Source organism: Pan paniscus, chromosome 19 (genome assembly GCF_029289425.2).
Source record: "Pan paniscus chromosome 19, NHGRI_mPanPan1-v2.0_pri, whole genome shotgun sequence".
Classification (NCBI taxonomy): Eukaryota; Metazoa; Chordata; class Mammalia; order Primates; family Hominidae; genus Pan; species Pan paniscus.
Genome location: NC_073268.2, coordinates 23,462,360 through 23,572,598, shown reverse-complemented (window position 1 = coordinate 23,572,598; position 110,239 = coordinate 23,462,360). Strand labels below are relative to the sequence as shown.

The window sequence follows — 110,239 nt, the reverse complement described above, 5'->3', positions numbered from 1 at the left end:
TAAAATATTAGTCAATCAGGCACATTGAAGAAAGGGAAAAATCATGATTTGTTTGTTTTGATAGATATTTGTAGAGTGCCCAGTGCGGAACAAACGCACATCTAGGCTGTCTTGTAAGAAGGAAAGATAAGAAAGTAAATGATCTTGATATTATGAAGACAGTAAAAGGAAGTATTTTTTTTAAAAAAGAGAGCTGCAAAGATTTCGAGGTGGAAGAGAGCTCACTGAGAGACCGGAAAAAGACTTCATGGAGTAGGGGATTTTCCAAATATGTTTTGAATGATATTTTTTATAAAGGGTTGGGGAATGAGCTTCTCTCATAGAGAACAAAATAAACACAATCAAACATTTGGAAAATGGAAAATAGTCTAGTTGTGTTGGTATTTATAATGGAGACATTATCCCCAAGCCCCGGAAAGTTGCATTGAGTCCAGGTTGTGAAAAGTCTTAAATACCAGGACCATGGTCTTGAGGCAAAGGTGAGTGAAAGGTAGGGATCTGCCCTGGAAGACGACTTTCAAGTATAAGGAAAAATAAATAGCCAGCTTCCTTTTGAAGGAAAGTAGCAGAAAAAAGGTGGAAAGTTCCTTTACACAAATTATTAGAAAACTGAAAATGAAACCTAAGTTCAAAATTAATCTTGGTGTTTGAAAACTAACACAGTTTTTAATACTCCTTGGGTTAAATAAGAAATCTAATTTAAAAATTTTTAAGTATTTTGAACTGAATTAAAATCAATACACAACCTATAAAACAGATGTTGGCAATTAAGACTTTCCCTGTGCATACGTGAAACAGATAAGCGTTTTGGGAGTGAGAAAAAAACGGCTCATAATAAAACTGATGGTTTGCAATTTTCAGAAAATAAAATTATGCTTCTGTGTACTGGAGTCTACAGGCTAATTAAGGCAGGCAGTGATTAACACTTTATGGTGTCTGTTCTCAGGGCCTCACCCACCTTCCCAGGCATCTTTCCTTTCTATTGACCCTTTCACCAGACTGAGTCCCTCATCACCCTTGTTTACAGAAGATACGTACTCAAGAACTTTGATCTTTCATCTTTTGAAATATTTTTGCATTTCTTTGAAATGCATCTACCTTGATTATCCATTGCTTGGGAGACTCTAGAACAAAATTTAAATTTCCTTAATCTTCAGACACACTCAGAGCATCAGAAGCTTTATGGCCTCCCCTATTTCTAAAACAAATAAGCCAGTGGCCATTTGTTCAATACACCCTGGAAAAGGGCAGCTAGCCAGCTTCCAGTCTATGCTAACAAAGATGCTAATTTGACCGCATTCCTAAGATGAATGAATTCACCACGAGGGCCCTTGAAGCAGCAAGTGTGTTTCAGCTGGCACTACAACATAGCATCTGCAGGACGAAAGGGACTTCAGGGTCCTCTAGTCTAGTACCCATTTGCATTAAATCCCTTTGATGACCTTCCTCCAACTAGTCATCTAGTCCACCATTTTCCAGGAGAGCTCACGCCATCAGTTCCTGTGGCTTACAAACAGCTTCCCAGGCTTTGTGCAAGACACTGGTATCCAGAAAATTAACAGCAGCTAGCTCAGCCTTAAGGCACTCACATTATAGAGAATTTTTAGAAAGTCTTCACAAATCTACCTTCGTGTTACCTCTCCCTATAGCTTTTATTGGGTCATTCATTCATTCATTCAACAAATAGCTATGAAGTACCTACTCTGTGCCAACCAGGGGCTGAGCTGGAGGCTAGTAATACATTGGCAAGTAAATCAGAGAGTTGGCCCTTTAGTTCATTTACTCTCCAGTTCTCCCCCATGGTGTCCCATACAGGATAAATCTAATCATTCTGCCATATTCTCAGCTCTTTGTGGCAGATGTGAGATTTCTTACTCCTGGTTCTGCATTCAGCATGGTTCAAAGTCCCCTTGCCATCCCAGGAATGTTTCCCTGGACATGCTCCATGATGTAACAGTTACTATCACTCTTAAGTGTGGGCTGTACAGTGGGATTTCTGATTAGTTTAGATTGAAAGGCTGCCAGTAGATGGCCAGAAAACCTTCTTGCCCAGGACTTTTGTGTAAACCATGCTGGAGCCACTGGCTATTCAGCCATGACAACCAGCCAGCCACCAGTTGGTCCCATATACAGTCAATGAGACGCATGGGGACCCTTCTCTGTAACTCTATACAAATGTGGGTGATATTCTCCAAGGCATGGTTTGCCTTGTCCTGGTGACTTACTCTAAATGTCTGATATTCCTGAACTCCTGTTATACCAAAGCCCTTCTCAAGGGGATGGGGGATGCAGAGATGAAAAGGAGAAATTTCCACCCTCAAAAAGCTGAGAGCAGAAAAAGAGGTCACGTAACTCAGTGGAGGGAGAAGTGACTGGGGCTTAGAGATATAGAGGGGCCATCAAAGACACTTTGTCTGGAACTTAAGATTGGGAAGACTTGGATGGGCAGGAAAGATGGGAGACAGTTTTCCAGAAAAAGAGGATGAACAGGCCAGGCGCAGTGGCTCGCGCCTGTAATCCTAGCACTTTGGGAAGCCGAGGCAAGCGGATCACGAGATCAAGGATCGAGACTATCCTGGCCAACATGGTGAAACCCCATCTCTACTAAAAATACAAAAATTAGCTGGGTGTGGTGGCACACGCCTGTAGTCCCAGATACTCGGGAGGTTGAGGCAGGAGAATTGCTTGAACCTGGGCGGTGGAGGTTGCAGTGAGCCGAGATCGAGCCACTGTGCTCCAGCCTGGGTGACAAAAAAAAAGAGGATGAACACAAGAAAACACTCAGAAGCAGAAGTGGGCTCAAGAGAACTGGGTACAACTTCAGAAATGCAACAGCCAACAACAGGCCTGTCCCAAGTACTGGACCCCCAAAGAAATGAGTTTGAATGACACAAAATGTCAACCCAAAGAGCCAAATTGCATTTCTAAAGCCTGTAAGAGTGAAGTTTGTACTCCTCTATGCTAAAAATATTGTCTGCTTCTATTTTCATAACATCTCCACCAGTGGTTGTCAAACTTTAACCAGCATCAGAATCACCCAGAGGGCTTGCAAAAAAAATGCAGGTTTTCAGGCCCCACACCACAGTTTCTGATTCAAGCAGTCTGGGGTCAGGCCAGGGAGTCTGCATTTCTAACAAGTTCCCACATGACACTGATGCTGCTGGTCTGGGGACCACCCTTGGAAGACGGAATCACTGCTCCATAGCAATAGACAAGTTTTGTGGTGACTTCATCCTAGGTGAATGAAGCACCAGGTCACAAAACAGGATTTGATGAATTCAAGAGGAGCCAGTGTTTGGATTACTGTACTTCAAATCAGTTAGCATGCAGTTTTCTCCAATGTAATAAGCAAGTTCTGTTTGTTTTCCTAGTTCGCTCTTCTTTGCTGAGGTTTGTTTTAGGAGGATATCTAGGATGAAGGAGAGAGGAGAGACAAAAAGGAAAATATGCACACTGTGTTGCTTATGCCTGTGGGGAAGAGGCCAGTCCACGCGAAAAACAATGTTCGTAAAGGACAGATAAAAGTCACATGAAGTAATATCTATTGACATCTATTATGTGAAGGGAACCAAGCTTGGCACTTGGTATACAATATTTTACTTAATTCTCTCTCACACATTCACAAATCTATATACGCAAATTAGATAGACATCTACTATGTGCCGCCTACTGTGTTACTATTTGACCACCTACTATGTGCCACCAAGTATTATACCATATGCTTCCCATATAGTTGTGTCTTTTCATCCTTATAACCACACTACAAAGCAGTTACAAGTATCCCACTGTAGAGTAAAGAAAACAAAGCTCAGAGCAGTTAGGGATGTTGTCTGAACTCACCAAGTTGGAATGAAAAGTATAGGCCTTGAAATGTCAGCCCAGGTCTGCCTGACCCTGAAGCCCAAGTTCTTTCTGCTCTGCCCAGTGACCCAGAAAGGGCCAGATAGTGGAGTCTAGACTGAACACAAGGCCAACACTCCTAGACGCCAGCTGTCCAACTGGATTTATTCAACAAATAGCTATGAAGTTCCTGCTCTGAGCCACACAACTTGCCTGAAGAGCTAGAAACAGAACAGAGTCCTCTGGAGGTTTTTGAGCAGATGAAAGAGAGAATCAAAGGAGAAATTTTAGAAAATTAATCCAGTGCCTGTCAACCTAAAATAATCAAAAGGCTCAGGATCTGGTTAAAAGAGTTTTTTCAAGCATGGCATGTGAGAGCCATCTTCTGGGGACACACAAACACCAAAGAATGGCAATCAGTACTCCCAGTGCAGGGGGAAAATGAAGATCACTTATATAGCCAAAAATAGAGGTGCTGAACAGAATTACGACATTTTCCACACAAAGGCTAGTGTACAGATGTAAGATCTGATTGACTGCTATCGATTACACTCTCATGGGGTTGCTTAACATTCTATTGTAAAAAGGTAGCAGTCACAAGGGCCTCCTTCTCCAATGTCATTTACTCTAGGTTTGAATACAGACAAGGGAGTCTGGTTACTATGCAACATGTCAACACACAAGTCAGGAAGCAACTGTCTTTGCAGGAGAGAAGAAAAACAGCTATATCGCATGACCCAGTTTCCAAGGCTTAATTTTTCACTTCGGCATAATAAATTTAGAAAGCCCTGACATTTCATTTTCTTTTTTGTTTGTTTTTGTTTTGTTTTTGTTGTTGTTATTGTTTTAGACGGAGTCTCGCTCTGTCACCCAGGCTGGAGTGCAGTGGCGTGATCTCAGCTCACTACAACCTCCGCCTCCCAGGTTCAAGTGATTCTCCTGCCTCCGCCTCTGGCGTAGTTGGGATTACAGGCACATGCCACCATGCTTGGCTGATTTTGTATTTTTAGTAGAGACGAGGTTTCACCATGTTGGTCAGGCTGGTCTCAAACTCCTGACCTCAGATGATCCACCTGCCTCGGCCTCCCAAAGTGCTAGGATTACACGCGTGAACCACTGCGCCCGGCCCCATTTTCCTTTTACCACTGCCCAGTGTGCACCCTGGAGTGGGAACACTCCATCTTCATTTCGTATGCTCTCTAGCATGCAATACAGTGCCTTGTACATAATATTTACTCAATAAATAGAACACAAAAGAGTGAAGGGCTGGTGGTGTGTGCAGAACAAACCTGGCACAGAAGAGAGCAGGAGGAGGCTCTTACAAGAATCCAGGCAGGATGTGATGGAACCCAAACCCAGCCACCAGCAGTGCTGAAGTAAAGGAAGGCACAGAGGACATAGATGCTGCAGAAGGACTCTACAAGACAGGGAGAATTACTGTATATGGGGTCAAAGGAGGAAGAGAAACCGAAAGTGGCCCCAAGGTCACCCCCAAGTTCCTAGGACAATTGTGTGCTTCAAGGGAGCTGAGAAGTCAAAGGAAAGAGCTGGCTAGAGCGGGAGAAGCTGCATTCAAGTTTGGAGAGGATAAGTGTGAAATATAGCTACCTGGGACTGGCCACTAGGGGGGTCACAGGCAAAGGCCTGGGGCCAGGGCAGAGCAGCCTGGGTCACTGAGAAACCCTCCTCCTCAGAAGCTAAAACGTATTACACCTGGCAGGCAGGTAAAGCAGGTAAGCTTAGCCCAGGGGCTCATACTTGAATAGGAACAGTGATTCTAACTGGGAGAGTCTGTGTATCACCCCCTAGCCCCAGCGGGGAGGTGATGTTTGGAATATCTAAAACAGATGGTAGGGAAGCTATTTTAGTTAGAGGAAGTGTCATTTGAAAACAAGCATAACCTGTATTTGAAATGAGCTGTCTTTTAGTCATGATACGAGTTTGGTATTTACATTTTTGAAAGTTAAAACATTAAGTGAGAAGGTAAGATATCTTTATATTCATTAAGTGGGAAGGCATGGTTATGAAACACTGAATTAGGTAGAAAAAAGATACATTAAAAATGGTTTAATTTAAACAGGCTGAGAACTTCATGAGCTTCAAGCTGAGCTCATGAAGATTATAAGTGGCCATGAGAACAGATGAAATTGATTTTGTTCTTGGTCAGGAAGACAAAGAGAAGATGCTGGGGGGAAGGAGGGGAGGGTGGGGCACACACCATCAGCCTTAGGTATCACATATCATCGTCTACAAAAAAACTATCCAAATAAAAAATGCTCCTGTTCAGGAAAGTCCAGAAATTCACTTCAATCTTCTTGGCTTCCCAGTGTAGACAGTGGTGGGAGCAGGAGTGGGTCCTTCCCCAGAGCTCTCTCGGTGACTGCAGTGTCCACCCCAGCAGCCTGTAGCTGTTTACCCTTTCTCCTTTCCACTTTGCTGGAATTTGTGAGAAATGGCATTTGGTGTCAAAAAATACATAAGTGCATGGGCCTCATGAGCCGCAACTGATGTTACCACGTGAAGGCTGGGAAGAAATATCACACATCAGCCCACAGGCAGTGCAGGATTGGTGAACTGAAGAGGGACGGGCTAAGCACTAGGTGGCTCAGAACCAGATGTGGCCACCAGCCAAGGGAGCAGAAGCCTCAGGAGAAGGAAAATAAGAGACACCTGGTTGCAATTATTGTGGCCAAAGCAAAGCCTATTGTGCCACATTTAGGGCTATATCCATCCAGTCGGTGAGAGTATGTGAGGCAGAGAGGCCAGGGACAGGCACAGAATGTCCAGGCGGGAGAATCACTTGCAAGAAAAGATGTCTGGGATTTGGTACCAGAGGGAGCCCTAAGCTCTCAGGCTAGGATAACGAATGTAAGTAAAACCCCAGGGTCCAGGTGTCCTGACTGCACTGGTTACCCACCTGCCAGCCTCTAGCCTTCATTTTCTATGTACCTGAGTGGCACCTCCTGTCACACCTAGCCATGGGACCTCATAGGTAGAGCTTGTTAAGGGTGTGACCTGGCCAAGAAAGGTGGGGACAGGTCGGATCTCCACAACCCCATCACACTGAGGGTCAGGGAGGGTCATGGCCACTTCTTAAAACATGACTCTTGTGGGTTCCTCATTAGAAGAGCCCACCAAACAGTCTTGTCCTCTGACAGCCCAATGAATGCTTTTTTGGATTCAGTTAGGCTACCTGGAGTGAGAAACAGGCCTAATGACAACAGAATATGGCTTTTATTATTGCATGTACACGAACAAGGAATATGGCCAAACTTTCCAGCCACCAACGTAGAATCTAGGGCCCCGATGCTGAGAGTGGGTTCTGCTACTATCTCTTCAGCTCCTTTTTCTCTCTGGGAGGAAGAGATTGTACCTGCTGGTTCCTAGAGAGCCCCAATAAACCAATATCCACTGAACACCTTCTAGATGCCAGGAACATTAGATGCATTACCCCTCAACCACAGTGACAGGGAAATACAACTATCCTACTTCCACAAACAAGGAATAGGTCTCAAGAAAATGCAGTGACCTGGCCAACTTCACTCAGCAAGGTGGGTTCAAATCCCACTTCAGAGTCACCAAGGTGGGATTTGAACCCAAGTTTCCCTGACCCTAGAGAAGATCCACCTCCACCACACTATGCCACCATGAAGAAGGACCAGTTTTTCATTGCTCTTTGCACCAGGGCACATGGACAAGCTGAGACCCAAGAGTTTCATTCTTCTGGACACACTTGGTGCTTGCCGTAAACTGACTAGCATGGCGTGGGAGGCAGCAGCCTCTCTGGGCTGCTCCTCCACCTGCTTATAACTGCATCTGGCTGTGAACCACCTTGGCCAGTGCCAAAGCCACATCCGAGAGGCAGGCAGGGACTTGGAGTGCTCTGATGCAGCGGCAGCCCTCACGGCCAGCACCTCCAAGACAGCAGCAGAATAGACAACAGAAACATCAGTGGCAGCATCTCTCTAGAGAAAACTAAAGCCTAGAAGTGCCCCAGGACCAAGACCCCAGTCTCCAGTGCCCAATCTGGGCCTCTGCATTTGGGAGAGTGGGCGAGAATTCCATGGCTCCATGAAAGGGGCCAACTGGAGTGAGAGGAAAAACTTGGCAACTTGGCTCAGGCAATTCTCAACACGACCTTCCTTTGACGAGATTAGAATGCTAAGTGATGTGATTTTGCTCTTGGACAAAATAACAAGAGGCTGAAGATGCCAGAAACAAGGTAGGGACATGTTAGCTCTGAGCTGTTCTGAAAGAATTCAAACTTGGCAACTGGCATCACTTCCTTCCACCAGTCTATAGGGATCCCTGGGAAAGGTGAATACACATCCAACATCAGGAAGGGACCTTCATCCAGAGGCCCCAGAGCACCCCAGGGAGCTCCTGGAAGCAAGATGTCAGAGCCAGTGAGGACACAGGACCTGACGACCAGGACTCTCCGACATCTCACATACAACCAACACCGGGGGGACAGCACTTGGTGCAGGAAGGAGGTTTATTGACCACTTCATGCAGGGAACCCAGTTACATTTTTGGAGATTCTGAAACACTAGAATAGAACCAAAAGAACCAAGAAGAGACACCGGGAAAAATAATTGCTTTCATGGAAGATAATTACAACATTTTAGCAACAACAAAAAATACAGCTTAGAGGCATAGGCAGGGAGCCACTCCTTGGAAGTATCTGCTACCGGTTGATTTAGGGAAAATGCCTCAGTGAGTCTGGTCTTGAAGGAAGACTGAGCAAGGTGAGGGCACTCCTGACCCCAGTGCAACCAGCCTCAATCTCCTAACTCGGGCCTTCAGAATCATCTCCCCGTGCTGGCTCCATAGCCAGAGGGAGACCCACCAGTGACAGGGCCACAGCTTGGACAAGAAGTACAGGAGGCAGGCGTGGAACAGGGATTGCAGGGGAGTCTGCAGGGAGAGAAAGAAAAGTTACATTAAAAAGATGTCTCAGTGATTGATGGACAAGGGTAAGATCAGGGTGAAGGCTGGGCCTGCCACCAACAAGGCACACAGACCAGAGAATCTATACCAACAGTTCTCTCATCTGTGTCTTTCTACATCCAGGAATCCTTGGGGAAGACTTGGCTTAGGGACCTGGCTATCATTTAGAGAACATTTTCTCAATAATCCAGTCTGCACAGACCAGGAGAGGTTAATGAGTCACTGAGCAAGAGAGCACAGGAAGGCTTGTTTGTTAGGATGATATCTTCTGCAAGCACTTCCATTACCTCTGAGGAATTGCCTGACAGTCATGTGTGTGGCTTAGGAATTGCCCAAATCACACGTACTTGCAGTCCTCGCTCTCCAGAAGGTTCCGGTATGTGGCAATCTCGTTCTCCAACCGGGCCTTCACGTCCAGCAGCACCTGGTACTCCTGGTTCTGCCGCTCCAGGTCGGCCCGGATCTCGGACAACTGCTCTTCCAAGTTGCTAATGAGGCTCTGCATCTGGGCCAGCTCTGTGCCATAGCGGTCCTCGGCTTCACACAGGGAGTTCTGCAGACAATCCTTCTGTAATGGGAAATAATGGGGTAAGAGATCCAGGTGCCCCAAAACTCAGCAGTGAAAATCATGACCAAACTCATCACACATAGGGCAAATTCCAAAATGTCATAGGACATTCTCAGAGCTCTGGAGAAATAACTGTCAACATGACCATGACTTCTCTCTCATACACACAAATCTAACTTAAGGAACTGTCGTGTTCATCCCTGTATCCCCAGTGCTTGACAAAAAGCAGGCACCTTGTAAAATCTTGTGGAGTGAGTGCCTGAACTTCCGCACTGTGTTGTAAAGGAAGTGGACCTGATTTTCTGAAGAAACCATTTCCCTGGGTCACACTGAACTTGACAGCAAGACGTCTCCATCGGGTATAGAGGACCCCAGATCTTGACTTAATGTTGAAGTAACTGATTTGTGAGACTTTAAGAGATGCTACTACCAGGACATGGCACGGGGCATTTGCAGTGCAGTGAGGGTGAAGGACACGTACCAAGGTGTGCTGAGCTTGGCGCTCCACCTCCAGGGCATTCACCGTGCATCTCAGCTCCAGGATCTCCGACTGGCAGCACTGCAGCTCCTCGGAGCAGGACATGGCCTGCAGGCTGATGCCTTCAGACTGGAGCACAGAGAAACACAGTCACCTCCCTGCCTAGATGGAGGCCAGGTACTCCCTGGCTCTGTAACCGCCGCTCACCTGGGCTTGGAACCACTGTTCCACATCCTGGCGGTTGGTCTCCACCATGGCCTCGTACTGAGCCCGCATCTCCCCCAACACCCTGTTCAGGTCAATGGTGGGCTCAATGTCCAGCTCGATCCGGAACTTCTCCCCCAGCTGACTCCTCAGAATCTTTACTTCCTGCAGAAATGAGGAAGCGATAGACAGCCTGCGTGAGGAAACGGCCTTTGATGGAGCAGACAGCACCAGGACTCCGTCCCTGGCAAGCAGTAGGAGGGGAGTCCCACACATAAGCAAATGGGAAAGTCTTGCCCAGAGTGCATTTGGGAGAGCCCACCTGGACACCTTCCTCATGCCCAAGGCAAGTCTGCACTTTCCGCAGAGGCCCTCTGGACCCTCAGACCCACCTCAGCCCTGCATCCTTAGGCCAGCTGAGCCCAGGCAATGCTCTGAGAGCCCCAGGGCCGGGGAGCTCCCCTGTCTGCCCAGCGCCCTCTCCAGGAGTCTGAGCAGCCAGGGCCACACCTGCTCGTGGTTGCTCTTGAGGGAGAGGTGCTCCTCCTTCAGGGACTCCTGCTGGGCCTCCAGGTCGGCCTTGGCCAGGGTCGCGTCATCCAGGAGCTTCTGCGTCCCGCACTTGTCCGCCTCCACCAGCTGGCGCAGGGAGTGCTCACTCTCCAGCCTTCCGTCACAGGAGGTACAGGGTCAAAAAGAATGCCCCAAGAGCCCCTCTCAGCTGCCCTGGCTTCCTACCTCCCACACCACCTTGGATCCTCATTTGTTCACGTGGGCAGTATACACTATTCTCAACCGTGCAGCGACACAGTTTGTAGTCAGGACATTATGCCCATTGACCAGATGGAAGACTGAGGCTCAGAAACAAAACACGAGTTGTTCAGAATTCCATGCCCAGTTAATAGTAAATGCATGGACTCATCCTAAGTGTTCTGACTTCAAATGCAGCATTTATTCTGCCATAATAGGAATCATTTGGCCAGGAAAAAGAATGGCTAAAAATAAGCCTCTGGACCTTCAGTTTGCTGCTTTTCCTCTTGGATTCATTATTTCTCATTGTTTTCTTGCTTTTCCCCTTCATTCAAGCACAACTCTAGCTACCAAGGAGCTTCAATGACAATTCCTCCAGCTGATGGATTTGGCCAAGAGTCAGTGAGTCTAGCAACAACCTATGCATTGACAGTTTATTTTTGTGATGACTCAATTTTACTTCTGATTGAAAAGCAAAATCCTCTTATCTTCTAGATATGGGAGAAAGTGACATAGGTTCTAACCAATCTAGACTACAGCCCTTCTTTTTCTTTCAATGCTTATATTCTCTTTCCTCCTATATAATGACCATTTCTAGCAACAGGCTAATTTAAGGTGTGGAGAGAAATATTCTTCTAGTCAAAAACTGTTTTTGAACACCTACAATATAAGACTGAGTAATGGGGCGGGCCCTTGGAAATACAGCAGGAGAGAAGTCACACTGACCCTCCTCATCCTGACTTACTTGATCCTAAAGTCATCAGCAGCCAGCTTCGCGTTGTCAATTTGTACAATCAGCCTGGCATTCTCAGCCTTGCTGCACAAGATCTGAGGAAAATGGAAAGACGGTTCACACACAAAGCACCATACTCTAAGCTCCCACTCCACATGTGGTATTTACGCTCATGTCCAAGAGAAACCAAGAACCCAAAGCTCTCTGGACCTTATGCAGATTCCTCCTGCGAAGGCTTCTGCCTTCTCAGACCCAGCATGCCCAGGCGATCCCACACCTCACCTTCTGCTGGAGCTCCTCGATTGTACGGAAGTAGGACTGGTAGTCAGGGCACACGGTGGACTCGTGGCACTTGCTCCTCTCGAGGAGTGTGGTCTCCAGCTCTGCATTCTCCTGCTCCAGCTGGCGCACCTTCTCCAGGTAGTTGGCCAGGCGGTCATTCAGGAACTGCATGGTCTCCTTCTCATGGCCATTCAGGGTGTTTTTGCCGTAGGCCCCACAGATTCCGATGTTGCCGGGAATGTGACAGGTCCCTGGCAAGGGACAAGCAGTGTGACAGGTTGGGGGCAGACAGAGGCTGGGGCGGCCCAGGGGAGTCAACCCCACACGGACTCTGTTGGCGTGTGCCACGTTGGCCAAGAGGCACATGGAGGCAGCATTGGCCTCTGCCCCGGGCTGGCACCCAACATCGATAGGAGAGACAGAGACATTTCTTGCTCCAGGAGCCATGGTGCAACCCAGAGGGCATGAGGAGGTGCTGTAGAAGGAGGTCATGGTGTAGGGCTGAGGCTGCACAGGAGTTTCAGATCAGCTGGGAAGGCTGAGCCACTGAGACTGAAGCCGCCTCTCCTCCCAACCCTTTTATACCCCATCCTGGGTGGGTGTTGGCTCCAGTGCTTTGACCTCCTGCCTTGATTATCTACCTGTTGTGGTGCCATCATCCTGTTACTCAGCTGCTGAGTTTACCATGAGAAGTTCCTCAGCTCATTAAAGCAATGTTGACAAATCTGAGATGCCTCTTGGCTCTTTGATATCAGGTTAGCTGTTGGTGGGAAGTCAGAGACTCATTGTTTCTGCTCAACAAACACCAGCAGTTGATTCAGGCCCCAGTTGCTCTCTCTGGACTATGGTCTCTGTGGATGTGGTCACAATGAAGGCTCAAATCTTTCCGTCAGTAATTTGTGTAGCAGGAGACACAGAGAACCAATGGGACCCAGTGGATCTTTCGCCTGTGCAAGACTCAATCAGCCTTTCCTTTGAAGAGAAAATATCAGTTAATAAAACCAATGCATCTACTGATATTTGACGATTGAGAGGCGCCTTTTTTTCTTTCTTCTTTCACATTGCATACTCCCTTGAGAAGCAATAACATCCGGAAGCAATGGCACTAATTAAGTTTTGGTTGATTAGTCAGAATCAGCTATTCATTCATTTGTTCATTCATTTATTGGTTCAGCATGCTTTCTGAATATCCCCCATAACTCAGGCAGTGTGCTGGTTCCTGGACACGCAATGTTCCCTGTTCATCAGGAGTAAACAATGCCTCTGAAATCTCTGGGTGTTCTACACAAACTTGAATGAGAACCATAGATCAACAAGAGTTAGTGAAAGACAGGGGATCTATAGTTCTGGCCAAGGAAGTATCTAGAAAGAAACCACTAACAAAGAAAAATCTTATTGGATCCAGGAAAGGGAGATTGGGCACAGAGCTCAAGCAGTATTCAAATGAAAGGTCCAGAACTAACATTGATTGAGTACTTAGGTGTGCTAGGCATTCTACTGTGTTCTTTCCTATCTAACCCTTACCACCTATGAGGTGGTTACTCATTGCCTCAATGTACAGATGAGAAAACTAGAGTGAAGTACATTTGTACATTTTCTGATTGACAGTTAGTGAACTGGCAAAGGCTCGATTCAGTCTCATGTCTGCTAGGCCCATTCTCTTTTCACTTCATCATGGCCCCCGGTGAGAACAATGGTGTCATTGCCCCGTCAGTGCTAGGCCTAAGGAGAGGGCAAGAAGGGGCTTAGTTACTGGATGAGAAATTGTGGTGAAAAGAAAATTACTGAAGGTCTTTGTGTTCCAGCAAAGGAAAAGATTTAAATACTATGGCAGTGACGACAAGAAAATGCACTTTAAAAAGTTAAACTAGGCCGGGCGCAGTGGCTCACGCCTGTAATCCCTGTACTTTGGGAGGCCAAGGCAGGCGGATCACCTGAGGTCAGGAGTTCGAGACCAGCATGAACAACATGGAGAAACCCGGTCTCTACTAAAAATATAAAATTAGCTGGGCATGGTGGTACATGCCTGTAATCCCAGCTACTCAGGAGGCTGAGGCAGGAGAATTGCTTGAACCCGGGAGGCGGAGGTTTCCGTGAGCCAAGATTGCACCATTGCACTCCAGCCTGAGCAACAAGAGTGACACTTTGTCTCAAAAAAGAAAAAAATAGTTACGCTAGTTTGTAACATATGCATCATTTAAGACAGGGTGCGTCCTGAGAAATGCGTCGTTAAGAGATTTCTTCACTGTGGAAACATTATAGGGTGAACTCACACAAACCTAGATGGTAGAGCCTACTACACACCTAGACTGTATAGCACAGCCTATAGCACTTGGCTACAAACCTGTACAGCATGTTGCTGTACTGAGTATCATAGGCAACTATTATTAACACGATAATATTTGTGTATCTAAACATAGAAAAGGTAATGCATTGCACTACGACATTATAACCACTTCCACATCACTAGAGAATAGGAATTTTCAGCATCATTATAATCTTGTGGGACCACCGCCCGTATATGTGGTCTGTCGTTGACAGAAACATTCTGACTGTATATCCCAAATCCCAGAGATTTCCAGTAGAGCTGGAAAACAAGTCAACCAATGAGGGTGTGGCCAGGAGTCATCCCTCCCAAGTGGTAGAGGGAAACCAGAAGGACCATGGGACAAGCTCTAAAAGAGTATAAATAACCTCTTTTAAAAAAAAAAAAATCCCAATTAGTGGGAAAACAAATGGCTGATACTAGTAGCAAAACCTTAAGTCTTTGAAATTGACATACTGGAAATGAGCCATTATTAAGATTTTAAATGAAAATAATAGGATTTAGATATAAAATAGGAAGCAAAATACAATAAACAGAAATCGTGTAGCCAAATATGCATCAAATATGCATTCCCTTCAGCTACACTTTTTTCCCCTGAAATACAAGTTTTAGAAAATCTTAGAAGAGGGGTGGGCGCAGGACTTAATGCTGGGAAGCGACAACTTCGGGGCTGAATTTACTTGAATGGATTACAAATTGCATTGTTACGCAGCTAAAAAAAACTTTATGTATGAAAAATGATAATAGCCTTACACTGAGTACAAATAATACTTAAAAGCATGTGAAGATGTAAACATCTGTGATGTTACTTATAAAAAAAAAGTTTAGGTTTTTTTTCCGTAAGTTATTGGGGTACAGGTGGTATTTTTTCCATAAGTGGTGGGGTTTTTTTCCATAAGTATTGGGGCACAGGTGGGTTACGTGAGTAAGTTATTTGGTGGTGATTTGTGAGATTTTGGTGCACCCATCAGCCAAGCAGTATACACTGCATCCTATTTGTAGTCTTTTATCCCTCACCCGCTCCCTTCCCCCGAAGTCCCCAAAGTCCATTGTATCATTCTTATGCCTTTGCATCCTCATAGCTTAGCTCCCACATATCAGTGACAATATATGATGTTTGGTTTTCCATTCCTGAGTTACTTCACTTAGAATAATAGTCTCCAATCTCATCCAGGTCACTACAAGTGCCATTAATTCATCCTTTTTATGGCTGAGTAGTATTTCCTCATATATATGTACCACAGTTTCTTTTTTTTTTTTTTTTTTTTTTGAGATAGAGCTTCACTCTTGTAACCCAGGCTGGAGTGCAGTGGCACCATCTCGGCTCACTGCAACCTCCACCTCCCAGGTTCAAGAGATTCTCCTGCCTCAGCTTCCCGAGTAGCTGGGATTACAGGTGCCACCACCATGCCCGGCTAATTTTTGTATTTTTAGTAAAGAAGGTGTTTTGCCATGTTGGCCAGGCTGGTCTTGAACTCCTGACCTCAGGTGATCCACCCGCCTTGGCCTCCCAAAGTGCTGGGATTACAGGTGTGAGCCACTGTGCCCAGCCCACAGTTTCTTTATCCACTCACTGATGGATGGGCATTTGGGTTGGTTCTGTGATTTTGCAATTGTGAATTGTGCTGCTACAAATGTGTGTGTGCAAGTATCTTTTTAGCATAATGACTTCTTTTCCTCTGAGTAGATACCCAGTAGTGGGATTGTTGGATCAAATGATAGTTCTACTTTTAGTTCTTTAAGGAATCTCCACACTGTTTTCCATAGTGGCTGTACTAGTTTACGTTCCCACCAGCCGTGTAGAAGTGTCCCCTGATCACCACATCCACTCCAACATCTATTGTTTTTTTTATTTTTTTGATTATGGCCATTCTTGCAGGAGCAAGGTCGTATCGCATTGTGATTTCGATTTGCATTTCCCTGATCATTAGTGATGTTGAGCATTTTTTTAAAGTTTATATATGTATCTTTTGAAGTATTGAAAGGAAACTAGTACTTTATATTCTTTATCATATCATGTTTTATAATTGTTGAATATGTTCCTGTTTATTTTTCTCTGTCCTGTTGTGTAGCCTTAAGAAGTGTTTCAAAAAAAAAACCAAACATATCTGAATGTATAAAATAAGAGTAAATGCCCTACAAGTTATGATGCCACATTATACATAAAACTGTGTGCATATATTTTTAAACAGCATAAATACATCTTTGCTCTCAGAAAAAGTTGAACATGCATCCCCGTGAAAACCACAAGGGAGTCAGGGGATGACGGTGTTGATGAAACCTGGGCTCTTGGAATTCTCTCAAGGAGAAATAAGGGTTCTGGAATTCTTCCCAAGAGGAAAACCCACTGTGGGTCAGCTGTGGCTCCAGCGGCCCTGAGGTCAGCTATGACTCATTCTTTACTGGGGCAATCCTTAGAGGGCCTCTCCCTGCCAGGCCATCCCTCAGAGGCCTCTGGGTGCAATCTGCATTTTCCATCTTCAAAGACCCCTTTGTTCCTATCTTCCGCCTCAACACATAGCATCACTATAATCCAGAGAATTGAAGCATTAAAATTCTTCCCTTTGATTTGCTAAATAGGAACCCTCTCTTGACCCTATCCTCTGGCAGGATTTTATCCCGTTGGCTAAAATCATGGTTCCTTCTGTCTCAGAACATATGACACTTGTTAATTCTTAAGCATCACAGCTGAAGCTTTGCATCCTTTGCGTCCTGACACACCTCTCCAAAGCTTGATATGTGTCTCTGGCTTGGGCTCTGCATGGTCCATTTTGCATAACGACATAGACACTGCCTAGTCCTTTGTACAGCAGAGGGCTCTTCTGATTTTCTTCAGTCTCAAAGGAACAGGCAGTAGGTGGAAGGCATGAGGCAGGCGTCTGGGATGTACTCAGCTGTGTAGGTGGGAAGGAGCCCATCCTTGACATCGCAGATGATCAGATGAGCCTCCTCTTCCTCCCTTTTTTTTTTTTTTTTTTGAGACAGAGTCTCGCCCTATTACCCAGGCTGCAGTGCAATGCAATGGCATGATCTCGGCTCACTACGACCTCCACCTCCCGGGTTCAAACGATTCTCCTGCCTCGGCCTCCTTAGTAGCTGGGATTACAGGCACCCACCACCACACCCAGCTAATTTTTGTATTTTTAGTAGAGATGGGGTTTCACCATGTTGGCCAGACTGGTCTTGAACTCCTGACCTCGTGATCCATCCACCTCAGCCTCCCAAAGTGCTGGCATTACAGGCATGAGCCACCGTGCCCGGCCCTCTTGCTCCTCTTTAAAAAGAGTTTCTGGCCCCTGAAAATAAACATATATTCCAAGTTGCATGAAGGGAAGTATCAGAGATGAAGAGAGAAGACAGAGGTAGTCCTGCAGCCCTCCTTCCTTCACAGGGGCCACCTCTTCTCTCTTCAGGATTAAAAGATTTTGAGCTGTAATCTCTCTTCAGGCAGAGGGGAAACACTGGGTTCAGAACAGCATCACTTGGTGCCATGGTGCAGACGCATCTCTGAGTCTGACCGTTCTGACGCATCTCTGAGTGAGACAGAAGCAGAGGCACTGGGCGGTCCACAGGGTGTGAGTCTAATCTGCAACCACCTGCTCCAGCTGCAGAGGAAAAATTCTGAAGACACCTAAGGAAACAGGAGCTGCCCACACACTGCATCCTGATGTGAATTACACCAGGAAAACATCTGCAAACCACGACCAGCAGTGTGTCCTGATAGCACTGTGCCTGCAAGGCTCTCAGACTTGCTGGGTGAAAACAGAGTCTGAGGAAGGATACCCCAAAACACCTTTATCATTTCAAAAGTCCACCTCAGAAGGCTTTGGGGAAAAAAAGTCACCGTTTTCTTTTCTATTAAATAGGATTTTAAAATCTAGTTACTTGGGAAACTTTGGTTTGATTTTAAGTATTTTTTAAATTATTATTCTGCTTTATTCTTTTTTTGTTTTTCTTTTCTTTTTAGATGGAGTTTTGCTCTTGTTGCCCAAGCTGGAGAGCAGTGGTCTGATCTTGGCTCACTGCAACCTCCGTCTCCTGGATTCAAGAGATTCTCCTGCCTCCGCCTCCTGAATAGCTGGGATTACAGGCGTACGCCACCAAGTCCGGCTAATTTTTTGTATTTTTAGCAGAGATGGAGTTTCACCATGTTAGCCAGGCTGGTCTCCAACTCCTGACCTCAGGTGATCCACCCACCTCGGCCTCCCAAAGTGCTGGGATTACAGGAGTGAGCCACAGCACCCTGCCTAGTTTGCTTTATTCTTATCCCAGGTCTTAAGGTCATCAGAGACTAAATACTGAAAAAGTTATCTTCATTTCCCCTCTCCTTTGTTCCCTGATCCTAGAGTTTCTTTATCTACATGCTAAGGCAGGACATTTCCCCTTATTTACCTCATACCAAGACCTATTACAAAATCCTTTAATGCAGCATAGTAGAGGTTTAAGACAGTGAATTTTGGATCCAGCCTGCCTGGGTTCAGATTCTGGTTCTATCATTTATTAGCTGTGTGAACTTGGGCTGGTGACTTGACCTCTCTGTGCCTCAAATTCTGCTTATGCACAATGGAGTGACAATAGCACCTAGCTAATGGATTTAAGTTTTAAAAAAATCCATACCTGTAAATCACGTAAAATAGTGTCTAGCACAGAGTACATGGTAAGCACTAAATAAGTGTTGTGTTTTTTAATGGATTTTACTGTTACTGGTGTGTTTACATGCTTACACCATTCATAATTCAAAAATGCTTATTAAATTACTTATTTTTTACTTATTTAAGTTAGCAGAGATCAGAAGTTTAGTCTTACTAAAAAGCTTTTGCACAGCAAAAGAAACAACAGAGTGAAAACACAACCTACTGAATGGGAGAAAGAATTGTAAATCATATATCTGATAAAGGGTTAGCCTCCAAAATATATAAGGAAGTCCTACAACTCAACTGTGAAAAATAATTTTTTTTAATTTAAAAATGGGCTAAGGATTTCTATAGACATTTCTCTAAAGTAGACGTACAAACGGCCATCAGGTATATGAAAAAATGCTCAAAGTCACTAGCCATAAGGGAAATGCAAATCAAAGCCATGAGACATCACTTCACACCACTCAGGATGGCTACTATCAAAAAAAAAAAAGGCAACTAGTATTGGTGAGGATATAGAGGAGTTGGAACCATTGCACGCTGTTGGGAAAATGTAAAATGACGCAGCCACTATGGAAAACAGTATGGAGATTCCTCAAAGAATTAAAAATAGAATTACCATATGAGCCAACAATCTCACTTCAGGGTATTTATCCAAAAGAATTGAAATCGGGATCTCAAAGAGATGTTAACACTCCTGTGGTCATTGCAGCAGGAGTCACAATAGCCAGAATGTGGAAACTACCTAAATGTCCGTTGACAGATAAATACAAAAAGAAATTGGTACGTGCAAACACTGGAATTCCATTCAGCCTTTAAAAAGGATGAAATTCTGCAATACGCAACATGAATAAACCTCGAAGACGTTATGCTAAATAAAATAAGCCAATCACAGAAAGACAAATACTGCATGATTCTGCTTATATGAGGTATCTAAAATAGATTCAACCCTGAAGACATTATGCTAAATGAAATAAGCCGATCACAGAAAGACAAATACTGCATAATTCTGCTTATACAAGGTATTTAAAATAGGCAAATTCATAGAATCAAAGAGTAGAATGGTGGTTTCCAGAGGCTGTGGGAAAAGGGGAAATGGAAAGTTACTATTCAATGAACATAAAGTTCCAGTCAAGCAAGATGTGTAAGGCCTAGAGATCTACCGTACTGCATTGTACCCAGAGTCCATAGTAATTTATTGTATACCTAAAATTTTATTAAGAGGGTAGCTCTCATGTTAGGTGTTCTTTCTATGATAAAGTAAAATACAACAAAATAGATTAATGTCATGATTGTAGCAAAATAAAGAAAACATGCACTTTCATACACTGTTGAGGGGAAGAATAAGTTGTGCAACCTCTTTACAAAATAGTTCAGCAGTATCTGTTAAAATTACAAATGCTTTTTTTTTTTGAGACAGAATCTCACTCTATTGCCAGGCTAGGATGCAGTGGCATGATCTTGGCTCACTGCAACCTCCACCTCCCGGGTTCAAGCAATTCTCCTGCCTCAGCCTCCTGAGTAGCTAGGACTACAGGCACATGCCACCACGCCCAGCTAATTTTTGTGTTCTTTGTAGAGATGGGGTTTCACCATGTTGGCCTGGATGGTCTCGATCTCCTGACCTCATGATCCACCCGCCTCGGCCTCCCAAAGTGCTGGGATAACAGGTGTGAGCCACCGCGCTCACATATACACTATCGACCAATAATTTCTGCCTATAGGAATTTATCCTATAGACATACTTACATAGACAGAAGTATAAGGATAAAAAATATAAGTGTACCCTATAGAAGTCCTTGGGGTGTTAGGCCAGGAACCATCTCTGCTCTTTTGTGCCTCCTTCAGCCTATGGGATTTCCCCTCAATGTCCCCTCAGTCCATTCCTCTGTGTCTTTCAGGGGACCATTTCCTATGGGTGTTAGGCTGTGGATGATCATGGGGCAAAGGTGCAGTTAGTAGAAAGGAGAAAAGCACAATCATGGGAACTTGAAGAGTGAATGATTTAGGAATTAGGGAAAATAATAAATTCTGAATAAGTCATTGTAGAACTATTTATTTGGCCCACTTCATGAATTACGCGCAGTAAAATAGGGAAATACTGACAACCCTGTTTCATTTTCTTCATTAAAAATACAATAGTATTGTGGCTGGGCCTGGTGGCTCACACTTGTAATCCCAGCAGTTTGGGAGGCTGAGGCAGGCAGATCACCTGTCAGGTGTTCAAAACCAGCCTGGCCAACATGTAGCAGTAGTAGTAGTAGCAAAACCCCATCTCTACTAAAATACAAAAGTTAGCTCAGCGTGGTGGCAGATGCCTGTAGTCCCAGCTACTCTGGAGGTTGAGGCAGGAGAATTGCTGGAACTCGGGAAGTGGAGGTTACAGTGAGCCGAGGTAGCGTTGCTGCACTCCAACCTAAGCAACAGAGAAATACTCCATCTCAAAAAAAAAAAAAAATCCAGTAGTATTGAATACTCTGATTTTGAAAGGTTCTGAAGGTCAAGTCTATCCCTGAGATTTTATATTTCTCAGTTCAAGAGATGCCTTCAAGGGGAAGCTTTCTCCAGCTTCACTGAGCATTCAATCAATTCCTCTTCTCTCTACTCACATTGACCCTTAGTTTACCTTGATGTAACCCTCTTCATTCTGTTGTTAGTGTTCTTGAAAGTCCCTTGGAAGCAGGAATTTTGTCTTACTGCTTTTGTCTTGTTCATCTCTGTAATTCCCAGTACATCACCTGACATAACAAAGCACTCAATCAATAAAAACAGAAGTGACTAAATGAGCTCAGCTCTGGAGCAAGTCATACTCAGTATTATCCTCCACAGTATCAGGTGCATGGTGATACTCAGTAACTGTGTGCTGAGGGAACGCCTGCATGCGTACATGAATAGACATAGTATAAAGCCAAACCATAGCATGTTGCACCAATGATATAAAATCCCTGACTTCTAAACTCCGTGGTGCTAAATCAAGTCAGAGTTAAGGCAAGACTTGTTTTCATTTAAAAATTTATTTATATGAAAAGTCCTACAGAACATTCAAAGGCAGATCACATTTAACTTTGCATTTAACCCATGTCCTTTTATGAAAAGAAGAGAATTATATAAATTGGCTGTCTGGCTGCCTTAAAGCCCACAACTGCCTCATCCCACCACTCGTGCAGGCAATCTCTGGAAAGAGAAGAGCGAGCTCATTTGCTTTTACATCACTGGGAAGGGCTCTTCTCTGCTAATGACATACTCTGCCTTCAAGAGCCAGTGTTTAACCCTTCTCAGACACTGATATTGACCCTTGAAATGTTCAACACAGACAAAGCACTTAGCAATAGTTGGGTAGCAATGAGCTCAGGGTAGGGTAGCTGGTTCAGGAAACTGACTTTTATAACTGTCCTTCTATAAGTCTTGTGCTAAACAAACCCACGTCTGTCTCCTTTCCAAATCACACTGTGTCGGTGACCCTGAGAAACATGGGCATCCGAGGCTCACATTGCAGGATCTCCCTTTAAAAGGCAGCTCAGAGCCACTTGAAGAAACACAGATGAGATACTCAGGTGATGCGATACAGTAAGAGTTGATTTGCAGCCAGAGCTCAAATCAACTGGGTCCAAGGGTCTGGGTCTGGGTCTGGGTCCAAGTCCTGGCTCAAACACTTGCTGAGTGCATATCTTCTGTCAAGTTATTTTAACCTCTGTGAGCTTCATCTTTTAGAAGCGGTTATGATGTCTGCCCTACAAGAGTGCTGTAGTGCGGCACTCTGTTCTCAGAGGGAGGAGACGGCCTTTAACACCAGGCAGGAGGAAACCACTGCTATATACAACTCCATTTGAAAATCATGCAGTTACTTTAAAATGTTTATTTTAACAATCAAAGAGAAAGAAAGCAAAAGCAGGCTCCAGGTGATGTAGATGCTGCTGTTCGTAGTAAGGCAAGAAATCTTTATACCAGAATTGCGGTCAAATTCCACATTAAAGTGTGAGAGGAGCAAAAAAAAATAAAAATAAATCTACCAAGGTACAGTCAGGAGGCTGAGGCTGGCCTGAAGCAGGAGACTCTTCCCTAAAAAGTAGCATCTCCAAGGAGCACATCAACACAACAGGTCCCATGTTCATTTGCTTCTCTTCTCAGAAAAAGTCACCCCTGTAGAGGGAGCTTTCTAGCTCAGATCATGAAGGAGAAAAAAAAAAAAAGCCAGTTTCCTGAAAGATTCCTGTTCTTGCTTCATAACATAGCCTAGTCAATTAGCTTCAGACAAAATGGCTTGGTAGCATGAAAGGGTCTTCCAGAAGGACACGCCTTACCACTAGGCCCACATTTAGCACTGCAAGCTGAAGCCCCCAAATGCAACCAGACAGTTCCTTCCCTAGGAAAAGGAGGCTGGCTTGAACCATGCCTTTACTCTGACATCAGCAGTCCATGTCACTTCTCCATTTCCCCGGTTGCTTTTTCTCCGATGAAGCTACAAGACGTGATGAGGAGTGAGGCTAAACTTCAAGCTATTTTTCCAACGAAAAATAGCTGGTAATCGCATTCAGAAATCAGGACCACAAATGGGCCTAATCTGCATTCCTCGCAAGTCTCCAAATTGAAGTTCTGCAGGGATCATAACGGCCCTTGGAATTACTGAGTGCCTCACAAGGCCGAGGTGTGTTCTCCCATCACTTTAACCCTGGTGAACCCAAAGGGGAAAATGGAAACAAGACCACCCATGAAAGTGGGTCCTCTCTCCTTGGATGGACTCAATAGAAAGGAGTTCTGCCCCTCAAAGCAAAGTTTTCTCATTCTTTGGCCTAATGCAAATACTCAAATACAGTTTGCTCTAGGAAGCAAGTTGTTATGTGCACCATTTTGTTTCTGATTAAATTTAGATGCTAGAGGAAATTTATTTACCTGCCCATAAGAAGAAGCCTGAGGTCACGAGTGGCCCTTAAACTTGGCCATGTGGGTCAGCCCCTGCACTCCTTAAACATTGTACAATCAGTACTGGCTCCGGGTGAGGTTTCCTTGTGTGCTTTCTCCTTTTCAGGGTATTTTTATTTCTGTTATCTTAGAATCCATGACAGATCTGGGATATAAGTATGAACAATAACATTATCCCTATTTTATCTCAGGAAAAAAAATGCTGAGGCTTAGGCGTGTGAAGTGATGATTCGAAAACCCCACAACAAGTCAGAGATAAAGTCAGGACTAGACGTGTTCGTTCTTTCATCAGATATTTATTAAGCATCTATTATGTACCAAGCAGTGGGCTAGGCTCTGGGGATGCAGCAATGAACAATTGTTAATCTTGGGTAAGCATTTTGATTGGGAAAACAACAGATACAGAGGCAAGTTCAGCTGTTGGAGGTGCTAATGAGCAGGACAGAGTGCCAGGGTTGTGAGTCCTTTAGGCTGGTGGCCAAGCAGGAGCTCTCAGAGGAAGGAACATTTCCACTGACCTGAACATTTATAAGGAGGGGCAAGAGCATCCCAGAGAGAAGGAAGAGCAGGGACAGGTCTCCAGGCATGTCCAAGGAACAGAAAGGCCAGTGTGGCTGAATCGTGGTAAGGAAGGTAGAGAGTATGAAGAGAAGAGGTGGAAGCACATCATACTTAGCAAATCTCTACCCATTGAATCAATAGGTTTCAATACTTCAGGAGAAAGTACTAGAAAAAAATGAAGTCATTGTTTAGATTTTAGACTGGGAGAATTAGACAGGGACAGGGGTTATAGCCAGACAAGTCTGGAGAGTCAGAATTTATAGAGAAAAAAAAAGAGAAATTTCTTAATCTGAAAGTTCCTTTCACATAGCAAGAAGCTATGGAAGCCATATGTAAGAGGCTGTGTTGCCACAGAAAAGGCAAGCCTGGTCCTTTGTCAAAGCTAGAAACCCTGAAGTAGAGAAAACTCAGGATTTGATACAAGGAAAGTTTCCACTTAATCAGTTTCCAAGATAGGGAGGCAGGAGGATAGGAGAAGGGAATTAGAAAAGACAGGGTCAGGTACAATTCTGGTTCTATTTCCCTCTCCCTAGGGCCATAATCCAGGCTGCCAATGTTAGAAACAACCCAAGAAATGTGGGAAATCTTAGACAGTGAAGTCTGTTCTTCACTTCCTTTGTCATAAACTATAAAAATTTCAAGTTAAAGTTGGTGTTCTTGAAGTGCAAGTGCAATTTTAAATCATGCCGTGTTCCTACTCCAAAATGCTTTTCAACCTTATGCCTCTCCAATCCAGATATCTGAGCCACCATGGGTGGCTGCAATCCAGCCACTGAGGGCATAGAGCTCACCTGGGAAAACCAAGAGCAGGAAAGGAAGGATTTCCATCAAGATTCCACTGTCCCTGGTATCTCATAGCCTTTGGACAGGCCTATACGTACAGAAAATTAGAAGCCAGATTTTCTAAAGGTATAACAAGCATCTCTCTTTGGGTATCCCTCGCCTTAGCCAGCCCCTGCGGGTCCACAGGAATTCAGAATCGGCTTCCGGTGGTGCTGGCTCCACAGGTGGGCCCACAGGTGGTGCAGGGGCCACAGCTTGGGCGAGGAGCACAGGGGGCAGTCACGCAGGAGGGAGGCGTGGAGCACGGATTGCAGGGGAGTCTGCAGAGAGACAAAGTGAGGGAAGTGAGAGGCAAGAAATGAATGGGGTCTCAGTGCCATGTAGGGGCATGAGGAAGGGGTCCCCACTGCAAAACAACAGAACATGGACCCAGCTGGACCCTGTGACCATTAGCACCTAGTGAGCACCTCCAGGGTTAGACTAGACAAGTGGTTTCTAAAATGCCTTCCATGATTAAAGTTATCCTATAGAATAAAAATTCCTAGGAAGAATTTAAGAAAAGAAAACCAAGTCCAAAGATCTGCTGGATCTATGGACATATCTCCTGTTTGAGCAGCGACCCTGTGTCTGCTCTCATCAGTCCATGGCTACCCCAAGCAGCCCCGGTGGAGACCTGGTAAATATCCTCTAAGTGGATGGTCATTCCCTTCACTCTGTCAACCACATGGAGTGTGCAGGACAGGGCAACGACTCACTGAAAAGGAGTGCACGGAGAGCCTCATTCTACGTAGAGACAGCCCTTCTGCTGCCCTGAGGACCTCATCAGAATTGAGTAAATAATTTGGCCAGGAATTGCCCAGATCACACGTACTTGCAGTCCTCGCTTTCCAGAAGGTTCCGGTACGTGGCAATCTCATTCTCCAGCCGGGTCTTCACGTCCAGCAGCACCTGGTACTCCTGGTTTTGCCGCTCCAGGTCGGCCCGGATCTCAGACAGCTGCTCCTCCACGTTGCTGATGAGGCTCTGCATCTGGGCCAGCTCCGTGCCGAAGCGGTCCTCGGCTTCACACAGGGAGTTCTGCAGACAGTCCTTCTGTAGTGGGAAATAAGGGGATAAAATATACAAGGCCCCAAGGGAAACTGCTACATGCCTCAAATTTTGATGGTGATAACAGGTGGGAGAAACTTGGGTAGTGAGACCTCCAAAATAAAATGCTACTAGGCCATGGCACGGGGCATTTGCAGTGCAGTGAGGGTGAAGGACACGTACCAAGGTGTGCTGGGCTTGGCGCTCCACCTCCAGGGCATTCACCGTGCATCTCAGCTCCAGGATCTCCGACTGGCAGCACTGCAGCTCCTCGGAGCAGGACATGTCCTGCAGGCTGATGCCTTCAGACTGGAGCACAGAGAGACACGGTCACCTCCCTGCCCAGATGGAGGCCAGGTACCCCCTGGTTCTATACCCCCCCCGCTCACCTGGGCTTGGAACCACTGTTCCACATCCTGGCGGTTGGTCTCCAACATGGCCTCATACTGAGCCCGCATCTCCCCCAGCACCCTGTTCAGGTCAATGGTGGGCTCAATGTCCAGCTCAATCCGGAGCTTCTCCCCCAGCTGACTCCTCAGAATCTTTACTTCCTGCAGAAGGGAGGAAGGGACAGACAGCTTGCATGAGGAAAGGGCCTTTGATGGAGCAGACAGCACCAGGACCCCGCCCCTGGCAAGCAGTAGGAGGGGAGTCCCACACACAAGCAAATGGGAAAGTCTTGCCCAGAGGGCATTCGGGAGAACCCACCTGGACACCTTCCTCATGCCCAAGGCAAGTCTGCACTTTCCACAGAGGCCCTCTGGACCCTCAGACCCACCTCAGCCCTGCATCCTGATGCCAGCTGAGGCAGGCAATGCTCTGAGAGCCCGGGGCTGGGGAGCTCCCCTGTCTGCCCAGCGCCCTCCCCAGGAGTTTGAGCGCCCAGGGCCACACCTGCTCGTGGTTGCTCTTGAGGGAGAGCTGCTCCTCCTTCAGGGACTCCTGCTGGGCCTCCAGGTCGGCCTTGGCCAGGGTCGCGTCATCCAGGAGCTTCTGTGTCCCACACTTGTCTGCCTCCACCAGCTGGCGCAGGGAGCGCTCACTCTCCAGCCTTTCATCACAGGAGGTACAGGGTCAAAAAGAATGCCCCCAAGAGCCCCTCTCGGCTGCCCTGGCTTCCTACCTCCCACACCACCTTGGATCCTCATTTATTCACTCTGTTTAGCCCTCTGTCCTCAAAGGTGAATTAGACCCAGCCCCTCTTCTCAAAGAGCTCATGGTCTAATGGAGCAATCACAACACTACATTGCACAATATACATTTTTGCCATTGTATTCTGTGGCAACTGCAGTTCAGGAAGATCAACTGACTTGCCTAAGATCATGCATCTTGGGACCCAGTCCAACGCTCATGCCATTGCAGGGGCTGTCAGTTACCGAAGATAAGCAATAACCAGGTGCCTGATCGTGATCTGCGGCTCCTTATCCCTTGCTTTCAGCTGTCTTCCCCTCTCTCATTTTTGCCTAGGTACCTTATACCTGGTACCTTAGGGCTCCATAATTAAATCTGGACAAAGACTCATCTGTAAGTGACTCCTCTGACTTATATATGAAACCCAATGGCTGTCTTGCTCAGTTCATCCTTCAAATCACCTCATTTTGCTCCTGGTTAATGAACTCAGGCTGCCTTATCCTCCATTTTAGGGAAATAAATGAAGGAAGACAAACATATATGCTTGGATTAATGAGGAGTTTTCCCTTCCATCTTCCATCAGCTTTGATTGTAATGAAAATTTTACTGTAGAGAATCTAGCAAGGAAGAAATGACAATGATTCCCTCACTCAACAAGTATTTGGGCATTGGGATGGAGGGTGGGGAAGGAGTCACCCTGGCCCTCCTCCGCCTGACTTACTTGATCCTAAAGTCATCGGCAGCCAGCTTGGCATTGTCAATTTGTACAATCAGCCTGGCATTCTCGGCCTTGCTGCACAGGATCTGAGGAGAACAGGAAGACAGTTCACACACAAAGCATCATGCCCTAGGCTCCCTCTCCACGTGTGGTGTCTATGATCATGTCCAAGAGAAACCAAGAACCCAAAGTTCTCTGAGCCTTACATGGATTCCTCCTGTCTTGCCTCTGCCATCTCAGACCCAGCACACCCAAGCGATCCCACACCTCACCTTCTGTTGGAGCTCCTCGATGGTGCGGAAGTAAGACTGGTAGTTGGGGCACACGGTGGACTCGTGGCACTTGCTCCTCTCGAGGAGTGTGGCCTCCAGCTCCGCATTCTCCTGCTCCAGCTGGCGCACCTTCTCCAGGTAGTTGGCCAGGCGGTCATTCAGGAACTGCATGGTCTCCTTCTCATGGCCATTCAGGGTGTTTTCACCATAGGCCCCACAGATTCCAATGTTGCCAGGAATGTGGCAGGTCCCTGGCAAGGGACAAGCAGTGTGGCAGGTAGGCGGCAGACAGAGGCTGGGGCGGCCCAGGGGAGTGGACCCCACACGGACTCGGTTGGCATGTGCCACGTTGGCCAAAAGGCACATGGGGGCAATGTTGGCCTCTGCCCCGGGCTGGCACCCAAAGTCGATGGGAGAGACAGAGACATTTCTTGCTCCAGGAGCCATGGTGCAACCCAGAGGGCATGAGGAGCTTCTGTAGGAAGAGGTCATGGTGTTGGGCTGAGGCTGCACAGGAGCTTCAGATCAGCTGGGAAAGATGAACCACTGAGACTGAAGCCTCCTCTCCTCCCAGCCCTTTTATACCCCATCCTGGGCGGGTGTTGGCTCCAATGCTTTGACCTCCTGCCTTGATTATCTACCTGTTGTGGTGCCATCATCCTGTTACTCAGCTGCTGAGTTTACCATGAAAAGTTTCTCAGCTCATTAAAGGAATGTTGACGAATCTGAGATGCCTCTTTGCTCTTTGAAATCAGGTTGGCTGTTGGTGGGAGGTCAGAAGCTTTTTATTATTTTTCAAAGAAGCAAAGTTATAGCCATCAGATGCTTAGACCTTGACTGGGTTTGGCCTCTTTATGGATGTGTCCACTCTGGAGACACAAACTTTCCTGTTGGTCAGTGGTGTAGCAGGAGGACTAACCCCTGTGATGACAATGGTTCTCACTTGGGTTAAGACTCAACCAGCCTTCCCTATCCAGGGAAGAAACTGAGTATTGGAATTGGTGGATGTTATGGCCTTGGGTTATCAAGAAGTCCTACATTTCTTCTTTCTTTAGTTGGTTGCCTTTCAGACTCACTTTGAGGAGCAACAAGACTTAGATGAATCCAGTCACTCAAAACACATCCCCTGGCTACGTCCCATATGCTACGCACCTTGCTGATGCTTGATATATAGTTGGTTAAGCACAGAACAGTTCCTGCCATTGGGGAACAACTGTAACTTGGGTAGACGTGATGTTTCAAACAAGGTATTTGAGAAGCTCATGAAAATGAGGATGACTCCAAAAACCATGGCTTATCTCGACCAAAAAGGGCAAGCTCAAGAAGCCAGAAATAAACAAAGAGAAATGAGCAATAATCTTACTGAACCTCAAATAAGAACTTGGTCATGAAACTCAAAGGACATTGAGTGATCAGAGCCTCTGTGGGCTCTCTTCATACCTTGATTCCTTTATTCTAAAGTCAGTCATGAGCCTTCACCCTATGAGCTAGGGGATTGAGCAATGATACCTTTTAGTCTTTACTTCCAGCCTGGGAGGCGGGTACTCTTAATTTTACAAAATAAATAAACAAGCCATTGAGGACAGTTTTCTAAGATCAACCTCACTATAAAGTATAAAGCCTATTCTCAACATCAGCTTCTTTCAACTCCAGAAACTGTTTCTTCACCTTGACCACCTCCAAATCCTCCACCCCAAGGATAACTACTGTGTCATTGCTAGAACTAAGAAGGATTCAAATTCCTAGAAACCGGGCAAGAAGTTGAAATTAAGATGTAAAACAAAAATCTGACATTGTGTATTTTTCCCTTTGTATCTCAGAAAATACAGATGTGGAGGTATTCATACAATAAAACAGAGTTTCTCCAAGGGCTAAATCAGAAGATGCCAGGGGAAAGTCCTGTCCCTAAAATGGTTATATTACACATTCCACATTCAGATAGTTCTTGGTACTAGGGATCCAAGACACATGGCTGCTGAGATCCCAAAAGTTTTCTCCCAAAATTTGTGACAGAAGATACATAGACCCCTGAGACTAAGAAAAACCTAATGTGGAACAATCCAAAGTGATTATAACTAGAAGTTTGGGAAAATGAGTTTTTGCCAGTCCCCTGAGCATTGAACAAAAGCTGAACATACACCTCTATAGGGATCAGACGTGCATATGTGAAACACAGGCTATTGGAGTTCTATCAAGAAGAAATACAGAATCTGAGAATTCAGTCCAGATTGGGTTTCTCAGGAAAGTAAGTAGTAGTGAGCGCTGACCTAAGGGTTATTCAGAGCTCACCAATCAATAACCCTTTACAGACAATATCACTGGGAGACATCACCAGGGCAGGCTGTCCCATCCTCCAGAGGCCACTGGGTGCAATCTGCATATGTTACATCTTCAAACACCCTTTTGTTACTCTCCTCCGCCTCATCACATAGCAACAAGCTTCTCTATAAATCAGAGAGCCAGGCTTTCAAAGTCATTTCCTTTGATTTGCTAAGTAGCACCCATCTTTTGGCTTTATCCTCTGTCCAGATTCATTCCATGGACTAAAAGCCACGATTTTGTCCATTCACAATACATGACTCATCACTGGTGAAGCCTTGTGTGTCCAGATGACACCCCTCTCTGCTAACTGGCTTGGGTCCTGGCTTGGGCTTCTACCTTGTACTGTTTTGCATAATGACACTGATGTTGTATGGCCCTTTGTAAAATCGCTTTGTTCCCCTGATTTGTATTTTCTCAAAGGAGGTGAAGGAGCGGGTGGGGATCCTAAGACTCTCTTCCTTCCCAACCCTTTAAAAAGAGTCCCTGTGGCCCCTGGTGACCGAATACGAGGCCAGGTTCAGTAACAAGAAGTGATGAATACGGAGTGTGAGAGATGGGAGCCTGCTGCCCTCCTTCATTCACCTGTGTGCACAACATTCTCTGTGTGGATTCTGACTTTAGACATGCCGATCTCTAGAGGCATGAAGTCTACTGCAAATGGAGGTGAGGAGCTGTGGTCTTGGAATGCCATTTTCACTAATTTTGATACATAGGGGCATATCTCAACCAATGGGAGAGAAAGGTATGGAGCTGTAGGCTAGCACCTGGAGATTGTGCCTAACTCAAAGTTTATCTTTTCTGTGTCATGGCTCCTACTGTTGGAAGATGCAGGGAGGCATCTAGGGAGTTGTGCCCTGTGTGGGAATGTCACCCATCACACATTGCAGTGAATGCAAAGATTTATGACAAGTACTATATGTAGAGCTAGTGCTTCCACATCTCCAGGGTGTTAGAAAATGGTGTCCCAAACAATCCTAGATCAAGAAACCATGAAGACTCTTGAGAGAAGAGGCTGAGCATATAAATGTATTATTCTAGGTATCCAACTCCTGAGGCTTTGATGAATGGAAAAGGTACACTTCTGTTCAAATTAAATATGATTTTATCTATATATAAATGTATGCTCATTTGTGATTAAGAAATACAAACTAAAGAGATATTGTTTTCTTATCAGGTTTTGCTAAGTTGGATAATAGCACACAGTGTTGGCATGAGTGTGGGAAACAAGTCCTATCCTCTCCTGTGGATGACAGTCACAGCTTCCACCTCTGTACATAGGCACAGAAACCGGGGCCCGTGCGTTGGGACCTGTGAGCCTCACACCTGCCTCTGATGGCATCATTTGCTGCTCCAGGCTTCACTGCAATCGACCCACTTGGAGAGTAGCTCAGGAGGCTCACCCTGCCCTGGCAAGCAATAGTGAGGGAAGAGACTCCAGAAGATGAATTAGAAAGAGTTGGAAAATCTTTGAGAAGCAAGACCCTAAGAAGGGAAGAAAATATAGAATTCTGTTTCAACCAGAATAAAAACAGATCTTTGGCACAGGTCAAAGATCCTCATGGTGGAAAATATTGAAAACACTGCTTTCTGTTGCTCATTACAAACCCATGATTATGAAACATGCTGAGTCTGAAACAGCTCAGTGGCCGTTCTCTGTCACAGATAGATTGAGCTGTGTGGGCTCACTCATGCTCTCTGCAAAGCCTTCTCTGGCTTCCCAGGTAGGCTGCTCTCCCTCTGCTGACACACTCTTCTCACCCTGGGAAACTGTGGCTGTATCAGAGGTGGTAGCTCCCCACCATGGACTTGGGATCTCCAGGACATCAGGGAGTTTGTCTCATTGCTTTTTCCTCTTTCATCTCCATATCCCCAGACTCTGGCACAGAGCCCGGCTACAGAGTAGGTTCTGAATCCATGTGTGTTTAATTATGTAAGCAGGTAATGAGAAACATAGTAGGACCAAGCAAAGATATTTGTATGCTGAAACAATGAAGTAAAATCATAGATTCTTAAGCAATGTGGATAAATACACAACCAGAGATATGCCGGCAAATTAGCTCTCTGGGGGGAAAACCCCTCCAGTTTGTAGTGTAGGCCAATTTCTGTGGTGTAAATACTCCCACAATAGCCAATTTCAAGCAAATAATATGATGTCACTGAATGTGGAGTTGGAAAGAGATGTGAAAAATCGGCTCTTGTGAGTTAGTAAGAGTTAGCTCCAGTGTACCACTTGATCCCACTTTCTAGAACCAAAATCATGACAGTACATTTCTTACATAGTAATTTTTTTTATAAATCCTACAGAGAAACTAAAGGTAGATCACATTTGATGACACAGGCAAAAGACCTGCCCCTAGAAAAGAGGAAGGCAGTATGGCCATGGTGCCACCCACAACTGCTTCATCTTCTCACCAGTCACTGAGATGCTGTGGTTCCCCCCAGAGCCCCACGGTCCCAGCTGCGAACTCAGGCAGCCTCTGGAAAGGGCAGAACCAGCCAGTTTGATTGCACATCACTGGGAACAACCCTTCTCTGCTGATGCAGGATGCTTCTCTCAAGTCACCTTCAACCCTTTCTCAGATAGTGACACTGACGAAGGAAAGGTACAAGCCCAAGTGAGGCACTTAGCAAGCATTAGGCAGGGATAAGCCAGCACAGAGGAGATGACATTTGATAAAGAAAACTGTATAGATTTATGTTGGTTTTTATGTTGTGTTGAGAAAAATTACTCTCTGGACATTTTCCTAAGCTGGTCGTGTCAGCCTGTAGGGCAGTGGTTCTCAGAGTTTGGTTTCTTAGCCAGTAGCATCAGCATCTCCCAGGAACTTGTTAGAAATCCACATTCTCAGATGCCCACTCCAGACCTACTGAATGTAGATACACTGGGTCCAGGTGAGGGGGCAGCAATCTGTGTTTTTCCTTGTTTGTTTGTGTGTGTGTTTGTTTTTGTTTTTTTGAAACAGGGTCTCACTATATCACCCAGGCTGGAGTGCAGTGGCACAATCTCAGCTCACTGTAGCCTCGACCTCCAAGGCTTAAGCAATCTTCCCACCTCAGCCTCCCCAGTAGAGGGGATTACAGGCACATGCCACCACACCCAGCTAATTTTTGTGTTTTTTGTAAAGACAGGGTTTTGCCATGTTGCCCAGGCTGGTTGTGAATGCCTGAGCTCAAGTGGTCTGCCCGCTTCAACTTCCCAAAGTGCTGGAATTACAGGTGTGAGCCACCATGCCCGGCCATAATCTGTGTTTTAACAAGCCATCCAGGTGATTCTAAGGAATGCTCAAACTTGATAACCATCGCTCTAAGAGAAGGGAATAGTCCCAAACACAGTGATTAGAAACGTCTGGGACAAACATGTTTCCCCTCACCTCACATCCCTTTGGAAACCAGTTGAGAACAACTTCTAACTTTGACTATACACCAGAATCCCCGGGGGGGCTGTCTTATCCTTACAAGGAGCACACCCTGATCCTCTCTCAGGGTGCACTGTCTATTCTGTTATTTACAAAAAAAAAACAAAAAACAAAAAAGGCCAGGCTTGGCAGCTCATGCCCATAATCCCAGCATTTTGAGAGGCCAAGGCGGGTGGATCACCTGAGGTCAGCAGTTCGAGACCAGCCTGGCCAACATGGCAAAGCCCTATCTCTACTAAAAATACAAAAAAATTAGCCAAGCATGGTGGTGCATGCCTATAATACCAGTTACTCAGGAGGCTAAGACAGAAGAATGGCTTAAACTGAGGAGGTGGAGGTTGCAGTGACCCAAGATAGAACCACTGCACTCAAGCCTGGGCGACAGAGCCAGACTCTGTCTCAAAAAAAAAAAAAAAATCCCCTGGGGAGTTTTTAGAACTTCTGATGCCCAAGCCACACCCAGACCGATGGCCACAGAATCCCTGGAGGTGGAGCCCAACATCACTATTTTGTAAAGCTCTCCAGATGGTTCCAAAGAGCAGCCATGGTTGAGAAGCAATGACTTAGAAGAACAAGAAAAGAAAGGATAGGAAAGGTGATAGAGTCAAAAGCAGCACTTCGGGGTCAGACAGAGTGCAGATTCTGGCTTTACTATGTTCTTTGAAGCCATGGAGCTTTTATTTTTCCTTGTTGGAAATAAGGATTATAAAACCCACCCTGGCAATTATTTGGGAGAATTCACATTCCAGAAAGCAGTCATCAGTTACTAATAAAACTACTTTTAATAAAGCTGTACAAGGTTGCAAGACCTTATCTGCAATTTTGAAATCCAAAAAATTCTGAACACCAAGTTTTCTCATGACTCATTCGTCTTTGTATAGTGTTTATCTCTCTCATGCTCATCAAAACCCACTAAAATGACTTCAGAGGCCATTCATAAGTCATAGCCATAGTTTTAAATACACTACACAAGTCAAAAGATACAAAGTAGCAGATATGTAGGCTGAACACGTTTAAAGATCTAATGTACAAGAGGACTCTAGTTAATAAGAGTATTATATTCAGGATTTTTGCTAAATGAGTACATTATAGCTGCTCTTGCCATGGGGGTGGGTGGGGGCAGGAAATGGGTAACTATGTGAGATGATGAATATGTTGTTTCACTATAATAACCATTTTGCTATATATATGTATCCCATAACATCGTTCTGTATAGTTTATTTTTTATTTTTACCTTTACTTTTTTTAGAGAGAGAGAGAGTCTCGCTCTAGACTCCAAGCTGGAGTGCAGTGGCGCAATCTCAGCTCACTGCAAACTCCACCTCCCGAGTTCAAGTGATTCTTCTGCCTCAGCCTCCCGAGTAACTGGGATTACAGCCATGCACTACCACGCCCAGCTAATTTTTGTATTTTCAGTAGAGACGGGGTTTCACCATGTTGATGAGGCTGGTCTTGAACTCCTGACCTCAGATGATCCACCCGCCTCAGCCTTCCAAAGTGCTGGGATTACAGGCATGAGCTACCACACCCAGCCTCATGCTGTCTACTCTAAATATACACAATAAAATTTATTTTTTTTAAAGCATCACATGGGATATTCACTGTAACCCACTGAAATAACCTGAAAACAGTAGTCACACTCTCAATAAGCAACTTCATTTAATTCATTTCCCAGGAACCAGAAGATGCAGCTTCCTAAGCATTAAAGAAAGGAAGTGGCCCCACTGAGCAAACTCCTTGAAAATGAAAACACAAGTCGAAGTTGTGAGAAGCTGCAGAGTCACAAGGTACCCACCTCTTCTCGAAGGTAAGCCATTTACAAGGTGGGCCTCAGCCGCAGGTGAGTCTCTTTCCCTTGCCTCCGTCTCATCTGCAATGAGAGGAGGGTTCCAACCCACCCTGTGCGCAGAATCTGCTGCTGCCCTGGCAGCCTCTGGTGGGTATGTAGGGTGAGCTCAAGAAAGTGTTGCTATGTGGGGCTTGGGGTGCAGGTCATGTGAGCACTCTTGCACGTGACCTCCAGGTGTGGTACATGGATTACATGGCCTCTTGCAGCAGATGCACATGGAGACAGTTCATCCACAGACCCAGCTTTAGTTTATGTCCCTCCCCCCTTACTAACTCTGACTGGGGGCAAACTAATTATTCTCCGAGCCCCATATCCTTGTCTGCAATAACAGCGTTAGCAATGCCAACCTCACATAGTAAGGACAGTTGTGAAACATACATCAGTCCCTCATCGTTCTACCTGGAGACACTGCAACACTGATACTCGTAAATGAAGACACTACTTGACATCACACATACTTGCAGCCTTTGTTCCCCAGAAGGTTCCAGTACATGGTGATCTCACCCTCCAGTTGGGCCCTGATATCCAGCTGCTCCTGATACTCCTGGCTCTGCCACTCTAGGTCAGCCTAACTCTTGGACAGCTGCTCTTCTACACTGCTGATGAGGCTCTGCGGCTGGGCCAGCTCCATGCCGTAGTGGTCCTCAGCTTCACACAGGGAGTGCTACAGACAGTCCTTCTGTAATACCAAGGAAAGGGAGAAGCAAGCTAAAATTCGTGGATCTCTGCCCTCAGCCTCTTAAGATTGTGACACCCCAAGACTGTGCCAGGTCCAGGAGCAATCTAACTCCCTTTGGCTGTCTTTAGCCAGAAGAACCAATGCTGTGTTACTTGTCTTCACAGTAGACCTTTAAGATCAGAGCCCCCTCACCTGAGTTAATGTTGATTCACTCACCATCCACATCTGCAAGAAAGTGCCTCCAAAGGAGATGAAACCAAGGTTTAAGCTGACTCCCTGGTTGGTATCTAAGTGAGGCCTGTACTGACCCCAAGGAACTGCTCATGGGCAGTGGGAACCAAGCTGGGGCTCCCATACATGCAGAGGGACTCACCAGCGTGTGCTGAGCCTGAAGCTCCACCTCCAGGGTGTTCACCGAGCATCTCAGCTCCAGGATCTCCAAATGACAGCACTGCAGCTCCTAGAGCAAGACATGGCCTGCAGGCTGATGCCTTCAGACTGGAGCACAGAGAGACACAATTACCTCCCTGCCCAGGTGGATGCCGAGTCCTCCCTACTCTGCAGCCTCCCTTCATCTGGGCTTGGAACCACTGCTCCACATCCTGGCAGCTGGTCTCCACCACGGCCTCATACTGGCCCCACATCTCCTCTGACTGCTCAGGTCCGCAGTGGGCTCAGTCCCCAACTCAATCCGGAGCTTGTCCTCTGCACTCCTCAGAGTGCAGGCTTCCTATGTACACAAAAAGAGCAGACTCTGCATTCATTCAGCCCTCCACCAATTGTCTTGCCCACCTGAAGCACAGCATGGTGACTGCTCAGGCACTGCACCCCAGGGGAGCAGCAGAGCCACCCCAGCAGCCCCCTTGTCAGCATCTCTCTCCATGTCTGAAATGATCTAATAATTATCTCTATTTTTACTTTATCACAAAGAGTGACACCCATACAGAGTTGCCTCTGTTTCAATCATCATCTGGGAAAAAAAAAAAAAAACTTTTTTGAGATATGGCAGCACAAAAGAAAGAAAAGAGCATCGGCCTGGCACAGTGGCTGACCCCTGTAATCCCAGAACTTTGGAAGGCCGAGGCAGGTGGATCACCTGAGGTCAGGAGTTCAAGACCAGCCTGGCCAACATAAGTGAAACCCTGTCTCTACTAAAAATACAAAAAAATTAGCTGGGCGTGGTGGCAGGTGCCTGTAATCCCAGCTAGTTCAGAAGGCTGAGGCAAGAGAATTGCCCAGGAGGCGGAGGTTGCAGTGAGCCGAGATGGCGCCATTGCACTGCAGCCTGGGTGACAAAAGCGAAACTCTGTCAAAAGAAAGAAAGAGAGAGAGAGCAGGAAGGGAAGGGAGAGAGAAAGAGAGAGAAATAAAGAAAGAAGAAGAGAGAAAGAAAGAAAGAAGAAAGAAAGAAAGAAAGAAAGAAAGAAAGAAAGAAAGAAAGAAAGAAAGAAAGAAAAGAAAAAAGGAAAGAAAAGCACATCAAAGCAACATGAATTCTAATCCTGGCTCTACCAATTGACAGTGTGACTTGGGGCAGTCACTTCCTTTCTCTGAACTTCCACGTCCTCATCTGTAAAATGACCCCTTTGTGAGTCCAAAAGCCCCTGATGTCTAATCCCTCTCTGAGTCCTTGAATCTATCATTTGAATCATTTCCCACAGATAGGAAGAGACAGGGCTCTAGAATATTTTCTCCACATCTTTTCTGTATCTATTGCTGTTTCTTCTCTCTGAGCCTCAGTTTCCTCATCCCTAAAATGAGAGAGTTGGACTGCCGATCCCTGTATGGTCTTTGCCAGCCCTGCTTTTACAAGATTTTGGGACCATGGGTCTTTAATCCAGGGCAGGGGAAAGGTCAGCCAAAGGGGAGAAGACTCTGCCTGGAGGGGAACAGCGCCCAAGTGCAAACCCAAGGAATGGATCTGTCGCTCTTCCTGGTCAACCCCCTGAAATTGGCCTCAGCCATTTCTTAGTTGCTTCTACCTGCTCACGGTTATTTTTCGAACACAGAAACTCCTCCCTTAGGGACTCTTACTGCACCTCCAGCTCTCCCTGGCGCAGACCCACATCACCCAGGAGCCTGTGCAGGCTGTTTATGTTGGTCTCCACTCATTGGCTGGGCCCAGCCAACTCTGACACTTGTCTAAACAGTGGCAGATAAGCATCCAAGCCAGTGGCCTGTCTCTCAGCATGCCTCTCCATCTGCTCTTCTCAGGCCAGAGGCACTTGTACATCTGCTTTGACTGGGGGGATGTTTCTATACTAAATAAAATATGAAAATACTTATTGATCTTTCGCTATCCACCAGATACTTTAGTGCACAATGAAAGACAGCAATTTGACAGGGCAGGAGCATCGCCATCTTGGACAAACACCACCATTTTAAGTTTCCCTTGATTAAAAAAAATAGCCTAAATCCAGCCCCAAAATATCAGTCTAATAGCTAATGTCAGCATAAACAGAAATATTCCAACCCTACGATAACCCCCCTCCAACCAGAAACATGCCAACCCCAAGATAGCTTCCCCTCTAACCAAAGACATTCCAACCCCACAATAAATTTTCCCTCACGTAGAAACATTCCAAACCTATGATAAGCTCCCAGCTTCCTAAACCCTTAAATATCCTTAGTCTGTAAGAGAGAACACTCCTAACTGAAATCAGCCAGAAGCCCCTCTCAGGTTTATTCTCCAAAATAAACCTGTCTTTGACTGTTGAGCCACTTTTCATGTTTCTTTCTTCTTTCTTTAACTCTTACACAATTAATACTACATGCTTAGGTAGAATGTGGTTTGGGTCTCAATGCCATCCTATGCCAGGTGTACCTTTGAGCAAGTTTCTTTCTCTGAGCCTCAACATCCTCATCTTTAAAATGAGGGTAACAATTCTTAGCTCACGAGGTTGTTGTCAAGATGGAATAAACTACATTCAGCACTTTGGTGTAGTCTTAAACATTGTGAACACTCACGAATGCCACTGTGACTGTTGAGACCCAACCCTGTCCTTCAGGAGCTGACTTAATTCTTGATTAGGGCTCAATCTTAATCAAACACATCTTAAATTACCCCTAAAACTCTTTGGGACTGAATCTTTTTATTAATACTTCTTAGGTCGGTGGAAACATTTCCTTGGAGGGATTCTTTTCAAAGGCTGCCCCTCCTTTGCTTCCTCCACAGAGACCTATACCTGACACGAAAGAGATGGACAGAGTACCAGGGAGCAGCAGTTCCCAGCTCCTGTCAGACTCTCTCTGTCCTAAAGTTGTCACAGCTATTTTCACATTGTCCACCTGGACAGCCAACCAAGCATTCCCTACCCTCCTGGGTGAGATCTGAGAATGAGAAACACCATGCTTCACAAGGATGCTCTCCATGGAATTCTCCCCAGGCCCTAAAATGAATGAAAAAAAAAATGTGATCTGAGCCACATGGGGACGTTTCCATCTTTCCTTATGGTGGATTTTTAAGCATCAAGTATCCAACGGTTTGCTCCCATCTGTAACGAAACTGGCTGCGCTCTGGGATACAGATGGGGTTTCACTTCTCACTCTACTGTGGGCTCCATTGGTCAGGTCTGGGCAGCAGTGAGGGGGTTGAAGGGATAGCCCCTTGGACTGAAACCCAGCTCTGCACAGCCAAGACATGCTTCTGGTTCACTCACCCTCCCTTTTTCTCCTCATCCACTTCCTCAAAGGCACCGACACAGTGGTTAAGTGGACCTGTGTCATGCAGCTTGGCAGTTTACCAGCTCTGAGACTTTAGGCATAGCTTCTAAACCCCTGAAACTTAAAATCTTCCCATCTGTAAAATGGAAAACGTGATTCTATCTGCTCATCAAATCCTTGTAAGGATTAAATGCAACCAAGCATATATGTTTAGCAAAGCTTCTGACATCTAGTGAGCTCTTAATAAAGGTGCTCTATTCTTTTTAGATAAAATAGAAATAATAATATCCACCTTAGGGGATTGTTGAAATGGTTCAAAGAAAAAAGGTATGTGAAAATTCCCAGTTCAGGTTTGACATTTAGTAGAATCAAGGATGATTTCAGAAATATTATAACCACTGTTGGCAGCAATCTAAAAGGAGATGTGGAAACGGCCACAGAGACAGACTGCCACATCCCAGCTGAATATCAGCACTTAATGGAAAATACTAAATAAATGTGATTAATTTTTTTAAAATGAAGTTAGGTTGTTCATCCTTTCCACCATCTTGTACAGAACAGGAACTCCAAAACAAATAGAAAGATGAGAATGCCACAGGAGATATTCAGATATGCGGCTGTGTGTTATTCCATGGAAGGCAAAACCCATCCCAGGGGGATTAGCTTCTAGAGAGGATTCCAGGAGGTGGGGAATATCACCTGGGTTTTGAAGCCCAGCTAGAATTTGGCCATGCAAAGATGAGAAAGAAAGCACTACACATGTGAACAAACATTTTGTGAGTGACAACGCAGTTTGACAGAAGCATAGGGCAAGTGACAAAGCAGTTTGATAGAAGCACAGGATGTTTGCAGAAGATTAGAAAGAGGTAAGCTACAAAAAAAAGTGAGTCTGAGAACATGGCAGCCTTGAATGCCAGGCTAAAGAGCTGAGGCTTCATTTTGTAGGCAGTGTCTGCTCCCCAGCACCCAGCGATGCAATCACTCATTGCTGGTGCTCAATAACTAGTGAGTGAATGGTGGCATGTCCTTAAATAAGGCAGGATCTGGATTGTGAAGAAATAAATCCATATCCCACTCACAGTCCTCTCATTGCAGACATCAGCAATGATGCTTGTTGAATGGAACTGGTTGTAGAACCAAGTGGTTGGGCCCTTGACATCACAGTTTATTTCTGGCACCTTCAATCCATCTTTATGAACATTCATGGACTGTCATCCCCCCAGGCAACCCCTCCAATTCTCCCATCACCAATCCTCAGCCCTCTCTTTCCATGCCACTGACGCCAGAGCTCAAGGTCTCATCTTACTTTTTGTTGGAGCTCCTTAATGGTCTCGAAGTGTGAGCAGTAATTGGAGCATATGTCAGGGCACTGCCGTTTGCTCCACTGCTGGCTCTCAGCACCACCCCTGCTTCTCATTTTCCTGCTCCAACTGCTGCAACTTCTGCAAGCAGTTGGCCAGGCACTCACTTAAGAACTGCATGATCCCTTTCCCACTGCTGCTGAGGATGTCTTCACTGAACCAGCCACAGGTGCCCATGCTGGCAGGGATGTTCCTGGTCCCTGGCAGAGGACAGGCAGAGTGACTGCTGGCAGGGCCAGGCTGGACTGACTGTGAGCCACAGGTTCTAAGGAGATGGCTACTAGGTTGGTGACTCTCTTACAGGTGGGCCCCAGTCTTAATACTGGGATCTACAGACATTGGGTACAGAGTTTCTAGAGTGGCTTCTGGCCACAGCCTGTCTGGAGCAAGGAGGCTTCAAATGGCTCTTGCCAAAGCTTGAGGAGCAGGGATTTCTGCTTTAACTAGAAGCCATGGTCCTAGAAAGTTGAGTTGCAGATTGGTGACAAGGGCCAGGTGCTCAGGTGTGAGTGTTTCCTCGCCCAGAGCTTTTATTCACCTGCCATAGGAGCAGATGTGATACACAAGCTTTCCCCCAATGAATCCTCATTTGTTCTGCCATCAGAACAACCCATCAGCAGTTATTCAGTCCTCAGAAGTAGCTCCCCACTTTATGAAAGAAAGGGCTGACTTTGGACTTCTTGTTACTGCCTTCTGTTGTGAAAAGAAATGTTAAATGTTTTCTCTTTAGAGATGCCCCATTGAAAAGTTAGACTTTGTTCCTTGAGTGACTATCTGGCCTCTCTCTAGGAATGGCATTGGCTCTAAGATGAATCGTCCTCTCCACTGACCTTCAATACCCAAAAAAGTAAAATTCTCTGATAAGAACATCAGGAATCCCTAAAGAGCAATAGAGCAAAGACTGCTAAGTTATTAGAACTAAAGAAAACTTCCAAGTACTAATTCAACCTTTCATGCTTCAGAGACCAGAGAAGGACCGTGAGCTCCCCAGGGATGCCAAGCAAGTCAGATACAGAGCCAGGACTGGTCCCAGGGCCCCTAGCACATTCTGTTTCCTCTGCACCAAGATGGACAAGCTTTTTCTGTTAAAAAGACAGATGCTAAATATTTTAGGCTTTGCAAGTCGTATACTCTCTTTGCACTGCAACTACTTAGCTCTGCCATTGTAGCACAAAGCAGACATAGACAACAGGGAAATGAATGGGTGTGGCTATGCTCCAATAAAACTTGATTTACCAAAACAAGTAGCAGCGGGGTTTGACCTGTGAGCTGTAGTTGCCATCCCTGCTTCACACAGCACAGTGAATGAGGCTTAAAAATTGGATCCCTTAAGCATGTGGGAGACCTTCAGTCTGCTCTGGAGCCAGAGGGCTGGGCAGAGGGAGGGCACCTGGGAATGGATGGTGAACTCCAGGACTGGACACCGAGCCTCAGACACCAGGGCCTTCACTCTACCAGGGCATTTACACCAAGACTGGAAGTTCATCCAATGCTCTTAGAGCAAAGCAAAGCTACCCATATGTTGTTGTTGCTGCTGCTGCTGCTGTTGTTGCTTCTGAAACTTGGGCTTCAGAATGGCTCCAAAATATGACTCAGCTGCCATTGTAATTGGGGAAAGTCAGAAGAGAAGAGAAATTTGTTGCCAAAGCATGTTTTCTTTACTCAACATTCATCAGGCACCTACAATATGCCAGGCATCATGACAGGCATTTTTATATGTACTATATCCCAACAACTCTGTGAAAAAGGTAGAATTACTCCCATTTCTAAAGGAGAGAAGACTGAGATGCGTAGAGATTAAGAGTTCTGCCAAAATCACACAGCACATTAGCAGCAGAACTGGGGGTCTAGCCCAGTTTTTCTGAAGCCAAAGGCACTGATCTTCTCCATTAATCCTAGATGCTCATTGGTGACTTTGTTTACATATTATGATTAAGGGACACTGCTATTTAAATACAAATTTGTCTTGATCAGTTGGGCAAAAAGATAGACATCAAATGATCTTAGGAACTTTCTGTTTAGCCGAATTGATATCATTGCATTCAAGTGTTACATTTTATGAAATACAGGCCGGGTGCAGTGGCTCACGCCTGTCATCCCAGCAGTTTGGAAGGCCAAGGTGGGTGAATCACCTGAGGTCAAGAGTTCGAGACCAGCCTGGCCAACATGGTGAAACCCCATTTCTACTAAAAATACAAAAATTAGCCGGGCGTGGTGGCATGTGCCTGTGGTCCTAGCTACTCAGAGGCTGAGGCACAAGAATCACTTGAACCCAGGAGGCAGAGGTTGCAGTGAGCCAAGATCATGCCACTGCACTCCAGCCTGGGCTACAGGGCGAGACTCTCTCTCCAAAAGAAAAAAAAATTATGAAATACTAAAAGAATATTGTTTTATTATTAATGATTTTCCTGGTTATACCCTGGAAGAGGCATATTCTTTTTTTGATCACTCTCTAAAAGGTTTCCTAATATAGTGGTGAAGAAAGATTCAGTCAGTGCAATTCAGAGTCCACACACAGCCCCAACTCCCAGATGCCAAACCCAACTCCTGGATCTTTCGGGAAGCTGTCGCCCTCTGGCCAGTCTTCCTTGAATGGCAGTTCTGCCCATGGGCCCTCACTCTCACCCCCAGAAGAGGGTGCTTTGCACTAGGGCAGTGAGCAGCAGGGGTGAGGCCCAAACTCTTGAATAGCCTTGGGGAAAGTGGTGTCTTTAAAAAGCACACCCTTTTCTTTTCCAATCCCGCTCAGAGAGGATCCCTGATACCTGTGAGGGTTTCTCCAAAACATCAAATATGACAGAGGTTTTATGACTTGACCAGGGTCCTGCCTACATTTCCCTATAAACTCTTCCCCTATAAAGAGTTAATTAGATGCAAATGCTTTGATATGAGGAGAGAGTTCCTCTGAGAATCTCCATGAGTGGTACACTGAGTCCAGTTCCCAGGAGATTCCGGTGCTGGTGGGGGATAAATATCTCCCAAAGTCTATGCCCACGGCTTCTTCATCCATCAAATAAGAGACAGGCTAGGCAGGAGGGTAGCTCGTGACACCTCTGGCTTGAAGTACCATCCAGACACAGAAGATTATGGGCCTCACTTCTAGCAGAGGAGGGTACTCCTGGCCCTGGGTTGTGGGGCTTGGTTTCATATAAAAAGCTTTAACAGTCATCTTGGGAGTCAGACAGGTCTTGGCAAGTGGGAGAGACACACAGGTGTGGGAATGGGGACCGAGTTGGACTGAAACAATATGCACTGGGGAAACGGAGACTCTGGAAGTCCCCAGGGGGTCCAGGGCCCAGGACTTCTGGCCCACAACTCCTGTGCAATCATTCCTGCTGAGGCTCTGGGCTGCAGCTCAAGGTCTTTGCTCTTACTGAGCCCAGTGCTCAAAGAAGGAGGAGATGCTGAGTCTGGTAGTTGCTAGCGATGCTTTTTAAGAGAACTATATTCCCAGGAAGAAGTTTCAGCTTCTCAGAGAAAATGTCTCCTTTCTTTGGGAAATGAAAGAAAAGGAAAGGGGAAATATGTATTAGCCTGAAATAATAATAAACCTAGGGTGCTTGGAGAAAGCATAAAGTGCTTGGAGAGACCTAAGAGGCTTGGCGTCAAAACCCTTGGCTTCAATTCCCACCTGTTGGTTGTGTCTGTGAGCACATCTGTCCACCTCCCTGGGTCTGAGATGACTCTTCTGTAAAACTGGGAAAGCTGAGCCAGATCATCTGGAAGGCTCCTTCTAGTTCTGACAGTCTAAGACAGCTCTGTCCAGTAGAACTTTCTGCAGTGTTGGAAATAGTCCATGTCTGTGTTGTCTTATTTACTACCACTTAGCCACGTGTGACGAGTGCAACTCAGTGCAATTCAGTATATGAAACATTCATATACTGAATGTTTCAGTATATGCAGCCACATGTCGTTATGAACTACCATATTGGACAGAACAGGTCTAGGATTATAGAACCAAAGCTTTGGTCTGTTCTGCGTGTTGTTTATCAAGCTGAGCACATTCCAGAAAAGTTTTGCACTGGGGTTGAAATTAAAGATTGCTGGTTTGCACGCAGTTATGAGAAAATTCAATTAGCCAGAACCCCTCTCTCTTGGCATTTCAGCTCCTTGAAATTTTACCCATCCATCAACCAGGAACCACAGCTTGCTGAGCAGTATGTTCATGTCCCTGCTGTCAGGCTAATGACCTTGTCTGCCAGGGATGCCTGCAGGATCATGTCTGGAGAGCAGCCTGCAGGCAGCTTCAGGAGCCAATCCATTTTTCATCATTTCTTGGCAAGGCCAGAGGGAGGATACTTAATAGAAACATCATCTCAGCTCATTAAGGAAGAACTGTGTGTTTGGAGGGTGAGGTTCAGAAAGGTGTTCAAGATTCCTGTCCCCAGCTCTCTCCTCTTTACCTGCCATGGCCAATCCATTGCCAAGTCAGGTCCATCACAGTGTCTCTTAGATTGATTCCTTATTTTTCCATGATCCCTGACATTGTCTTACCTGAGACCCTGTTAGCTTCTTCCACAGCCTATCCCCTCCTCTTAGCTATCCTGTCTGTGTTACTTGGTGAGACTTTCTAAGATGCCACTCAAGTCATGTCATCTTTGGGCTCAAATCCTGCAGCAGCCCTCCCACTGCCTTCAGGATAGAGTCCAGAATCCAGGCTCTTTGTGGGGTACCCAAGGCCCCCCTACTCTCTGATGCCTTTCTACCATTTGAGCTTCATCCCCATCAGCCTCTCACAGGAACTCACTGCTCCAGCCAGCAAGACCCCTTGAGGCCTTCCAAGCATGACCCCCTGCTCTCCTGAAGATCCCCACACACTTACTTGCCTATCTGGTGCCCTGTAGACCTTCTATTCAACCTCCAAGACCTATTTCAAATGCCACCAGCTACAAGAAGCCTTTCAGATCCTCTCAGCTTAAGACTCTCTCCCAATCTTGACTAGTGTTTACTCTTTCTGGGTAGGAATTTGGCAGTTAGAATGGTTAAAATAACACTGCTGTGAAGCTAGACTTGGGTTTAAGTCTTTGTCCTTGTATGTAACCTTCAACAACTAACTTGACCACTCTATGCCTCCATTTCCATGTCTAAAATGGATACTATGTGTACCTTACAAGGTGGTCATGAAAACTGCATAAGTTAATTTATGTAATATGCTCCACACAGTACTCGGTGCATTATAAGTGCTCAAGAATTAGTAACCATTGCCATTATTACTATTATTACTGTTACTATTATATGGCCCTTATGAAGAAAGGAGTGGCATCTTATGCACATGGGTCTTAGCTCCTCCTGTAATTACAAGTGTTTGAATGGTGGTGATCACTTGCATTTTTAATACCCCCTGCACCCAGCTGTAGTTTGCAAATAGTGAGGACTGTGAATGTGAATCGGTTGAGCATCTCTAGAGCCCAAAGGCCTCGATTTCAGTCCTGGGTCTGCCACTAACAAGCTGTGTGACTTTGGGCAAGTTTCTTAACTTCTCTGGGCCTCAGTTTCCTCATTTACAAAATGGATGCAATAATGGCATATTTTTCACGGATTGTTGCAAGGATTAAATGAAGCATTACTAACAATGTGTCTGGGAACTCTTCCTTGGATTAGCCAGCCTCTAATGCAGAACCTGCACCCAGTAGCTGCTCAGTGAAGATATTTTGAAAGAATGAATGATCACATTGTACCAGCTGTAATGAGATTTAGGGGTGGGTTTATTATGACATGATTCTCAATTACAGTAATTTGGCCTAGGTTTCTGGCATAATTATCTCCCTCCTCTCTTTATTCTTTTATTACTTGGCTCTAGAGTAATTGATTAGTTTTAACTGGTTTATGGCATGCGGGCCCTTTTAGTGAACACCTCTCAAGCCTCTATGGAAGCAGAAGGAGCATAAAAATAAATACAGAATTTGCCCACGTTCCTCTTAAGCCCAATTGAGTAGGATTGGCCTGTGGATGCAGCAGCGTAAGTGACAAACAGAGACAGACATGTTTGCAAGGCCACTGAATACAGCTCTATTTGCCAGTTAACTAAGAACACACGCTCTTTGAGGCAGCACAGACAACCAGAAACATCACCAAAGAGAACAGTTCACCCATGGAAAAAAGAGGCAGTTTTGAAGTGATGAGGGCTTAAGTATCCCCTGGAGTATCAGAGCTTGTTGCAGGTGATCCACGGTCCTGCTCAGGGTCTTCCTTGCTGAGCAGGGCTGGCCCTGCTCTTTTGGTGGCCACTGAATACCAGGCTGCCCAGCCCCAGGCCCTCCAGTATCCACTGGCACAAAGGGACTTCAGTAGCGGCCCTGGGGGCAGGGTGAGCAAGGCACGCCAACAGTGCGTGGCACACAGATGGTGCGGGGCACGCATGGGGAGGGCACACAGGTGGTGCAGGAAGGAGTGGAGCATGGGTTACAGGGCAGCCTGCAGGAGAAAGTCAAAGAGGAACAGGATTAGTAGAGAAGGCCCACTCGGCCACAGGTCCTGCCAATTCTCCCCTCGGATGCCTCTCAACCCCATCTTCCGTGCTTTCTCTGCCCAGCCTCCCTGGTCCCAACCTCCGCCATCTTTGCCTGAGTCACCTCATGGCCTCCTAACTAATCTCCCCAACCCCACTTGGGCCCCTCCTAACCACTGTCCACTTAGTAGCCAGAGCAATCTTCTACAGTCACAAATCCAATTATGTCCCTCCCCTCCCTAAAACCTTCAGTGGCTTCCGTTTGAGCTCAGGATGAAAAGCAGCTTCCTCTGGAAGCCATCATTCTCAGCAAACTAACACAGGAACAGAAAACCAAACACTGCATGTTCTCACTCATAAGTGAGAGTTGAACAATGAGAACACATGGACACAGGGAGGGGAACATCACATACTGGGGCCTGTCGAGAGGTGAGGGGAGCAGGGAGGGAGAAAATTAAAACAAATATCTAATGCATGCAGGGCTTAAAACCTAGATGACAGGTTGATAGGCAACAAACCACCACCATGGCACATGTACACCTATGTAACAAACCTGCACGTTCTGCACATGTATCCCAGAAGTTAAAGTAAAATAAAATAAAATAAAATAAAGAAAAGCAGCTTCCTTAATAGGACCTGCATGATCCTGCTCCCACCTCTTGCCCCAGCCTCACCTGATAGCTCCATTGCTCTGGGAGCTGCAGGTACTCTGACCTTCTTCCAGCTCCTGCAGGGACTGTACTGCTCAGGCCACAGGGCTTGTGCCCTGTGCCGTACATCTCTGGAACCCTCTTCCCTCTCCACTCACCTACATTTCTTCTCTTGTTTAAGAGCTCAACTCAACTGTCACGTCCTCCTTGAAGCCTCCCCCACCTCTCTGAGACAAAGCCCCCATGGTACATGTATCTCCTTTCATCGTGAGTAGTAACCATTCTATTATGGTCTGTCTCCCCGGCCAAGCAGTGAGGCCAGCAGCCACAGACCCATGCCCACCCTGCATACCTCACATAGAATAGGCACCTAATAAGAATATTTGGATCAGACAAAACAATAAATGAGTGAAGAATTAATACATGGTGAAAGGAAAAAGGATGATCTCAGAGACTGACAGGCATGCACTCAAAACCAGGAACAACACACTGGATGCTGGATGGAAACCCAGTAGCTCAGAGAACCAATGGGAGGCCTGAGGATCATGTGCAACCTGAAATGTGTTCCATTTGCCTGGCACTATATATTTTCTTTAATTTGTTGAAAATACTTAAGAATCAGGAGAATTTAACATTTTTAAAAACCCAGATTCTCAGCTTCCCTGGAACTATTGGAAGATCAGCAATATTGGACCTGCTTCTCACACAGTAGAAGTGGCCCTGAGGGCATGCCATTGCCTGGATTGGACAAGGCAAGAGCTTTCTGCTTTTCTACCATCTCCGTATGACCCACGTCATTCATGCATGTTAATGGCCTGGTCCTTGCAAATGTTTGACACAACACTTGCCCTGAAGTTATAGATTCTGAATGATGGAGAAGCAAGGCCAAATGTGGAATAAGAAACAGCTACAACAGTCGTCAGCCCACCGGGTGTCCATGGCCCAGAGGTACCCTGCATTCAGACAGCCACCAAGTCCTGCTGATTCTACCTGCACAGTGTCTAGAGCTGATGCCTCTGCTGCCCTAACTCAGGCCCTCCCCATTGCTTACCTAGGCTGTGGCCAGGGCCTCCTGGACAGTTTCCCTGCCTGGTTCCCCTCCATCTACTCAGTTCTTCCTGCTGCTATCAGGGCCATCTTCCTGAAGAACAGCTTTGAGCTTGAGAGCCATTTACTGAGCATCTACTATGTGCCACGTACAGGGAATAAAAATGTATTATAATGTCTCTGCATTCTAGATGTTTACCATCTAGTGGAGAAGACACACAGTAAATTCTCTCATTTCCTCCTCAAAACAATTTCCACTCACCTATAAATTAAAGCCCTCCCTTCCCAGTATGACCCGTGTTGTTCTCCATAAATGGGCCCCGGCTGATCTTTCCTGTCCTGCTCCCCACCAGGGCTCAATTACACAAGGCTACCTATTGTCCTGCTGACACGCCAAAATCTCCGTTCTGAGAGGAATGGAGCTATGAGGTGAGGCTGGGGTAAGAGGTGGGAGCAGGATTGTGTAGGTACTATTAATAAAGCTGCATTTCATCCTAAGCTCCAGACAGGCCATGACCTCCAGTCACCTGTCTGCCTATCTCCCTAAACATATGGAAATGACAGGAGGGCAAATGCCCTGTCTTCCTCTATCTTGGTGTCCTCCATAGCACCTGCCCCATGGTGGGCACTTAGAAGGAGCTTGCCAGCTTGGAATGAGATAGAATGGTCTCCGAGGGGCTTGGTTCAGGATGGCAGCATGAACACCACTGCCTGACTTCCTTCAGAGCATACCAGCTTCTTAATGGCTCCATAGTCAGGACAGGGTTCTAAGCTGATGGTCCCTCAAGGGTAGATCCAGTTGCTTCCTATAACCTCCCAGAATCCCTGCCCACGTCTCTCTAAGCCTCAGCTGGGCCTGCGTACTTGCAGTCCTCGCTCTCCAGCAGGCTCCGGTACGTGTTGATCTCGCCCTCCAGCCGGGCCCGGACGTCCAGCAGCACCTGGTACTCCTGGTTCTGCCGCTCCAGGTCAGCCCGGATCTCAGCCAGCTGGGCCTCAACGTTGGTGATCATGCACTGCATCTGGGCCAGCTGGGAGCTGTAGCGGGCCTCACTCTCCGTCAGCGTGTTTTCCAGGGAGTCCCTCTAAGGCAAAGGAAGACATAACCATGAGGAAGGCAGCTGTTTACCATGGCCTGCTTCAGAAAGAACTAAGAAGAGCCAAATCTCCCTTTGATGCTGGAAATGAGCCCTCCCTACATCAGTCACTTTGGAAACGGAAGCCCAGAAAGGTCAAATGACTTGTTCAAGGGTAAACAGCTGGTACATTATGGAACCACAGTTTCTATTTGTAAATCTGATCCTAAATCCCTCCTTTCTTCTGCAACTTTTGTCTGGCTTCAGGATTGAGAACCTATTCGTAAATCTGATCCTAAATCCCTCCTTTCTTCTGCAACCTTTGTCTGCCTTCAGGATTGGATCTGAGATTTCCCAAGTACCTCCCTGCCGGCATCATTTAGAACAGGGGTTTTCAAACCTGGCTGCACATTAGTGCCACATGGGAGCCCTCGAAAAATACCCATGGCTGGCCGGGCACAGTGGCTCATGCCTGTAATCCCAGCACTCTGGGAGGCCAAGGCAGGTGGATCACCTGAGGTCAGGAGTTCTAGACCAGCCTGGCCAACATGGTGAAACCCCCTCTCTACTAAAAATACAAACATTAGCAGGGCATAGTGGTGCACGCCTGTAATCTCAGCTACTTGGGAGGCTGAGGCAGGAAAATCACTTGAACCCAGCGGGGGCAGAGGTTGCAGGGAGCTGAGATCATACCACTGCTCTCCAGCCTGGGCAACAGAGTGAGACTCCATCTCAAAAAAAAAAAATAGCTGTGATCAGGTCCCACCTCCAGAGACTCTGGTTCAGTTGGTCCAGAGAAGAACCTGGGCATCAGGATGGGTGACATTGAGATCCATAGGTTTGGAAGGGCAGGCTAAGCACAGAACAAGCCTTCTTGTGGAGTTGAGTTTGACAGTGTCCACCTAACCCATGTCTGATTTGAAACATCCCTTTTTTATCTCTGAGCTGGATCTCGGGAGAAACCTCCCTCCGGGAAAAGTCAACAGGATGAGCATCCATGGTGGCTAAAATCTGAGCCTCCTCTTCCTCTTTCCTGGGGACCTGCACCTATGCTCAGTACCGCCTAGGATCCAGAGGGAGGGGTGCCCACCCAGCAGCTCTCACCAGGCTGTGCTGGGCCTGCAGCTTGATCTCCAGCGTGTTGACCGTGCGTCTCAGGTCAATGATGTCTGACTGGTAGTTCTGAAGCTGCTCAGAGCTTGTGGTCACCTGTTGGTTAAGCTCCTCCATCTGCAGTTGGGGGAAGGAGAAGGCTAGAGTCCCTTCCTAGGGATATGGAGGAGGCCATCCCCACCGTGAGAGGCCCACCTGCATATTGAACCATTCCTCCACGTCCCTGCGGTTGGCCTCCACCATGGCCTCGTACTGACACCGCATCTCCTCCAGCACCCTGGTCAGGTCCACCGGGGGTGCAGCGTCCACCTCGATGTTAAGGCGGTCCCCAAGCTGGCATCGAAGGGAACCGACTTCCTGAAAAGGCACAAGACCTCCGAAAAATGTGACAATCATAGGATCCTGGCTCACCTCCCCAGGGAGACATGAAAAGATGCAACAAAAGTTGCTAAAGATTGAAACATTAGATGGCCCCTAAGGACTGCAGTCCACTCAGCAGCATCCCAGTGCTCTTCAAATTCCAGCTGAATACCCCTGCGATGGGAACCTCACTGCAACACAACACTTTCTATCACTTTGGCAGAAGCCAAGAGCAGCACCCTGGTTTGTTTGATGCATTTGGGCTAAAATGGGAAACCGGTACCCCTAGTATTCCCAGTCTCCCTCCCCGCCTGTGTTCATCCTGGGAGGAGGGTAGCAGGAGCCTGGCTTGACTAGTTAAAGGCCCGAGTTAGGGCAGCTGCCTCCCAGGCTTGGCTGCCAAAGAGGGAAAGTTGTCACTGAGTCTGCCAGGATGTGTGATAACTTCTCATTAGTGGCCTCTTGGTGCCGTTCCCAGTTCTCTGATTTGAGCAAGATGAGTCAGGAGCCCGAGGGTGCTCGGTGAGTACGTGGTGACTGATTGTTACTTTACACTTAAGCCTGAGGAAACCCAGCCAAGATTCAGAGGCACTTGTTCATTCAAATCCCAAGTCAAGAGGTTGAGAGTCAACCAGGGAGGAGGGAAAAACACCATGGCTCAGGTGGGCTTGGCAGCACACAGGTGCCCAAAGCAGAGGGCTTCCCCTCCAAGAAACTTCAGGAGATAAGGAAAAATCAGAAAGTAAAGGGCTTCAGCTTGAGCATTTTATATACAAACAGAAGGGAGGGCAAAATAAGGATGGGGGCAAAAAGAGGAGACCACTGCAGCTGTACTCCCTCTCAGAAGAGATGGGACTGCTTCTGAGAGTTGAGCCAGGCAGAGATGGACAGGCCATTCAACGTGAGATCTGGAACATAACTCACCCCGGCACCACTGCACCACTCTACCTCTGCTGTGTGGCTCTCGAGAGAAAACAAATGCAGTTGCCACTAGTGAGTGCTTGGCAGTCACACTAGCCCAGGAAATGCAGAAGGGAAGGGGGCTACACTTCTGAGCGTTGACCAAGTGGCAGGTGTTTCATACCCATGCCTTGGGGATTTCCATGATCCATATCCTGTCCATTAAATCCTCACAATAACCCTGCGTGATCATGTTGTCCCCATTTTACAGATGAGGAGGCTCAGGAAGATTCCATAAATTGGGCAAAGTCACTGAAACAACATGTGGCAGGCTTGGGAATTTCAACCCACGCCTATCCAACCCCATACCCCACGTTCCTCCCCCTCTGCTTCCCGGGGCCACTTCAGCGGGACTTCCAACCTCACCTCCTCATGGTTCTTTTTGAGGCACATCAGCTCCTCCTTCAGGGACTCAACCTGGGCCTCCAGGTCAGCCTTGCACAGAGTGAGATCATCCAGGATCCTGCGCAGGCCATTGATGTCGGCCTCCACCAGCTGCCGCATGGCCAGCTCCGCCTCGTACCTGCACAAGGACAGGGTCAGCAACCAAGGGTGAAACAGAATGCAGAACTCAGGGAAGGCCTTCAACTGCCGGCACTTTCCAACCCTCCGTGAAACTAATGGAAAGTTGCCCCAGAGCCTATGAGGACAGGTCCTCCCCAGCTCCAGCCCCCCGACTGAACTCACTTGGCCCTGAAGTCATCGGCAGCCAGTTTGGCATTATCAATGTTCACAACCATCCTGGCATTCTCTGCCTTGGTACACAGAATCTGTAGGCCAAGGCACATGGAGAGGGTTAGTTCAGGATGAGACGAAGGAAGAAGAACCCAAATGAAGAGAAGACAGCAGCAAAGGTAGGATCCAGCAGCCCTGCAGCCATCCCTGCAGAAGGTCCTCTTCCCTGGAACTCTGGGAGATATTTAGCGAATTGCTAGTCCTTGGAGAACTTGAGATGTATTTTTTAAGAATCTGAAGCTTCATAAATTCAAATTCCCCATTTTGGATGTGCCAAGCAATGTGGAAGGAAAGAATCTCATGTCTGAAGTCACTCATGTGACAGTTAGAAGGGTCTTTGACATTTACTGAAAACTTACCGTGGACCAGGGGCTGTCCCAAGCACTTGACCTGCATCATCTCATCAAATCCTTTTGACAATCCCATTAGATAACGACCATTATTATCCCTGTTTTACAGATGAGAAAACTGAGGCCTGGGGAAGGTATGGGACCCCCAAAGTCGTGCAATGAGGCAATGGTAGAACTGAGACTAGATCCCAGATCTCTCCATATGAAAGCCTCAGGCTGAGTGCTCAAATTATAAAATAACCCTATGCCCTAGGGAAGTCTCTTTGTCCTGAACATAGCTTAATAAGCTAACGAGATTCCAATCTGGAATGCCAGCTAGTCCAGTTCCCTTCCCAGAGAGCCTATTCACCTCACCGCTGCCCTTACCTTCTGCTGGAGCTCCTCAATGGTCCTGAAATGAGACTGGTAGTCAGGAGTCATGGTGAGCACCTGGGAGTGAGAGGCCTCTTGGATCCTGCTCTCCAGCTCCGCATTCTCCTGCTCCAGCTGCCGCACCCTCGTCAGGTAGCTGGCCAGGCGGTCGTTAAGGAACTGCATGGTTTCCTTCTCATTGCCATTGAAGGCCCCTTCGCTATACCAGCTGCCGGGGCCCATGGAGCCGGAGATGCCACTGGCTGCCCGGCAGGAACTGGATAGATAGGTTTTGGAGAGGCAGCTGGCTGGCCGGAAGGTGGTGGGCATGCAGACCGAAGGCAGGCATGCCATGGGCTGGCAGACATAGCCCAGGCACAGCTCAGGCCGGCAGTTCACACCGCTGGAACAGACCGAGGCAGGCCGGGGGCAGCTCTTGAGAGAGGCTTGCAAGTTGTTGATGACACAGCAGGAGGATGTCATGTTGGAGAGGCCCTTTCTCCTCAGCCACAGCTGCCTGGATGTCTACAGACCCCATGCCGCCCGGGCCATTTTATGCCCTTGCAGTGAGGGGGCTCATGATAGAAATTCATCATTGGGTGGTGTTGATGTTTACACCCAGCCCCAGAGGAAGCTGCTAATTAATTTGTAATTTGGTTTCCAATAAAAGAGGCCAAACTTATCATTTGGCTAAAGCAGGAGTCTGGGTTCCTGTCATTGATCACCATGAGAGAGCTTCAGGACACATCTTCAAAGGGTCAGCCGCATGCCTGGGCCCTCATTACTAGGGCGGGCCCTCCAGGAGACTGCCACAACCCAGCCTGTGCCTCCACTGGCTTTGCCCACTGCACCCCCGCCTGCTCTAGCCCTGAGAAGCCTGCAGGTCTGTGCAGCAGTGGCTGCCTCTTTTAATGAAAGCATTCCCCATGGGAAGAGGCCTGGCTATTTAACAAGGAAATGTGTGGGTGGTAGAAACTGCTTCGATGCTGGCAGCGGCATAAATCCAGCAGAAAGGAACAGGAACCTCAGAGGCTTCCTAACAGACATCATCTTCCTGCCAAGGGGAAGAAAATAATATCAGTGGGGAGAGAATGAACTCAAGACATAGGCAGCATCACTTCTCAGCCTTTTGGCTAAGATCAAGTGTGGTATCTGTTCTTATCGTCTTAATATCTGATACGTCCTCCATCTGAGGACAACATATTAAATGGATTTTGGGAGCAGGGAGATGGAATAAGAGCTTGCTCTGTTCACTCTACATGTTGACCTGGTATTGCAGTACCTCCAGGAATGCTGCACCCCTTCAAAAGGCAAAAAAAAAAAAAAAAGACCCAAACAGAAGCCTAAGAATCAGGTACATCTTTCCAGTTGGTCTCTTCCTCTTGGAAAAGTCCATATCATGAACATCTCCAGGTGGCAGCTGCTCTATCTTGACCCCCTCTGGACCATCCATTCAATTATCACTGCACCATATACACAATTGTCAAGTGCTCAATAATTGTTTGTTGAACAGACTGAGAATAGTTGGAACAGGTTCTACTTTTACTTTCTGTTGTGGCAGATGGGGAAGTCTCACTTCAGGATCTCAGACTATGGAAGCAGTGTGAATCCACTCCCTTGGGAAAGGACGTTCTATAGCCCTGGAATGAGCTAGGCCAGGAGACAGGGAGCATATGTCCAACTATAGAAGCCCTGGGCATTCACTTAAGAAGGCAACGTGCTAGAGCAGTGGTTTTCAGTCCTGGCTGCAAAAGCTGTGAGCTTCACATGTAGTATGTGCGTACTATATAGCCACTTTTTTATTCAGTAATCTTCTTGATATAATTTTGGGGTATAAGTACTTGCCTTATGTTTCACATATTCCCAGAAATGTCAGTACAAGAACAGGAAAGGGAAAATGCCACCCAGCTCATTCATTGCATAAGAAAAGGAGAGCGTAGATATGCTGCCTCTGACTTGCCATGTGGCCTTGGGAAAGTAATTTTGTCTCTCCAGACCTCAGTTTCCTCATGCCAATTGAGAGGGTCAGATCGAATACTCTCACAATTTGATTCTCTGAAACAACTACAAATTCCAGTACCTTGTCTGGATTACCTATTTAGAGAAGATTATAGCATCAGATGGAAGGAGGTGTGACGGCAATACCAACTACAAGGGATGAGACTCATCAGGCCACCCTTCAGAATCATAGCCAGCACTTGTGGAATGTATACAAATACCAGGCATGGTGCTGAGTGCTTGGCATTAATTTGCCCATTTAATCCTCTCACCCAAAAACTATAATTATTATAATAAGGTGTTATCAGTCGCTCTCAGCATCAACCTGACTCAGGAACATGTTAGAAATGTGAGTTTTCACCCTAGAAGAAAGTCTAGGCAATACCATTCAGGACATAGGCATGGGCAAAGACTTCATGACTAAAACACCAAAAGCAATTGCAACAAAAGCCAAAGTTGACAAATGGGATCTAATTCAACTAAAGAGCTTCTGCACAGCAAAAGAAACTGTTATCAGAGTCAGCAGGCAACCTACAAAATTGGAGAAAATTTTTGCAATCTACCCATCTGACAAAGGTCTAATATCCAGAATCTACAAGGAGCTTAAACAAATTTACAAGAAAATAACAACCCCATCAAAAAGTGGGCAAAGGATATGAACAGGCACTTCTCAAAAGAAAACATTTATGTGGCCAAGAAACATATGAAAAAAAGCTCATCATCACTGGTCATTAGAGAAATGCAAATCAAAACCACAATGAGATACCATCTCATGCCAGTTAGAATGGTGATCATTAACAAGTCTGGTAACAACAGACGCTGGCAAGGCTGTGGAGAAATGGGAAAGCTTTTACACTGTTGGTGGGAGTGTAAATTAGTTCAACCATTGTGGAAGACAGCATGGTGATTCCTCAATGATCTAAAACCAGAAATACCATTTGACCCAGCAATCCCATTACTGGGTATATACCCAAAGGATTATAAATCTTTCTACTATAAAGACACATGCACAAGTATGTTTATTGCAGCACTATTTGCAATAGCAAAGACTTGGAACCAACCCAAATGCCCATCAATGACAGACTGGATTAAGAAAATGTGGCACATATATACCATGAAATACTATGCAGCCATAAAAAAGAATGAGTTCATGTCCTTTGCAGGGACATGGATGAAGCTGGAAACCATCATTCTTAGCAAACCAACACAGGAACAGAAAACCAAACACCACATGTTCTCACTCATAAGTGGGAGTTGAACAATGAGAACACATGGACACAGGGAGGGGAACATCACACACCAGGGCCTGTCGGGGGATGGGGGGCAAGGGGAGAGAGAGCATTAGAACAAATATCTAATGCGTGCGGGGCTTAAAACCTAGATGATGGGTTGATAGGTGCAGCAAACCACCATGGCACATGTATACCTATGCAACAAACCTGCACATTCTGCAAATGCATCCCAGAACTTAAAGTAAAATTTTTTAAAAAAAGAGTGTGATGTTCCCCTTCCTGTGTCCATGTGTTCTCATTTGTTGTGGGGTGGGGGGAGGGGGGAGGGATAGCATTGGGAGATATACCTAATGCTAGATGACGAGTTAGTGGGTGCAGCGCACCAGCATGGCACATGTATACATATGTAACTAACCTGCACATTGTGCACATGTACCCTAAAACTTAAAGTATAATAATAATAAAGAAAGAAAGAAAGGAAGAAAGAAAGAAGGCATAGATGTTGCAGTTTTTAAATATTTGCTATTTAATGTTGTTTTATTTAAACAATGCAGATACACTGCTTTGATAAAAATAAAAATAAAATTTAAAAAAAAAAGAAATGCAGTTTTTCAGGCTCATCCCAGACTGGCTGAATCAGAAACTCTGAGGCTGGGGCTGGGATGCGGCAGCCTGTGTTTAGCATGTCCTTCAGGTGGTTTGGAGACCCACTGAGATAGAGGAAGATACAGGCATACCTCAGAGATAGTGCAGGTTCAGTTCTAGACCACCACAATAAAGCAAATGTAACCATAAAGTGAGTCACACAAACTTTTTGGTTTTTCTGTGTATGTAAACATATATTTACACTATACTATAGTCTATTAAGTGTACCATAGCATTATGGCCTAAAAACAATGTATATAACTTAATTTTAAAAATGCTTTATTGCTAAAAATGCTAAGGATCATCTGAGCCTTCAGCAAGTTGTAATCTTTTTGCTGGTGGAAGGTCTTGCCTCAATGTTGATGGCTGAGGACTGATCAGGGTGATGATTGCTGAAAGTTAGGATGGCTGTGGCAATTTCTGAAAATGAGACATCAGTGAAGTTTGCTGCATCAGTTGACTCTTCCGTTCATGAAAGATTTCCCTGCAGCATGTGATGCTGTTTGATAGCATTTTAACAGTAGAAATTCTTCCAAACTAGGGTCAGTCCTCTCAAACCCTGCCACTGCCTTATTAACTAAATTGATGTAGTATTCCAAATCCTTTGTTGCCATTTCAGTGATGTTCACAGCACCTTCCCCAGGAGTAGTTTCCATCTCAAGAAACCACTTTCTTTGTTCATGAATAAGAAGCAGTTCCTCATCCGTTCGTTTTGCCATAACATGGCAACAATTCAGTCACATCTTCAGGCTCCAATTATAATTTTAATTCTCTTGCTGTTTCCAACACATCTATAGTTACTTCCTCTGCTGAAGTCTTAAGCCCCTCAACATCATACATGAGAGTTGGAATCAACTTCTTCCAAACTCCTGTTAATGTCGATATTTTGAATCACAAATATTGACATATAGAATAGTGAATCCTCTTCAAAAGGTTTTCAATTTGCTTTGCCCAGATCCATCAGAGGAATCACTCTGTATGGCAGCTATAGCCTTATGAAATATATTTCTTAGGTAATAAGATTTGAAAGTCAAAATTAGTTTTTGATCCATGGGCTGTGGAATGGATGTTGTGTTGGCAAACACAAAAACATTAATCTCCTTGGACAGCTCCATCAGGGCTCTTGGGTGATCAGATGCATTGTCAATGAGCAGAAATATTTTGAAAGAAACCTTTTATTCTAAGCAGTAGGTCTCAACAGTGGGCTTAAAATATTCAGTAAACCATGTTATAAACAGATGCACTGTCGTCCAGGCTTTGTCGTTCCATTTGTAGTGCACAGGCAGAAAAGATTTAGCATCATTCTTAAGTGCCCTAGGATATTCAGAATGGTAAATGAGCATTGACTTCCCACTTGAAGTCATCAGCTGCATTAGCTCCTAGCAAGAGAGTCAGCCCATCCTTTGAAGGTTTTGAAGGCAGACTCCTCCTGTCTAGCTATAAAAGATGCCGCCTCCCTAAACTTCATCATTTCTAGCTTTTTATTTAAAGGGAGAGACCTGCAACTTTTCCTTTCACTTGAACTCTTAGAAGCCACGGTAGGGTTATTAATTGGCCTAATTTCAATATTGCTGTGTCTCAGAAAATAGGTAGACCCAAAATAGGGAGAGAGATGGGGGAATGGCCAGTTGGTGGAGCCATCAGAACGCACGCAACGTTTATAAGTTAAGTTCCCCATCTTATCTGGGCATGGTTTGGGGCATCCCAGAACAATTGCAACAGTAATATCAAAGATTACTGATCACAGATCACCATAACACATACAGTAATGAAAAAGTTTGGCCAGCCGCAGTGGCTCACACCTGTAATCCCAGCACTTTGGGAGGCTGAGGTGGGCAGATCACTTGAGGTCAAGAGTTCGAGACCAGCCTGGCCAACATGACGAAACCCCATCTCTACTAAAATTACAAAAATTAGCCAGGCATGGTGTGCCTGTAATCCCAGCTACTTGGGAGGCTGAGGCACGAGAATCGCTTGAACCCGGGAGGCAGAGGTTGCAGTGAGCCAAGATCATGCCACTGCACTCCAGCCTGGGCAGACAGCGAGACTCTGTCTCAAAAAAAAAGAAAAAGAAAAAATTTGTATTGTGAGAATTACCAAAATGTGACACAGAGACACATAAGCACATGCTGTTGGAAAAATTAGCACCAACAGACTTGCTCTGGGCAGGATTGGCCAAAACTTTAATTTGTAAAAACAACAACAAAAAAAAAACGATATCTGGGAATTACAATAAATTGAAACTCAATAAATCAAAGTGTGCCTGCATATATTTTAACAGCTGTCACCAGAATTCATCTTGCAGGAAAAAAAATGTCTTTACTTGGAAAACTACATTAAGAAGATCTTGGGTTAAAAGGGGGGACCCTAATGCCTTGATTTGGCTGGTAAGACATCAGAGGGTGAAAGGAGAGAAGGATTTGAAGTTCACAGGACAATCCTGGAAGGAAGGAATGAGGAGGAGAGAAACAGGAACCAGGAGCAGGGGCTCCAGGATGATGCTGAGAGGCTGTCGCTGTGAGGTGCAGTCCCAAATGCCAGCATGAGCAGAGTTTTCCATTGTGAAGGAAAGACCAGGTTTCATATAAAAGCAGATTGAGGCCGGGTGCGGTGGCTCACACCTATAATCCCAGCACTTTGGGATGCCCAGGCGGGCGGATCACGAGGTCAGGAGATCAAGACCATCCTGGCTAACACGGTGAAACCCCGTCTCTACTAAAAATGCAAAAAAAATAGCTGGGCGTGGTGGCGAGCACCTGTAGTCCCAGCTACTTGGGAGGCTGAGGCAGGAGAATGGCGTGAACCCGGGAGAAAGAGCTTGCAGTGAGCCGAGATTGCGCCACTGCACTCCAGCCTGGGCCACAGAGCGAGACTCCGTCTCAAAAAAAAAAAAAGAGCGGATTGATAAAGGTAGTAGCAGCAGCATCCAAAGTCACAGAAGACCACAGTTCCAGGCAATATGCCAGATCTGGGGTATGTCGTGAAGATGGAGAAGTAGGGTCTGGGAAAGGTAGCCACAGAGAAAGTGGGGCACTGTCAGTTCTCAGGCCCAGGTCTGGCTGATCCACAGACTTTCCACTGTACCCCAACCTCTCTGGGGCCAGAGCAAACTATCAGGAAAATAAGTTTAGGAAGAGAAGAGAAAGGGATGCAAAGAATCCAGGAGGAAGGGCCTGTTTCAACAAAAGCAGATAGGATGTGTGTCACAGCCTGGGCCAGCACTGTCTCCCTCCATTCATTCCCCCGCAGAAAACCAGAGGCTCCTTCTTTGGAAAAAAAAAAAACCTCCAGAGAAAAGACTTACAGAAACTGAACTGAGGTGTTTGTACCATGCAAAAAGCCGGTTTGCCAACCTGCCCATCCACGTAGCACCTTCTATCAGCTTTTTAGTGTCTCGTCATAAAATATAAACAAAAGGATGACCAGATACTTGAAGGAAGCTTCCAATATTAAAGACAAAGTAAAACAAGCAAACAAACAAAACAGTAAAAAAGGAAATTGAAGAAAACAGAAATAATGCAGAATCCAAAACTGTATATATATATACTTTTTAAATAACCTCAGAGTGGGAGAGATGTATATACATATAGCAGTTATAGCCATGAAACAAGAACTAAATGTTATAAAACAGGAGCAAACAGAGAAAAAAAATGACTTTTTGAGAAAAAATATAACAAATTTAAAATGTAGTTCAAAAATTTGAAGTCGAAAGAGAGAGAAATGGCAGAACTGAGAAAGTCAAAAGCATAATAGGGACCAGACCTGGGGGTGCTAGGGTCTATGTCAGAGTTGCCCTGAGGCCCCTGCACTCCCAGCTGTGTTGCCAAAAGTTCCTCTACCTGACAAATGACCTCTCAACCCTGGCTGCGTGTTCAAATCACCCAGAGAGCTTTCAAAAATCCCAGTACCGACTCATATCCCAGACCAACTAAAGCAGAATTTTGGGGGGTCAGAGCAGTCATCGGTATTTTTTAAAGCCCTCCAAGTCATTCCAATGTACAGGCAAGGTTGAGAACTTGTAGTTGAATGGAAACAGCGTTATAATTAAAAAGCACAAGCAAATGAAGTAAATAATAATTAGAAGTAGGATTACAGATGATTTAGTTAGCTACATCTTGGAGGAAGCTAGGATGGGTTTGGAAAGGATTTGTGCCACAGAGAATGCCATAAAGAAGGGCGTGACCTATACACAGCAGAGTTAACCGAGCCCAAGTGCTCCAGACAGCATCCACGTGCTGCTGGCCATGAGGCTCCCCGCTGACTTTGCTCAGAGTTGGAATTAGATAATGAAGCATATAACTGCATATTCACTTTAGCTGGCCTGGTTTACCGGGAAGGAAACGTCAGAAGTGAAACTCTGGCCAGGGAAATGTGGATGCCCAGCCTCATAGCAATCCAGTCGTCCAGCTGGAAGGGAGAGTTGGTGGTGATAAGCCATCTTCAAATGCCCTGCATATGCTGGGCAAAGCATTCTCGGCCTCACTTCACAGCATAAGTGTCATGTTCTCTATTTAACTGAAGCTCAGAAATGGACAATGACCTGCTAAACCTCCCACATGTAGTTAGTGGTGGGTGGGGATTTGAACCCAGGTCCATCTGACTCCACATTCGGAGCCCACGTTTATTGCACTAATGTCAAGGTCCGCTTCAGCCAGTCTACTGACACCACTGAGATAGAAAAGAAAAAAAGTGGCAAGTGAGCATCCTTCCAGTCCCATCCCAAGGCCCCCCTCCTACACAGACCAGTCCTCCCCTGGCAGCTAACACACCCCCTGGCGCAGGGGCATGCTTTGTAAGGGTTTGCTGAATGAAGTGAATGATCCTGAGGCGACCACCCCTTTCCGGTGCCTAAGCCTCACCAAAATTAGCCAAGGGGTTCCAAAAAGACCAACACGGAGGTGATGCCAGATGCCAGGAGCAAGGTGGGGCTGGGAGCAACCAAAGGCCCAGGCCCTCTTTGCAGGGGGCTAGAAAGGAGAGGATTCTGTGTTCAAATCAGAGTGAACTATAGCAGATGTCCTCAAGGGACAAGGGTCTCTGGCTTGCCTTAGTCAGCATCTTCCAGCCACCTGCTCTCCCCTTGGACATGGCTACAGCTCTCTTAACATCACTGAAGCTCCTTAGCAGGTGCTCTCAGCATCTTATGAGGAGCACATGCCAACTGGGAACGCACATCCTCATTTTTTGCTCAGAAACTTTGGTCTTGGCCCTTCTCCCTTTCCCACTGGGATTAAGGGAACTTGCTATTTGCCTTGCCTGTTTGGGGAGGACATTCTGGACACAGATGAGAGCCTTTGGGTCAAGCTGCTGGGAGCTCTCACACCCATCTAAGGAGGGCTCGTTGTACACCTCACCAGATGCCAAGAGCACAGGAGCACATGAACAAGCCTCCTAAGGACAAGAGCCTTAGCATTCAGGATAGAAGCCCTGAAGGCGAGCGCACTCTCCGTCTCCTGCTTATGACGGGCTGTGGGTTGTTAAGGGGGTTGCTGAACTTGGAGGGCTGCATGAAAGGGCTGCAATGGGAGGGGGCTTATGTAAATGCACCCCTAAAAGTACCCTGGGAGGGAGACACCCTATCACCGGTCTTACAAGGACCACAGACGAGAGGCTGATAAAGTGGCCTAAAACCCTCCCTGTTATGCTGATCTCAGTTTCCATCTCAGTTTTGTCCCTCCCACTCTGGGATCCCCAGGTGACCACGTATACAAAGAGGGATTCCACAGCGGTCTGAAAACACCTGGCACCACACTGGAATCTTGGAGAAAGGTCTTCATCAGGGAAGCCAAGCAAAAGCTCTCACTGTAGGCCTCTACCCACCCCAAACAGGGGCATAGTGACCCTGTCATCCAAAGGGTCATACTTGGTCACACATCTCCCATTCGGCTGCCCAACAGTCACCCCCTGGACACAGCAGAGACACAAGCCAACAACACCAGAATGGTGCAAGTTAGGCATCAGGGGCCTGAGCAAATGCACTTTATTGTTCTGCCAACAAAAGCCCTCTACTGCATTTCAGAATCCACCGGAACAGCACCCAGAAGGAAAACCTGACCCAGGAGGCAGCCTGAGAACAGAGACCCTGGCACCCATTGAAATGATGAGGAGTTGAGACCTTTGGGGGCAGCCGGCCTTTGTGACAGGCTCTGAGAAACTTTAGGGCATGTATTTGCAGAAAGCCTTTTCAGCCAGACCCTGGGCCTGGGCTCTGTGCGAAGAGAGGGGATTGGGCTACAAGGGTTAAGTTTGGGTAGAGGCCAAGTTCAAGCCCTGGAGACAATAGCCATGGCCGTCTGGGTCACCCGCTCTCAGAACCGGCCCCCTGGGCAGGGCACACAAATGGGGCGGGGGCTGCAGTTTGTGCGGGCTGCACTAGGACCGCAGGAGGCCGCAGGAAGACAGGGAAGGCATGACTTGGAGGGTGAGTAGTCAGGTGCACATGGGTTACAGGGGAGCCTAGAAAAAAGAAAACAAATTACTATGATTTTCCAGTTGCTGTTTGCAGTAACTCAAGTAGATCCTAGACTATGCAAACTGGGAAGCACCTTAAAAACCACCTTGTTCCTGCCCCCTTGTTTTACCAAAAGGGAAACAGGCCCTGAGAGGAAAGGGGGCTTGCTGGAGTCACGTGATGAGTTTTCAGGAAGACCAGAACTAAGAGAACAGGACTCCAGACTCCGAATGCCAGGCTCTTTCTAGGCACCATGCTGTCTTCCCAGAACTTGGTAGATTGCAGTGAGAAGACAAGAGCACATGCAGTGATACTCACTTGCTGTCCTCACTCTCCAGCAGGCCCCGGTACGTGTTGATCTCACACTCCAGCCGGGCCCGGACGTCCAGCAGCACCTGGTACTCCTGGTTCTGCCGCTCCAGGTCAGCCCGGATCTCGGCCAGCTGGGCCTCCACATTGGTGATCATGCACTGCATCTGGGCCAGCTGGGAGCTGTAGCGGGCCTCCGTCTCTTCCAGGGTGGATTCCAAAGCATCTCTCTGTGAGGGCAAGAGTTGTGTAGGGAGGAAAAAGGCTAGAGGTCAGAGAAGGAGCAAGGAAGATTCATCTGGGTCTCAGTGAGGCCTCAGAATCCAAGAACGGAAGCTCGGAGAATCAGAGTTTGAGCTAGGATGAACCACAATCAGACATCTCACTTGAGATGAGCTAATTAGCCCCTGTGGCTTCTTTGATCTAGAAAGTATCTCCCTGTTAGTGTCATCTCTGAGTAACTGATAGTTACTCAGAAGATGTATCTGCTTGCACAAATATAGGACCTACTGCCTGGACATGTCAGTTGCTACAGGTCTCTTGTCCTTTACCACTGGGGGATTTGTGACTGGGGCTGGTCCCTCATTCCCTCTTTTCTGCATAGAGAACCCCTGGTGCTCAAGAACATGGACCCCTGGAGTCCGCCTGTGTGGTCAAAGCATGGAAGCTGGGGAGCTTGTGTGCTCCTCGGCTTGGTCCAGAGGCAGCTCCACCCTGCCTTGGGGCTCACCATGCTGTGCTGGGCCTGCAGCTCAATCTCCAGGGCGTTGACCGTGCGTCTCAGCTCGATGATCTCTGCCTGGCAGGACTGCAACTGCTCTGAGCTGGACACCACCTGCTGGTTCAGCTCCTCACTCTGAAACATACACACACAGAACCTGGTCAGCCACACCAGGGACTTGGCTTCAGAGAGCTACAGAGGCCAGTTAGAATCATGAGCCAAGAAAGACCTTCCCGATTCCCCAGTCCCACTCATTTATTTTATACTGGAGGGCATTGTTGCTCAGAGGACAGCAACCTGCCCAAGTGGGTCTGTTTTGACCTTGTCAGCAAGGTCAATTGAAGTGGGTCTGTTTTGACCTTGTCAGCAAGGTCAATTGAAGTGGGTCTGTTTTGACCTTGTCAGCAAGGTCAAAACAGAGATGGGACTCAAAGTTAGATTTCTTGATTCAGAGCCCCAGGGTCACTTCCATGTGAGCCACCACATACCCCTGTTGCACTGACTGTTTCCAGGTACCTACCTGGGTGTCAAACCAGTCTTCAGCATCCCGGCGGTTATTCTCCACCAGGGTTTCATACTGGCACCTCATCTCCTCCAGAACTCGGTTCAGGTCAACAGGTGGGGCAGCGTCCACCTCAACATTGAGGCGGTCACCAAGTTGGCAGCGCAGTGAGTTCACTTCCTATAGCACAGACCAGGATAAGTACTAATTCCCAGAGGGCTGCCTCCAAGGTTCACCTCCTCCTCATGTTCACCTCCTCCCCATGCTCACCTCCTCCTCATGCTCACCTCCTCCCCATGCTCATCTGCTCCCCATGCCCACCTCCTCCCCATGCTCACTTCCTCCGCATGCTCACCTGCTCTCTATGCTCACCTGCTCCCCATGCTCACCTCCTCTTCCCTATGCACACCTGCTCCCTCATGTTCACCTCCCCCTATGCTCACCTCATCCCCATGCTCACCTCCTCCCCATGTTCACCTCCTCCCCCATGCTCATCTGCTCTGCCGTGTTCACCTCTTCCCCCATGCTCACCTCCTCATGGTTCTTCTTCAGGCAGAGCAGCTCCTCCTTCAGGGACTCCACCTGGGCCTCCAGGTCAGACTTGCACAGGGTCAGGTCATCCAGGATCCTACGCAGGCCGTTGATGTCTGACTCCACCAGCTGCCGCAGGGACACCTCCGTCTCATACCTGCAGGCATAGAACAGGGCACCTGAGTCTGCATTTCCTTTTTGCATCTAAGTCAGGCCTGCCCTCAGACTGTCCAGGTGCTGTGAGTCCTGCTTTTATGCCCCAATGACAGAGTACAGCCAAAACCCTGAGCTCAGGCATCACCTGTGTCCAGTTCTAGCAGCCCCCAACCACATGACAAGCAGGACAACTCACTTGGTCCTGAAGTCATCTGCAGCCAATTTGGCATTGTCAATCTCCACCACCAGCCTGGCATTCTCAGCCTTGCTGCATAGAGTCTGGAGATATAAAGAAGTTATTTCATTGCAAGAAAGGACATTCCACTTGTTGGAGCTCCCTAAAGCTGACAAGGGCTGACTCTGGAAGGAGGAAGTCACCCATCCTAGACCTCTGCTACTCCCTGTGCATTGGAGGGTTATGGGCAGGCTCTAGGGATCAACTATGGAAAGTCCAGGGTTTCTTCCAGTGCAGTGTATCTGTGACCTGTTACTCAGGTTAGATAGCTGCATGAAAATGCAACAGGAAGGGCCTGGCATGATGAAATGAGGCTTCTTCCAATCTCCCTGTCTCCCAGACCTACTGGGGGCCCAGGGCATTTCATTGCCAACAACATACCCCGGGATTCTCTGGTCATAAATGGTCCCTCACAGGAGCCAGCTATAACTTTGGGCCAGGCAAGAAGCGGATATGGGCCCTTGGCAAGAAAGAAACTCCTCTGACAGGCATTTTCTTCCCTGAGTTACTTATGGGAAGCCTGAACTGCACTGCACTAAATACATCAAACCCAATCCCCTGACTTTAAATAAAAGAGGAAATGAAAACTCAGAAGACTCAGAGGAGTGGGCAATACCACCAAAGGTCACAGAGTTCATTCATAGACCTGATGTTCAAGCTCTGGCTCCAGTAACTGCCATCTGGGTCACTTACCCAGCCTGAATCTCAGTGTTCTCAACTGTATAATGGGCTAATGATACCTCCCTCATAAGGTTATTGGGAGGAGCAAATGAGGCCACAGAGATGAACATGCTTGGTGACTTCCAACATGCCCTATGGGAACAGAACTACCAATGAATGCTGGTGACACAAAGTTCCTGGGAATCCAAAGCCACTCTGAACCTCTTACCTTCTTCTGGAGCTCCTCGATGGTCCGGAAGTAGGACTGGTAGTCAGGGCACATGTAGGGGACCTGCTGCTCACACCACTCACGGATACGGCTCTCCAGGCTGGCGTTCTCCTGCTCCAGCTGACGCACCTTCTCCAGGTAGCTGGCCAGGCGGTCGTTCAGGGATTGCATGGTCTCCTTCTCATTGCCAGTGAGGATGCCCTCCCCAAACCAGCCCCCACCCACACTGTAGCTGGTAGCGAAGCCTCCAGCAGGGAGGCAGAGAGCAGGGAGGCAGCTGGTGGCCCTGTAGCTGCTTCTGCCCAGACCCACTGAGCAGGCAGAGAAACTTCTGGCCACACGGGAGAGACTTGGGAGCTTGCAAGAGCTGCTGGAGTACATTGCGGACACACGAGTGGAGCCCCCACTGGCCCCTCCTGGGCTCTTGAGAGACCCGGAAGAGAAGCCAGCCTTGAGGCATTTGGAAGCCATGGCCCCTGCAACTCAGATGCAATCGATAGGTCTCTGAGACCAGACACCCCAAAGCAGAGAAGCAGCTCCTTACCCCAGATTTATATCTCTGCCCCAGTGGGCGTTTGTTGGCCTTTACAAAGTGTTTTCTCCTCATTAAAGTTAACACCACTTTCTATTAAAACCCCTCATTAACCTGTTATTTAGTTTCCTGTGAAAATTTACCAGTCTCATAAAATAGGAGCCCCATTACTATGTCAAGACTCCTCTCCACCACCCCACATCACTGGGAAGACCAAGTCCCTGTCAGTTCTTCAAAGGGACCTGTCATTTGAGCCCAGACCTCAGCCTCCGCATTAAGCAAGCATGGGAGTTCAGCCACTGTCTTGACTTTCTCCAACTTTGACTTCTTTTATTGGCCTGAGGGAGTAGAGGAGGTCTCTGGGGTGCTCCCAGAAGATGGAAGGGTAAACTTGGTTGGTGCAGGAAGGCAGGGGTCTTGCGGCCAGGGAGACACAGAAGGCTCTTGAATTGGCCCAGAAAATATGGCTAGGGTGACCAATTTTCTTGGTTTCCCCAGGAATTTTCTGGCTTTAGTTCTGAAAGTTCCATATGCCAGGGAAACCTCAGTCCTGGGCAAAATGGGGCAGCTTATCACCCTAGATACTGCAGAGCCCTGATGGACACTTCCCTACTCTTTCCTTGCCAGGAAGTCCGTGCAGGTTGTAGAGACTAAGTTCTAGCCACAATGCCTAGAGGTCAGTTAATTGGACACCTGCCCATGATGACATCTAGGAGGGTGTGTCTTCCCCAGCCCTGGTTGAGAAATGGAGAAGCCCTTCCTTCTGGCTGCCTGAATTGGAACTCTTTTCACACAGCCCTATCAATAACCCGGCTGATGATAGCAACCATCATTCACTGAGCATTTAGTACCCACCAGCCCCCACGCTGATCTGTCTCTATGCATTCTCTTATTCAGTCCTCACACAAACTCATGAGATTGGCATCACCAATAGCCCATTAAATAGAGGAGGCTTGGACTATTTCAGGAGCCTGTCCCAGATCACAGCTGAAAAATCATCTGTACAACTGTTCAAGGCATGCTATCTTCTTTAAGGCCTCACACACACCCTCCAACACAGTCGTGGATAGAAAGGTGCTGACTCCTACAGAAGGAGACAATGGTCAGAGTAGAAAATTGCTTACCCAAGGTCCACACAGGCTTCCCAGGGAGGCTAAAGCCCAGGCCTTGCAGCTCCAAACCCCAGGCCCACCCCACTGCCTCTAAGGGCCCAGTCCTGGCCAGGCCTTCCCCCTGGAGCCTGGCCCCTGCTCCAGCCCTGCTGTGCCCTCCCAGCTCTGAATGCCCAAGGCAGTGACTATTGGTGGATTTCTTGGCCTCCCATTAACTGACGTCTTCTGATTGTCTTGTGTTTCAGCCCTATTTTCCCAGGGAGACTGTAAGCATGGGGGCAAGGATTGACCTTGTACTTTTTTTTTAAATCTCTGTAGTGTTAAGCACGGTGCAGGGCTTCTAGATGTCTATTAATTAATTAATTAATTAAGTGATTTTTCCCATGGTGAATTGTGTTAAGAAAGGAAAGAAAGAATGGAAGGAAACAAAAGACAGTAGGGAGCGGGGAAAGGAAAACACAGTCAATCTTAACTATTCCTATTTCTTTTTTTTTTTTTTTTGAGATGGAGTCTCACTCTGTTGCCCAGGCTGGAGTGCAGTGGTGCGATCTCAGCTCACTGCAAGCCCCACCTCCAGCGTTCACGCCATTCTCCTGCCTCAGCCTCCTGAGTAGCTGGGACTATAGGTGCCCACCACCACACCTGGCTAAATTTTCTTTTTTTTTTTTTTTTTTTTTTTTGTATTTTTAGTAGAGACGGGGTTTCACCGTGTTAGCCAGGATGGTCTCGATCTCCTGACCTCGTGATCTGCCTGCCTCAGCCTCCCAAAGTGCTGGGATTACAGGCATGAGCCACCACGCCCAGCCTACTATTCCTACTTTTGTAAATGAGGAAACTGAGACTCAGAGATGGAAGGGGATCCGGCATCTCTGTGTAGGTGAGCAGCACCTGTCCAGACTAACCAGCCCCTTTGGCCAAGAACAAAGTGTTTTCTGGGCCAAAAGCCATTCTGCCCAAGGGAGATGGATCTCATAAACCAATTTAGTGCTAAAGTTGTGACTAAAAAATTCTTGATAAGATTTTTAGATAACTTTATAAAACATATATGTAATATTTTTCAAGCTGTTTTAAGGTATTTTGTAAATTGGTCTGATCTATCTCTGTTCCTTTTTAGCATGCTTTTCTTAAATGACATGATTATCTAGAACCCCTTATCAGCAAGAACTAACATTGTTTAGCACATTCCTAGTAACTTTCCTTACAGGATCCTTGTACTCTGCTCAGATGTGGTCCAGGCTGTCCCCAGATCATGCCACGGATACACTAAATACGGCCCTAAAATGCCCTTTGCCCTCCTTCCTCCTTTTTCTGCCCATCAAATCCAAATCTGCCCCAAAGCCTTTCCTGGTCACCCCAGCCCTCAGTGATTTCTCCTCTTCCCCAAAACTTGAAACCCTGCCCACACCCGCTCCTGCTATCCCAGTGCAGTTGCTGGGAGCGAGGGGGCGAGGTGTCTCCACAGCTGGACGTGAGCTCCTCGGGAATTGTGCCTGTTATCCACTCTTTGTTCCAGCCGCTTCCGCCACCCCTGCTCCTTCCTAGATAGGCCTGAGCCTTAAGATTGGATTAGCTGTGTATGCCATGTTCCGTCGTTATCTCTTTGATGATTAATTGATGTGTATATGTGAATGAGAAAGGCAGTCAGATAGCATATCTGGAAAGTACAAAAAAGATCAGAAAAACCAGACCGCCTTGAAATAAAACATCATATTCACTCTGCGGAAATTTTATTGAATGTTTTCTATATCTCTCTCCATATCAATGAAATGGGAGCCCAAAGACCTAAGAAGGCTCCTAAGTCAGCCGCCTGCTGTGTGACTTTAGACCAGTCGCCACCTACCCCCACAACACTGTTGAATTCTGGTTTGCTTGTCGGTCAGTGATTTCAATTGCAACTCAGTTAAGGGTGTGTGTGAGGTTGAGATAGGAGGTGTTTCCTAACTGATACATATGCTCTGGACAATGTAATTAAAAGCTAGGCAAGTATGAATAAATAAAGAGCTCACAGCCACACAGGGCTGATTGCGTGCATCAGATGAGGCTATGAGTGTGCCCTGTAAACTGGAGAGTGATCATAAAAAGGGAAAGCACTGTACAACACAAGGTGCTGATGATGTGATTACTTGTCAGGTCATGCCCTGTGTGGTTCATCCACAGTGACAAAGCAGCTCAGCTGTTTCCCGGAGACTCGGTCCTTTCCTGGACCCCTGCCTGTTTAAATTGCACAGAGAGGTGCAATGCTCTCTGTGCACGCCTGGTCACCCACTGGCCTCAGGCCAGGGTCAGGGGTGCAGACCTCAGGCCCTAGAGCATGAGTGGAGCAGTGAGAGGGAAGTGGCAGGGCAGGTGAGAGAACCAGGCCAACTGCCCCCCCTGCCCAAAGCTAGGTGCATCCTCTGAGGCTGAGGCCTTTGGGTTCACTCTCCAGCTCCAAGGACACTGCTGGCAGCACAGCCCTCACCATAGCATCCTGCCAGATACAAAGCAAAGCACTTGGCCCATGCAGTGGGGGTTCCTGTTCAACACTCTGAAGCCAGGGACTCTGCATTTGTAGTAAGAGCAACACTGATAGCTACCACTTTTTGGAAGCTATACACACACTGTCTCATCAGAGCCTCCTGGCAGCCCCATTTCACAGATGAACCTGCTGAGACCAGAGAGGTCTCATGACATAACCGGGCATATAGCACAGAGTGGCAGAGTCGGGCTCAGTGCAGGATTCTCTGATGCTACCTATGCACGTCTTCTCCTGTTGTCTGATAAGTTTGCTGCGCCTCTGGCTTGCTCAGCAAGTGATTGAAGAGTCCCGTTTAGCAGCAAGTAGCTGATGACATGAGGCAGAGCCAGGTCATGGATGTCTTGGCCATGACCCAGAGGAGACCCCAGAGGAGAGTGAGCGCAAGAGAAGGGGAGGAGGGAAGGGAGACAGAGAGAGACAGAGACAGAGAGCGAGACAGAGAGAGAGAGAGAAAGAAATTGTACTGAGAAGAGCTCCAGAGTCAGGGTCAGAATAGCCAGGTGATGGCCAGGTCTCTGCCACTCACTGCTCTGTGGACTGGAACAAGTCACTGCCCTCTCTGGGCCTGTTTTCTCAAGTGAAGACTGGAGCAGGGGCAAAGGAACCAACCGTGAGGCCCTCAGACCTCTCCCAGGCCATGCTTCTCTGATCAGAGGGGTGTCCAGGGCTGGCAGAGTTAGGCCCCACCTGCAGACCTGCCTGACTCAGCCAGTGGAATCCAGGGCTCTGAACTCTGCTCCACAGTGAAGCCTGGCTGTCCTCTCCCCAAACTCCATGTCTGAGCCCCCACCCCCACCCCACTGTCCCTGGCACCCTTCAGTTTGGCCCTATGTGCCTTGTTGGGACATGGATTCACCTGCCCTCCACCTTTACCTCCCTGCTCTCCCTGACTGCCCTCCCTGGCATGGCTGGCTCAGGATGGCTGCCTAGCGTTTGGCACTCTCTGCTTGTTCCTGGGACCCCCTCTCCTTAACCATCCCCAGTATCGGGCAGCAGGGTGACAGCAGCTGGGCAAGAGAGGAGAAGCTGAAAGAAAAAGAGAGATAGCCACCGAATCCAGGTCGGGCTATGGATGAGGACTGGCTCTGGAGCCTTTGCCTCTTCTGGGGCCGCCCTAAGGTGTCTACTCACAGGCAGGGCCAAGCTGAGAGCTATGGCCAGCACCTATCCAGACTGGGTCAGTGTCTGTTCTCATTGGCCAGCCCCTGAGGCATCTTTGTTATTAAATACTTCAAATCACCCTGCCACCGCCTCCCACTCAGAGCCCGAGAAGATAGACCTAAATGGAAACCCCACAACTATACTGCAGCCCCTGATCAGACACCCCCATGAACCACACGAGCACATGAGCATCAACAGAGTTAGCCAGGGTTGAGTTTGCTATGCCAGGAGAACACACTTTATTGGGTAAATTTCCAGGAAACCTGGTTTTGCATGGCGTAAAAGCACAGTTAAGTCCGGAAACACAATACGGGGAGTGTTTTGGTAGAAAAACCTGCTAAGCGTAGGGGGACCCCTCTAGAGAAGGGCAGGGTCGTTAAGCCTCCAGGAGCCACAGGGGTGTCCTCCTTCCTGTGGTCAGGGCCCTGCCCTGGTGGACCAAGTGGGCTGTCACAGCGGGCGGGACTGCACGTGCTCCCTGGAGGAGATGACTTTCCCATCTCTGATCTCCTCGGTGATGGTGCGGATCTGAGTGCCAACCTGGGGAGCCGGGGTGCAGGGCACAGCGGGGACACAGGGCACCGGGGGGACAGAAGGAACTCTAATAACAGGCTTGCATGCCGTGGCACAAGGTGGGGGAGGAAGCCTGAGGAAACAAAATCATGCAGGGTGCATTTGGCATCGGAGCACTGGGCTGAGATTCGTGTTAAACAGATCTAGAGGATCAAGCGAGACCGGTGGCCCCGGACCATCTCAGTGCCTCTGAATTCCCCAAGGGTGAGAGGACTGAGCTACAGGAATGAAGAGCAGAAACTGCCAATCAGAAAAGATGGCGGAAAACACGCGGCGTGTGTTGGGTTGGATTCTCCCGCTGTGCATTACCAAAGCCTGGGACCAGATGGAGAATCTCAAGGGGCTTTGGTTTAGTTCCCTTCATCTGGGCGACAACCACTTCTGGGCTTGACGCCCTCCACATGGCACTGAGGGTTCAGTCAAGCCCTACCCCAGCCCAAGGGCCACTCACTTGCAGTCCTCTCCCTCCAGCAGGCGGCGGTAGGTAGCGATCTCGCCCTCCAGCCGGGCCTTGACGTCCAGTAACACCTGGTACTCCTGGTTCTGCCGCTCCAGGTCGCAGCGGATCTCAGACAGCTGCGCCTCCACGTTGCTGATCAGGCACTGCACCTGGGCCAGCTGGGAGCTGTAGCGGGCCTCGGTTTCGGCCAGGGTGGATTCCAAGGAATTCCGCTGCAACGGGAAAGAGGAAGAGCTGCCTATTGGGGAGGAATCCCCTGACCCCAGAAACCCACAGCCCTGGGCATCTGCCTACGGCCTGTGATCACACCCCATGAGAGCCTGCACGCTGAGGCTGGTGCGTCGGGGACCTGCCGCAGGCCGTGGCCAGCGACGCAGGCAGGGGCCACTCACCATGCTGTGCTGAGCCTGCAGCTCAATCTCTAGGGCGTTGACCGTACGTCTCAGCTCGATGATCTCCGTCTGGCAGCACTGCAGCTGCTCCGAGCTGGACACCACCTCCTGGTTCAGCTCCTCAGTCTGAAACACATGCCAGGGCCCAGAGCATGGTCAAACCAAGCTACTTCCAAGGGTAACCCCAGCCCAGGAGCCTGTGGTCCCAGGGCACCCCAGCCCCACCTGGGTGTTGAACCAGGCCTCCACATCTCTGCGGTTATTCTCCACCAGGGCCTCGTACTGGCATCTCATATCCTCCAGGATCTTGTTGAGATCCACTGGGGGAGCAGCATCCACCTCCACATTCAGTCGGTCCCCAAGTTGGCAACGGAGTACACTGACTTCCTGCAGAGAGGAGGCAAGACGGCATGAGGTTGTGAAAAAGATGCTGGATTGCAGGTTTCAATGACCTAAATTCAAACCCTCTTCCCTCAGTCACCAGCTGCATAGCATTAGACAGGATACTTAAATATCTCTGAGCCTTGGTCTCCTTCTCCGTATATACCTACCTCCTTCTATGGGATATTTGTGAGATGATACAAACCCTAGGCAAATTAAATTGCTATTATCAGGCACTAGAGCCCAAATAGACATGTAGTGTTATGGGCAAAAGTGTAGACCCTCTATGACCTTAGGCAAGCAACTTAACCTCTTTGTGCCTAAGTTTTCTCATCTGTAAAATGGAGCTTGTAACAGTTTATAATTCGTGGGATTATTGTAAGGATGAAATGAAACGAGAATGAAATGCAAGGCCTTTGTATAGTTCCTGCCGCACAGAAAACTGAAAGCCAGCAGTGGCTTCCTAAGCTGGATGGGAAACACTGGGAAGTCACATGGCACCAGCCTCACCTCCTCGTGATTCTTCTTGAGGCACATCAGCTCCTCCTTCAGGGACTCCACCTGAGCCTCCAGGTCAGCCTTGCACAGGGTCAGCTCATCCAGGATCCTACCCAGGCCGTTGATGTCGGCCTCCACTAGCTGCCGCAGAGACAGCTCTGTCTCATACCTGCACATACAGAACCCTGCCAAGTCTGCAGCAAAGGAAACCACACACCAGCAGGGACCCCTGCCCTACTGTCCAGCTGCAGTGGCTGACGGGATCAGGAGCATGACACTCCTTTCCCCTGAGGTCCAGGGCTCATGCCACATTTTCCCATCCAGCCTTATTCCCACATCACCAGCTCCCAAAGGCAGGGGACAGAGGCAAGGGAGTGGCATGGCAAACCTTCCCTGATCAGGCCCACTCACTTGGTCCGGAAGTCGTCAGCGGCCAGCTTGGCATTATCAATCTGCAGGACCAGCCTGGCATTCTCAGACTTAGTCAGCAGGATCTGGGGAACAAGAGGCTTCCCATAAGCTACAGGAGGCCCAGCAGTGTGGGGGCAGGTAGGGGGATAGCTCAGCTCACAGAGGCCGTGCCACTGTGTACCACCAGCCCCTTCAGCATTTCCAGCCCTGAGCCACACCCCAGGTGTGGGGGGAGCATCCACCCCACAGGGGCATCCCGAGGATGTCAGTGACCATCAGTCCTGGCACCTGTAGCCTTCAGAGTGGCACAGCAAGATACACCAGGGTGAGGCAGACCTGAGTTCAGGTTCTGCATCTAACACTCAGCCTGTGTGCTCTTGAGCAAGTTGCTGAACCCCTCAAAATTCAACTTCCACATCTGTCAGATGGGTCCAGTAATACCAATCTCTCCAAGATGAAGAATAAATAAGCCAGGGAATAGGAAAGTGTCAGGCACAGTGCTGTATCCGGTAGGGGCTTGGTACATGTTCCTCCCCTTCCTACAGCAAGGGGAGGGGGGTGAGGAATGGCTGGCAACAAGGTACAAGCAAGAGACCAGCAGAGAAGCCTGGGTCCCCCAGGAAACCAAAGCCCTAGAGAGAAAAGTTTGCCCTACCAGGAGAATTCCCTAAAAGCTACCGTCCCATCTGGAAAGGCCCTGGAATGAGACAGACGCCTCCTAAGAGTTGGGCTGCTCAGCTGGAAAGGGGCCAGGTCTCCCTCACCTTCTGCTGGAAATCTTCGATGGTCTTGAAGTAGGACTGGTAGTCTGGGCAGATGTATGGGATCTGAGACTCGTACCACTCCCGGATGCGGCTCTCCAGCTCTGCGTTCTCCCGCTCCAGCTGACGCACCTTCTCCAGGTAGTTGGCCAGGCGGTCGTTCAGGAACTGCATAGTCTCCTTCTCGCTGCCGTTGAAGGAGCCCTCGCAGAACCAGCCCCCGTTCCCCACAAAGCCAGAGGTGTGGCACCCAGAAGACAGGTAGGAGCCAGGCAAGCAGCTCCCAAGGCCAGAGAGGCCCAGCCTAGCAGAAGAGATGTACCCTGCAGCACCGGCGAGACTGGGGACCCTGCAGGAGCCCACAGAGTGGATGGAGGACACCCGAGAGATGCCGCCTGCTGTGCCACAGAGGCCCTTGATAGACCCAACGGAGAAGGTCGGGGTGCAGGTCTGGGTGGCCATGGTGCTAGCAGAGGAAGGTTGCAGCTTAGCAAGGAGCTCAGGTTCTGGACTCTCAAGGCCTCTATGGAGCATTTATGTACACTCACCATTGGGTGTTGGCATGGTACACATCTCTTGCTCTTGGGAAAGCCTGTTCCTACACCAGATAGCTAATATTAGAATGTGATTTTTGCTACCCATCCGGAACCCCATGCCTTGTAAAAAAAAAAAAAAAAAAATCAAATCGTTGAATTTGGTTTGCTAAGTCAGGACTCTCCACTGTTGTCATTTCCTAGCAGAATATGAGTTTTATTGCCTCTTCAAAGAGTCTCTGCACCAGATCCCATAAATCGGGAGTGGCTGCACGAATGACATTTGGTTCCTGCTTTCTCCACCTCCCTTCCCCTGGGGAGCCTCATCTGTCCCTTGTCACTTCCATCCACTGCTGCCACGCCTCATAGCTGCTCACCCCTGCCTGGGCTACTGGGATGGTAAAAGAGAGCAAAGGAACTAAAATTCAGGGAGCACCTGTGATGTACCAGGCTCAGTGTTATTTCATTTACACCTCGTAACAATCCTAGGAGGTGGCTGATTTTATCTTCATTTTTACCAGTGTGGAAACTGGGGCTCCGAATGGTTTAATAGCTTGCTCAGGGTGAACAGGAAGTGACTGGCAGAGCTTGGGTCTGAAACTAGGGCTCTCAGACACCAAATCCTACTTCCTTGCCCCACTGCTTCCCCACACAACTGGAGTCAAGTCTGGGTACCCAGAATTTAGGGACAGGAGACGTAGTTCAAATCCTGGCTCTGCTACTAATTTGCCCTGTGATACTGAGCACATCATTTCCTCCCTGGGAACCTCAGTGTTTTCACTGGAACAGTAGAGATCGTCCTTCTGTCCCGCCTGCTTCACACAGATATAAGGAGGATCGAACAAGAAGTGAAAGTGTTTTGCAAGCCACTGGGTCCTGCAGAAGTGTTGGTTGGTTAGGTTAGGTTAGGTTAGGTTAGGTTAGGTTAGGTTAGGTTAGGTTAGGTTAGGTTGACAGTCTTTGATGATGGTTTACGGCTGTGACCAGCAAAGGTTCGTGAGTGTGAGCACTCACATGGCACTGCTGAGAATGGTCTGTCTGCCCACTGGGCACAGCAGGGTGGCAGTGGGAGAAGGAGATGCCCCATAGCCAGTCCCTCAGTCAATGAACACATCATCACAGACTCCTGCTATTATGGAATCTGCATGCTTGGATCACTGGGCAGAGCTGGAGGGCAGTTTCCTTTGTGGCCGTCAGTTTTTTGAACCTCATGGGTAGAATCAGGACCCTAGAACAACCTGCTCTGACCCTCCTGGTCCCTTAACAGGTCACAGAAATGGCCAATGGCGGACTCTTTGGACAGAGGAGGAATACAAAGAAAAAAGCTAAATACTGCCAGATAGTTAAGCAAGCCGAGAGAGAAGAACCTGAGAATTGGGGACCAAAGATAAACCTGGGTCTTCCGCCTTGAAACATGGACTTTCCCAAGGCTTGGGAAACCTGCTCACTCTGCCCCCACACACGCTTGGTTTGCAAAGCTGGCATTTATGGAAGCATTTATGTGCTTCTAAGGTTGTAATTTGCCAACCTCTTAAAATGTTTTATAAGCTTCTCTCTGAAATTATCCAGGGAGGATTGGCTGTGGTGAACATGCCTCTCCCAGCAAGGTGGACACCTTGACAAGATGTCCAGGAGCAGCTGGCAGTGGACCCCGTGCAGCCCCTCTGGGAGCAAGAGCATAGCATCAGCCCTCCAGAGCACCAGCTGCCCCAGCAATGGCTTCCTCACAGCCACTCAATCTCCCCAGTTCTCCTGGCAGGGCCTAGGATTGGATTGTCATGGGGTTTCCCAACCTCAGCCCTTCGTGCCAGGTCATTCTTTGTTGTTTGGGGCTCTCCTGTGCTTTGTAAAATGTTTGGCAGTGTCCCTGGACTCTACCACCAGATGCCAGTAGCCACCCCCTGCCCCAGTGTTGACAACCAAAACTGTCTACAGACATTGCCAAATGTTCCCCAGGTTAGGAGTCAGGGGACAAAACCACCCCCAGTTGAGAACCATTGGACTATCAGGACCAAGATTGGGGCTCCGACCCAACCTCCCCTAAGCACCCCCCACTTTATTTTCTGGGACAACTAGCGTGGAGTCTGGCTGTCTCTGTTGGGCCCACTCAGGCAAGTCCTCAATACACCCATGCCTCGGTTTCCCTTGTTCATGACACAGAGTGCTTGTCCTGCAAAATGGGCCATAGGGCAGCCCTCACCAAGCCCTTTGCAGAGCTCTTCTCTGTTCGGGATCTCTGGCTGGTAGGCATCTGAAGTTAATATCCTCATTTTCTTTTTTGTTTTAACCCCTGTACTGTATGATCCATATCTGAAGCTGATTCTAGGTTTCTCTCAGGACAACTGAATAAGCAAGGAGTCTGCTAATCCGAATATCTAGATGTCCCCATCATTCTCACCTGAGCATCAGGAGGGCCACTGTGGACCAGAGAGGTGCCTCTAGGGTTGTGGGGAGAGGAATGTACCTTCCCTGGAGCAGGTGACCAGCTCGTCAAAGGTAAAAGTCTTTCAGCTGCCCTCAGTGTCCTGCCTTTTTCCTTATTGTTGACTGCACAGCCAACCCCCCAACCCAAGGGAAGGGCCCTGAGCCGGGACTCAGCGAGAACTAAGTTCAAGCTGCTCCATCCCTCTGAGCCTCAGCTTTCACAATAGGTCTGTGGAGGTCATAACACCACAATCACGGGATTGTGAGAACTACATCCAAAGGGGCTGGTTAAACAGGAAGTCATTTCACAGATTTAAGAGACTGAAACTGCTCTTAGTACCCATATAGTCAGAACCCCAGTCCAATGCTGTTTCCAGGGCACAAACCACTTGCCCTGGTTTAATGGAATACTAATTCAGAGGCCTAACCCAGCTGTCTAAGAAAAGACCGCTACTCGAAGAGGCATGGTCTAGGATTGTGTCCAGAGCTGCAGCAGTCCCCTCAGCTAGAAGTCTCCATCTGGCCTCTGACCCTTACTCTAGAAGCTTCCAAAAGCCCTCACACCACCTGCAGGCTGCAGTGCCGACAGGATGCCCTATCCACCATGATCCCAGCTTGGGGGCAGGAGGAAGAAGGGGAATGCTGCCATTGGAACAGAAAGCATCCTGGCCTTTCCCCACGCCCATCTTGGAAGGCCGCCAAGTTCAACATCAACTCCTGAGTTTCTGGCCCCTTCTTTGGCAGAAAGAAGTCTGCACACTCAAATGAACTTCCATCTGAAAACCAAGGTTCTCCATGGGCAAAGGCCTGAAATATCAAGCCCAAGTCTCCTTCTGCCCAGCTCTGAACAGTCCCTTCCATGCACAAGGCATTGCTGTCACAGTGTGCCCAAGGAGGGAGTGAGTTCTTCAAGCAGGGTATCTCTTTTTATGCTTCTCTGGGCTTTGGTCAGAACATGCTGGTCACCACTACCCAAAGGCCCCAAAGATAGTGAAGCAAACAAACCAGACAGCAGCCTCTGGGACAGCCAGGCCAACCAGAAATGGGCACAGACAAGAATAAGATATCTGCAGAAGGCCAATGGTTGTCTCTGTTAGAGCAGCCTGCTGGTTTCAGCTCCATCTTTCTGGTTTTCTCCTACTGCCTCTTCCACCCTTGAGGTCCATAAACCCAGATCCTAGAGAATTTCCCACCAGAAGAGGCACCTAAGAAATGTTCATTCCATGTTTTAACCTCTTCAGATCCATCCAGCACCCAACGGTCACCCAGGACCCTGGGAGACCCACAACTCATTCTCATTTCCTCCACATGACTGAATTTTCCTTGGAACAAAGAATGTGTTCAAGCGACAAAGCACCTGGGAGCCCTGGCCCCTCCCCTGAAAAGCAGAGTTCTATATATTCTGTGTCAAATAACCCCATCAACAGCTCATGCCAAATCCACTGTCAGCTTACGTTAGATTCTAGTGCAGACATGCAACAACAGGTACACAAAGTTGAAGAAAGCCTCACAGAAAGGGGAAACCCTACAATTAAGCCCTTTCTAGCCACCAATGTAATTTTTCCAAAAACTCCAGGAAAAGTCTCGTTTATTCAGTTTTGTTTTTGTTTTTGTTTTTTGAGACAGAGCTTTGCTCTGTCACCCAGGCTGGAGTGCAGTGGCAAGATCTCGGCTCACTGCAAGCTCCGCCTTCCGGGTTCACACCATTCTCCTGCCTCAGCCTCCCGAGTAGCTGGGACTACAGGTGCCCGCCACTACGCCTGTCTAATTTTTTGTATTAGAGAGGGGTTTCACCTTGTTGGCCAGGCTGGTCTCAAACTCCTGAGCTTGTGATCCACCCGCCTCGGCCTCCCAAAGTGCTGGGATTACAGGCGTGAGCCACTGTGCCTGGCTGTTTATTCAGTTTTGATGGTGGAAAACTCAGGGCCATTCACAGACCTGATAAAGAAAGGGTTGCCAGATTTAGCAAATTTTTTAAATGTGGTATTAGGAGCATACTTATAGGGTGTGTGTGTGTGTGTATTGTTGTTGTTGTTGTTGTTGTTTACCTGCAATTCTGATCTGAGTGTCCTGTGTCTGAAACCCTCAGTAAGGAAACATCGCTGGTTGAGAGCCTTGGCCAAACAAATGCAGCTCTTTCTTCCCTCCTTCCCTGGTGGCCTGTCACCATGGCTGGCTGTTCTCAGGGTCAGACATAGAGGGCTTCCCTTGGAGAATCGTGCCTTCCTGTCCTCTCACACCCTGCTATCAGTGGCTGTCATTCTTGCCCTCCCAAGTCCAAACAGTACTTGGAGATGCAGAAGCTGAATTATCCTGCCTCCCATCCTGGCCACCTCAGTGACATTCCATCCTGATGGCAGCTGCCTTCAACAGGGTGACTCAGACCTTCCTGGACAAGATTTAGCAAGTCTCTCTCTGCTCCATTTCCCACCTCCCAGCTTGTGCCCCAAATGTCCACCTGCCCCCTGCTATCACCCGGCCTCACCAGGCTCAAGACAATCTGAACATGCACTCAGTGATGAAGGAGGTCCCCCCCACTGCCTGGCTGCCCCTCCACAGTGTTTGTTGGTCCTGGTCCTGAGCAGTGACTCCTCCTGAGACTCTAGGGCCCTACAAGGAGCATAGGTCCAGCTTCCCAACCTGCTGTTCCTGGCCTGTTCCTGAGCCCCCATCAGGCCTTGACCTTCATTGGGCCTTCAAAGTCCCACTTGACCAGGCCCGGAGTTACTCTAGAAATCTCATCTCCCCCAAAATACAAAAGTATTTTCTCTCCCCCTGGGGTGTGGTTTTTGCACTTGCCCAGGACTTCAAGGTTCTGCTCCAAGCTGCTTTTGCCCTGGCAGATGCCCAGAGAGCCACCCTAACCCCAGCCTTAAGCCATACCTCTCTGGTCCTCTTGTGGCCAAGCTCGGCCTTCCACATCTCACGGCCCACCACCTTCTCCCCTGGGGCCAGCGCTCCCTGCACAGCTGCACTGGCTGCCAGCTCCCATCTGGAAGAGTCCACAGTCTCCTGCTCAGACTCACTGAGTCCCTAACTCCCCCACCCCACTTTTATGGTTGGAGCATTTCAGAGCGTACTTTCTCTCCTTGGTGTGCTTGAAGAAGCTGTGATTGTGGGAGATGCACAGCCAGGCCCACTGGGAGAAAAGAGCTGGTACCTCAGTGTCTAGCGTCCCCTTGATTCAAGTATCACTTAGCTGAACCATAAAGCGAATTTTCCAAACACCCTGTTTGATTGGACTTGTAGTCTGCATTTACAGGGGCCGGCATGCAATTGATTTGACTCTCTTCCTACGAACAACAGCGTGTCTGCAAACCAGACTGCAGGCTCCAGGCTGTAATTAACCATGCCTGACACTGTGGATTTTACTTTCAAACTGGTCTGAGATCCTTGGATGAAAGAAGCCACATTCATTATGACTGTTCATAAAAAGGGATACCAGCTCTTGGCCAAGTCCCCCAAATACCCACCCCCAACAGGTGCCTGTGCAAGTCTCAGCAGCACCTGCCACCTGCTTATTTTCTTTCAAACTCTGCAGGAGGATGGAGGGTGTGGAGTGTGCCCAGCTCTTTCGAAGCCCCCAGAGGAGCTGCTCAAAGGGACACAACCCACATATTCTGCTCCGCTCCAGCCACCAACAGTCCCAGGGACACCATCCAAAAGAGGGCAGGTCCCTGGGCCGCCCCTCAGATGCCCTGACCCAGGCAGGGAGGAAGGAAGGGCCCCCACAGCTGGATAAGAAAAGCTGGAAGTGGCCAGGCGCAGTGGCTCACATCTGTAATCCCAGCACTCTGAGAGGCCGAGGCAGGTGGATCACCTGAGGTCAGGAGTTAGAGACCAGCCTGGCCAACATGGTGAAACTCTGTCTCTACTAAAAATACAAAAATTAGCTGAGTGTGGTGGTGCATGTCTGTAATTCCAGCTACTTGGGAGGCTGAGGCAGAAGAATTGCTTGAACCCAGGAGGCAGAGGTTGCAGTGAGCAGAGATCATGCCCCTGCACTCCAGCCTGGGTGACAGAGCAAGACTCTTTCTCAAAAAAAAAAAAGAAAAAAAGCTGGAAGAGTCCATCGCACCCATCGCCCTGCACCTCCTGCTGTGACTTTGCTTCCTAATCTTCCCCAGAGCTTCCCTTGGCTGGGACAGTGAGAGTCCCCTGCCAGGAAGGCCCAGACACCCCATCTCATACTCAGGATCTTCTATGGATCCTCAAAGCTATCACCCAACACAGAGGGGGAGCAGGCGCCAAGGGGGTCTCAGGCCTGGAATGTGCCTGCAGCCACACCCTGCCTGTCAAGGGTCTTCTGTGGATCCTCAAAACTATCACCCAACACAGAGGGGGAACAGGCACCAAGGGGGTCTCAGGCCTGGAATGTGCCTGCAGCCACACCTTGCTTGTCAAGGGTCTTCTGAGGATCCTAAAAGCTATCACCCAACACAGAGGGGGAACAGGCACCAAGGGGGTCTCAGGCCTGGAATGTGCCTGCAGCCGCACCCTGCTTGTCAAGGGCCCAGCTGGGGACCGGACGGGGCCCTACGTTGAGACCAGGCCCGGCCAGGACTGGGTCTAGGGCCCAGCCACTCCACCCTGTATCCCAGCAGGTGGCCATCAAGGCACTGATCTGCTTTCTGGGGTGAGCCTGCCCCCTGCAGGGCCCGGGCAGGACAGCCATCGCATTGAGGAGGGCAGCAGTCTGGCTCATTCCCCAGGGTGGAGCCGGGAAGAGAGGGAGGTGCCTATTGCTAGGGGTGACGAGGAGGTGGCTGAAGCACCAGGAGTCACAGAACAGCGCCACGTCTCTCCACCTGTGTGTGCCACCCGCTGCCCTCCTCTCTCCAGAACCCGACCTGGCTCTGAGGTGCCAAGACACCCCAGGAACATCACAGGCTTGATTCCTTCATCCCCTAGGCTTTGGGGTCTAGGAGAGAGCCTCACTTCTCCCCCAGATTCCTGGAGCCGAATGCTTGACCCTTGGCAAAGGACCAGCCCCAGTCTTGGAAAGCACATTGGAACCACAGGTCCCAGCCCTCCCGCTGGGCAGGTCTTTGACCCCGTCCAGACCTCAGTCTTTCCATGTGTAAAATGGGCACAGCTGTGCCAATTCATGGGATTGCTGTAAAGATGAAATGAAAGAAAGGATGAGAGTAAAGGATGCGCTACTGTGTCCCCCTTTCCGTTATCTCTTTCATTCCAGCATCTCTTGTGCTGACATGGCCTCATTCACAATCATTGGCATGGAGATTAGCCAGGTGCCAATGGAAAGGGGCTGTTTCCTCATAGCCACAGCACTGGGAATCAGCGGTGTGAGACTGGCATGGGCGTGGCACCTAGGTCAACCCTGGGAAGGGGAGCATTGACCCAGCAGGCCTGATAAATCTGCCCTCGCTTGAATGGCCACCCCACACCTGATAAAGAGTTGAGTCCCAGAGAGAATGAGGCGGATTCCCCACCCACTGCCTCTCCTACCCTTCTGACCAGAGAGCCGGGATGACCACCTGCTACTCCCAACTCAAGAAGGCTCCTGGGGTAGCTTTGGCAGAAACACCTGCTCTCGGCCTGCCCTCTGAGCTTCCCCGGGATTCCTGATGGGGCCACATAGGTCCTCAGATGGGGCCCAGCTTCTCAGTGTCTTTGCTGGGGTCTGGGTGAAAGGCTCCCAGGCCAGAGTCCCCACTGGGCCTAGAGTGCAGCTCATTTCACTGCTCCTGTGGGCGACTACCCTCACCCCCCACCAAGTTTTGCAAAACTAGCTCAGAGAATGAGGGGGCTGCCCCTAAATAGCCATGCCCGGGGTCTCAGGAAGAGGGGCTGCTCTGGGCCCCATAAGCCCTGGGATCTGGACCCCAGGGTGCCTTGGAGCAGCCAGGGTAGCTCAGCGTTGAGACCCCAGGCCCCTCTCTCAGTCTAGGGTAGGGGCTCCTGTGCTCTCTGTACAATACTTACTTACCACTTTCATTTCCCATAGCTTGTATCTATTTATTCCCTCATTTCTCCATTCAACATATTTATTGAGCCCTTATAACATTCTAGGTATGAGGATGAGACTGACGATGAAACCAGCCCTACCCAGAAGGAACGCATAGCTTAGAAAAGAGAACGAGAAAGATCATGACCAGAGGTATCTTGTTTACTGAGCACTTACTATGCACCAGTGACTGTTCTGAGCACTTGACTTTAATTAACCTATGAGGAAGGAAGACTTAGCAGATGAGGAAGTCAGGCCAGGAAGGTTAAGTAACTTGCCCAGGATTACAAATGCAGATCAGGTCCCTGTGGCTCTGGGCTCCACAAACATTGCACTCCAGTCATTGCTGACAGCACAGGGTCTTGCTGGGATCGGTGGGGAAGACCAGAGAAGCCCCAGAGCAAATGATGAAACCTGAGCAGAGTTGTGAAGACTGTGACTGTTCATTGGTGTGGGTGTCTCCTCCTACCTTCCTGTTAACCCATGGACTCCTTGAAGACAGCCTTCTTTTCATCTGCCTCTCTTTCTCCAGGACCCCACACAGTGCTTGGTATACAGTGGTCACTCAATAGATAGCTGCTGACCAAATAGGTTACCAAAAACGTTAAAAGGTGCCGGGAGCAAGGGCATGTCCTGTTTCTCTTTAATGCCTTAGCTCCTCTGATGCTGTTCCAGGCACGTGAACTTGAGCCGAGCCCCACCTTGTTCTGTAGGAACAAGTGGGTGGCGGGGTCTGGGGTGGGATTTGGAATGGTGGAGGGTGGACCCCTTTCTGCTAGCTTAGCAAGCTGGGCCAGGCATGTCTGAGCAACCACTGTGTGAATAAGACAACTGCGTGCAGCCCATACTCAGGCTTGAAGTGGGGGAAGAGAAGGAAGACAAGGAAGGGGGAGACCACACAGGGGAGCAGCAGAGGGGAGGGGAGGGAATATGAGGATGGTGCCAGAGGAAGGGGGCAGATGGCCAGGGTGCCGGAACTCCATCTACCCTCTGCCTTAAGCCCCTTAACAAAAATCAAATGGCACTGGAGGGGCATTTCCCCAGTTTGTTCATTCACCTCTGCCTTTCATCAGCACTGACAGAGCCCACCTGCACTCTATTGGATGAGAGACCCCCCCCCCCGCCTCCGCCGCTTTGAGGAAGGCACAGCCCTGCCTTTCTCACTGTCACTTCAGTGACACTTCAGTGACACTGTCAGTTCTAGGACAGGTGGGCACACACATGTGAACACCCAAGTGTGCCCCACCCCAGCCAGGTGCTGCAGAGGAGGGGGCATCCATCTCAGTCTGAATTTTGAATAAAAAACTGGTAGTCTCCAATAAAATGATGACAGGAGTGTGGAGAGAGAGGAGAGAAGAAGGTTGGGTCAGACAGAGGTCTGTCACCGAACAAAATCCCCAGGGTGCCCAGCCACCTGCCCACTTCCTCAAGGGCAGTTTGGGATGGCAGGAATTTGGGGTGAGTGAGGGAGGCTAGTGTAGGAGCCAGAGCTGGGGAGAGGCCAGAAGAAGCTGCACCACCAGGACCTGGAGGCAGGCGAGGTGTCTAGGCTTTCCTCAGTGACCAGCGGGGAGCGATTGGGGTGTCTCTAAGCTGAGAAGAAGACTCAGTTTCCAGTAATCACCCCTGCTGGAGTGTGGAGCATGGAGGCAGGGAGGCCAGTGAGGAGGCTGTGGCCACGTGCCCGTAGTTAGGACCAGGAAGGACATTATGGCTAACACAGTGTCCACGGGAAGCATTGTGAAGGGGGTGAGGGACAGAGGAGGCCAGGATGACTCCTGGGCTCCTGGCTCAGCTTTCCAGGTTCTCCGGGATAAAGGGCAAGGAAGGAGCAGATCTGGGAGGATGATGGGAGCTCTTTTGCATGGGTGGATTGAAGGAGGTGATGTCTGGCTCACTGTTGGCAATGGGAGTCTGAGGCTGGGAGGGGCCTCAGTGGAGATTCGAGTTTGGGCGTTATCAGAACATACAGGCAACTGTAACCATGGTTATGTCCTGGATGACCCACAGGGACAGTGAAGAGGAAAAAGAGAAGAACACACACACCAGAATCCAGGAGGTGAGTCAACGTGTAAGGAGTGAGCACAGCAAGAAGAGGCTGTGAATCAGAGCAGGGGCAGCCAAAGCGGCAGGGAGAGAGCGGGGAGCACAGAGAGAAGGGGCCAGGTTAGTGCAGCGGCCAGCCAGGGAGCTGGTCCCAGGAGTGGTTGGGAGTGGCAAGACCTAGGGGTGGGCTGGGGAGGACATTAGGAGTGGATGCCTCAGGCCAACAGGTAGCCATTTGCCTGAGAAGAAACCTCTCTGCAGGAAGCAGGGAGGTAGCAGGTGGGGGCTGGGCCTCCTTCTCCCCAGATCACCCCTTCACTGGCCCCTTGCAGCCTGCCCCAGAGGCATCTGTACTTTTTGCCCATGTTTCACGCTCCCTTGACTCTACTATCAGCTGCCATTCTCACTGAACATCCTAATCTGCAAGGCTGTTGAACTGGCTCACGTGCCCCTGCGCTGCCTCTGGTGTGTTCCGTCTGTCCATGTCTGCTGGACACCATCGTCTGTGAGCTGCCTGTGTCCTCTGTGTTTGCCGTTGTTGTGCCTGTGTGCTCAGATGGCCCATGGGCCTATGTCTGTCCTTCCTAGATAGGAAGCTCCCCAGGCTTGTCCTTGTCTGGATTAGCTACTCCTCCCAGCTGTGTCCCCCTCACCCCCTAAACCAGGGCCCTAGCAGGGGCCACCTAAGAAACCAGGCCGGAATCAAAACTATGTTTGCAGAAAGGCAGGAAACTTTATTGAATAATCTTTTCTTTGGGGTAGAGAAGTTGAGAAACCAAAGAGTATCCAGGTCAGAGAGGAGAGAGATCCGACAGAAAGAGAAGAGCACAGAGGGCCCATCATCAGGAGAGAGTCAGGACGGGGGGTCCTGAGAGCAGAGGGACTGAGCCTTGGGTCCAGCAGCCCCTCCTCTCTCCTGCAGGGAACTGCCGGCTCTCTCTTCCTCTGGGTGCTGAAGACAGAGGGAGGGGACGCCAGGCAGATTTAAGGCCTACGGACATCAGAAGTGCGGCGACCAGAGGCATTAGAGGTGGTGGTAACAGAGGCACTAGAAGTTGTGGTAACAGAGGTGCTACGGGGGCTGACGCTTCCTGGGAAACAAGAGACAAGACATGCTCAGGCTGGAGAAGACCCACCTCAGGACAGGGCAGGGCCCCCCTGGAGGGCTTACAAACTCCTCATTAGTCAGGTGGTGCATGAATGGAGACTCTTTATTGTCCCCAAAGATGGCTCTTCCCAAGACAGCCAAATAGCTCTGTGGGGCAGAGCCATCAGTTTCAAAAGGAAAATCAATGAGCGAATGACCACTTCCACCCCAGCTCTCCCCCTCCCTACACTGGAGAGCCCAGCACTGGCTCCCTCCCTCCCCGCCAGCTCCCACCCCCATTGGGGCAGTGAATGGGAGCCTAACTCTGCCTCCCTCCCTCCCCGCCAGCTCCCACCCCCACTGGGGCAGTGAATGGGAGCCTAACTCTGCCTCCCCCTACACCATGGGGCTGTTCCCTTACCTGCTGAGGAAGGGAAACCAATCATCCTGGGAGAGAGGACAGAGGTGGCCATGAGCAGAGGGTAACTGAGGGCAGGTGCTTACCTGTTCCTCTGGGGAAGTGCCTCGGCTTATAATTTCAAGCCCCTGGGCTGGACTCTAGTGCCTCCTAGCTGTGCCCCCAGCTCAAGGGACAGCAGCATCAGGTGCCCACTGGGACTGTCTGTCTTTCCTGTCTGTCTGTCTGAGAGGTCTCAAGGGGAGATATTATTAGCCACAAGATTCAGGGTGTTTGTCCTCCCTCTGGATCGCCCAAACCCGCAACCCTCCACCTGAGCCCTGAGCCCACAGGGGTGGCTTGATTTCTGCAAAGGGTCTAAAGGCAGTTAAAGCACCATAGTAATAGCTTTGTTCAGCTGAGCTGTATCCAAGCTCATGTTTTTCCAATATCAGATGTTCCCTCCACGGTCTCTGTTCCCTCCAGTCTAACTTGGAGGCCCAAATTAGAAAGTTTAAAGGTGTTAACCCTGCAGCCTACCAAGGAAATGTCCCCGTAAAGTCAGACAGTGAGGGGTCTCCTCTCTGACATGAGGGGGTGGATCTCTAAGGCCCTGCCTGCTCTGACACCCACGGGTCCTGCAGTCACTATCCTAAGAAAGAGGCTGGAGAGGACCTACTTGGCGTCCTGGCCCTCGAGCAGGCTGCGGTAGGTGGCGATCTCCTGCTCCAGACGCGTCTTGATGTCCAGCAGCATCTTGTACTCTTGGTTCTGGCACTCCATCTCACTGCGGAGCTCGCTCAGCTGGGCCTCGATGCTACTGATGAGTCCCTGGATCTGCTGCAGCTGCAGGGCATAGCGGCACTCCGTCTCTGCCACCGTGTTCTCCAGCCCGGCTTTCTGGTGGAGCGACAGACAAGAAGTTACAGGGGGAGCCAGGCCAGAGGGAAACCTAGAGGTAGTCGCCACCAGGCAGGAGGCTGCAGGCATACCATGCTCAGCTGGGACTGCAGCTCAATCTCCAGGCCCTGGAGCGTGCGCCTGAGCTCCGTGATCTCTGTCTTGCTGGTCTGAATCATGGCAGTGTTGGTAGACACCTCCTTGTTCAGCTCTGCACTCTGAAATGCAAGCAGGAAGAAGGTGGTAGGGAAGCTCAGCTCGAGCAGCCTGACCAAGAGGCTGTGTCCGCCCGGCTCCCCTGGCTATATGGGGTGGGCTATGTGGGGTGGGAGGGCCGGGTACCTTGGCGTGGAACCATTCCTCAGCATCCCGGCGGTTCCTCTCTGCCATGGCCTCGTACTGCTCCCTCATCTCTGCCAGCACGCGGGTCAGGTCAATGCCTGGGGTGGCATCCATCTCCACGTTGACCTGGCCGACCACCTGGTTGCTGAATTCCTTCATCTCCTGTGGGGATGGGAAAGGAAGATGTGTGAGGCTACTCATCCTCCCTCTCCTTGGCTCTGAGTGCTGGCAGAGTGTTCTGGAAAGTGTTTCCAGGTCCCACAGTGGAGGACTGTGTCCAGTTGCAGGGGAGGGCTCCTCCTTCTCACTGGAGGTTGTTGAGCCCAGGGCAGCCTGCAATCCCCGCTCACCTCTTCATGATTCTTCTTCATGTAGGCCAGCTCTTCATTCAGGCTCTCAATCTGCATCTCCAGGTCAGTCTTAGACAGAGTGAGCTCATCTAGCACCCGGCGCAGGCCGTTGATGTCGGCCTCCACGCTCTGGCGCAGGGCCAGCTCATTCTCATACCTAAAATAGTAAAAAAATGAAATGTTTTTTGAAAAAGCAAGACATAAATGATATGAGACATTCTCCCTACCCCTGCACGAGACTCCAATACTTCCAGACCTTCACTCCTGGGATGCTCCAATGTCACTGGTCAGATGAGCTTTTGTCTAAACTAAGAGACTCCTGGGAAAGGAGAGGGAGGGGAAAAAAAAAAAACTCACTTGAGCCTGAAGTCATCCACAGCCAGCCTGGCATTGTCAATCTCCAGGATGACCCGGTTGTTTTCAATGGTGGCGGTCAGGATCTACAAAATGCAGAAGAAGGTAACCTCTAGGGCATGGGTGTCCAGTCTGTTGGCTTCCCTGGGCCACATTGGAAGAAGAATTGTCTTGGGCAACACATCAAATACGCTAACACTAACGATAGCTGATGGGCTAAAAAGAAATTGGCAAAAATAAAACATAAAAAAAACTCATAATGTTTTAAGAAAGCTTACAAATTTGTGTTAGGCCTCAATCAAAGCTGTCCTGGGCCACATGCAGCCCACCGGCCACAGGTTAGACAAGCTTGCTCTGGGGGATCCACGTGCTTGAGGAGGTGGCCTGGGAAAACATGGGCAGGACCTGGTTCCCATGGGGCTCTACCTCTAAACTGTCCTGTGAGCTGGGACAAGGCATTTCCCTCTGGGCCTCCATTGCTCTTCTGTAAAGTGAGGAGTGGGGCTGCATCCCCTCCAATCGTTTCTATCACTTTAATATTCCATGTCTGAGCACCCTAGGGGAGATGCAGGGAGTGCATTTCTGAGTAACAACCTGCTGAGAACATCTTTGGTTCATCATGTCTTGGCAGCCTCAGACTAGCACCCTCCCTAGGCCACTGTCTTGAGATCCATCCCCTGAAAGTCAGGAGGGACTCGGCTTGGTGCCACATATCTCACAGTCACTTTGCTAGAGCTGACTTCCCAGCTGAGTGGAGGGGAAATCCAACAAATATTCCCATCCCTTTGAATTTCTTGTATAAACGTTTATATTCCAAAGCAGTGAAAGCCTGCTCCACATGGCTGAGACTCAGCCCAGGCTGGTAGATTTCTGCTCCAACAGGCTGGTATCACAGCACAACAGACAGGGCTTGACAAAGGGCACCCAGGCTCAGCACTGCCTAAGCCTCTGCCTCTCTCTCCCCCAACTTGGCCATCGCCAGTTGAGAATACCAGTTTGAATGGGTCCCCTACAAAGTAAACAATTATTCCCAGGGCAATGAATGAACACGTCTCTCTTTCTCTGTTGATTTCATGTATTCTTAGTGGCTTTTAAACCTGTTATGTTTCCAGATAACTCAGTAGGTTAGGATTATAGAGATCGAGTCATGAATAACATAACTGTCTGGAAAGCAGTAAAAAAACTGACATGAGTAATAACAATCATAAAAATGAATAATGAGAGAAAATGCATTTGGGGAGTTGTGGCATGAGAAAGCCCATCAGAGGTAGAGACTCTTGGTAGTCAAACAGTAGGCTTTTCCCCTGCAAGAAGTTTGTGAATTCCATCCACACCTAGTCCCCCACAACACTGTGTTTCTTGGCCTTGGAGGCTCTGCCCTTCATGGAGGACCCCTCCTCAGCTTCCAAGGGCTCACCTTGTCCCGGAGCTCTTCAATGGTCTTGTAGTAGGGGCTGTAGTCCCGCTCAGGGCTAGCTGGGCTCTGCTTCAGATGCCAGTCACGGATCTTCACCTCCAGGTCAGCGTTGGCCTCCTCCAGGGCGCGCACCTTCTCCAGGTAGGAAGCCAGGCGGTCGTTGAGGTTCTGCATGGTGATCTTCTCATTGCCAGTGAGGAGGCCGCCATCACAAGCACCAAAATCAACAAAGCCACCAGCAAAACCCCCACCAAAGCCACCTCCAAGGCCACCTCCATAGCCACCTCCAAGGCCACCTCCATAGCCACCTCCAAAGCCACTACCAGCCCCTCCACCAAAACCACAGCTCACGCCGCCTCCATAGCCCCCAGCTGATCCCCCGGACACAAACCGAGTTGAACAGGTAGAGACACCACGGCCTCCTCCCAGCTGGCAAGAGCCACCCCCGAAACCACCTCCATAGCTGGCGGAGGAGCTCTGCAGGCGGAGGCTCATGGTGAGAGCAGGATTGAGAGCAGGTGCAGACAGAAGCTTGCTTGGCCTGGGCCGAGGACTGTGGCTCTTCCCCAGAGTGGACACCTTTTATACACCTCCATAGGGGCTGGTTATCTTCTCTCCTCCCTTCCCCACCCTCTGACTTGGTGCCAACTACACTTCTGTTTCCCACAAGCTTAGTTATCTCTGATCTCTCCAGGGTGGGTTGTGCCTTGCTTTTTTTTTAATCCTTAATAAAAAGAATGATTCAGAGGGGACAGCATTCTGCCTGAGACTGCCCTTTTGACAAGTGAATTCTGTTTCACCTCCGCTTAAGGAGTTCACTGTGCAGGCTCTGAGCCCCACCCAGTATTAGAACGGGACCTGAGATGCGGAGGCCTGCCAGGAGCTTCTGCGAGGAAAGTGGTGGGTGCAGAGTGGCTCTGTGCTTTGCAAGGTCACCGTAGCCCTCGACCTTCCTTTTTTCTATACCTAAAACTTCTGACTGGGATGCCCTGGATCCTTCTTAGCACTTCATCTACTCCAGGGGCCCCAGCAACTCTGATGACAAACTTTGCTTGGTCCGATAGAATCACCTGCCTTGAAAGTATTTAGACTGAGAAAGAAATAGCTCCGAGGCCATCAGAAAAAGTCACAGTGACAGAGACCTTAAGGGGTCTTAGGGACCATCAGACACAGCTGTGGAAACTCAGGCATGGAAAGAGGAAGTGGCCCTGTCCATTATCATAGCGAATATTCTCAGAGCCCTCACCATAGGCAGGAACTGGGTGAAGTTACTTTACACTCATCATCTCATTTAACCTTCACAGCAGCCACAGGAGGAGGGTCCTACTATTGCCCCCATTTACACATGAGGAAAATGAACCTTAAGGGCAGAATCAGGACTGAAATCCAAGTCTGGTTCTGTCTGACGCTAAGGTGCATTTTTTTAGGTACATTTTTCATACAGTAAAATGTATAGATCACATGTCCAGCTTGATATCATGCATGGGTATGCACAACCTGTTTAAACACCACCCAGGACATTCCCAGCATTCCATAAAGGTCCTTGTACCTTTTCCCAGTCAATTACCTGACTCCACACCCCTGATGTAACCACTCTTCCAACTTCTGTCCCCATAGACAAGTTCAGAGGTCCTGAGCTAGAGGCTGCTTTGCTCTCCAGGGGACGTTTGACAATGTCTAGGAACATTTTTGTTGTCACAACTTGGGGGCACTACTGATCGCTAAACACCAGGGATGCTGCTAAACATCCTATAAGGTGCAGGACTGTCCCCACAGCAAAGAATTATCAGACCCAAATTATCGATAGTGTTGAGGTTGAGATGCCTGGGTCAGTCTGGCCCTCGGGTTGAATCACTCCATTACGCTGACTGCTTTAGGGCACAGCCACATCCAGGAAGACGGCCCTGTAATAATGTGAGCAGGGTCCTTTCTAGTACGCCAGTCATATGAGGTCTGTCCCAGCCAAGAGGCCACATAAGAGGATGTGACACAGGACCCAGGGCCAGGGTCTCAGCTTAGGATCCTGAGATGTGGCTGAGAAACTCAGGGACTATGTAAGAACCCTGCCAGAGGGAGCTTCCCCATTCAGGCTGGGAGAAAAGGACCTCAGATGGCATCTGTGAGGCCAGGATAGAAGGTCCTCCATTCCAGGGCTGACAATGGAGGACCCTGAATGCAGACTCCCAGGCCCCACTCACCAAGGGGCCAGGGTTGCTGTCGATGGCATCTCGGGAGCAGCTTTCTGGCCCACAGCAGCCACAAAGGTCTGGATGATACCAGGCCAGGGGCTGGGTGGGGTGGCACAGGCATGAGGTTCTCCTGGAACCCCCTTCACTGATTCAGCAAGATCAGAAAGGAGAAATCTGAGTCAGGGCTTTCTGGGCCTTTGTTTTCTGGGGTAGAGAAGCGGGCCTGTGCTTCCCGCAGGGGTATCAGCAGGGACAGAGCCAGGGCACGTTGCCAGTGTTCTAACAGCCTGGCGAGGCCAGGGATTCAGGCTAACCCCTGACCCTGCCCGGCCCTCCTGCCCAAGCTGATGGCTCAGCTCTCTCTCTCTCTCTCTCTGAAAAGGGGTGATTCAGCCCAAAGCAGGAGCTCTTGCTCTCTCAGTAGAGGATCAAAACTGACAAGAAGGTGATTAATGGAACCTGCCAGGCCTGGGGTAACAATGCCCCAAACCTCCCAGAGCTGACAAGCAGGTTCAGGCCAACGCCTCAGAGTAACAATGCCGCAGATCCTCCAAAGCCCCAGTAACACAAACACGGAGTGGCCCGTGACATTCCTTCCTTCGCAGGGTCAGGGCACAGCCTCTGCCCGCTTAGCGGGGACTTGTAATGCCTTGACACAGGACTGCCTTCCTCCAACCCGCAGTGAATCCCAGAGCCCTCTGGGAGGAAGCTAGGCAGAGATCCAACCAGGGACCCATCTTTTTTCCTATTTCCACCCTGGTCTTACTGGAAGAAGGAGAGAGCGCTGGGGCTGAGGCACTGCTACCTCGTCTTAAGCTTTCTGCTTTGTTTTTTGGCAAAAACAACAACAACAACAAAAAGAAACCCAATGACTGCGGTCTCCTCCCAAGAACGTTTCAAGGGAAGGAGCAGCAAAACTGCATTATGAGTACCCCTGCAAGCAAGGCTGGGCTTAGCACACTGTCGCCAAGTCTCACAACGGGAGAGGGTTTAAGTCAGCCCCATTTTATAGATGAGGCAGCCAAGGTTCAGGGAGGGAAAGTCACTTATCCAAGGATACCAAGAAAGCAAGATTTAGACCTGGCTTCTGGCCTTCTCTACCCTGATGACATCTCAGCAACCTTGCTGTGAATTCAAATGTATGATCTCTGAATGTTCTTAAAACCCTTGTAATTCCCTGAGTAATAAGGGTGCTAGGAGCATCTTAGTTCTACTGTTTAGTCTTTAAGCCCAGTTTCTGTCATAGAACTTCTACTCCCTTAGAATCTCCCAGTGAAAGGAGCGTCTTCTGTTCTAATGAGGTGATTCTTGGTGAGCTCCCGGAGGGAGGCTGGTCACCACAAAGACTTTCAGCCCACCCCATCGCTGGTCCTCCGGGAAGGGGAGAGGGGCCGGACATTGAGTTTGTAATTGACTATGGCTATGTGATGAAGCCTCCATACAAATCCTTAAACTATGGAGTTCAGAGAGCTTCCAGGTTGGTGAACAAGAACACATCCATGTCCCAGGAGCATGGTGCACCCCAGCTTCACAAGGACAGACGCTCCTGCTCTCAAGACACCTCTGCACCTCGCCCTGTGTATCTCTTCATCTGGCTGTTCATTTTTATCCTTTAAAATACCCTTTGTCATAAATTGGCAACAATAAGTGCACTGTTTTCCTGGGTTCTGCGAGCTGTGCTACCAAATTATTGAACCCGAGAAGGGGGTCATCAACCCCTTGTGATTTCTAGCCAAGTCAGACAGAAGTTGTGGGTCACCTCAGGACCTACTCTTTGCAGTTGGCATCTGAAGTTGGCTTTGGGGCAGCCTGGTGGGACTGAGCCCCTAATCTGTGGGGTCCGTGCTAACTACAGTTAGTGTCAAAATAACATTGACTTCTAGGACACCCAGTTGGTTTCAGAGGATTGTTTGGTGGGAGGACACAGAACTGTTCTATGTTGAGCGTGGGTATAGATAGGAAAAAGTAGGGGTTTTTTTTCTGTATTCACATTCTATATATGTTAAAAGATAATAAAAATAACACTAGCTAACATTTATTGAAGCCTCGGTTAAGCACTCCACAGATGTAATCTCATTCGGTCCTCAAAGCCACTCTATTGTTTTTATTATACCCTTTTCTCAGGTGAGAAAGCTGAGGCCCAGAGAGGTTAAACACGTTTCCCAAACTCGAAAGTGCAATCGTGTCCATGGTAAGCCCCTTTCAGGCCAGTGCTGGCACCATCCCCACCCAAGCAAGGGTATCTTCTGTGGCCTTTCCCTTTCTCAGGCCAACCTGTCACCCGAGGCCAGGCCGGTGGACTGTCCTGCTTCCCACCCGTGGGAGTGCTCATTCAGCACAAAATTCTTGTAGGAACTTTCTCATCCAACCCCCTCATGTCACCTGTGGGGAATCTGAGGCTCAGAATGCCAAGGCCCAGAATACTGAGGTCCAGGAATAAGGGGAATAAGGGGGGAAAAATGCATGAATTTCCAGCTGTACCACCAGCTCATCATGGGCCGTACATTGAAATGATTTCTAAGTTTCCTTCAGCAAGTTGCCTTTCTGAGTCTCTGATTCTCAAAGATTTGTCCACAGTCATTAGATTGTTTATCTGCAGAGGTGAGGCTTCAACCCTGTCGCTCAGACTCTAATCTGGAATTCCTTTCTTGGATCAGGCACCTCTCTCCCTGGACTCCATGGGACCTAGAATCCAGGATGACTGACCAACCTCAAAAAGGGTCTCAAGGCTCCTCCACAGGGAAGAGGCCCCTCCTGAAAGGCAACCCTTCCCCAAAGAGTCACCCCAGGCCCTCTGGGCAGCTCCCACTCCTCAGAGATGCCTGCTTGGCACAGCACCACCCAGAAGTCTTTCAAGGCTAAGCCTCAATGCCTTAGGCTCTTGCATTTCTACAGCGCCCAACTTTTTAAAATCCCTTTTACACCACCACTGGCTTCTCAGATACCCAGTGAGCTCAGCAAGGGCTTTGGACAGGGTAGACCTGAGTTTCAATCCTCCATCCACCACTGACTCGCTGTGTAATCTTGGGAAAGTCACTCAACCTCTCAGTGCCTCAGTGGTCACCACTGAAAAATGGGCACTAGATGAGTTAATATTCCAGGCTCCTCAGATACCTGAGACACAGGAGGTGCTGGGCGGGCAGGAGGTTGCTACTGCCTCCCTTTTACAAATGAGGAAATGCAAGCTCAGCATTGCTCAGTGACCTGTCAGAATTCCTCTAAGCCTCCACCCAGCAGGGACACATTGCTTTGCTTCCCTTCCTTTTCTGGTCCCTACAGTCAGCATGGCGCCCACAGCAAGCAGGCAAATGACAGGAGGTGGATTTCCTAATTTACTTCTCCCACTCCATCTCAGGTTGCCTGATGATGGGACCTTTGCTGAATATACCCCAAATCCTGCTCCTGGCACAGGAAAGCTCAGGATAAATGCCTGAGATGCTGTTTCGGGGATATTTTGTCCCCTGGCTTTAGGTGAGGATTGGCAAACATGAGTGGTGTCCAATGGGGTCACCCCAGCTCCAATTCAGGAGAGCCGCTGGTGTTAATAGAAAAAGAAAAATCTCAGGAGAAAAGCTGTCTGCTCCTTATTTCCCCCTGTGCTGCCAGCTGCCCATGGAGGGACAGGTGGCCAGGTGGCCACCAGGTGGGCACATGCCCAGCATACTGATGAATGTCTAAGGCAGGAAAAAGCAAAGGAGAAGCAAGTTCACGCATTAAACAAATATTTATTTAGCACTCACACTGAGAATTCAGCAGCAAAGACAGTGAACACAGTCCCTGCTGTCACAGCCCCCCGTCTGAGGTCCCAGGATACAGATCATCTCAGAGACCCTCAGGATCATCTTGTCCAGCCAGACTCCCAATTGAAAAGTGGGGAAACTGAAAGCCAGAGAGAGGCAGGGGCCAGCCACAGTCCTCAGGGAGATAGCGGCAAGCATGTCTTATGCCTGGTCTTAAGAAGCCCAGCCTGAGCAGGGGACACACCCAAGGCCCTAATCTCTGGTCAGAAAGCCGCCCTCTCTCTATGGGGAGAAGGGAGGGGCATCGCCCACTGCCTGCTTCTCTGATTGGCTGGAAACCAAGCCTGACCTCAGCCCAGGGCACTCAGAAGGTGTACCCTTGCTGCCCAGAGACTATTAAAGGCTCAGCAAGGCATGAGCCATCCCTGGATGCAGGTGTCTCACTCCAGGGTCAGGTTGGGAACGGGACTTGGCAAGTTCCACGGATTTCTCTGACAGCCCCTCCAGGCATCCCAGGAGAGCAGAAACAGGTACTTCAGGGAGATAGATTTTCCTCCTATCCCCAAGCCAGAGTCTGGCCCGGAGAGAAGGCACACTGGACGCAGCCCATAGGCGAAGTCATCTTGCCTCTCTGCACCTTTCACAGTCGTTGTTAGTTTTGGAAACTAAAGGCTGAGAAAACCCTTTGCTGGCTGTTTGGGAGGCCTGAGACCTCTTGACAGAGGCCCGAAGGCCAGTGAGGCAGAAGCAGCAGCCAGGCCACTAGCTTCCACTGGCAGGAGCCGAAGAGAGGTGGAAAGGAGACTGGCTGTTCCCAGGACGTGGGGGATCTGGCAGCTAGCTAATGGTTTGGATGTCAGGGTGAACTTAAACCACAGCATGAGAGACTAAGGTTAGACGTGAGGACAATCTTTCTGACGTTAATGACTATATGGCATTTGGCATGCTGCCCGCAGAGGTTAAGAAATGGGTTTCTGTCGGGCGCAGCAGTTCACTCCTACAATCCCAGCTACTCAGGAGGCTGAGGCAGGAGGATCACTTGAGGCCAGGAGCTGAGACCAGCCTGGGCAACAGAGCGAGACCTGGCCTCTTATAAAAAATTTTTTAAAAAAAAGATGGGTTTTAGATTTTTAGTTAGCATATCTCTTAAGAAAAGTGTTGCAGCTTCTGTCACCTCACGACTTAAAGGGCAAAGCGAGGGTCTGGAATCAGAGCGACCAGTCCCAGACCCAGCTTCACCATTTCCTGGCTTGTGACCTCATTCAGGTTACTAAACTTCTCCAGGCCTCAGTTTCCTCTTCTGAAACTGACGCTGAAGGCTGATACTAACTTAAAGAGCTATTGGAAGAATTAATGAGATGCCATCCCGGAATGCCCAACCCAGGGCCTGACATATCATAGACACTCACTAAATTCCATTTCCTTCATCCAGCCCCAGGAAGTCTCGCCTGTGTGTGTTCTCAGGAGACACACTCTTAATTAAATCTCCCCTAGAAAGAGCAGGCACCACTTTATCTCCAACCAGGGGTTTGTGGGGAAGGGGCTTTGCACAACAAGACACATGGGGACCCTCTCAGAGGGCTTGACCCTTCCCCCAAAAGATCAGATTCTCCAAAGACAGAAGCACCTCCAATCTGCTCTTCCCAGTGAGACCAAGAAACCGGTTCTCCCTCCCCACCCCCAATTCTCACCCCAGTTCCTGAGCCAGCCCAGCCTCTGCACCCAGAGTTCTGTGCTTCCTCATTTTCTGCCCTCGGTTTGGGACGATAAATGCAAGAGCTCAGAGAAAACAGCCTGAGACCAGAGGCCACAAACAATGTGTGCATGGATGCTACTGCTCTAGAAGGACTCTGGTGGAGATGCTGGGGATGGGGGAGCAGGAGCAGGATTTGGATTAAGGAGGGTAAGAGGGGTTGATGTTGCTTTCAACTTAATCTTGGGAAAATCTCGAGGGCTTCCTGGAGCTGGTGTCTTTCCCTCTGGGCAATATAAGTGCCTTTTGGGAGGAGGCATCAGCTTCAGGGGGGATGGGGCCAGCTCTGCAGGGGAGTCAAATTGGGAACTGGCTCGGCCACTCTGGAGGTGTTATGCCTGGCTAGAAAGGATGGGAGATTGGAGCAGCACATGTGGTGAGGGTCAGAAGCAAGGAGCAGGGTCCTGGCAGCAGGCTGTGAAAAGGGCCCTGGGGTCCTAGAGCAAGCCCTGGTCTTGGAGTCCTACAGACACAGGCCCAGGCCCAGCCCTGCTACTTATCATCCATCCACAAGGCCCGGGGCAAGTCATTCTTCTCTCTGCCTCCAGTGACCTCATCTCTAAGGTGGGAATAATAAATCCTGACCACCTACAGTGGTGAGGATTAAATGAGCCCCATGGGTGAGCGTGCCTGGCATCATGCCAGCCATGGGATGGCGAACAAAGACAATCAATGCGATCAGTCACTTGGTAAATATTCATAATTATTAGATGTGTTGAGTTCTGTGCTGGGTACACCAAACTCTTTTTAGGGAACCTCCTCACCCTCACTTCCCTGGTCACCCCATGGTGACCCAGAACAGGAAATTACCTGAGTAGCACTATGTTTGTCCCAGCCACTGGTGCCCTGGGTACCCAAAAGAATTGTGGCCACGCAGGGAAGAGGCCAAAGTTGGGGGAGATGTCACCATGTGGACCCTGGGTCTCCTCAGAGATCAGAGGCCAACCAGGACCCCATCAAGAAAAACTGGACATACTGCCAAGAGATATTTGCAAAAGGAAAAGTAATTCTTTATTACATGAACAGACACTGTACAAATGAGCTTGTTACACAATACAGCTGCATCTCCTTGCTCCAAAGAAGGTGGGGAGAGGCAGAGGGGGAATAGAGCGCATGCAAAGCCCTGAAATAAAAGACCGAAGGACCCTTTTCAGCTCTCTGAAGGCAGGGACTGGAGTTTGCATGTGCAGGCCCTCTGGCCAGTCCTCCACTTGGCCTGATGAGAGTGGGGAGTGGCGAGGGACGTTTCTCCTGCAATGGACACTTAGATTTCTCTCTTGCGGGAAGAAACCACCTTTCCATCCACTGACTCTTCTACGTTGATGTGGAAATTGCTGCTGCTACCACCACCTCCTGAAGAGGCTAGAGAGAGAAGGAGCAGGCTTTAGAGTGGGGGAACCTCCCCGCTCTGCCACGGTGGCCAGGACCTTGGCGGGGCTCTGGGAAAACTAGACAGCACCCCTGAGAATGGCCACTGGCCAATCCCTCAAGAGCTGCCAGAGATCTGGTGTTGAATTCCTCATCACAGAGATGGGCAGTGGCAATGGTAGGTATGCCCGGCAGGGAGCAACAATGTCAGGGTTTTTCAAGCTGCGCATGAAGGGGGATGAATTGTGGGCATCTTAGCGGAAGTGTATGAAGATGGGGCCTGGGGGAGAGACATGCCCTGAATGAAGCCTACTCAACCTGGAAGTTTCTCAATAAATCACCAGCTGCAATCTCACCTGGGGCTGACAGAAGGTCCCACTGGGGAAGAGGCATCTAATGAATGGGAATGTTCCCACCTAATGGGATGTTTGGGCTCTTTCTCCTTCCTTCCTATTCCGAAGGGGGTGGTGGCTTCAACATCTCCCCTCCCCACCCCACACCAGAAGAGTAAAGCCTTCCTACCTTCCCTGATGCCAATGCCAGCCATCCTGAAAGAAAGAGGGAAGTTGATTTAAGCAAAGGGCACAAGCTCAAGTGTCCCTAAGGGAAGCTCATGTAGATAGCTATGCAGTGTTCTTCAGACCCTACACCACCACCACCCACACACCTGACTCCTCTAGGGGTGGGACATCCTGCTAGCCCATCCAGGCCTGCTACTCCCAAGTAGACAGATTTTGTTTTGTTTTGTTTTGTTTTTTGAGACGGAATCTCACTCTGTCGCCCAGGCTGGAGTGCAGTGGCACGATCTCGGCCCACTGAAACCTCCGCCTCCCGGGTTCAAGTGATTCTTGTGCCTCAGCCTCCCGAGTAGCTGGGATTACAGGCACCTGCCACCACGCCCAGCTAATTTTTGTATTTTTAGTAGAGACGGGGTTTCACCATATTGGCCATGCTGGTCTCGAACTCCTGACCTCAAGTGATCCACCCGCCTTGGACTCCCAAAGTGCTGGGATTACAGGCATGAGCCACCGAGCCTGGTCAAGATTCTGAACTACAAGAATACCCATCTATTTCATGCAGAGAATGGAATGAGCACTAGATCTTAACTATCACTAGCCCAGCCTCTATCATTTACAGAAGAAACACGGATCCAGAGAGAGGAAGTGACCTGTCCCAGGTAACAGCCAAGGACCAGAGTGCGGAGTCCAGATCCTCCCTCCTTGCTCAGTTCTCTTTTCACAGTCCCTCAAGGCTGCTTAGGGACACCCTGCCATTCCCTTAGGATGACCTTGCACCCCAGCCACAAGCAGCCCTCATCACTCCTTCCCCTGTGCCCAGGCGCCTACTTGGCATCCTGGCCCTCGAGCAGGCTGCGGTAAGTGGCGATCTCCTGCTCCAGCCGTGTCTTTATGTCAAGCAGCATCTTGTACTCCTGGTTCTGAGCCTCCATCTCGCATCGGAGCTCACTCAGCTGGGCCTCCAGGCCACCGATGAGCCCCTGGATCTGCTGCAGCTGCGTGGCATAGCGGCACTCTGTCTCGGCCAGTGAGTTCTCCAGCCCAGCTTTCTGGGGGAGTGACAGATGCATAGACACATCAGGCTAGAAAGGAAGCCACTGAGGGCAAGCAGGGAGGGGGCACTGAATGGAGTTCAGGGAACCACCTCTTGAGGGGGCTTGAGAACTCCAAGGCTTAACTAGCCAGGAAGAGTGGGAGCTTCTACCACCCGAGAGGCTGGGATGGGGCGCCAGTGGCCGTACCATGCTGAGCTGGGACTGCAGCTCGATCTCCAGCTCCTGCATCGTGCGTCTCAGGTCTGTGATCTCCGTCTTGCTGGTCTGGATCATTTCTGTGTTGGAGGCCACCTCTTTGTTCAGCTCCTCAGTCTGTAGGTCATGCACAACAGAAGTGAGCCCCGGGGCCTCCTCGGAGACTCAGGGACCTGGGGCAGGCAGGGCAGGGCAGGAGATAAGGCCCACCTTGCTGAAGAACCAGGCCTCGACATCCCGGCGGTTCTTCTCCGCCATGGCCTCGTACTGCTCCCTCATCTCTGCCAGCACACGGGTCAGGTCCACACCCGGTGCTGCGTCCATCTCCACATTGACCTGGCCGGCCAGCTGGCTGCTGAACTCCTTCATCTCCTGCAGGATGGGAGGGACCCATTTAGAGACGGAGAGCAGAAGAGAGACCTGAGAGTCTGGCGTCACACATGCCAATCCTGGCTCTGCCCCTAACACACCCCAACCGCTGTTCCCCATTGCACATGAAGAGGTTTGGTCACATGGACCCCTCAGCTCTAAGGAGTTCTCTGCTGCTCTAGGTCCTACCAAGGGAGGACCCCGAGACTGTAGGGCCCTGATGTGAGCTCACAAAGCCAATCAGGAAGTCAGCCATTCATACGGGCCACCTGGCCTGGCTGTGGGCCTGGGCTACCAGAGGACACTGCCCCTTCCTCTCCATGAGGACACCTGGTTTTGTGGGGTAGGTGTGTTTCTGAACCACTAAGCCCCAGGCCAACTATGAGGAAGTGCCAACAGCCCCACTCTGCCTCCCACTGACTTAATCTCGTGAAAATCTGGGAGGGCTTCCTGGAGCCGCTGTCTTTCCCTCTGGGCAACTTAAGTGAGTTTTGGGAAGAGGTTCCCCACCTCTCTCGGGTTCAGGGGTGATGGGGGCCAGCTCTCACCTCCTCGTGGTTCTTCTTCAGGTAGGCTAGCTCCTCATTCAGGCCCTCGATCTGCATCTCCAGGTCAGTCCTGGCCAGGGTCAGCTCATCCAGGACTCGGCGCAAGCCGTTGACGTCAGCCTCGACGCCCTGGCGCAGGGCCAGCTCATTCTCATACCTGAGGAGAGGGAGGCCAAAGAAGGAAGTGGGAGGGGTCTTGGCTGCCTGAGTCAGAGCCAGGAGAAGGCCAAGTAAAGTGGGCAATGCAGGAAGAGGAGAGAGACGGGGGAGCGCACTTGAGCCTGAAGTCGTCCGCAGCCAGCCTGGCATTGTCGATCTCCAGGATGACCCGGGAGTTGTCGATGGTGGTGGCCATGATCTGCAGGAGACAGAGTCGGTGTCTAGAGGACTCCTCTCTCTCCCCTGCTGCTCCCTGTTCTGCACCCAAGGCCAGCCCCTCATTGAAAATCACCCCTCACTGACAATCACCCCTCTGACACCACCAACAAAAATCTGTACGGCTTCTGGGGTGGGCAAAGTCCAGCCTCACTTTCAGTGTCCATTTCTTGTTTTGTCCCATCCAGCCTCCTTGAGACACCTAAGGAGCTGCCTTCCTTGTCTCCAGGGCACGAAAGACCAAGGAGGCAGTATTGCCTGTGGGAATTGGTTGCCCAGGAGAGTGGGGCAGTGGGGTGCAGCCAGCTCTGACAATAGCTCTCTCAGAGACACTCCACCAGCCCCCCTGTGGACAACTCATGGTCACTGCCTCCTGCACACCTTGGACACAGCCATGGATCTACAGAACATTCCAGCCAGTAGCAACCTGGAGGGCAGTTAAGAAGGCATTTTATGAATGAGGAACCCAGTCTTAGGGAGTAAAATGGTGAGTGAGTGGGTGGCAGAATGTGTAATGAGTTCCCAGGTCTCCTAAGACCCAACAGTACTTTTGGCACAAAAGACCTCTTTATAGGAAAAGACAAGAGGTTCTAGCATCTGGAACTCATGAGGCCACACTCCAATCCCATTCTTGCAAAAGAGGTAAAGGAATACTTTATGCAGAAGCCTGCAGGGTGCATGAGGTAGGGAGGGCGAGTTGCTCTTTTTTTTAATTATTTTTATTTAATTAGATACAGGTTCCACTCTGTCACCTAGGCCGGAGTGCAGTGGCACAGTCATAGCTCACTGCAGCCTCTAAATCCTGGACATGAGCAATCCTATCACCTTGGCCCCCCAAAGCACTGGGATTACAGGTGTGAGCTACTGCCTCTGGCTCTTTATAATTGCCCCCACCTGTGCCCCTGTTGGTCCTAACCAGATTCCCAAGACCCCTCTCTCCCTCCCCCAGCACCACCAAGTTGAGAAGATGTGCACTGGCCTCTGCACCTGGACAGCAGGTGCATTCCAAATTTGCTGAGATTACATACCAGACAGTCATTGCCTGGGCAGGAAAGGATTTCCTTGAGTCAGCAGTAACACTGACATTAGAGCTGTGTACAGGGTACCAGCCACCTGCTCCCCTCTCTTTGACATCTGAGGACTCACCTTGTCCCGGAGCTCTTCAATGGTCTTGAAGTATTGGCTGTAGTCGCATTCTGGGCTGGTTGGGGTCTGCTTCTGGTACCAGTCATGGATCTTCACCTCCAGGTCAGCATTGGCCTCCTCCAGGGCACGTACCTTGTCCAGGTAGGAGGCCAGGCGGTCATTGAGGTTCTGCATGGTAATTTTCTCATTGCCAGAGAGGAGACCACCATCGCCACCACCAAAGCCACCACCAAAACCCCTACCAACGCCCCCTCCAAAGCCTCCACCGAAAACACTACCAGCCCCTCCACCAAAGCCACAGACCCTCATGCCACCCCCATATCCTCCTCCTGACCCTGAAGAGACAAACCTAGCAGAAGAAGCTGAGATACTTCGGCTTCCACCTCCCCCACAGAGACTCCCCCCACCAAAGCCACCTCCCCCAGCCAGGAGGGAACCCCCTCGGGTTGAGCCACCCCCAAAAGTGGAGGAAGAAGTTTGCAGAAATGTGGTGGTCATGGCCAGGTAGCTGGAACCCGTGAGTTCTCAGCAAACCCAAGAGACACTGGCAGGAGGTACCAGGCCAGGCTGCATGCTGGGGCTCCTTATATACCCTTCAGAGGGTGTTGTGGGACCTTGTCTCCTCCCCCAAAGCAAAGCCAACTCCTGCCTTCCTGACAAACACAGCTGCCTGCACACCTTGAGTGGCTCGTGTGAAGTTTTTCTCTTCTATTTTTTTTTAATGCAACAAAAGAGATGATTCAGAATTAATAGTGTTTTTCCCCAGGGCACGGTTTTAACACTTGGATTACAGGTTCATCTCTCCATGCCAGAAGAGAGCAGCAGGGAGCGAACTCTCATCACAGCACAGCTACCGAGGCCTCTGCCTGTACTGAGAGCAGCTCAGGCCAACTGTGCCCTCAGCTGGACTTCACTTCCCCGAGCCCTGAGCCTCTCCCCAAGAGGACAGCTCCGTGTTCTCAGTTTGGGAGTCCACTTGCCGATCATTACGCTGTGTTATCCAACTCAAAACCCTGTGAGTGAGTGAGTGAGTGAGTGAGTGAGTGAGTGAGTGAGAGACTGCAGGGCTCAGGGAGAGTGGAGGCCCTGGGGATGGGAATGCAGGGCCCCTGGGGGCAGGTGGAGGACAGGAGCCAGGGACCTTGAGTAGTGTTCCAGCTGAGGTGACCAGAGGAGCCAGCATCCATCCCTTACCTGGTGCTGCAGATGGACTCCCCTCCTCCCACCTCTACTCCCCTCCTGCCATCCTCCAGCCTGTGTTCCTGGCACCCTCACAAAAGCCCAGCAGGCTTGGGACTGACAAGGGGATGACTGATGATCCCGACACCTGCCAACTGCACGGCGCTGAACCTTTGCTCGTTTCTGGGATGTGTTGGGGCAAACCTCCGCTGATAAGGCTGGGCCTCTCCAGGAGAGGCATGTCGCTGCTTAGCAGGGCCAGATTAGCCCCCATCTGTCCTGTCAAGTGCTGGCTGGGGAGGGGCCGCTGCAGAAGGCTCTATGTGCCTGAATGCTGTGGAAGGGAAGAGAAGGGAGACTGGCAGGCAGGCTGGAAGACACCGGAGATCTTGAAGACCAAGGCATTGCTTCACACAGATGGGGAGTTGAACACTCAGGAGAGCCCTTTTCTCTGCCAACAGCTCAGGGACACCTTTCCAGGGACACCTGATACCTGTGGGCAGTGCCACTTGGAGGTGTGGCTCAGCCCTCTGGACCTGGCCCCAGGGCTTACAGAAACTCAGGAAGAGGATTCCTAGCCCAGGTTGCAGCATGGTGAAGTGGACAGGGCTCTGGAGTCCCTCAAGCCCGGGTTTAAATCCTGGCTTTATCAATTATCATGGTAAGACTGTGAGGCCTGGGTTCAAATCCTGACCCTACCAATTACCATGGTAAGACTGTGGACATTTACCTTTTTAAGTCTCTGTTTCCCTGTGGCAAGAGGCGCTCTCAACTCTCACTTCCAGGGAAGCCCTGTGGCCCAAGAGCCCCCATCCTGCCCCCTCCTGGATCCCCACCCAGGTGCCAGACATGCAGGGGCCAGGGTGCATGACCGGCACCTGGGCCTGAGTGCCCTCACCAGGAGGGGCTTTGTCGTTGGGCATCAGAACATGCCCTGTGAGCCTGAACATGTTCTTAGGCTCAACGGCATCGATCTTCCATAGCCAGCTCCTATGGGGCAACGCAGGTTGTTCTTAGGTTCTTATTTTGCTATAATAGCATAATCCTTTACTTCTACCCTGCACTTTGTGATTTACAAAGCACTTTTGCATCCATCGCCTCCTCTCATCCTCACAACAGAGGGTGACCCCCGCCCAAGATTCAGAAAGAATGAAATTGAAACTTGGAGAGGTGAAGCAATTTGTGCCAGGTGGCACCACTGGTAAGGGGCAAAGCCAGGACTCAAACGGGTCCTCACACCCTCAACCAAACAGGGCACAGGGAAAGAGTCCTTCCTGCAGACCCCAAATTCCTGCATCTGAGCTGGGCTGGCAAGGGGAACTGCCAGCCAGCAAGGCTGGGGGTGGGTTCCTTCTCATCCATCTTCGCAGTGAGCCTGGCCTCCAATGCTGGGCACAGACAGTGTGGTATTGTCTCATGGGTGGGAGGGTATTGTCTTTTCCTCCGAAAGAAAAATAATCAAACTCAGATCATCCAGAGCTCATTAAAAGCCTCTGCAGACATTGTGGCCCCAGCAATTAACTCAAGAACAATTACTCGCCTTTCACCCCAGGGTGAGGAAGGGCTGGACCCCAGCCAGATCCCCTTCTGCACCTGACTCTCCTCCAGCAGCCCCTCGAGGTGGCTTTCTCTATACTCCCAGGCCCAGGCCAGGGGCGGCAGCTGCCCCCCTCGCTGCCCCACGCACAAATCCCTGGTTTCAGTACAAACCACTACTGTGAGCTCCAGATCTGGGTGGGGCCCGGAGCCTCCTCATTAGCACCAGGTGGGATGGCCTTGCGAAGATAAAGCTCTGTCTGGCCCCAGCCCAGGCTGTAGCCCCGGGCCCTGCCCCAGGCAGCCTGCCCAGGATGCTGTGCCAGTTTCTGACCTTTGCCCACTGCAGCCAGATGGGGCCATCTGTGGAGCTGGCCTTTTCTCCTTAGAATGAGGCAGTGCAGCCCAGTGGAAAGAGACTCAGCCTCTCTGAGCCTGGTTCCTGATTTAAACTTAGGCCATTAACACAGACTCCCCTCAGGGCCATAGTGAGCATTTGAGGGCACAAGGAGAATGAAGTCTCCAACAATCTTAGAACCCTCCCACACCTCTCCTGTTCCCCAGGGAAATGCCAGGGACAGGGAGTGTGTCCTGGAGCCCAGAGACTTACCTTTAAACCCCTCTTTTCCCATTTACCAGCTGTGCGGCTTTGGGTAATGCCGCCTCCTCTCTCTGAGCCTTAGTCTACCAATCAGGAAAATGGAAATAACTCCAGCTCAGCCTGACTCTCAGTTGGAGCAAGATGACTCACAGAAAATGCTCAACAGACTGAAGTGGCCACGATGACCAGCAGGATGTAAAGGCACTCCCCTCAACTTCCCCACTCCCCTCTCTCTCCTATCCCAGGTCTCCAGGCTGAGACAGAAAAGTGTCCCCAGTCCAGCCCCACCCTGCACTGTGCACACACAAAGGCAGGCTTCATTCCTGACACTCAGGCCTGAGACCTGACAGTCACCTGCCCCACCTGTGTGGGCCCAGACCCCGCCCTGCAGCCACATTCCAGGGGCCCCTGAGGCAGAGGGAAGGTTTCAGCTGTGACAAGGGAGGCTTTCATGGGCAGGGACAAGCGCCTCTGGGCAGTCCCAGCTGGGGGTGCAGCCAGGCCTCTCCCTCCAGCTCCAAGGCTTCCTGAGAAGTTAAGTTGGGGGTGGTGGTTTGTGGGTGCTGGAGGCCAGAACAGGACAGCTAGGGAGGGGGCAGAAGGGGGTCCCAGTCCAGGCTACAGCAGCGGGGCTCTGGGGTTACATGTTCATAACCAACCTTGAAACAGCTCCTCCTTCGGGATTGCCATGGCCGTGATGGGGTCTCCAGCCTCCTTAGCAGGGTGCTGAGTACATTTGGCAGCATGCAGGCGTGGAACTAG

At 49.1% G+C, this 110,239-nt stretch overlaps 7 protein-coding genes and 1 non-coding gene across 10 annotated transcripts; 1 reads left to right on the top strand and 7 right to left on the bottom strand.

Annotated features, from left to right (window-relative positions):
* Positions 1 to 8,317: 8,317 nt before the first annotated feature.
* On the bottom strand, positions 8,318 to 12,359 carry LOC100972806 (keratin, type I cuticular Ha7). Its single transcript, XM_003813831.5, has 7 exons — positions 11,806 to 12,359; positions 11,536 to 11,618; positions 10,551 to 10,707; positions 10,044 to 10,205; positions 9,840 to 9,965; positions 9,138 to 9,358; positions 8,318 to 8,757 (listed from the first exon to the last, which is right to left on the bottom strand). The coding sequence occupies exons 1-7, from the start codon at positions 12,295 to 12,297 to the stop codon at positions 8,649 to 8,651; spliced, it is 1,350 nt and encodes a 449-aa protein (XP_003813879.2). The 5' UTR covers positions 12,298 to 12,359; the 3' UTR covers positions 8,318 to 8,648.
* Positions 12,360 to 23,879: 11,520 nt separating this feature from the next.
* KRT38 (keratin 38) lies at positions 23,880 to 28,793 on the bottom strand. Its single transcript, XM_003813830.5, has 7 exons — positions 28,240 to 28,793; positions 27,971 to 28,053; positions 27,013 to 27,169; positions 26,508 to 26,669; positions 26,302 to 26,427; positions 25,904 to 26,124; positions 23,880 to 25,352 (listed from the first exon to the last, which is right to left on the bottom strand). Exons 1-7 carry the CDS (start codon positions 28,729 to 28,731, stop codon positions 25,223 to 25,225), a joined length of 1,371 nt encoding a protein of 456 aa, XP_003813878.1. The 5' UTR covers positions 28,732 to 28,793; the 3' UTR covers positions 23,880 to 25,222.
* An 18,423-nt stretch (positions 28,794 to 47,216) lies between these two features.
* Positions 47,217 to 56,559, bottom strand: KRT32 (keratin 32). The gene is made up of 7 exons (XM_003813829.5): positions 54,635 to 56,559; positions 53,871 to 53,953; positions 53,550 to 53,706; positions 52,059 to 52,220; positions 51,855 to 51,980; positions 50,539 to 50,759; positions 47,217 to 47,943 (listed from the first exon to the last, which is right to left on the bottom strand). Exons 1-7 carry the CDS (start codon positions 55,100 to 55,102, stop codon positions 47,814 to 47,816), a joined length of 1,347 nt encoding a protein of 448 aa, XP_003813877.4. The 5' UTR covers positions 55,103 to 56,559; the 3' UTR covers positions 47,217 to 47,813.
* Positions 55,733 to 55,923, top strand: LOC112437697 (U2 spliceosomal RNA). The gene has a single exon (XR_003026249.1). It is a non-coding gene; the product is annotated as a U2 spliceosomal RNA (small nuclear RNA).
* A 7,897-nt stretch (positions 56,560 to 64,456) lies between the features above and the next one.
* KRT35 (keratin 35) lies at positions 64,457 to 68,819 on the bottom strand. The gene is made up of 7 exons (XM_003813832.4): positions 68,289 to 68,819; positions 67,361 to 67,443; positions 67,009 to 67,165; positions 66,496 to 66,657; positions 65,985 to 66,110; positions 65,264 to 65,484; positions 64,457 to 64,950 (listed from the first exon to the last, which is right to left on the bottom strand). Exons 1-7 carry the CDS (start codon positions 68,757 to 68,759, stop codon positions 64,803 to 64,805), a joined length of 1,368 nt encoding a protein of 455 aa, XP_003813880.1. The 5' UTR covers positions 68,760 to 68,819; the 3' UTR covers positions 64,457 to 64,802.
* A 5,002-nt stretch (positions 68,820 to 73,821) lies between these two features.
* On the bottom strand, positions 73,822 to 78,372 carry KRT36 (keratin 36). Its single transcript, XM_003813835.5, has 7 exons — positions 77,091 to 78,372; positions 76,327 to 76,409; positions 75,928 to 76,084; positions 75,262 to 75,423; positions 75,037 to 75,162; positions 74,636 to 74,856; positions 73,822 to 74,257 (listed from the first exon to the last, which is right to left on the bottom strand). Exons 1-7 carry the CDS (start codon positions 77,619 to 77,621, stop codon positions 74,062 to 74,064), a joined length of 1,476 nt encoding a protein of 491 aa, XP_003813883.4. The 5' UTR covers positions 77,622 to 78,372; the 3' UTR covers positions 73,822 to 74,061.
* A 10,395-nt stretch (positions 78,373 to 88,767) lies between these two features.
* LOC100977112 (keratin, type I cytoskeletal 13) lies at positions 88,768 to 93,462 on the bottom strand. 2 transcript variants are annotated; one of them, XM_003813844.6, is made up of 8 exons: positions 92,906 to 93,462; positions 91,492 to 91,574; positions 91,135 to 91,291; positions 90,785 to 90,946; positions 90,535 to 90,660; positions 90,222 to 90,442; positions 89,567 to 89,592; positions 88,768 to 89,149 (listed from the first exon to the last, which is right to left on the bottom strand). In XM_003813844.6, exons 1-8 carry the CDS (start codon positions 93,398 to 93,400, stop codon positions 89,043 to 89,045), a joined length of 1,377 nt encoding a protein of 458 aa, XP_003813892.4. In that variant the 5' UTR covers positions 93,401 to 93,462; the 3' UTR covers positions 88,768 to 89,042. The 2 variants fall into 2 exon arrangements, with proteins under 2 accessions (XP_003813892.4, XP_003813893.4); XM_003813845.6 differs by lacking the exon at positions 89,567 to 89,592.
* Positions 93,463 to 101,573: 8,111 nt separating this feature from the next.
* Positions 101,574 to 106,722, bottom strand: KRT15 (keratin 15). Of its 2 annotated transcripts, XM_003813849.5 has the most exons (8): positions 106,162 to 106,722; positions 104,916 to 104,998; positions 104,641 to 104,797; positions 103,934 to 104,095; positions 103,715 to 103,840; positions 103,302 to 103,522; positions 102,478 to 102,503; positions 101,574 to 101,949 (listed from the first exon to the last, which is right to left on the bottom strand). In XM_003813849.5, exons 1-8 carry the CDS (start codon positions 106,657 to 106,659, stop codon positions 101,852 to 101,854), a joined length of 1,371 nt encoding a protein of 456 aa, XP_003813897.4. In that variant the 5' UTR covers positions 106,660 to 106,722; the 3' UTR covers positions 101,574 to 101,851. The 2 variants fall into 2 exon arrangements, with proteins under 2 accessions (XP_003813897.4, XP_063455346.1); XM_063599276.1 differs by lacking the exons at positions 101,574 to 101,949; positions 102,478 to 102,503 and having other exon boundaries at positions 103,298 to 103,522; positions 106,162 to 106,412; positions 106,476 to 106,554.
* Between the last annotated feature and the right edge of the window lie 3,517 nt (positions 106,723 to 110,239).

Excerpts from the sequence above, each read along its gene's own strand:
- KRT15 (XM_003813849.5), bottom strand. The coding sequence starts at position 106,659 with ATGACCACCACATTTCTGCAAACTTCTTCCTCCACTTTTGGGGGTGGC. Across the intron at positions 104,798-104,915 it reads GCGGACGACTTCAGGCTCAA|GTATGAGAATGAGCTGGCCC; the intron begins GTGCGCTCCCCC and ends CCCTCTCCTCAG. Across the intron at positions 103,841-103,933 it reads AGGCCTGGTTCTTCAGCAAG|ACTGAGGAGCTGAACAAAGA; the intron begins GTGGGCCTTATC and ends CATGACCTACAG.
- KRT38 (XM_003813830.5), bottom strand. The coding sequence starts at position 28,731 with ATGACCTCTTCCTACAGAAGCTCCTCATGCCCTCTGGGTTGCACCATG. Across the intron at positions 26,428-26,507 it reads AACAGTGGTTCCAAGCCCAG|TCTGAAGGCATCAGCCTGCA; the intron begins GTGAGCGGGGGG and ends TCTGTGCTCCAG. Across the intron at positions 26,125-26,301 it reads GCCAAGCCCAGCACACCTTG|AAGGACTGTCTGCAGAACTC; the intron begins GTACGTGTCCTT and ends TTCCCACTACAG.
- KRT36 (XM_003813835.5), bottom strand. The coding sequence starts at position 77,621 with ATGCTCCATAGAGGCCTTGAGAGTCCAGAACCTGAGCTCCTTGCTAAG. Across the intron at positions 76,410-77,090 it reads TCGAAGATTTCCAGCAGAAG|ATCCTGCTGACTAAGTCTGA; the intron begins GTGAGGGAGACC and ends CTTGTTCCCCAG. Across the intron at positions 74,258-74,635 it reads CTGGAGGGAGAGGACTGCAA|GCTTCCTCCCCCACCTTGTG; the intron begins GTGAGTGGCCCT and ends TTGTTTCCTCAG.
- KRT32 (XM_003813829.5), bottom strand. The coding sequence starts at position 55,102 with ATGACATCCTCCTGCTGTGTCATCAACAACTTGCAAGCCTCTCTCAAG. Across the intron at positions 53,954-54,634 it reads TTGAGGAGCTCCAGCAGAAG|ATTCTGTGTACCAAGGCAGA; the intron begins GTAAGGGCAGCG and ends CTTGGCCTACAG. Across the intron at positions 51,981-52,058 it reads AGGAATGGTTCAATATGCAG|ATGGAGGAGCTTAACCAACA; the intron begins GTGGGCCTCTCA and ends CCCCAACTGCAG.
- KRT35 (XM_003813832.4), bottom strand. The coding sequence starts at position 68,759 with ATGGCTTCCAAATGCCTCAAGGCTGGCTTCTCTTCCGGGTCTCTCAAG. Across the intron at positions 65,485-65,984 it reads TGCAGGCCCAGCACAGCATG|AGAGATGCTTTGGAATCCAC; the intron begins GTGAGCCCCAAG and ends TTGCCCTCACAG. Across the intron at positions 64,951-65,263 it reads CTGGAGAGTGAGGACAGCAA|GCTCCCCTGTAACCCATGTG; the intron begins GTGAGTATCACT and ends TCTTTTTTCTAG.
- LOC100977112 (XM_003813844.6), bottom strand. The coding sequence starts at position 93,400 with ATGAGCCTCCGCCTGCAGAGCTCCTCCGCCAGCTATGGAGGTGGTTTC. Across the intron at positions 90,661-90,784 it reads AGGAATGGTTCCACGCCAAG|AGTGCAGAGCTGAACAAGGA; the intron begins GTACCCGGCCCT and ends CTTGCATTTCAG. Across the intron at positions 89,593-90,221 it reads CTCGAGGGCCAGGACGCCAA|GATGATTGGTTTCCCTTCCT; the intron begins GTAGGTCCTCTC and ends CCTCTCTCCCAG.
- LOC100972806 (XM_003813831.5), bottom strand. The coding sequence starts at position 12,297 with ATGACCTCCTTCTACAGCACCTCCTCATGCCCTCTGGGTTGCACCATG. Across the intron at positions 10,708-11,535 it reads GCTGATGACTTTAGGATCAA|GCTGGAGAGTGAGCACTCCC; the intron begins GTAAGTCAGGAT and ends CTGTGACGGAAG. Across the intron at positions 10,206-10,550 it reads TCAAGAGCAACCACGAGCAG|GAAGTAAAGATTCTGAGGAG; the intron begins GTGTGGCCCTGG and ends TCATTTCTGCAG.